The 144,179-nt window shown below is 39.8% G+C and overlaps 7 protein-coding genes across 10 annotated transcripts; 4 read left to right on the top strand and 3 right to left on the bottom strand.

Annotated features, from left to right (window-relative positions):
• Positions 1 to 34,113: 34,113 nt before the first annotated feature.
• On the bottom strand, positions 34,114 to 48,887 carry LOC307164140 (uncharacterized protein; the record flags this gene model as incomplete). The annotated part of the gene is made up of 5 exons (XM_079880593.1): positions 34,114 to 34,548; positions 47,292 to 47,370; positions 47,486 to 47,602; positions 48,301 to 48,406; positions 48,730 to 48,887. The coding sequence occupies 5 exons, from the start codon at positions 48,885 to 48,887 to the stop codon at positions 34,454 to 34,456; spliced, it is 555 nt and encodes a 184-aa protein (XP_079736719.1). The 3' UTR covers positions 34,114 to 34,453.
• Positions 48,731 to 58,180, top strand: steap3 (STEAP family member 3, metalloreductase). 2 transcript variants are annotated; one of them, XM_079880574.1, is made up of 5 exons: positions 48,731 to 49,332; positions 52,351 to 52,843; positions 53,886 to 54,413; positions 55,260 to 55,424; positions 57,366 to 58,180. In XM_079880574.1, the coding sequence occupies exons 2-5, from the start codon at positions 52,358 to 52,360 to the stop codon at positions 57,636 to 57,638; spliced, it is 1,452 nt and encodes a 483-aa protein (XP_079736700.1). In that variant the 5' UTR covers positions 48,731 to 49,332; positions 52,351 to 52,357; the 3' UTR covers positions 57,639 to 58,180. The 2 variants fall into 2 exon arrangements, with proteins under 2 accessions (XP_079736700.1, XP_079736701.1); XM_079880575.1 differs by having other exon boundaries at positions 49,237 to 49,332; positions 57,370 to 57,529.
• Positions 58,181 to 58,307: 127 nt separating this feature from the next.
• On the bottom strand, positions 58,308 to 62,394 carry cUnh2orf76 (chromosome Un C2orf76 homolog). 3 transcript variants are annotated; one of them, XM_079880597.1, is made up of 6 exons: positions 62,271 to 62,368; positions 62,014 to 62,167; positions 61,601 to 61,651; positions 61,478 to 61,515; positions 60,959 to 61,040; positions 58,308 to 58,734 (listed from the first exon to the last, which is right to left on the bottom strand). In XM_079880597.1, the coding sequence occupies exons 2-6, from the start codon at positions 62,144 to 62,146 to the stop codon at positions 58,658 to 58,660; spliced, it is 381 nt and encodes a 126-aa protein (XP_079736723.1). In that variant the 5' UTR covers positions 62,147 to 62,167; positions 62,271 to 62,368; the 3' UTR covers positions 58,308 to 58,657. The 3 variants fall into 3 exon arrangements, with proteins under 3 accessions (XP_079736723.1, XP_079736722.1, XP_079736724.1); XM_079880596.1 differs by having other exon boundaries at positions 62,014 to 62,394; XM_079880598.1 differs by having other exon boundaries at positions 61,601 to 61,648; positions 62,014 to 62,382.
• Positions 62,395 to 65,408: 3,014 nt separating this feature from the next.
• Positions 65,409 to 70,291, top strand: dbi (diazepam binding inhibitor (GABA receptor modulator, acyl-CoA binding protein)). Its single transcript, XM_079881343.1, has 4 exons — positions 65,409 to 65,531; positions 68,317 to 68,434; positions 68,526 to 68,588; positions 69,763 to 70,291. Exons 1-4 carry the CDS (start codon positions 65,523 to 65,525, stop codon positions 69,834 to 69,836), a joined length of 264 nt encoding a protein of 87 aa, XP_079737469.1. The 5' UTR covers positions 65,409 to 65,522; the 3' UTR covers positions 69,837 to 70,291.
• Positions 70,292 to 71,508: 1,217 nt separating this feature from the next.
• tmem37 (transmembrane protein 37) lies at positions 71,509 to 74,953 on the top strand. Its single transcript, XM_079882283.1, has 2 exons — positions 71,509 to 71,672; positions 73,541 to 74,953. Exons 1-2 carry the CDS (start codon positions 71,574 to 71,576, stop codon positions 74,141 to 74,143), a joined length of 702 nt encoding a protein of 233 aa, XP_079738409.1. The 5' UTR covers positions 71,509 to 71,573; the 3' UTR covers positions 74,144 to 74,953.
• Positions 74,954 to 77,556: 2,603 nt separating this feature from the next.
• Positions 77,557 to 103,257, bottom strand: sctr (secretin receptor; the record flags this gene model as incomplete). The annotated part of the gene is made up of 13 exons (XM_079880307.1): positions 77,557 to 77,992; positions 78,193 to 78,234; positions 81,365 to 81,503; positions 81,750 to 81,841; positions 82,504 to 82,579; positions 83,171 to 83,231; positions 90,079 to 90,232; positions 90,351 to 90,483; positions 91,925 to 92,034; positions 92,289 to 92,398; positions 93,713 to 93,808; positions 99,434 to 99,548; positions 103,213 to 103,257. 13 exons carry the CDS (start codon positions 103,255 to 103,257, stop codon positions 77,840 to 77,842), a joined length of 1,326 nt encoding a protein of 441 aa, XP_079736433.1. The 3' UTR covers positions 77,557 to 77,839.
• Positions 103,258 to 130,222: 26,965 nt separating this feature from the next.
• On the top strand, positions 130,223 to 137,923 carry rap2aa (RAP2A, member of RAS oncogene family a). The gene is made up of 2 exons (XM_079881762.1): positions 130,223 to 130,946; positions 136,384 to 137,923. Exons 1-2 carry the CDS (start codon positions 130,633 to 130,635, stop codon positions 136,619 to 136,621), a joined length of 552 nt encoding a protein of 183 aa, XP_079737888.1. The 5' UTR covers positions 130,223 to 130,632; the 3' UTR covers positions 136,622 to 137,923.
• The last annotated feature ends 6,256 nt before the right edge of the window (positions 137,924 to 144,179 follow it).

Raw genomic sequence — 144,179 nt, 5'->3', positions numbered from 1 at the left:
AGCCTATAGTAGTTGATAATAACATAGGCCTATGTTGCCTACGGACGGTAACAGTACAGTAGTAACCTTTTACAGTCTATGAGTAGAACAGCTTTCTCAAGCAGTTTGTGATGCATTTTGGAAACAGGAGATGAGCCCCTGGTCTAATGCGCCACCTGGCTTGAGAAACCCGTTCTCAAAGACTTGCTTTTATAGTCATTATTTGGGTAGCACACATATTCTGAATGCCTTCGGCAGAATTCAAATGAGCCATTTTAATCTAGATTAATCTAGATTAATTTCAAAATTAATCTAGATTAATCTAGATTAAAAAAAATAATCTATGCCCACCTCTAAATTTAGCCAACAGTTTTACAGCCTGTTCACTGACAACACCTGCTCAGAACAAGTAGTCTAGGCCTATCATATTTTCGTTATCACACGATGACTGACATATAGTCACATTATAAACATCTTTCTCTCCAAATAGGCTTAATCGTTTTATTAGCACTAAATAAATCAAAGTGTATTGCATAGTCGATGTTATAGGTCACTTTTAAAATCATGTCTTTTATAATTATATCCTGGCCATGGATGCATTAATCATTGCACTGTCTTTCTCTTTCAAAGATGTCAGGTAAAAAGCAATTAAGCATCCTCTCATTCATTCGCCCTGAGAGGAGAGTCCCCTAAAAAGGCAAGTCACTCTTGTCTGTCTTCAAAATTTGAGAGCCCTGCCTTATATTTATTGCAATGATTTGTGGACTCTCTGAGTAATATTAAAAATAAAATGTCCTCCACAGACGACAAAAATGCATGCTTTTCTTGATCAAAATAGCCTATTTATTCAACGAAATGACATGCTGAGTCATGAAATTGTGATCCAGGGCCAGGCAATCCCTTTCATGAACAATATAAGGGTTGTGCTTTAATTAAAAGCAAAATAAATAGTATTTTATTCAATATAATTCCAACATTACATATTCAGTGAAGTAACACACTTAAAGGGATACAGTAGTTTACTCAAATCAAAATAGTTTTATCATCGTCATGTCAGTACATCTACCAATATACATTTATTGACTATATGGATTCTTCTATTCTGATGGTGATCAGAAAACTGTCTAGGAAATTCATCCAAGTTAACTTAAGTCTCTAAGGTTACTTGCTTCTTAAATACTCGATTCTGATTGGTCAACTGAGGCATTTAGCATCAGATTGTCACATGTACTCTATGTTCTTTTTTTCATTAAGTTTTCATTGTGCTTTGCTTTCAGTTTGTTAATTATTATATAGTCTTCCTCTGTCCCGTCAAGTTAGTTTCTCCCTCATTTTTTTTCCGAGTATTTAAGCCCTGTGTTTAGTCCTGTTCAGTAGTCTGTCGTCGTCGCTATTTACTGGTTGTTCTGTCCTTGCTTTTGTTTTTGTTTTTGATTTTTGATTTCAATAAAGACTGCTGCACTAAGATCCAATATCATCTCTCCTGCAACTAGCCTGTGACAGATATAAGAGACACTGCTTAAAACTGACTCTAGAAATGGCCATTGACTTACATTAGGCTACATTACAACCTGAAATGCATAGTATACAGTGATTAGATATGCCCTAAAAACATTTAAAAGTGAGATTATAATGCATAATTACATATATAAAATTAATAATTATAATAAACTATGTGTTATTATAAATAAGCACTAAGATATATTTCCTTTGTGATTGAATAATTCCTCCTTCAGGAAACTACAGTTTGCTGAATGGAATTTAAATGATCAGTTTAACATTTTCAAATAACTAAAGAAAAAAGTAAAGTAAAATCTGTCACACTGTACAGGTCCTCTAAACACAACTACTACTAATGTTTTATTTATTTTGATATATATTATACAGTAAAGTTATAAAACAAAAGAACATGAACCATTATTGTACTTATAAGATATGCATAAAAGACACCACAAATGAAACAAAAACTAGTACTTTCATCAAAACAATTTTTAGGTTTAGTTTTAGGCTAGGAACTTTATAGTGGCACGCACTGCTTTATGCAGTGAACCCGGAGCGGGTCACTTTCTTCTTTCCAGTAAGTGTGGAGCAGGAAATGTAAAACGGAGTGGAGCTGTCGAATGATTGCTGAATGCTTTGAATGAGGAGAAGAAATTGTTGTTGAACCAATCCCTTCTGCTAGGATCCAGATTGTCATATTAAAAAAAGGGAAAAAAAGATAGTTTACACACAAGATAGTAATAAATAGTTATTAATAGTGTTATTAATAATGAAAATATTCAACAGTTGAGTTAAACAGGTTGCGATAACAACTGTGGGGCTGCTGTACAAAAATGGCCCAAATATCTTAATGGTATCATATTTATTAGTTGTAATCTGTGCTCATAAAAAATAAGTGACGTACCATCTACTGACAAAAGAAGTTGAGCTTCTCCTCACAGTCTCTGTGTGTCCAGACCCTTGTTTGCTTGTCCAGGGCTCCACAACGAAGGTTTCTATCAGGACACTGGGGCGGTCCCATCTGAGACCAGGCTGTAAAGTCAAGATCATCTCCATTGACCCAGAACCACTCTCCTGCTAGAAAGCGCAAACCAGTCCACACATATCCAGTTTCAGCCTGTGGGATTTGTCCTAAAGCAGAATTCATCCTTTTCATTGAGTTCAGACTCGCCAGATCATTATAATGTTTTCTGCAGTGTTCCAGAGCTCCTTCCCAGCTCTCTTCCTGCTGCACCAGAACCAAATCTATGTCCTCACAGAAGAATTTGAGTTTAATATGGCAGTTTTCATCATGCAGCTTCTTAGTACTGTTGTGTAAAAAAGCACAGTTTTCATTATTACCGAGCTGATTCAAACTATCCCAGCTTATTTGTGCTTCATATTCATGTCCAACCCACTTCCAGTATCCAAACAATTTGTGGAGACCAACCCAGGCATCAGAAGTTTGACCAACTGCATCTTCCAAAAATTGCTGCTCCTCGCTCTCATTGGTGAAGGTGGACAGGTCATGAAAGAAAGTTTTGCAGTGCTGTAGCGCAGAATGCCAGTTCTTTTCCTTATTCACGAAGACATGTTGTTTAATGAGCCCGGAGGAGAGTCCGTAGAGCTGCAGGATTAGGAGCACAGTGAGTGTCGTCTTCATCTTCATCCAGTGAAGAGGTTTCGTGATTTATCGATGATCAGTTGAGGTAGAGGACAGAATTGTGCATGATGACACTGACTCTCTTTTACTTAAACTGACATACAGCCAATGACAAAAGAGTGTGAGGGTGTAACCAATCACAGCACACCTTTACAGTCAGAACAAACAAATCAGCTGCATTTAAACAATCAAATAAACCTCATAATATTTCTAAGAAACTGTGGGCAGGTAAAACTGGCATGGAACTTTTTTTCATGTGCTCCGCAGTTACTATTACAATTACTAAATTAATTTGAGTTAATTCTACTACAATCCTTCAAAAATAGCAATTTATTTTCCAGGGAGGGCCGTCCTTAAGATGGTGTGGCCCCGTGCCATAATTAGGAAGACCCTGTTTCAAGGCATTCTGATATACCTTTAAAACCTGTCATAATCTGACTTTCTCTCATGTTCTCTGTTTTTCAGACCCAGAGTATTGTTTTTCCATACAAAAATGCAAATTAAATCCAGTAAAGCAAATCTTGAATGCCATCAAAACAAGCTGTCAAACATTTGCCTTTGTGATCGGTGGTGCAGAGAAAACATTTACTGTTCGTTCTCCAGGGTAAAAGAGATCTGCTGGCACTGACCTTGGGCATCATCAGGCTAATAGCTGATGAACACTAATAACCACCTCCTTTCACAACATATCTACACAGTGAAATTTGTCTCATGTATGGAGTCAACTTGCTTGGTTTGTCTCTGGCTCAGTTATATAAAAACACATAAGTGATGTCCAGAATTCCCTATATTGCAGCTGCTGGTTTTAACAAGATCATGCCAAGTCAAGGTTCTTTAAAGCAATTACTTGTACCAACAGGCAGCTAGGGATGTGAACAAACATTTTTGTTGTTGTTGTTGTTTGTAGATGATAAAACTAATTTAACCCTCCTGTTACCCTCAAATCTACCAATTTTTTTTACCCACTGGGGTCAATTTGACCCCAGCAATTTAAACCCCCAGAATATGATTTTTTCCCCAAAGGTTTAAGTCAGGTACTTTGTTTCTTTGTTGACTACTTAAATAGCCCTTTAAATAAAACACCACCAACACTTTGGCCACAGCTGTACCCTGTCATTAAAGTGGGAAGTGGGATCATAATAACATTCCACTATGACAAAATCTAATTGACAGAAAACCTTCGATCTTCAATCTTCAATCAGCCTGTATTTCGGTCTTTCGATGCAGACCACAACAACTTTGCCAGACTTTTCGGTCCCTGGCCAAGCCCATCCAGTTTCTGCCGATGTCTTGTCTGAGCGAGTCCCACCATCGGGTTGCGGGGCGGCCGTTCAGCCTTTTTATGTCAAGTGGCAGCCATTCGGTTACGGCCCACGTCCATCGCCTGTCCGAACTTTTGGCCACATGCCCGGCCCAGCGCATCTTGGCCTGTTTGACGGCATCCTTGACCTTGCTCGTCTTCCGCAGTAGCTCGTTGCTGATGTGGTCCGTCCTCTTGATGCCGACCATCCGCCGCTCAAGGGCGCGTTCGGTCACTGCCAGTTTCTGCATGTCGGCCGCTGTCAGCGACCAGGTCTCGGCCCCGTAGAGCATGGCCGGAAGGACGGTGCTGTTGAACAAGTGGGCGTGTTAGTGACCACCTCTGCTATGGACGCATAGCTAACCCAAGCGGCCCTCCGTCGGCGTACCAGCTCACGGTTGTTCTTATGCCTAGCAGTCAGCTCCTGGGATCTCCTTCGGGCTGATGTAGATGTTGTTGTTGGCAGCCTGGGGGTTGCGTATACACTTTGTCTTGGCCAGGTTCATCTTCAGGCCGACCGCTGCGCCGGCCTGGTCGAGCTGGTTGAGTCGCAGCTGCACGTCGGCCACTGACTCGCCGATTAGGACGATGTCGTCGGAGAAGCACAGGTGGCTGAGCCACTGGCCGTTAACGCTGATACCCTTGTTGTCCCAGTCGAGCTGTCGAAAGACGTGCTCCAGACACGCCGTGAACAGCTTGGGCGAGATGGGGTTGCCTGCTTGACGCCTCTGGCGTCGGGGATGTACAGCGGCCGGTCGAACAGGGTGATGTTGGTGGCGCATCCGCTGTTCAGCTCCCGCAAAAGGTTAACGTACTCATAGGAGATGCCCTGTTGTTGTAGGGCGAGCAGTACGGCATTGATCTCTACGCTGTCGAAGGCCTTTTTGTAGCCAGCACCAAGGGCATCTTGTACTTCCGGCAGCGTTCGAGCAGTTGGTTCAGCACGTGGATGTGGTCCATTGTGCTGTAGCCAGACTGGAAGCCGGCCTGTTCGGGTGGCTGTTGTTCGTCCAACTGCCTGGCTAGTAGGTTGTACAGCACCTTGGTGAAGACCTTGTACACGGTTGGCAGGAGCCAGATTGGCCGATAATTGCTCAGCTGTTTGCGGTCACCCTTCTTGTACAACAGCACTGTCTTGGCCGTCTTCCATTGATCCGGTGTTCGTCTCTGCGCCATGTAGTGGCTGAAACGGCTGGCCAATGCTGCCCAAAGCATTGGTCCACCCTCTTTGAGCAGCTCGGCCTCGATTCCGTCCAGCCCTGGCGCCCGGTCTTTCTGGATGTTCTGGATTGCGTGCCTGACCTCACTGGTCAACACTGATGGGATGGCTGATATGGCATCGTCCTGCATTTTGGGCGGCGTCTTGCTGGCAAACAGGTCCGTATAGAACCCAAAAAAACCTTTGTTAAGAGGTAATTTTCAATTGAGAAAGAGCATAAAGAGAGAGCTCACAGAGCACAAAGAGAAATGGTTTATAAGGCTTCTGTGGAAGCTTTCATACATTTGCTCCTCCCCTGTATTATGTTTTCCCCTCCCCCACGGCACAAAATATCAAAGTTCTTGCAAGAATTATGTTTTCCCTTCCCTGGAAATATATAATTGGCACTGGAAATATCTAAATTCTTGTGAGAATTATGATTCCCCCCTCCACTATATCGTGTGAACTATCAATGGTCCTCGCAATACTTCAAGTAGGCCTACATGGTAATGTTAGGTTAGGGCCCTAAAGCAGAGGGAAGGTTTTTGAAGATCATAAAATCTCAACTTATAATGACCTCAATATCTTCCAAAACAAATGTGAGATTTGTGCCTAATCACCAATGTGTGAACAACAAAAAATGAGATATTTCTTATGTTTTATACAGCAAAATGAGCCTGGGGTCGACCCCAATTGACCCCAAAGAACACCGATGCTATGAAAATGTGTATAGAACATTGAAAACCTATCATCATGTTAAGTTTATGTTTACCCAGTTGTCCCCATTAAATTAGGAAAAGTCTTTAAATATGAAGCAATTTTTTTTAAAGTATGTATTTAGAGACATTAAAAAACTGAATGGGTTCAAAACCACAAAGGTTTTGAAAAAGAGAAAGAAATCCCACTGGCTTAAAATGAAAGAGGTACCCAAACAAAAATAACAAACATTAGAATACCGAGGCTTACAACACAGACATGGTTTTTTGACATGGGCCAGTAAAAATAATACAAATACTAACAATTTTCCGGAATGGTGGGAGCTAGTGTTCATTTTCTCAGCTATTTTTAAATTTAGCCTTAGTCCTGTGTCAAATGTACATTTTAGTTTTTATCATATTTAGTCAGACTCATCCAGTTTTTGTTTAGTGAAGTTTTAGTTGAATATTGTAAATATTTGGAAATTTTAGTCTAGTTTTAGTCAGTGAAAACAAAGTGACATTTCCATCATGTTGCATAATGGTTAAATTGATAATCAAATTATGTTTACACCAGGGGCCCGTTCTTCGTACGTCGCTAACTCAGTTAGCTGGATTTGATTGTTGGCGATTTGGCATGATCTTGGATTGTTTGGTTCTTTGACGCTCATCCTGGACTTGCTGTCATAGCAACATGTGCGCAAGCTTAAACTTGCTCGGGAGCAGGCTTATTTCATGTTAACAGGATTAGATCCCAGCTTTATAAGCGGAGCTGATACGGGAAGTCCAGCGCAGCGCGATAGTGCACTTTCTGAGATATATATTTTTTCGGGTGACTCAAAGTGCACCAGATTAATGAATTCATCTTTAAAATGTTCAAAATTTTCTAGAGATTTTCTAAAACCCCCTAAGAGGTACCGAGGTCCACCCCAAAAAAATACTGTGGGGAAACACAGTAGGCTATATGATGGTATCTAAAAAATACAAGTTAAATTATTTGACCAGGATTTTACCACCTCCGCCCAGGGCCGGATTAACCATTTCCAGTGCAACAAGACTCAAGGCCCCGTAGTTAGGGGGGTTCGGGGGCATGCTCCCCCGAGAAAATTTGGATTTCTCTGATCTACATATGTGCAATTTAGGACTTTTGAAGGCCAAAAAATTATAAGAAATAGTCTAGCTTTAAAACCTTGTCATTAGATTATTTGTCAATACCTGCTCTCTCCTCATCTTCATATTTCTTTTTCTCTCAGTCTCCTTATCCTGGCCGATTTCTTCCCCTCCTAAAGCTGAACTTAGTCTTTTCATTTTCGTCTGTGTCAGTGACGAAAGTATAGGCTCAACTGATATTTATACGTTTTATGAATAATTTTCTTAGACAAGTTAATTCACTCAAGGCTACCAGGAAAGCTGTAGCCTAAGTCAGTATTGCCATTAGGAACCTTCTGCAAGCTTTGGAATTTGAAAACGTCTGTTTTTAAATGTTAAAAGTAATTTTAAATCATACAAATTATAGTCTACGTTTACCGCAGTTGGTGGAATTGGCAGACGTTCCCTTAAGCATTGTGCGCTGTGGAAACGAGTCAAAGCATTCTCAGGTAAAATTATGCAGCATTAATGCACGAATGATTTTGAATTAATATTTTCATCATGTCGATATACAATGGTCACATAATGTTAAAACTAATCTTGCTATTGATATCTTTGTTAGACTACCGGCCCTATAGAACAAATGTCCGGCTAATATCGAACCTAAAACGAACTTTACCGCGCTCAACCAGCGGGAGTGCATTTCATGAATTAGTAATCGCTGGAGTTCAGCAGGGAGGGAGGAAAGTCTGCATGAACCCGCGTAGATGCACTTTATGCAGTGAAGACTGTAAAGTGTTTGATAACTTTATTAAATTTCTGTGTAGGCTATTTCCTCCTACCTGTCAGGGCCCCTTAGATGTCATGTGCCCCTGGGCAGGTGACCAGTTGCCCTAATGGTTAATCCGGCCCTGGCTCCGCCTAGTTTTGAACCAGGAAAAACCCTGAGTGTGGTGAGTATGTGTGTGCGGTGCGGTAAGTGAGCATATGTGTGTGTTGTACCCAGCGGGATGTCTACTTCATCACAGCAATCAATAATAGAGGGGTCTAAATATTTTTTTTAAATACGTATATCTTCTGTGGAAGTCTCAGGACCCAAAAATGTTCATCCAATCATTGTATTAGGTACTTTATTTGTACAGTGATAAAAGTAACAAAGACATTTCATTTTTGTAAAACCATACATGGATTTCTCGGCGACGTCATCACTGCTTGCGCACGCAACCAGGAGGCAAAAAGACCTGCGGTCTTCGTACTGGAGTAAAGGGTTTAGGCTAGTAGCATAGTGGTGGTGTTGTCGCTAAGTCAAAATACCAAGGAGTTGTTGCGTAATTTATTTACATGCAGGCCTATCTGTTGTGTTTTATCTGCTCATTTAAATTATACATTTTATTATTATACAAATTATATTGCAAGTAATTCCAAATCTAGGCAAATGGAAGAGTGGGACAGAAGGAGGAAGTTGTATGTTATATTCTTTCTATTCATAATTTGACGAGCTGCACATGACCACATAGCATGTAGTTGTATGCATCAAGGGATTTGTACGCACTAATCATTTCTCTTGTATACACACTTGCTTTAATAAGATATGGCTATATATCAGGCAATACAATTGCTGGCCACTTCTTGTCATCCACAATCCAAAGATCGTCATGTATTGCGTAGGGATCCGGCAAGATCTCACCATTGCTGAGAGTAAGTTTTTTAATATAATCGCCACGGTCTGAGGTACTAAGGCTTCCCACATAATCCATCGTCAAATCTTTGATTTACAGTAAAGTAACGTTATATGTGTGCAGTCATGAAATGTTGCAGGTCGTAAACAAGGTTAACTTATATAAAAGCAAATTCGGGCTCTATAGATGCTGCACTGCTAACATTGGCTATTACATTTAGGGTGACCACCCGTCCCGTTTTGGGTTGTACCGCACAGCATTTTCACCCCTTGTCCCGCCCGTCGCATATTGAGAAAATGTCCCGCATTTTCATCAGTCTGTTGGTTTTTAATTATCATGAAAACGTGCATGCGTTCTCTTGCCTTCTTAAGTATTTTATTTATTCTTTTTGCGGCGTAGTTTTTCACCTATATTTGACAGCGCTTCGTCAGAAGTACAAATACAACAGCCGTTTTTTAAATCCTATCCAATGGTTGAAAGGAAAGGAGTCAACACGGTCACTAGTAGGTTGTGACGGCTGTCAATCAAAATGTGGAGCGGTGATTCGTTCCATGTGTTCCCTGTCAGAAAACAAATAGATCATTTGGTAAATTTCAATTTAACAGAATTTATCAACTTGTTGCCCTCTGTGGTTGTTTTAATTCACATCCTTTCTAAAAAAATATGAACGTTTTTGGTTTAATATATTCTTAATATATAAGACTGTCAATGATCTAATTTCATGTTTTATATTGGTAACACTTTACGGTAAGGGTACATGAATTATCATGAATTCATGTATAAATTCATGCATGAAATATGCATTCATTCATGCATTAATATCTCATGAATCATCAGGAACTAACACGAGTTCAACGTTTTTCATTCATGACTTCATGGATGAACAACACCTTAATTAAAACATTAACTAAGATGAGTACATCATCATGAATTATGATTTATTATGCATGATCATGATGTTTTCTTTGTTCACACAAAAAATTGGTCTTTACCACCCATTGTGGATAAAGCTATGGTTATGGTACATGAATCATCATGAATTCATGCATAAAAAAGTATTAATTCATGCATGCATTTTTTTCTGACTACTCTTCGAATTATTAAAGGAATGTACAAAAATCCACATTATCTAATGCATGCATACAGGCTAGAACAGTATATCAATTAATGTGAGAACTTTTTTTCTGAATTATGATCTGAGTTCTCCAGCATGTTCATGTCTTCTTCATAGCCTGCAGGTAAATGGACAGACCCCAAAATTGGCCAATCACAGCACATAACATACGAATTCTGTTGGCGTTCAAATACAGTAGTCATCATTAACTAAGCATTATTTATCAGTGACTTCATCATGTGTGTGGCCCCTCAACTAAAGTGGTGACTTGGTGCTTTGAAACACTGATGAACAATGTGTTTTCATTATGATCTGAGTTATCCAGCATGTTCATGTCTTCTTCATAGCCTGCAGGTAAATGGACAGACCCCAAAATTGGCCAATCACAGCACATAACATACGGATTCTGTTGGCATTCAAATACAGTAGTCATCATTAACTAAGCATTATTTATCAGTGACTTCATCATGTGTGTGGCCCCTCAACTAAAGTGGTGACTTGGTGCTTTGAAACACTGATGAACAATGTGGCATAACTGTGAAATGACATGAATATGAGCATGAAAGTTCAAGCCTTTGCAAACAATGTACTGTGGACACAAATGGACTTTGATCTTAACTTTACTGCTTTATTCTTAAACGGAATAAACCAGTTAAAAACAATAAAGCTGTTTAAAAAAATGTTTCACAAACAGCTTGATCTCTATTTGGGTAAAGAGTCACCTTTTAATGTATAAAGCTACTGATGTGACTCCTCCATATCATGAAATTGTAAAACAGCTTTATGGTTTTGTAAAGTTTTCAGATATACAGGCACTTAAAATAAAGTTCATGGTGTATGTACTGAATTCCTTCTCAGCTCTTTCCAGCTGTTGATTTAACTGGTTTATACCGTTTGGTTTCAGAATAAAGCAGTAAAGTTACATAACATTATTACGATTTTACAGCTAAAAAACGTACGTTAAACTATTTACGAATATTTCATATCATAAAGATATCTGTATAATTTCCCTTTTACCATTTAATAGATTATAAATGTAAGATCCCTTAACCCTAACTCCACACCTAAACATACCCATTTTATAGATAATATTAAAAGGATAAAACATAATGGACAGATTGACAGGCTTCTGGGTGGATGAAGTAGGAGACGAACACGAAGATTATGAATTCCAAGGTTTTAATTCTCAATATTAAACAAATACAAACAAAAGGGAGCGTGTGCTCAGAACAATGAAAACCTAACATTCAACATTGACCAACAAGTGATGAGTGAACAGAAGGAACTTAAATACACAGACAGATGAACACAAGACAGGTGATGCAGATGATGATGATGACGAACAGGCGGGTAATGAAGGGAGTGAGTTCAGGTGTGGAAACAAGGAGGATTCTGGGAACTGTAGTGCAGACAGGACGATGACAGACGGTGAATGTGACATTACTCCCCCCTCCCGGTAGGCGCGTCCTCGCGCCGTAGAAAGACCAAAGGGGTGGGAGGGTGGGCGCCCTGGAGGCTGACGGGGAAGACAAGGCAAGGGAGACAAGGCAGGAAGCCTCCAGGGCGGAGCAGGCTGTGGGCGTGGCCAGGACGGAGACGACCCCTCGGGCGGCCACGGCGGTGAGGACCCTTCGGGTGGCCACGGCGGAGAGGACCCTTCGGGTGGCCAGGGCGGTGATGTCCCCTCAGGCGACCACGGCAGTGAGGACCCTTCGGGTGGCCATGGCGGTCCGGACCCTTCGGGTGGCCAAGGCGGAGAAGACCCTTCGGGTGGCCACGGCGGTGAAGACCCTTCGGGTGGCCATGGCGGAGAAGACCCTTCAGGTGGCCACGGCGGAGAAGACCCTTCAGGTGGCCACGGCGGTGAAGACCCTTCAGGTGGCCACGGCGGAGAAGACCCTTCAGGTGGCCACGGCGGAGAAGACCCTTCAGGTGGCCACGGCGGAGAAGACCCTTCAGGTGGCCACGGCGGTGAAGACCCTTCAGGTGGCCATGGCGGAGAAGACCCTTCAGGTGGCCACGGCGGTGAAGACCCTTCAGGTGGCCATGGTGGTGAGGACCCCTCAGGTGGCCATGGCCCCTCGAGTGGCCAGGACGGAGCCCTATGGCCCCCCCCAAAAAAATACTTGGGAAAAGTCCCGGGTACCAGAGAGGGCTCGGTGCTGGGCAGCGACGAGGGCTCGGTGCTGGGCAGATCCAGCGACGAGGGCTCAGTGCTGGGCGGATCCAGCGACGAGGGCTCTGTGCTGGGCGGAACCAGCGGTGAAGGCTCTGTGCTGGACGGGACCAGCGGTGAAGGCTCTGTGCTGGACGGGACCAGCGGCGAAGAAGGCTCTGGGCTGGGCGGGACCAGCGGCGAAGAGGGCTTTGAGCTGGGCGGGACCAGCGGCGAAGAGGGCTCTGAGCTGTGCGGGACCAGCGGCGAAGAGGGCTCTGAGATGGGCGGGACCAGCGGCGAAGAGGGCTCTGAGATGGGCGGGACCAGCGGCGAAGAGGGCTCTGAGATGGGCGGGACCAGCGGCGAAGAGGGCTCTGAGCTGGGCGGGACCAGCGGCGAAGAGGGCTCTGAGCTGGGCGGGACCAGCGGCGAAGAGGGCTCTGAGCTGGGCGGGACCAGCGGCGAAGAGGGCTCTGAGCTGGGCGGGACCAGCGGCGAAGAGGGCTCTGAGCTGGGCGGGACCAGCGGCGAAGAGGGCTCTGAGCTGGGCGGGACCAGCGGCGAAGAGGGCTCTGAGCTGGGCGGGACCAGCGGCGAAGAAGGCTCTGAGCTGGGCGGGACCAGCGGCGAAGAAGGCTCTGAGCTGGGCAGGACCAGCGGCGAAGAAGGCTCTGAGCTGGGCGGGACCAGCGGCGAAGAGGGCTCTGAGCTGGGCGGAACCAGCGGCGAAGAGGGCTCTGAGCTGGGCGGAACCAGCGGCGAAGAGGGCTCTGAGCTGGGTGGGACCAGCGGCGAAGAGGGCTCTGAGCTGGGCAGGACCAGCGGCGAAGAGGGCTCTGAGCTGGGCAGGACCAGCGGCGAAGAGGGCTCTGAGCTGGACGGAACCAGCGGCGAAGGGAGCTTCAAGCTCGGCGGAATAAAAGAAAACAAAATCTCTGCGGGCATGACGCTGTCAGTCTTTAGCTCGGCGGGCATGATGCTGTCAGTCTTTAGCTCGGCGGGCATGACGCTCACTGTCTCAGGCGCGGCAGGCACGACGCATACTGCCTTGGTCTCGGCAGCTCTGACGTGAAGTGCGGGCTCGGCTGGACTGGCGTGAAGTGCAGGCTCGGCTGGACTGGCGTGAAGTGCAGGCTCGGCTGGACCAGCGTGAAGTGCAGACTCGGCTGGACCGGCATGAAGTGCAGGCTCGACTGGACCGGCGTATTCAATGGCTTTTCTGACTGACATGAAGGCTGGGTCGAACATCTTCAAAGCCAGGTCTGCACTGTTCGACACCAGCTTACGAGCTCTGGGGATGAAGAACCCCGCAATAAATCTCCCCATCTTCTTTCTTCTTTTTTGGTCGGTCAATTTGTCAGGCTTCTGGGTGGATGAAGTAGGAGACGAACACGAAGATTATGAATTCCAAGGTTTTAATTCTCAATATTAAACAAATACAAACAAAAGGGAGCGTGTACTCAGAACAATGAAAACCTAACATTCAACATTGACCGACAAGTGATGAGTGAACAGAAGGAACTTAAATACACAGACAGATGAACACAAGACAGGTGATGCAGATGATGATGATGATGATGACGAACAGGCGGGTAATGAAGGGAGTGAGTTCAGGTGTGGAAACAAGGAGGATTCTGGGAACTGTAGTGCAGACAGGACGATGACAGACGGTGAATGTGACACAGATATGTGTAGGGAAATGGCAGCTTTATAAACAATGTAGCATTAAAAGATAGTTTGAGCCACTAATCCTACCCCTACCCCTAAACCTAACCATTTCTTAAAACTACGTAACTACAATTATAAATTAAAACAACAGACAGACAATCACAATCATTTATTTATTGAGAAAATGTCAAAACCGGTACCAAAAGTCGTTCACATGACGATGTGTCGCAGTCCTCTCTGGCAGTAACGTTATATAATAGTTATGTATGAGGTAACATTACAGAGCAGAATTTAAGTTATTAATCCATGAAAATGTTAATCCGGTTTCGGTTTGCTGTTCGCTCTGTGAAGGCGCGCGCGCTTCTCCATTTCAAATGTAGTACACAACTTAAACACGGCATGTCGCAATCTGTGACGAAGCATGCGAGAGCCAATGAGCGTTTGATATCACTGCCGTAAAACATGTCGTAACGCTTCGGGCGCAATTTTTGAATTTGAATTCACCACGAGCGCGGGATTTGACGTTGATGGTCTCTGCTGAGAAATGGAGATGAAGATCACTGGATAAAGGGCTGCATTTGGATCTGTTTCTTGCAAACAACGTATGGATTCTAAAGATTTGGATCACATTAAGCTAATAAAATTGATTTTTTTTTTTTGTGAATTTATGTTGTGTTTTAGTGTATTATGTGTCAAAACATTAATGCCACGATTTTAATATGCATAAGTTAAATAGGAATACGCCCAAATTTGTACGTCGTTGTTTGTATAAGTTGTTTATAAGTAAATAAATTACGTTTTTGTGCTGTCCACTGTCAGTATTATACGTTTCTGTGTGGATAAAACATAAATAAATGTATGTATGGTAGAACCACACTTTACGTAAAAATACACACGTATTCTCATGAGATCACGTTGCAAGTTAAGATCAAAGTCCATTTGTGTCCACAGTACATTGTTTGCAAAGGCTTGAACTTTCATGCTCATATTCATGTCATTTCACAGTTATGCCACATTGTTCATCAGTGTTTCAAAGCACCAAGTCACCACTTTAGTTGAGGGGCCACACACATGATGAAGTCATAGATAAATAATGCTTAGTTAATGATGACTACTGTATTTGAACGCCAACAGAATTCGTATGTTATGTGCTGTGATTGGCCAATTTTGGGGTCTGTCCATTTACCTGCAGGCTATGAAGAAGACATGAACATGCTGGATAACTCAGATCATAATTCAGAAAAAAAGTTCTCACATTAATTGATATACTGTTCTAGCCTGTATGCATGCATTAGATAATGTGGATTTTTGTACATTCCTTTAATAATTCGAAGAGTAGTCTTGCATGCATGAATTAATACTTTTTTATGCATGAATTCATGATGATTCATGTACCATAACCATAGCTTTATCCACAATGGGTGGTAAAGACCAATTTTTTGTGTGAACAAAGAAAATATCATGATCATGCATAATAAATCATAATTCATGATGATGTACTCATCTTAGTTAATGTTTTAATTAAGGTGTTGTTCATCCATGAAGTCATGAATGAAAAACGTTGAACTCGTGTTAGTTCCTAATGATTCATGAGATATTAATGCATGAATGAATGCATATTTCATGCATGAATTTATACATGAATTCATGATAATTCATGTACCCTTACCGTAAAGTGTTACCTTTATATTTTATTTGTTCAGAGTTTATTTTGTTGAATTTTAGTTGGAGTTGGTCAGAACTGTTTCAAATAATAATAATAATATTAATAATAATAATAATGACATGTAAAATAAAGACATGTTATGTTACATAGTGATGTAATGGTGTTTTCTGGAAGGAAAGGAACTAAAGAACAAAGAATTTTTATCAGCTGAAAGGCAGAATACAAATGTTTTTATTAAATTAGATAAACATTATATAACCGTTTCAGGTTATGTTTTGGTGTTGGTAACATGTCCCACATTGTCCCACACAAACTTATAATCGTCCCACATTTGGTTTGTTTGATGGTGGTCACCCTAATTACATTACTAACTTAGTCTAACATGCACTCTAAAAAATGCTGGGTTGTTTTAACCCAATGTTGGGTCAAATATGGACTAACCCAATGTTGGGTTAATAATGCCATTTAAAAATGGACAAACGCAGCTGTTGGGTTACATTTTTAATGTAACCAATGCAATTTGTCCATTTTTAAATTGCATTTTTAACCCAACGTTGGGTTAGTCCATATTTGACCCAACATTGGGTTAAAACAACACAGCATTTTTTAGAGTGTGATAATTCATGCATCACAGTATGTCCGGATTTTGATTCATAAACAGTTGGACGTTTTATATAATGTTATATTAATTTGAAACACAAACAAACAGATCCAACTCTGAAATTGCAGTTTATTATTGAGTCAACAAGAAATTACAAACAATGCAAAATCTACGTTAATTAGCCTACAATGTTCTTTTACAGAACTCGGCATAACAGCTAGCGGTTTTTTGCCTCCTGGATGTGCATCCAGTATTGTTTGTATACAAGAAACCCGTGTATAGCGATGTCAATTAAAAGCGGTTTTAAGCTAATTCTCCTGAAAAAATAAAGTCAAAATGTGTCATGTTTGAGGGCTTAGTGACTAAGCCTGAGCCTCAAATCATGCTAATTTTAGTCACTGTAGCATTTAAATTTCCATTACATTTCCATTATTTTCCTGTAAAAAAATAAAAATAAATAATCAATCAATGCGTGTCTGTGATAACCAGCAGCAAAAGGGACTTACGGTATTTCATAGAATTAAGTAGGCTGCATTTTACAATAAAGAATTGTATTCAAAATGTTTTTCCATCATGTCCATTTTTCCATCACAATTAGTTTTATGAATTTAATAAAATGAAAAACAAAAATCTACCAAAATTTTGCTTTAATTGAAATTAAAACTTTTTTATTTTATTTTGTATTTGTGTAGTTTTTTTTAAGAGGCTTTGTAGAATTTATCTTTATCCATCCCTTTCTGTTCAACCTTGGTATGCTTTGATTTAAAAGTAGCTTTGACATTACCATCCTTTGGATCTAAGAAGTTAAAGTTCTTGAAAGTTCAGCAAATTGTTACAAGTACATACACCAGGCAAATGCATGTCTACTCATCTGTAACCATTTCCCATGCAAACATATTTATTTATTCCTCACTTTGTTTTAAAGAAAAGGGTCTGGATTTGGTTTTGAAGTGAACTTTGAATGAATGTAAATGTTGTTTTTTTGAGTGGTCATACATACAGTACATCATACCTGACAAAACAAAAGCAATCAAGTTACCAACTCAATTACATATCAAACACAATAAAAAAAACTGTCTTTATTTAAGAAGTACTTAAATAAAGGAGGAGCGATGACAGTGAAGATCGAGATAGGCCAGGCCTGGATTTTATGTTGTGTTTTGTTATATGTGACAGCAGTCGTCAGTGAGGGGCTGTCTTTATTTTCATTTTGTATTTGTTTATTTTATTATTAAAGTCTTAAATGTTCGCCGGTTTCCGCCTCCTTTTTCCCAAAACAACGAACCGTGTTACACTGATTTTATGATTTTATAATTGCACAAAAAAAAAAAAAAAAAACGTAGTTTGGACAAAGTAACACCACTCGTTCACTCTCCCCAGACTACTGATTCAACGCACATGCACCTCCACACCAACCTGCACTATATATACCACACACAACCTACACACCATTGTCTGGTCTCGTCTAACCACATACAGACTCACTGCCCGTCTTCAGATGCCCATCTTCTGTCGTCTGTCGTCTGATCCCGAGCCATTGTGTGTGCTCAGCCTGTACCATCCTTCAACCACCTGCACCTGTGATCCTCATATTCCACCCAGCTAAGTCACAGTGCAACTGCTTGAACTTCACATTCACCCTTCCATCAACCAGTGTTTGTTCCCTGTATCCTATTAATAAACTTTGTTTATACGATCACCTGTCTGTTCTCTTCACTTGTGTGACAAGTGGTGTAAATAATGGATGGATGATTTCCTATGTCTCATATAGAACCTGTTACAATATTACTGTTGTTTGAACTTTGTTTGATTTTGATTAGCAACAATATGTTTAAAAAAAAAAAAATAGGAATGAACTTTAAATACACTACCAGGCAAATGCATGTCTACTCGTGCATGAAGATACTACTTCAACTTTAAACATGAATTATTTTCACAATCCCTATGTACACTCTCAGTGTCCGCTCTGTTAGCTCTTCAGATACAACAGAGTAGACACTAGCAGATGGGAAATTCTGACCTAAAATCAGCCACTGCACCATGTCTGAGCAAAAGGTAACATAGGGAAGGATTATCAAATAAAGAATGGCATGGTTTTTTAAAATTGTCATTTTGAAAATTATTTATTTTTTACTAACTTCTTTCATATTTCCCTCAACAGAGTGGACGTTTTGAGTGCAAGTGCCTACAACGTCATTCGAATATGCGATGAGTGGAAGACCGCCTTCATAACACCTGTGGGCCACTACGAATATCTTGTTCTGCCTTATGGCCTGACCAAATCACCCTCCGTGTTCCAGGCATTCATGAATGAGGTATTCCTCCACCGATTTGTCATTATCTACATCGACGACATCTTTATTTACTCCTGGAACTTGGCCGAACATCGCCATCATGTGATGCAGGTCCTCCAGAATCTCTGTGAACACCATCTGTATCTCAAACTGGAGAAATGTGAGTTCCACCGCGACACCATCCACTTCCTTGGGTACATCATAGTAGATGCTTTTACGTCCGGGGTTGGAGCCATACTATCACAGCGGCAGGGTGATCCACCAATCCTCCATTCATGTGCCTTCCTCTCCAAAAAACTGTCCATGACGGAGCAGAACTACATTGGACATAGGAAACTGTGAGTTGGCAATTAAACTAGCCTTAGAAGAATGGAGGCACCCATCACCGCAATTTTGAACACCTCCATGAAGCCAAGCCGTTAAATCCACGTCAAGCACGCTAGGCACTGATCTTCACAAAATTTAACTTCAATGTCACTTATCGCCCAGGGGACAAGAACCTTGAGGCAGACGCCCTCTCCCGCCTTCAACATCCTGAACCTCTCCTCCCTCCAGCCAGCGTCGTTAGTCTAATCCAGTGGGCATCAAATGAGCAAATTGCTGAAGCCTCACAAGTTGAATCTGCTCCGCCAGGAGGTCCTGAGGGACTGGTCTACGTACCAGCTGCCCTACGCCTGAGTGGCATGGACTCAGTCCATACATCTCCGGGCTTTGGACACCCAGGCAGCCAGCGAACCCTCTCATTCCTCTGTAAAAAGTACTGGTGGCCTAATATGACCCAGGATGTCACCTGATATTTCAAGGCCTGTTCAGTCTGCGCCTCACAAACCCCCCGTCATCTACCTGCAGGCAATTTGGTGCCCTTGGCTGTGGTCCAACATTGGTATTCATTTTGGTACTGACTTACCACCTTCTGAATCCTACACATGAATTCTAGTTGTCGTGGTGCGATTCTCAAAGGCCTGCAAATTAATTCAATTCAGAGGGTTACCCACTGCGCTAGAAACAGCAGAATCATTATTCCATCCATCTTTCATCACTTTGGATTGCCTGAGGATATTGTCTTACATAATGTGCTTCTAATATAACACTGATGCCAGCTATTTGGCACAGATAGCCTTGTGGGCAGTGCACTGTCATAAAATCTCCCACTTCTCTTCCTTTATACATATTGTTCTATCATTGTAAAAGGCAAAAATACCAACACACCAAAAAAAAAAATCTTTAAACTGATGCTGGTTAACCCTCTGGGGTCTGAAGTGTTTTCTGGGTCATGGAGGTGTTCTGGTGTTCTGGCAGTTACTTACTTGTAATGTCCATGGCTAAAGTCTGATTACGCTGTATTCAGCACAAACTCTGCTACAATGATATGTCAACAGCATGTATGTAAAAGTTTGTAGTTTTGAGAAAATTATTTTTCTGCATGGTTTGTGAAAAAAAACATTGTCACTGAAATAAGGTCATGAAACTCATACTGATTATTTCTTCAAAAGACGTTTGAAAACTGTATCGAAAGGGAACTCATGTTACCTAGTTGGCACAGATAGCCTTGAGGGCAGTGAACCAACATATAGTGCTATTGCGCTTCATGCAACCCGAGTTTGAGTCCTGGCATGTGTACTTTTCCTGATCCTGTTCCTGTCACAGTGTCTGGTTTTGTGTATCCCTGGGTAACCACTAGAGGTCCTCTTCCCCCACGGTGTCATTCACTCATGAACTGCATTTCCCATAATCCTTTGTCTGAACTCATCACTGATCATTGCACACAGCTGTTTCCACTCACAATGTTTGTACCTGTCTATTTATACCCTGTCTGTTTCTGTGATTGTTGTGGATTCCTTGTTTAATGTCTATTTTGCACTTCTCTGTTCCACTCCTGGTTGTTTCTTGTTTATCGGACTGTCTTGTATGGATTTTGACCTTTTGCCTGGCTGGATTGTGAGTACGGATTACCCCATTAAACTGCACTTGGACCTTACCTTTTTGTGTGCGCATCCCGTGACAGAAGGAATCCACCATTATGAATGGTTCCAGCAGTACAGGGTTTTGTTTCCTTCCCCTAAACACTGAGAAGGAGAGGAGGGGACGAGTCCGAAATTTAATGGCCCTACGTCAGCAGGGCCAGATGGTGGGTTGCCTGTCTCAGGCATTTTTTACTCTCTCGGCAGGCATGGGTTATAACAATGCTACACTCAAGGATCTTTTTAACGGTTGCCTTGATGACCCATTGCCTGGGTGGGAAATGAAGGGGCTGGAGATCCTGGACTTTTGGGGGTTCACCAGATACCTTCATCATCGGAGCCAGTGGGATACTCCAGTCACGCCTGTGTCTCCTGACAGGATGGCTGAGTCTACGCCTGCGTCTCCTGAGGGGATGGCTCACCCTGCGCCTGTGTCTCGTGACAAGATGACCGCCATGCCCTTGCCGGAGATTGTAGTGCCTCCAGAGGCGGTTCACTTCACGTCTGCCGAGCCAGAGACTGTTCACGTCACGTCTGCCGAGCCAGAGACTGTTCATGTCACGTCTGTCGAGCCAGAGACTGTTCACGTCACGTCTGCCTAGCCAGTGTCTCCGGACAAGATGGCCGCCGCCGAGCCTGTGTCTCCGGACAAGATGGCCGCCGCCAAGCCTGTGTCTCCGGACAAGATGGCCGCCGCCGAGCCAGTGTTTCTGATTCCTGAGCCGGTGTCTGTTCCTGTTCCTGAGCCGGTGTTGGTTCCTGTGTCATGGCCCGAGGGGTCGTCTCCGCCGTGGCCGCCCGATGGACCGCCTGATCCGCCCTGGCCGCCCGATGGACCGTCTGATCCACCCTGGCCGCCCGATGGACCTTCTGATCCACCCTGGCCGCCCGATGGACCTTCTGATCCACCCTGGCCGCCCGATGGACCGTCTGATCCGCCCTAGCCGCCCGATGGACCGTCTGATCCACCCTGGCCGCCCGATGGACCGTCTGATCCACCCTGGCCGCCCGATGGACCTTCTGATCCACCCTGGCCGCCCGATGGACCGTCTGATCCGCCCTAGCCGCCCGATGGACCGTCTGATCCACCATGGCCGCCCGATAGACGACCTGCTCCACCCTGGCTTCCTGCACGACCTGCTCCACCCGGGCCACCTGTTAAGCCATCCATCCCATTTCCTATTCCCCTCCATGGACCTGGCCCGCCATCCCTCCCCCTGACCTTCCACCGTCCACCTCCCTCCTGGACTCTTGTTTTTTTTTTTTTTTTTTTTTTTTTAGGAGCGTCTGGTACCCGCTCCTTAGAGGGGGGGTAATGTCACAGTGTCTGGTTTTGTGTATCCCCGGGTAACCACTAGAGGTCCTCTTCCCCCACGGTGTCATTCACTAATGAACTGCATTTCCCATAATCCTTTGTCTGAACTCATCACTGATCATTGCACACAGCTGTTTCCACTCACATTGTTTGTACCTGTCTATTTATACCCTGTCTGTTTCTGTGATTGTTGTGGATTACTTGTTTAATGTCCATTTTGCACTTCTCTGTTCCACTCCTGGTTGTTTCTTGTTTATCGGACTGTCTTGTATGGATTTTGACCTTTTGCCTGGCTGGATTGTGAGTACAGATTACCCCATTAAACTGCACTTGGACCTTACCTTTTTGTGTGTGCATCCCGTGACAGTTCCCTTTTATCTCTCCCACTTTGCTTCCTGTCTACATAAACTCTAATCTGTATAAAAGGCAAAAACGCCCAAAAACTAAATCTGATCAACTGATGCTTCATTCACACACAGAATAGAATCAGCATATAAGCCACTACATCAAGATCACGCATCCTGGGGGTGGGGGAACGGATTCCGACAGTTGGATTGTTTGCCGTCGGATTCTGTTCCCTTCATGTTTCTTAGACAATGTGCTTCTAATATTTACAAAACCGATGACAGCTATTTGGCACAGATAGCCTCGTGGGCAGTGCACTGTAATAAAGTGCCATTGCACTTCAGAAGACCCAAATTCAAGTCCCAGCTCGCTGCCTTTTCCTGATTCCTTTATATATATTGTCCTATCATTATAATAGGTAAAAACGCCAAAAAATAAGTCTTACATTTTTTTGACATTAGGGACTTTAAGCAACAGCCTCTGGTGGAATGGCAACGGCATTCTGGTATTCTATTGAGCAAGCGTGACTTTAACTGCTACTTCGCGACGTTCTACTGTAACCGTCTACTACGGGAGAACAGCTGATTTGCAGTAGTCGTTTATACGTAACAGATTAAGAAATGTAATGTAATGTTTTATGGTATGTGGCATTATAATTGTTTATGTATATCATTATATGCCCAAAGCAACCCTTCTCTTGCTTTTTAAAAATGAAATGAAATCATCCCCTATGCAGTCCTCTTTACTGTTGCTTAGTTTTTGAGTTCCTTAGCTACTGCAGTTAACCGTTTACTTCTGGCTGCTGTTGCCGTTCCATCAACAATTAACAATAAAAAAATTCAACAATCAACAATTAAAGTCCCTAATGCCCGTTAGTGAAAATATGTGCATCTATGCAATATATATAAATATTTATTACAAACGAGAGCTAAAAACCTGCCGAGATGAGTCAGCCAGAGCCCTAGGACAAGTGACACTCGCCCCGGAAGAGCAGCCCCCCAGTAAGTCTGACCAGGGATGTGAGTCCACGTCATCAGTGGCCGAGGGTATTCTGATGGAAATAGAGACTGAGGACTGGCTGATTGACTTAGCACGGAGGTATCGTCTCCCACCCTATACCACCCTATCCCACCCCTTGTCTCATCTTTCATCCCTGTTTCAAAACAGGACAGAGACCCGCATGGACTATGTCTTACCTTTGACCCTGTCAAGTCTCCATCTGCATCTGTCACCACTGTGCTCAGCCAGTCCTCCAGCCCCACCTCTGCTGGAAGTTTGCAGCCCTTCACCATCAATGCCTTGCTGTGACGTCGAGCCGCAGGTCATCCAACCTCCATCAGCGCCTGAATTAGTGGATCTTGTGGCTCCGCCTCCGGCCTCTGATCACCTTTGTCATGGTTACTGATATGATTAGTCCTCTTAGTTCAGCTGTGTCTCCTTATTAACCCCTTAAACACGAAGTGTAGCACGTACATAGAGCCATGTATACTGATGTATCCATGAAGCATGCATAAATTGTGGAAAATGGCATATCTTTATTTACAGCAGATTGTTACAATTAAAAAGAGATTGTGAACCTGCACAGGCGCACATCCAATGAAGCAAATAGATGGTGCATTGATGTGACGTTTGAGCTCATAACTCCATGAAGCATGCATGAATTGTGGTAATCTCATTAAATCTCACGATTACAAAGAGCCCAGACACAACATAATCCATTGCATTGATCACAAGAGATTTCTCACGAAGTCTCTCATCTTTCCGGTATGCAATGTATTTTCCAATGTTCCCGGAACCGTCCTTGCTTGTTTTCAAACATGGAATAGCACAAAATATGTATCATCTTAAAGCGTAGAATCTCAGCTTTTTAATGCATCTAACCACTTTGATCAACTCTTAACGAGTGCTGAGTAGTCCCTCTAAACCGGAGTGTACCACCCGCTGGCGCCACCTAGCTGTGAGAAATTCAAAATAATTATTTTCAAAACTACTGCCTTGATCAACACAAAATAGGTGTCATTAAAAAGCTTAGAGTCTGAACTTTACAATGAATGTAGCCATATGATTAAATCCTAAGTAGTGCTGAGTTATTTGCTGATAAATAGAATTAATTTTTTTCTGACAGAAAGCGATGCATAAGGATGTAGTGTAACGACGCCCAGTTCCAGGAATGCACTAATATTTTGTTGGTAGTACCAGTTTATAACAATTATTAGTTAACACTAAGTTGTCAACACTTAGTGAAAAAATAATAATTCGTCGTTACACTACATCCTTATGCATCGCTTTCTGTCAGGACTTTTACGTGCTTTTCTCAACTCAGTGAAGTGACCTCGACGTCCGGGTTAGCGGTAGCATGAGCCGTCAGGCAAGTGTTATTTAAATAAACTCCTGATGTACTTACAAACTTTCCAATGCCTCGTTTTATGAGTACAGAACCTATTTGTACTACTGTAGAAGTTTGGTACCATTCTGGGCATTATTAGTGGGGTAATTTACGAGATACAAATTTGGAGCCAATAGCGCCTACACTAAGCCATTCGGCTGATATCTCGAAATAAGCTCTAACTTTAAAAATGTTCAACCAAGGGAAAGGCTTCTGGCGGGGTGTTTGGCTCGATGTCAAGTATGTATGTATGTATGTATGCGTGATCATCAACACATTAATAGCTGAAACTCTTGTTATTTTAAGTTTAAGAATGTAATGTTTTTGATTTTCATTTAAATCATTTCATGAATAGTTTTGGTTTTAAATGTTTTACCATTTCTGACCATTGGGTGGCGGTGTTGCATAATAATTTCGTTGCTTGTATATTGATTTCTTTATTTATTCTAGAATTGAACTTAATGATTCTTTATTTGAGAGATGGGTAGCTTTGGAAATAATGTTTGTGTAATAATACTCAAGACATTTGTTAATATATATCTTTATTCCTTTCCCTTTGTAGACCACACACATCTATAAATACCCTATTAAGCTGTAAAGCCTGTGAAGCCTGTGCTGTGTTGCGTACAGCCAAAGACTGTCAACACTAAACCTCCTTTGCATGGAACTGATCGAATCCAGTGTGTTCTGATCGACACCCCATAGAGGAAAGCTAGAAATTAACCATCACCTATTACAGTCCAACCTTTTTCAGTCCTACTATCAAATAGAATCTGGCATCTGGCACATGTGGACTCAACGCGTACCAGATGTGGGTCGGATCTGGGCTGACACTATGTTGCTGTCTGGGCTGTCACTTCAACTGAAAGATGAAGGCTGTGATATTAATGTTGTCCACAAGAGGAAGCCACAGGATAAAGAATCTTTTAAGCCTTTTAACCTGGAAAGAGACTGTTTTGTTTGTCTTTTTCAAGATATTATATATATTTTGTAGATATTGTATATATATATATATATTGTATATAGAAATTATATAAAGGCACACTTATTGACTGTTGTGGTATGAATAATAAAACAAACGTGTCAAACTGCAAGTATAAGTAGCCTAATTATACAGACAACACATTCTCAGCAGCTCACAAGCACCTGCAGACCAATAATTATTCCATTTATTTACCTTTTACAACATGCAGACTTGAGTAATATGATAGTTTTGTGCTGCAAATGATATCTTCATATTCATTTGAAACTGTCCTGTGACATTCTATGACATGCAATTCATCTACATAAATGTTGAATTTATATGTTGAATATGAGTCCACACATACAACACATACTGTATATTATGATTATGCCTTATGACAGTAAACATTTTTAAAGAGGGGTATTTTTGACTTCTTGTTAAATCTAACAGTAAGAGGGAATGATTTTGCCCTTTTTGACACCGGTGTGTTGCTCAAACCTGTTTCATCTGACCCAAGTTAGAGTCATTAAAGTCCATTTCAAGATGGACTTTGCTGTAAAATCCACATAATAGATACATTTCGATTGGATTGTTAATCATCCACATGGCTTTGACCCTGATGATTGCCACTTGTGGTTATATTTTGTAGCATTTTAACATGTAGAAAAAATTTGTAAAAAAAAAAAATTAGATATGTATATTATTGCAGAAAACACAAAGTGTTGTCTGCTTAGACGCCATGATGAAATTTAAATTTTGACATTTCAAGTTTAACAAATTAAGTACGGAAATATTTAATTATCTTTCTTGTCATAGGTCACAGTTTCTTTACATCACATACTGTCTGTTTTATAGAGCAGTTTGCTATTATGTACTGAATACAAAGAGAGCCTTTAAACACTGTCATATCCTACATGTAATTGTCCACGTCTCTTAGATGATGTAAAATTTCTGGAGCGATTTTTTGTGAGCCCTAATGCAGATCTGGAGGGAGCTGTACTGGACACAGGTCTGGATGCTTGATGCTATTAAACATTTTCATTTGCAAAAAAAAAGAAAAAAGAAAAAAGTAAAGTGAGAGCCATTATACAATTAAAACTTATCTTCAGAAATCTCAACACACAGTTTGCTGCTTGAAGATTTTTCAATATCGATGGAAGATCACAGCATGATCACAGTCCAACCAACAGTAACTTAAAAACAGTTTAAGAAGAAGTCTGGTTCAAGAACTTCTGTTCATTCCTGCACATGAAACACAAGGTACAAAATCAATACGTATATACAAAATCCAATACACCTCATATTGTATTTATATACTGTATTCACTACAACCTTTAGTGGAGCAGAAACTATTCTGCGAATTTGTCTGCTTCTTTATCATTCAACACATCTGTTCTTTCTTGTTTTATTTTAATAATGTGGATAAAATGATATAATGTTAGAAACTTGTAAACTGATAGAAATGTTTGACTGTATAAATCATAACCTTCTTCTGTATGTCTTGAAAACTGATTTGAAATTTGTGAAGAGGCCTCCTGTTTCTATCACTTTTCTGAGTAAATGAACAATTATCCGACCTCAGAATGGTAAATTATGGTGTGCCACAAGGCTAGGTTTTATGCCCTTTGTTGTTTTCTCGACTGAAGACTCATCTGTTTAGCGAGGGATGTACAGTAGTTACTGTAAATTTCCATATTCTGGTCTTTCTGTTCCACTAGCTCTTTAAGGTGGGAATGTTGTTTTTGTTTTTCCATCTTTTCTTTATCTACCCAAACCTTGGGAACACCCATCTAGCTCTGGGCTACCATCAAATCCAAACTTGTGCCACATCTGTCATCATAGAGTTTCATGCGACGAGTGTCTGTCTTATGCTGATTGCATCCCTCCTATTTATTGAAAATCATTGTAACTATTTACTCATTAATAAAGAAATTATTATAAATAAATCTATGTGGTTGGATCACATCTGTCCAAATGAACATATGTGTGCTTTGTCAAGACATCCTCTTATGTTCATAGCACTAGTTTTGTCTATCTTTTCTTTGTCTGCCTGTGATCACTTGGACTGCTGTTATCATTTCATCCAGCCACTATTCGCCATTGTCATCTGTGCTTACCACATTTTGGATCTGCAATATTGTTTTTGAGCTTATCTGTTAATAAAGTCACACTTGAGTTCATCGTCTGTCTTGAGTTTCATGTGTAACATGGCCTTTCCTTGCTGTTTTCTTCTTATCTATTTGAACATTACAATATTCCTTGTAAAACTGTTTTGGAACAATATTGTATTTATGTGATATATTTAGCATAATATTACAATAATTTTATATACAGTGTTATATTGTAGTTGTTAAATGATAACTGAATGATGCTGATAGGTTGGTTCAAATCAGAAGAGTGTAGGCAAGGATCTAATTGCAGCAGTCCTTTATTAAGCAAAACTCAGGAACACCAGAAGACTGGAAAATCAAACCATATAAAACAGATGCGAACAGACAAAGAACTTAAAGGCCCTTTGAAATCGAAATGTACGCTTTTAGTATGAATATGTTAGCCTTAAGATTATGAATAAGCTAGTGTGCTCCAAAACAATGACAAAATTCGCATTTAGGAGATATAAGCACTTACTGTCTCTCACTTCCGCTAAAATGGATCACAGATTTTTATGACATCAACGCGGACTTCAGCTTCTCATCACATCTTCTGTCTAATCAAATGCTCTCTAGAATCTAAAGCGTCCCGCCCCTATGCTATAAACACCACCTGGCCAAAGCGACTGTTGACAGGTCACAGAGCATTATGGGTTGGAGATGTGTATTCAGTTGCTCAAACGCTCGGGTTTTATTCCATTTTCCAACTGTACGTTGGTTAAGAATGAAATGGCTAGAATTTATTCACACGTCTACTGTTGAATCCAACGGATTCGCTTCCATGGTGCTGTCAAGTACGACTTGCAGTCTGTGAGGTAAACTAAATGCTATTGGCTATTTGAAAAGGGGGAGGAGCCATTCAATATGTTCCACATTAGCTTCCTGTTTCACTGGAAATTACATCAACGCATCATACAAAGCTGCGCGTTCCAAGGCACTTCAGTGGGACTTTAACAAAACAGGGGAATAAACATACGCAAGATAATGAGGGGTAAAACAAGGCACATGTAGGACAAATCAATTAACTATTGAGTAACCATGGCAACCTAGGACACAGGAATTGGGGAGGGGGTGTCGGAGGAGTCTGTGGAGAAGGGGATCATGGTGGAACAACTGGAGGAGAAGAGCATGTGGGAGCCGGTGGAGTGGGATGTCCAGATGGAGCCGGAGATATGAAGGCCCACCGAATAGCACTTGGGAGTTGCGGAGCCAGGGGACAGAAGACAGAGGCAGAGTCAAGGAGCCGGGAGACCAAGGCAGAGCCAAAGAGCTGGAGAACCACAGTGACACTGCTGGGCCGCAAGGCCGAGGTGGAGTCAAGGGATCCAAGGACCATGGCGCAGCCAGGGGTTGGGAAGGCCGAGATGGAGCTGGAGAGAGCGAAGATGATGGTAGAGCTGATGGGATGGAGGAGCCCGGTGGAATCCACAAGCCCAAAAGTTTGCAGAGGAGCCAGGGGGGCGATGAACCCAGGCGGAGACGGTAGGATGAGATACCCCAGTGCAGCCGGAGGGATGACAGGCTATGGTAAAGCCGAGAGACCTCGGGAGCCATCCCAAGAGAGGAGTGGGAGCATGTGTGGGAGTCCATTCCGAGGTATGTAAATCAATAATTGCTACCTTCGGGACCACCGGACTGGGGACCACCAACTGGGGAGCTTTGGGACCACCGGACTTGTCGCAGAGTATTAAGAGGATCTTCCTCCTCTGCGCTGGGGTCAACAGGGTGCCAGCTGGAGGATGGAGAGGACTCCGCAGGTTCTGGAAGGGATGCAGTGGAGCCAAGAGACTTCTGATGGATGTAAGTGAACTGTGGAGGCTCTGGGGAAACTGGATTTGGGCCCTCTTCCGCTTCTCCCACAAAAAAGGAGGACCCACTCAACCATAGAGCATAATCCATGTATTTTGCCAGGGTACAGTTGGTTTCTCCCGCTGGTATCAGTTAACAGATGACAATGAGGATAATAAGGGGTAAAACAAGGCACAAGTGGGAAAAATCAATCAACTAATTGTGGCAGCCTAGGAAACAGGGATCAAACACAAGAAAAGAAACCAAATACAGACAAGACGTGACAGATGTCAGTGTTTATACTCTTCCATTAGACTAAGACTAATGCTTATTTGGGATAAAAATACAAACTCTGAACCTTTCAGTTTTTATTGGTGAAAATGCTCAATTATGCTATATTTCATATAATATGATTATATTATAATGTATACAACAATTATATGCTGATTGTACATGTAGATTATTATGTTCTGTTATATATTATATTAATTCCTTCTAATAGTTTTGATCCAGATGAGACGATCCGGGAACACAATCTGTTGCTGGTGGACTCTATAAACAGAAGAGGAGATAGTACATTTAGCATCAAACACCAATTTGCCTAAAAGCAGTAGTGTTTAATGTTTCAAACACCAAGATAAATCTTACAGCAAAAAAGGTTGTCACGTGTTATTTTACATGATCCATTAATTATAATTTCTTAGCCAAAACAACTGTTTGATATATTTTTTGTTATGTTTTCTATTTTTCTTTTTTTTCATGAATTGGTTTGATTTACAAACCACAGTTTTGCAGTTTCCTGAAGAGCCATTAAAAGATCATAATACACACATAAAAATGTTAATGTACATCTCAAAAAGCAGCTATTTTAACAGGGGTGTGTAGACTTTTTATATCCACTGAATGTTGTAGAAGATATCTTTTTAACTTAGTATTTAATATTTAAAAACGTTATTCTTCTTAAATATTTCATTATGGTCACAACTAGAGGTGTAGCAATATATTGTGTCACAATATTTCGCAATACAAAAATGCAACAACATGTATCGTGTATAGTTCACCCAAAAATGAAAATTACTGTGTTTGAAAAAGTGTACAGAGTTTTAGTGTCAGCACTACATTAAACTACATTATTATATATAATGTTCAAAATCATGTATAATAATACAATAAGGGAATGTGTGTGTGTCCTGATAATGCCAAATGTCTTATGTTACCAGTAAAAAGTGGCCTACATATTTTTAAATATATCTAGTCAGTGACAGAGTCAAAGCATATTCATCTACAATAATTCTGTATTTTCATCTTCAGAATCGTTATTCTTATTCTGGTGTCTCTATTGTCCTGTATAGGGTTACCAGCACAAGTCCAAGCCTATTCATTTCTACCCCCATTGTAACACCAAATCATGTTATCATATGTCTTGGAGTATCGCAATAATATTGTATCGTGAGTTTAGTATCGTGATATGTATCGAATCGTGCCATGAGGGTATCGTTACACCCCTAATCACAACATGATGAAATGTCCTTTAACAGTGGAAACATTCAAATACATTTTAAAAGTGTGACAAATAGCTTCAGTCTCCCTTGACTAGTGATGCTGTGTAAGTGACGTACCATCTACTGACAAAAGAAGTTGAGCTTCTCCTCACAGTCTCTGTGTGTCCAGACCCTTGTTTGCTTGTCCAGGGCTCCACAACGAAGGTTTCCGGCAGGACACTGGGGCGGTCCCATTTGAGACCAGGCTGTAAAGTCAAGATCATCTCCATTGACCCAGAACCACTCTCCTGCTAGAAAGCGCAAACCAGTCCACACATATCCAGTTTCAGCCTGTGGGATTTGTCCTAAAGCAGAATTCATCCTTTTCATTGAACTTAGACTCGCCAGATCATTATAATGTTTTCTGCAGTATTCCAGAGCTCCTTCCCAGCTCTCGTTCTGCCGCACCAGATCAAACTCTGATAAGTTCATACAGAAGAAGGCATATTTCTCTGTGCATTCAATGTCATGCAGTTTCTTATGACCATTGTGTAAAAAAGCGCATTCATCATCTTCAGGTTGTTCATTATTAGTATCCCAGCTAATTTGTGTTGCGTTTTCTCCTCCGGTCCACTTCCAGACTCCTGATATTTTGTGGAGACCAACCCAGGCATCAGAAGTTTGACCAACTGCATCTTCCAAAAATTGCTGCTCCTCGCTCTCACTGGTGAAGGTGGACAGGTCATGAAAGAAAGTTTTGCAGTGCTTTAGCGCAGAATCCCATTTCTTCTTCTGATTCACAAAGAAATGTTGTTTAATGAGCCCGGAGGAGAGTCCGTAGAGCTCCAGGATTAGGAGCACAGTGAGTGTCGTCTTCATCTTCATCCAGTGAAGAGGTTTGGTGATTTGTCAATGATCAGTTGAGGTAGAGGACAGAATTGTGCATGATGACACTGACTCTCTTTTACTTAAACTGACATACAGCCAATGACAAAAGAGTGTGAGGGTGTGACCAATCACAGCACACCTTTACAGTCAGAACAAACAACTCAGCTGCATTTAACCAATCAAATAAACCTCATAATATTTCGAAGAAAGAAACTGTGGGCAGGTTAAACTGGCATGGAACAAATACATGTGATTAAATGAAACAAATGAAATTAAATGATTTTTGCTTTAATTTACTTAAAATATGTTAAACAATTATTTAACATAATTTTATTGTGTCTGACCAATTTACTTAATACTGTTGAGTTATATAAGTGATTTTTGTAGTTTTAAAGTAACATTTAATAAAACCATTAGATGTCTAAATGTGAAACATGCTGTAGGCCAATATAGTTTGAAACACAACTACAAACACAAAAAAAATCAGAGAAATATTTATTCATCACTAGATTAGACCAAGTAAACTGCAAACTCAACTGAACTAAAAAAAATGTTTAAAAAAAATCACATATTTTGCAAAGCATCCTGAAATGACTCATGTCATATTCTGTCATGTGACTTCCTCTCAGGTTCTCAGAATTATAGACCTAATGCAAACTAGGAAAACAAATCATGAAAACTATCTAAACAAGCATATAAGCATTTGCCTGTGAAAATAGTTGGAACACAATGCAAACATTTAGTACAAACATTCACTGATAAATTCACTGACGGTGACTTCTCAACCAAGGATAAATTACCAGCCTAATTATTTGACATGCACTTTTACATTTATTCCTTTAGCAAAATATTTAGTCAAAGCAACTTAAAAAATGAGAATAAGCAGAAGAAATTAATCAAAGAGAGACAAGTAGTGCTGAGAGAGAGAGAGAGAGAGAGAGAGAGAGAGAGAGAGAGAGAGAGAGTGTGTGTGTGTGTGTGTGTGTGTGTGGACAATCATTGATTCAAAGTTTAGTTTTGAAGCCAGCTGTGAAGCTGTGTGTAAAAAGGGGTATCAACGTTTGTTCTTATTAAGGAAACGGCAAATTTCAAAATTGACAAAACACCGTTGATTCTGTTTTATCGTGCTTTTATCAAATCAACTTTGTCCTTTTCTTTGGTGTCCTGCAACAGGAATTTCTCTTTAAAGAGCCGCAACTCTATCAACCAGATTGTGAAAAGGTCCAGTAGGTTGATAGGGGAGCCGCCACTTAACCCTGCTTCACTGACTGTACACCAGCACTAGTGTTGTCTATTGTATTGTCTATGATATGTATGAGAAACAGCCTGAACTTGTTCACCGAAACCTAATTTACCTACGGATATAAAATAAAGGAACCTGAACCTGATTAATGACTTGTAGATGTAAATCTCAAATTATACAAATTATACAGGCAAAAGCTGAAATGAAGTAGCATGCATATTTGCAATACATTTCCATTTGGGTTCATTCTCAGAAAATACCATCATGTGTGTCCCAGTGACTAATGATATAATGACAGGAAAATTAACTTGCATTATTTGAATAGTAATAACAACATATAATAATAGTATAAATCAGAAATGTTTCAACTACTCCATAAAAAGCATGAATATTGGTAATCAAGTTGTGTAAGCAAGTGTACCTGAAAGTATTTGTTAGACATTTAAAATGTTTCCAAAAGATTAGCAGTTAAATGTAGTTGATGTAAAAGCTGCCTTAAAACCATATTTCACCGAGGACAGAATTAAGAATGCAAAATTAACTAAAAGGTGTTCTTTGAGACAATATAACTGACCTGTGGATAAATTAATGATGTATCGGTTGAACTCTGTCCATAGACATTTGTGAATTGTAGATTTATTTGATGCAACTACAGATGGTGCTGGTGTAATGGGTCTGTATTTGGATTTTAAAGGGATAGTTCACTTTGATATTAAATTTTGGTATGTTTTAGCTTACCTCAAGGGCATCCAAGATATAGGTGTCTTGTAGGGGAATGTAGGGGAATTGTTTAATTTGGACTTCTCTGTGCATGCTCTTTGAGGTGGTGACCATAGACCTGCATTATATGACTGACAGACAAGAACGGTTTGACCTAAAAATATCAAAATTGAAACTACTGCGGAAACAAAGACACCTACATCTTGGATGCCCTTGAGGTAAGCTAAAACATACCAAAATTTAATTTCAAAGTGAACTATCCCTTTAAGTGGAATTTTCAAATGTAAAGTTTGTTTTTTTTGTTCCTGACATACCTTTTCTTATATACATCTTTATACATAAAATCTGCCAACACACACACACACACATACAATGAATAAGTTACTAATATCTCTGTGACATACAGTTTGACATACAGTGTAGTGGTAAAGTGACCTATACAGTCAAATAAATAATCAGTTTCATATTCTGAACATGGGAAAATCAATAAATGCTGATGTCATTGTCAATTCAGTCTTTGTCATTCATTGGTAAACATGTTCACATTTTACATGTAGTAATTAAAATACATTAGGTGTACTACTACTAGAATCTTTTTTTATGTGGTGATCCAGATGTGTGCAGGGTGTTTATGGGGGAAGATTCTGTCGAGTGGAGCTGAACTGGGTACACAGTCTGTCGCTGGTAGATTCAGTAAAGGTAGGAGAAGAGGAGAGACCACTGCCTGCAACACACACAGAGAGAGAGACAGAGAGAGAGAGAGAGAGAGAGAGAGAGAGAGAGAGAGAGAGAGAGAGAGAGAGAGAGAGACAGAGAGGGAGAGAGAGACCAGTTTAGGGACCAGTACTAAATTGTAAAAATTGGGATAAAACATCAGTAGAAAAATTACAATTGGAAATTGGCAAAAATATTCTCGGGGTTCACAGAAACACGTCCACTGCCGGCTGCAGGGCTGAGCTGGGCCTGTACCCGCTGAACATCGAGATCCAGAAGAGATGTGTTCAGTTCTGGCATCACCTCCATCAGTCTGACCCAGAGTCAGTGCAATATAAAGCCCTCCTCGCCAACGAAACCTCAGCAGAACCTCATCCTCTGAACACACTCGCTCTTCAACTCGTCCATCAGACTATACCCCCATCAACCCCAAACCTATCATTAACCAAATCCACAAACATCTAAAAGTCACTCATGATGAATCACTAAAAGCACATTTTGCCCTCCAGAATAAACTCCAATGTTACTCGACCCTCAATAGAACCACTAAATTGGCCAGTTATCTAGTTATTAAACATTTTAAAGAAAGACAAATCCTCTCCAAATACAGATTAAGTGACCATGATCTAGAGATAGAGAGAGGAAGACGTAGACTAACATGGACAGAGAGAGAGCAGAGGATCTGTAGACACTGTGATCTACAGCACATCGAGGATGAGGAACACTTTCTGCTCTTCTGCTCCAGATACTCCAGTATAAGAGAAACCTTTCTGCCCAGATTTGAAATCTTGATTCCATCGTTCTTTGAACTGAGCGACACTGAGAAAATGTTCTTCTTACTGGGAGAAGATGATAGTACAGCTGCACTAGCGGCTAAATATGTGTTAGCTATTCACAACGCCAGAGTCAGCTAATTCTCTAGAGACCCACTGTATTTATTCATTTATTAGGATAAATTGTATTTATTTATCTATTTATTTATATTTACTATGCTACATATGACATGATCTATACATATATGTTTTGTTTGTTTGTTTTATTATTTATATATAATATGTTGATGCTTTGGCAACATTGTGTTACACAGTCATGCTAATAAAGCTCATTTGAATTGAATTGAATTGAATTGAAATTGAGAGAGAGAGAGAGAGAGAGAGAGAGAGAGAGAGAGAGAGAGGGAGAGAGACAGAGACAGACAGAGAGAGAGAATTTTGAATTTTAAAAAACTGTTTATTACAAAAAGTCAAAAATAAAAAACATTGTGTCATGAGTGTGAACAAAATCACACTAGATTAAAAAACACACTACAAGTGTGAAAAATTAAGTTCATCATTTACAACTGAGCATAATACTCCATTTACACACCAAATACTTTCAAACATTATTACATTTTCAGTTGCTTTGTAAAAGTGAAAATCTATTTGCAGTCTAGATTTAATCAGAGCTGCAAAAACCATTACAACATCTTGGTTTTGCCCATTTTCAACTTTGTTCTTTCTGCTCAAATAAATGGCCATTTTAGCTTGACCTAGAATGAAGTTCAGCAACTGGCAAACAGTTCTGCGTTTTTTGACATAACGAAAGCCAAAAATAAAAATCTTATCTGAAAATGTCTCATTGAAACAAAGAAAAAGTCTCTCCAATGTATTAAACAATTCCACCAATCTTGAATAATACATAAAAGCATGAAACACAGTTTCCCTTTCAAGACAAAATGGACAATTTTGACTCGTCTCTCGATTTAAAACAAAAATAAATGCATTCACAGCTATAATTCCATGTATAATTCGCCATTGCAGGTCCCCAATTCTTTTAGCTAACGGTGGCTTATACAGTGCTCTCCACTCTGGTTTTACCTCATTACCCAAACCAAGTAAGGGTTGGTGATGGCGCAGTGGATAAGACACATGCCTTTGGTGTGAGAGACCCGGGTTCGAATCCACTGTGAGACACCATGTGTCCCTGAGCAAGACACTTAACCCCTAGTTGCTCCAGAGGCGTGCGACCTCTGACATGTATAGCAATTGTAAGTCGCTTTGGAAAAAAGCGTCAGCTAAATGAATAAATGTAAATGTAAATGTAAGTACAGTGCGCCAAGGAGTGTCAACCTTCTGTTTTAAACCTTTCTGATGAAAAATTTTAACACAAACATTGTAAAACACTCTACCACAATTCCCATACAAAGACAGAGGTTCAATGTCATCTAAGAAATGACCATTATTATCACCAAACTCCGGAGTTAACATAAGATTAGGAAAAGGGTCATTTTCATCTGCCCCAATTCTCCTCTCAAAGTAACCCTTTAACAACATCTTCTCCTCTACTGTAAGTGAATAACAACATCTCTGCAACAACTGAGAGACAACACGTTTTGACCTAATATTTAAAACACTTGCTACATTTTCACAGTTTTGAAAATCAACGCCAGCTACATCTAGCAATTGCCCAAAAGTGAACAGGCGTGACTTTAAAAGAACTTCAGACATTGCATTACTGTTACATGTTAGGTCTACCCGTGTCCCATAAACCAGAGGCTCTTTTAAAAGCCAAAACACAGAGGTTGTTCTCACAACTTTCTGCACCTTAAATAAACCCCACACTTTGAACAGATTTTTGTAGAAAATTGGCAGCTGTGAGGTATTCAATCTCTTGGGATCCATGAAAAACAGAGGTTTATCCATATCCTATTCTCCAACAGTTCTTAAAATCGCAATAGCCACAGGTTTCCATCTCAAGTCTTTTTGGTCAGTCAGTAATTTTTGAAGAAATTGCATGCGAAAAGCTGCCGTTCTACTTTGTACATGAACTAGGCCTTGTCCTCCTTCTTCTCTTGGCAGATAAAGAACACCTTGTGGAACCCAATGCATTTTATCCCAGAAAAAATCCAATAACAAAGATTGAACTTTTGCAAGCAAATGTAAAGGAGGGTCAACACATGCCAATCTATGCCATAAAAAAGAGGCCACCAAATTATTGATCACTAGTGTGCGCCCTCTGTATGACATTTGGGGTTTAAGCCACCTCCATTTTTCCAAACGCCCTTTTACTTTGTCAACAATCCCCTCCCAGTTCTTTTGCACATAACAGTCATCTCCAAGAAAAATACCCAGATATTTAAGACCATCTTTTTTCCATGTTAAACCACCTGGCAAAATTGGTAAACCCTCCTCCCATTTTCCAACATGAAAAGCATCACTTTTTGACCAGTTAATTCTGGCTGAAGAGACAATTTCAAAACTCTTAGACACTTCAACCAAAGTATCCACATCACACTGGCCACTAATCATCAATATCACATCGTCAGCATAAGCTGAAAGGCAAAAGGTATCATTACAATTTGGAATGGATATCCCTTTTAAAGTACTCCTAAATTTTTGTAATAAAGGCTCAATCGCAAAACTATAAAGAATACCTGACAAAGAACATCCTTGTCTCACCCCTCTTAGCACCTTAAAGGGAGAGCATAAGCCACCGTTAATTTTGAGCATACTTTCAATGTCCTTATACAGTACTTTTATTTTATCTATAAAATTTGAGCTAAAACCAAATGCATTCAGAGTCTTCCAAAGATAGGAATGCTCCACCCTATCAAAAGCTTTTTCTTGGTCAATAGAGATAAAAGCTGTATTTAGACCAAAGACCTTGGATGCATCTAAAATGTCTCTAATCAACGATATATTATCAAAAATTGACCTGCCAGGAACACAATAGGACTGGTCAGGATGGATAACTTCTTCCATGACCTTACCCAACCGGGTGGCCAGTACTTTAGAGAGCAGCTTGTACTCTGAGGCAAGTAACGACACTGGACGCCATGATCTTATGTCACTTAGATCTCCCTTTTTGGGCAGAAGGGTAAGGACAGCTCTTCGGCAGCTCACTGGCATCAGCCCTCCGGCTAAAGTGTCATTAAGCACCTCATGCAAATCCTCCTTCAAATCAGTCCAAAAAGACTTATAAAAGTCCATTGGGAGTCCGTCCAATCCAGGCGCTTTCCCAGTCTCCATGCTTTGGAGCGCCTTTTGCACTTCTTCCAGGGTTATCACCCCACAGAGCATCTCATTTGAAAGATCTGATACTTGAGGTTTTTGTCTTAGAGGGCGCATCCATCTCATTCACACTTTGGTAACGTGATCGAACCAAAGCCCCTTGTGTTTTTAGCCCTAGCAGGTCAGACAATTTAGTTTTCTGTTTAAAAAGTTTATCCAATAAGTCTTGGTTATTAGAAAACTGTGCCAAATTCTGAAAATGTAAAATGTCATTTTCCAAAATTTTCATATCCTGTACTGTATCTTTAGTGACATTGTAAGTGTATTGCTGACATAGCTGTTTTATCTGTATCTTGCCATACTCCCACCAACTTTGTAATGATTCAAAAGTATTCTTCTCAGCTCTGAAAGAAGCCCAAAAAAAACTGAACACATTTTTAAAATGATTATCACTCAGCAAAGAAGTGTTAAAGTGCCAGTAAGCACTTTTAGACCTAATAGAATTAATAAAGATGGAACATGATACTAAACTATGGTCTGAAAAACTAACTGGAACAATACAACAATTCCTAAAAATGCTTAGGTGGTGTTTAAAAGCATACAGTCGATCCAGCCTCGCAAGAGATACAGAGTTAGCATATATATGAGTCCATGTATACTGTGACACATTTCTATGCAAATTTCTCCACACATCACATAAATCCTGCGCTTCAATAAGTTGTACCAATTTTCTGCGTGAAGGCATGTGAGGTTCAAGATGATTCCTATCTCTGTCTTTCTCTGTACAATTAAAATCACCACCCAAAAACAAATATTCTTCACTGCAGCACTTCTCCAAAGTTGTACCAAGTGCATCCAAAAAACACATTCTATCTAATGTTGATGTTGGAGCATATACACAGATGAAAATAAAAACAGAATTCTCAAAAAGTGCTCTCACTTTTAAAATTCTACCTTTCAAAACCTCTTCCACTGTATAAGAATGTGGGATAAAACTATGAGAGAACAAAATGGCCACACCACCACTAAGGGTGGTATTATGACTTAATATAGCAAGCCCATTCCACTCTTTCTCCCACTCAGTTGCATTAAATGCGTCACTATGTGTTTCTTGTGCAAGCAAGACATCTATCTTTCTCTGTTTTACCAATTCAAAAAGTCCTGCCCTCTTTTGACTCCCCCTTGCTCCATTTAAATTAAGAGTAGCTATATTAAATGTATTCATGAGAAAAGAAAAGAAAAGGCATGTTACAAAAAAAGAAAAGCGCTCAATAAAAAGCATTCGTCTAGGCCATATCATCATTATTCGTCAGTATAGGATTGACCTTTGTCAGGAACTTTTTAAGTCGGTACACTTCTTTTTGAGTAAATTTACGTTCACTCATAAAGCACCTCGTGACTTTAGTAAAATTCTCAATATCAGGAAAATAATCAACAACTTGAACATTCTTCATGTTTTTGGTGATCTTGAGAAATAATTTAATTTCACTCACACCGTAACCTATAGACGACTGAATCGGCACAAAAAGCGGCGCACTTCCTTGTGAGCAAATGGAAGCACCTGAATCTGAGCAGTCACTCTCATATGCAGGCTCATCCATACCAGTCGCTACAGGCTCATTTCCTGATTTTTTTGCAGACTTTACCTCAAGGCTCATTTTTCTTTTAATGGGTTTCTTAAACTCAACAAGGCTCGCGCCATGATCTACTTGCATATTGACCTCCTCACTTTCAAAACAAGTTGTTCTTTTGCTTTCATGGGGTTCTTTGTCAATGTTACCCTGACCTTCTGCCTCATCATGATTTTGCTCTCCTTCCACTGCTGACGGAGCCGGTCCAACCGAACCCGCTCCTACAGCAGTGGAGGCTTGTGCTTCTGTTTTAGAGCCTTCAGTGCGATTTTGAAAAAAAGCTTCGCTGCTTAAATTTTCTAAAGAATCGGTAAAGATATCACTAGAAACAGTTGGCATTTCGCTCTGGGCCTGTGCACCATCATGTTTCGCTCTTACCTCTGCTGACGGAGTCGGTCCAGCCGGACCTTCTCCCGCAGCAGTGGCGGTTTGCACTTCCGCACTAGGCTCATCGGCGCGACTTTCGCGATTTGTAGGCCTACTCTCATTAGGTTTACTTGTTCCCTTTATGGGACAAGTTCGAACAGTGTGTCCCGTTTTTCCACAACCAAAACAACGCATTGAGTCAGTTGACACAAACACGGTATAATCAAAATCATCAACTTTAAACTTTAGCGAAAGATTTAAATCCATATTGTGATTATTTAAGATCACGTAAACATAACGCCTGAAAGACACAACATGTTTTACGAGCTCAGATTTAGTCCCAATCAGCATTTTTTTAATTGGTGATATCAGCTTCCCATAACGACCCAATTCTCTTTTCAACATTTCGTCAGTAATAAAAGGTGGCACATTTGATATTGTCACCTTTCTAGCAGGTGTAGAGAGAGGAAGGACGGGAGTAAACAAACCGTCTACAGCCAAACCCTTCTCTACTACCTCATTTGCCTTAGCAACAGAGCTCAGAAAAACAACAATAGCATTATTCATTCTTGAAGCTGCAACCACATTATCGTGTCCAACAATGTTGCCTATCGCAATACTACACTCGTCTACGCTTAAAGACGATAACACTTTAATTGCGTGATGATGAGTGAGTGTATCAAACATTTTGAAACCTGGAGCCGCCATACCTCCCAGTTCAAAAACTGGTCACTGGCGACCCACAAAAAAACAGAAACACAAGAATAGGAGGCTCTACTCTTACCAACAATTAATTAAAACACAAGAAAGATAGAAATAAAGTGAGAAAATAGAAAACGCACTTTCAAGCCACAGCGGGCACAACTCACGCTCACAAACGCTCCTTCCACTCACTCCCAGCATGCACTCCGACAGAGAGAGAGAGAGAGAGAGAGAGAGAACTTTAATATGGCTGTGAATGAACTGAAAGCAAAAGCAATGAGAGTCTTCTACATGATTTAAAACACTATTCGGCATGAAATTCCAATTCAAACCTGGCTAAAAATCCTAAAAGCAATAATTGAACCCATTGCTCTCTATGGCAGCGAGATATGGGGACCTCTCAAAACCCAAGATTTCTCAAAATGGGAAAAAGAAGAAATCGAAACTCTGCATACCCAAATTTGTAAAAGCATCCTAAAAGTAAACAGAGCGACACCAAACAACTCGTGCAGAGCTGAATTAGGACAATACCCCCTGCTGATCACTATCCAGAAAAGAGCTGTGAAGTTCTACCAGCACCTGAAGAACAGTGACCCAAGCTCATACCAGGCTGAGGCCCTGCGGTGTCAGGAGCAGAACCGGCACCTGAAGCGCAGTGACCCGAGCTCATACCAGCTGAAGCCCTGCGGTGTCAGGTGCCCTGATGCTGAAACTACAGCCAGACCAGCACTGCACTATCTGGCCCAACCAAATTATTAAATTACAAAAACAAAATTACATTACCTATTGGAAAGATGCTACTAAATCACAAAAGAAGATGGAACTCTATTTACTCCTGAAAAGAGACTATACACCAGCAGAATACCTGAGCTGTGTGAAAGAGCATAAAATGAGAAGGACCCTGACCAAGTACAGGCTGAGTGACCACAGTCTGGCTGTAGAGAGAGGCCGGCACAGGCAGAGATGGCAGCCGAGAGAGCAGAGACTGTGTTCACTGTGCTCTCAGGGAGAGGTGGAGACAGAAGAACACTTCCTGATACACTGTGATCACTATTACAGCATTAGATCAGACTATTTCACTAGATTCCAACAACTAGAACCACATTTTATGGCATTACCAAATTCAGAAAAATTAAAGCATATTCTGGGAGAGAACTCCAGCTCAATCACAACAGCAGCAAAATATGTGACAGCCTGCCACAAACTACGAGAGTCAGCCAGTGGACAAAACTAAAGTCAGAATCATTCTCATCTTGTCTGAATGTTGGTACAAATGTACAAAGGGGTTTTTTTTTTTTATATAAATGTATTCATGCATTTGTTTACTGATTGATTTATTTAATTTATTGATTATTTGTGTATGTAATGTCCATTTATGTAATGGCCAATGCTTTGGCAATACTGTACAAGTCATGCCAATAAAGCTCATTTGAATTGAATTGAATTGAGAGAGACAGAGAGAGAGAGAGAGAGAGACAGAGAGAGAGAGAGAGAGAGAGAGAGAGAGAGAGAGAGAGAGAGAAACAGAGAGTGTGTGTGAGAGAGAGAGAGAGAGAGAGAGAGAGACAGAGAGGGAGACAGAGAGAGAGAGAGAGAGAGAGAGAGAGAGAGAGAGAGAGAGAGAGAGACAGAGAGAGAGAAACAGAGAGTGTGTGTGTGAGAGAGAGAGAGAGAGTGTGTGTGTGTGAGAGAGAGAGAGAGAGAGAGAGAGGGGTATATATATATATATATATATATATATATATATATATATATATATATATATATATATACACACTTTATTGCCAAAAGTTTTGGGATGTCTGCCTTTACATGCACATGAACTTTAATGACATCCCATTCTTAATCCGTAGGGTTTAATATGGACTTGGCCCGCCCTCTGCAGCTATAACAGCTTCAACTCTTCTGTGCACTGGTGCGCAGTCATGTTGGAACAGGAACATCCCCAAACTGTTCCCACAAAGTTGGGAGAATGAAATTGTCCAAAATGTCTTGGTATGCTGAAGCATTAAGAATTCCTTTTACTGGAACTAAAGAGCCCAACCGCTGAAAAACAACCCCACACCATAACCCCCCCTCCACCAAACTTTACACTTGGCACAATGCAGTCAAGCAAGTCCCGTTCTCCTGGCAACCGGCAAACCCAGACTCGTCCATCGGATTGACGGACAGAGAAGCATGATTCGTCACTCCAGAGAACACGTCTCCACTAGGGATGTTAACCGATGACCGTTTGACCGATGGTTGACCGTATTAACGTTAACCGATTAAAGTTGTCGGTAGTCGGTTAAAAAAAAAAAAAGTGATCTCTAAATTAGGCTATTATAGACAGTGGACTAAACGCTACTACAGTTAGCCATCTCATTCCAAGATCTTTTTGTGTGAAGTGAACAAATCCCTCACACTCAATTTTTCATAACTCGCCTGTTTTTACTTATAAGGTGATGATGATCATCATCTTTCTTTATTATTGTTAGCACTACCTCAAACTAAAGCGGCGTCTCTTCGGAGCAGTCATTTTCTTAAATGAGCCACGGCAATGTTTCAAATGAGCTTCTAACGCTAGACAAATGCCTTTATTTTCAACGCGATCACCTTGCACCCAAACCATTTCGAAAATAAGGAGCCATTTGTCCTCCGATTACATTCAAGCTCTTCGGCGCCGCGTTTGCGGGACTCATGTTTCACGCTGTAGGGGATTTAAAAAAGTGACGTGAGTGGAAGGGCGGCGCCTGGGCAGTGTGTGTGTGTGTGTGTGTGTGTGTGTGTGTGTGTGTGTGTGTGTGTGTGTGAGCGGGAGGCAGAGTGGCAGAGAGATGCGACAGAGTTTCGAAATTGCAGGCGCGGCTCGAAACTGCTGTTATTTCAAATAGCGTAGCATATTTTAAACTAATTGGTTAACCGGTTTCAACCGGCTAATGAGGCTCGGTGGTCGGTCAAGAAAATTTTTAGTTTTCGCCATCCCTAGTCTCCACTGCTCTAGAGTCCAGTGGCGGCTGCTTTACACCACTGCATCTTTACACCACTGCATCTTTACACCACTGCATCTGACACTTTGCATTGCTCTTGGTGATGTAAGGCTTGGATGCAGCGGCTCGGCCATGGAAACCCATTCCATGAAGCTCTCGTGCTGTTCTTGAGCTAATCCTAAGGCCACAGAAGTTTGGAGGTCTGTAGCTATTGACTCTGCAGAGAGTTGGTGACTTCTGCACACTGTGTTCCTCAGCATGCGCTGACCCACTCTGGGATTTTACGACTACCACTTCGTGGCTAAGTTGCTGTTGTTCCCATTTGCTTCCACTTTGTTATAATTCCACTAACAGTTGACCGTGGAATATTTAGTAGAGAGGAAATTTCACGAATGGACTTATTGCACAGGTGGCACACCTTAAATGTTCCAAATTGGTCCATACGAAGAACAGAATACAATGTATTTAGTGAACAGCTTGACATTGATCTGCCATGGCTCGTTGATGCATTCATGAAGGTTCATGTGAAAGGTAGGGATGTCCAATTCATGAAGGTATGAGTCTGATTATTTCATTTAACCAGAAAACAACATTTGATTCTTGAGTGATCCAGTCACAACAGTAACAGATTATCTATGAATAACGACATAAATAGTGGTTTGTCAAAAACAAAAGAAATATATATTAAATTCTGACATCAGAACACTTATATAGCATATGGCATTTTCTGTGATACTTTTATGGTGTTTTTGCTTGAGATTTCCTGTCCCTGTTAATTGCAGAGTGAGAGTACACTAATCAAAATGTTTTCTTTTTATATTTCACAGGAAAAAGAAAGTCATGGCAGTTTGGAACGACAAGAAATGCTTCACACGCTTTTTCCCAACGTTTTATAAAAACATTTCACGAGACTAGATTTGATAGCCGAGTGCGGGCGGTGAGGTACTCGTGTGTGTGCGGGTTGCGGGAGCATAAAACGATTTATGGGACTTCAGCAAATATCTAAAAAATAAAGCATCTAAAAACAAATAAATTGCTATTCATCTGTTGCACAAAAGCAACAAGAACAACGAAAAAAAATAAAAAGGATTTACAGGCAGAGTTTCTATTTATAACATGTTTTTGCAGCGTTGTGCAATGTAGCCAATCACAGACATGTGTTGATTTCTTGAACGCAATGGCCAATCAGATGCATTTAAGATCCCCTCACTGCTCAAAACTGACTTTTTGTTCAGTGCTGGCAGATGCTCTGATTATAACAAACCAAGTATAGACATTGTGAAAGATTCATTGTGCAGTAAGATTCATTGATAATAAAAGAGCTCGTGATGAACAGCTTTTTAGGAATTATTAAGGGAGCGCACTTCGCGCGCATTCTGTCCTGCCAAACCATGTAAAGTAGCCTGCTTGCTTTAATGTAAAATTAACAGTGTTGATGTTGATTCTTTAATAACAAATAGTTTATTGGGAGCATTTATTTACACGTAGGCTAATTTGAAAGTATTTCATGGACGTACAGAAAACAATCTATTTATACTTTTAAGCTGGCGTGTGCGGGCGGGAGCAGGATAAAACATGAATGTTGTGGGCGGGAGCGGGAGCGGGAGAAGGAGAACATATATTGCAGGACAGAATCCTGCGGGAGGTCTCTACCTCACATCACCAAAAACAATGTCAAGAATCAGATGGAGTTGTGTACGGCACGCTGCCACTGGACTCTGGAGCTGTGGAAACCTGCTCTGTGGAGTGACGAATCACGCTTCTGTGTTTGGCAGTCTGATGGGTGAGTCTGTGTTTGGCAGATGCCAGGAGAACGTTCCCTGCCTGACTAGAAAGTTTGGTGGAAGGGGGATTATGGTATGGGGTTGTTTTTCAGGGGTTGGGCTAGACCCTTACTTCCAGTGAAGGGAAATCTTAATGCTTCAGCGTATCAAGACATTTTGAACAATGCTATGCTTCCAGCTTTGTGGGAACAATTTGGGAGATTCTGGACTATTCCAGCATGACTGTACCCTTGTAATCCAGAGTTCTCGCGAGAGCACAAGTTGAATTTGCTCAGCGAGTTTACTCTGGTGTCGAGTAATGATGGTCATTAAATATGCCCCTCGATCTGAGCTGCACCAATCACATCGGGTTATCTGATATAGGCGGGCCAGAGGCGAGATAACGACAGCGCTGTGATGTCAAAGTCATTAGTAAACATTGTAAGATGGCTATGGAGGAACACCAGTTGTTTGAAACGGCTTTGGCCGCTACAATGAACGAGTTAGACTTGGCTTTTTATCTAAAAGAGGAACAGAAGACGGCGCTCGAATCGTTCCTTTGCAAGAAGGGTGTTTTTGCTGTTTTGCCGACCGGATACAGTAAGAGTCTAATCTTCCAGTTAGCTCCTGGTAGCGTATGGGGTCTATTGTTGTGATTGGTCGTAGTGTTATCCAATTGCGTGCAGTGAGATTTTCAAATGCACGCTTGGTGCCGCCCCTCGAGCTGGATGATTTTCATTAGTCGACGCCAGACCATTAATCTTTTAGATTTAGGTCTGGATTTCCAGGCTAGCATGACTGTGCTCCAGTGCACAAAGCAAGGTCCATAAAGACATGGTTGTGTGAAAGAACCTGACTGGCCCCCGCAGACCCCTGACCTTGACTCCATCCAACACCTTTGGGATGAATGTGAACAGAGATTGAGAGCCAGGCCTTCTCATCCAACATCAGTGCCTGACCTCTCAAACGCTCTACTAGATGAATGGGCAAAAAAATCCCACACAAACATTCCAAAACCTTGTGGAAAGCCAGACGAGTGAAATCTGTTATAGCTGTGAAGGGGGGACCAGCTCCAAATTAATGTCCATGTGTTTATAATGTCATGTCATTACAGTCCCTGCTGGGGTAATGGACAGGTAAACTTCTCAAGATTTATTTGGAAAAGAAAAACAAAAAACAGTGTGTACATTTCAAAGACTTCCTTTAGAAACAAGCAAATGCTTTTCTGATACTATGGTGTACAGCAACTGTAAAGGCTTAATTGGTCAGTAATGGTATTAAGGGTTAACAAAAACAACATTAGCTGTGTTCACCCTCAGTTTCTCTCACTTACCCCTCATGAGGTTGTACATGTTCAGGTAGTTTGTTCCTGAGTCTAAAATGGCATACCAGCTACGAGAGATAGACCGGCCCTGAGGAGAGATTGAAAGTTTCCATTAAGATTGTTATTGTCAGGACATTCCCAAACAACTGTAAACACAGCATGATAATAGAGTGTGTCTGCTTTAGGAAGAAAGATAACGTCACCTGAACATCGCAGGTGTCTGGGTCTGGACTGCTGAGGTTGAAGGTGATGTCATCCACAAACCTCATCACAGGAGTGGTGTGTGTTGCAGTGATGTCCTCTGCATTAACAGACACCAGCTAAAGGTAGGAAACAAAATCACATGTAAGTTGGAAGCAGGGTCTTCATTGAAACTAGTGCGACTGCACCAAAACACACACACAAAAAAAATATGTTGAACTCCAAGTTGAGTTCCTAGGTGAGTAAATATGAATGCAGGGCATTTGGTTTCTGTGCAGAATGTTTATGATGTTTTAAGCATTTCAGAACTCAAATTTTGCGGTCGGTTTAGAATCCGCGGTATTTTCACGTCTGAACGGAAAAGGTCTCTGTACAGATTTTCCTCATGCTCAAGTTTGTTTATGCAAATTTGCGGTGCTGACCAACAGAAAGAGAATTGTGAGCTTTGATTCAAACATATGCAATTGACAGTAGACAATGGACATTTTTTTGCCCATGCAAAATTTTGGTGACATGTAACTAATGTGAGGGCACATTGTTGGGATGTAATATTACCATGGTTTGAAATGGTTTCATGTTAATACTACGGTATTTTTTTAATAACCTTGGAGTACCATGTAAATATCCTAGTGTAGGAATATGGTAAGGGTACCACTATTTAATGTGAGCTGGATTCATATTATTTGATGATACATTAATTCATTTTATACAAAACAATTGCATACAATTTACCCATTACAGCTTCCTGGCCCCCCTTTTCAGTCTTTTCTTTACAGTATATTCATGTGAAGAATATAGAATTATATCATTCACTCACAGAATAAAGGCATCTTTGGCTCTTCCCATGACATGTTTCTGTTGACCACTCTTTAATCTGGTTGACCAAGAGAGAGGAGACATCAAAGCAGGCAATATCAAGTTTCCTAAAATAAATAAATAAATAAATAAATACAGGTTAATAAGAAAAATAATTAAATTAAGTAGATTGAACAAATAATAAATAACAAATAATAAAATATGCAAATAATAGCTTATTTAATAGGCATATGATATACATAGGTAATTTAGAAAAATAAATATTCAATGTAAGAATTTAAATAATATGTTTATAGAAATCACGAGTCAGCAAGACACATGCACAGGGGCGTAGATGTGACATGCAGATATTAATTTTACAAAAATGTGATGATTTTCTGTATCTGTGATTGCCAAGTTGGCCTATTGCATGACTACTGCGGTTCCCTACCACTCAACAGCGCACTGCGCATGGAGCGGCCCGGCCGCCAGCGCGCACAGTATCCCGATCCCGAGAACCAGCGCCGCGAGCACGGACACACACACCACCGTCGTGCGCGTGCGGCTAGAGCTGCACGAGGAGTGAGAAAACGCCTCGCCTGAGCTCATGCTCGCGTTATCGCGGCAGCACAGATGTAGGATCCAGATCAGCTGGAAAAACAATATTAGCTCCACCAAGGACGGCCGAGGTGCCACACTTTACACGAGAGGCCTATCTTATGCATTACAATCCCGTTCAGTAGCTTCCTATCCTAACACAGGAGCTCACAGCAGCAAGACGGAGCGCAACGGAATGGAAGGGGTTTCGAGACGTCATCTCAGATTGATCACTCTCGGACCAATCCGCTGTAAACTCGATTTACAACACAACGCGCCGCGCCGCGCCGCAACGCTCCCCTGTGTTCTGTGCAGATAGCGAGTGAATGATAAGGAATGTCTTTTTCTGCATGGTCTCGTATCTCTATTGCACAGTAAGGGAAGTGCGCACCGGTTATACAGTCCTGGAACAGCACAGCACAGTCCAAGAATCGCCAGAAAAAGTTATTTGACAGTGGTGAGTAATAAATCATATAGGCTAGTATAATGGACTTTCTGAAATTACCGCTAAATAATGATGTAAAGGAATGTAAAAGTTACAGAATGTTATTTGTCCTGAGTAATTGAGTATGTTCGTCTATAGCACCCCTTTTAGCAGAAACGAAACTTACTGACAACTCATTTGAAAGAACAAAAATAGAAACTTCTAACAACAACGACGACTATAATAATAAAAATACTAACAACAATAACATGTCATCCACATATTTATTTAAAATAAACAAAACAACAGTCCACTAATCTTTATGGGCACATCAGTAATGTAAAATGTGGGTAATTATGACATTTTTCATAAACATATTTTGTTATTTCTTAACAATAAACATTAAATAACATTAAATAAAATAAAAAAACAGGGTTGAATGGTTGAGTTTAAAATTGAGAAAATGGACAGAGTACATATATATATATATATATATATATATATATATATATATTATATATATACTCTGTCCATTTTATAGTTTAAAATTGAGAAAATGGACAGAGTGTGTGTGTATATATATATATATATATATATATATATATATATATATATATATATATATATATACTCTGTCCATTACATATATATATATATAAAATCCTGTTTTGCTGTAGAAAGGGAAAACCAAAATTTGTCTTAAAAAACTCTCTCCCAGTCTACGACAGAGTTGATGTCTTAAACTGCTTTAATGAGCATTTTGTATCAGTTGGTTCTCTGTCCGAGTTGACAGGAGTAGTCGCTGTTACTCCATGCACACACTCCCCAGTGTTTTCTGGAGAGCCTTTTAATTTTGTTTCTTTTATTGTGCAGCAGGTGCAAGGAGCTCTTAAAGCGTTAGATCACAGAAAACCTCCTGGACCAGATTTAATAGAGCCTTACTTTTTGAAAAAGGCGGCTGATTTTGTTGCAGAGCTCCTTACAATTCTTTTTAATCTGTCAATTCAAAACAATGAAATACCATCAGTTTGGAAGTCAGTTTTTGTTACTCCCTTGTTTAAAGGAGGTGATCCAGCAGTTTTAACTAACTATCGGCCTATATCTAATTTGTGTGTTTTGTCAAAAATTTTAGAATCCCTTGTTTCAGACCAAATAAAAGAGTTTTTGTACTCAAATGAACTCCTTTCTAAACTGCAATCAGGCTTCAGGAAAAAGCACAGTACCATCACTGCTGTTACAAAAGTAATTAATGACATACTTGTCGCTCTTGATAGAAAGCAATTCTGTGCATCACTTTTTCTTGATCTGTCGAAAGCTTTTGACACAGTGGACCATGCTGTTCTAAAGCATAGGCTTCTTTGTCTGGGATTGTCTGATTGTGTAGTTTCCTGGTTCATGAATTATCTGAGTGACAGGACTCAGTGCATTAAATGTGATGGTCTATGTTCTGCATTAGTGAAGGTCCACAAGGGGGTGCCACAAGGCTCAATATTAGGTCCTCTATTGTTTATTATGTATATAAATGAATTAGGCCACAATGTGTCGGATGCTAATATGCATTTCTATGCTGATGACACGATTATTTATTGTTTTGGATCATCCCCAGCTAAAGCGGTTGAGTCTTTTCAGAAAGCTTTTGATGTGGTTCAACGCACGCTTATGCAGCTTAAACTGGTTCTCAGTGCTGATAAGACCAAACTGATGCTGTTTAGTAACTCTAAGAAGGTTTCTCAAGCTCCTCCTCCTGTGTTCACTCTGACTGGAAGTGTGGTTCATTCTTATAAGCACCTTGGTATCTGGCTTGATGATGCTCTCACTTTTAAGCCTCATATAGACAACCTCGTGAAGAAACTCAAACTTAAACTGTCCTTTTTCTTTCGAAATAAATTTTGTTTTTCTTTTAAAGCAAAAAAGCAGCTAGTCACTGCAACATTTTTATCTGTCTTAGATTATGGAGACCTGGTGTATAGGACCGCTTCAGCACAATGTCTGCATAAGATTGACACTGTTTATCATGCGTCTCTGAGATTTATTACGAATTGTAAAAACTTGACCCATCATTGTGAATTATATTCCAGAGTGGGATGGCCATCGTTGTCCAACAGGAGATCAGGGCACTGGCATATTTTTATCTATAAGGCCATGCTTGGTCTGTTGCCATCCTACATCTGTAGTTTAATTACATGGAGAAGTGTTGGCTCTTATTCATTGCGATCAAATGATCACTTGCTGCTCTTTGTTCCATTTGACCGTACAGAACTGGGAAAAAGGGCTTTTGTTTACTCCGCTCCTTCTGCATGGAACTTTTTGCAAAAAGACTTGAAATTATCTGAACTTATTTCCTTAAATGCTTTTAAGTCCAGATTGAGAGAACCTGAAATGACCTCTTTTAATTGCAAATGTTTTTAATTATTTGTATTGTATAACTTTTATAAATGTAATTGACTGTGTTTTTTGCTGCCTCTTGGACAGGACTCCCTTGAAAAAGAGGTTTTTAACCTCAATGGGACTTTCCTGGTTAAATAAAAAAAAAACATATTGTTAGAGAATGATAATCATTTTGATATGGGGACATGGGCACAAATATTTTGGTTACACTTTATTTTAATGTGTCCCTGTTACAGTGTAAATATACATTTAAGTACTGAGTAATAACTACATGTATTTACTAGGGTTAGGTTTAGGATTAGGGTTTTGGTTTACACTTAATTTTAAGGTGTCATTGTTACAGTGTAATTATATTTAAGTACTGAGTAATATTAAGCAACTACATGTGCTTACTATAGGGTTAGGTTAGGATTAGGGTTATGTTTAGGGTTAATTGCATGTACTTACGCCTAATTTGTAGTTATTACTAGTAAATACATGTAACGTGTAACAAGGACACATTCAAATAAAACGGTTACCAATATTTTTATTGCAATGTAAAACAAGTTAATTACACACAAGTATTAATGAACTTATACTAATATATCTAATATGCTTTAAAGATTAATGGGACAGCAGTTTGAAATGCATAATTATATAATTTCCTCACTCTCTGCATCTCAGGTTGATTATGGCAGAAGATCTGACGACTCCCTTGCTCTCAGACTCTGAAGCTCCCGCTGATGCACCGGCTGTGTGTCTAACCGGCCCGACGGTGGCCATACTCGGCTCTGGAGACTTTTCTCGCTCGCTGGCTGAGCGGCTGCTCGCTTGTGGTGTTCGAGTGGTGGTCGGGAGTCGGTGTGTGAACCGCATCCCATCAGGACTGTTCCCTGATGCAGTGGAGTTGAGGAACCAGGAGGGGGCAGCATCACAAGCAGGGTGTGTGGTGTTTATGGCCTTGTTCCCTGAGCATTACCGCTCCCTGCTGGGACTACAGTCTGCACTTGCAGGGAAGGTGCTTGTGGATGTAAGTAACGCTGCAGAGATGAATATCCATGGGCCTTCCAATGCGGAGCGACTAGCTGAGCTGTTTCCAGACAGTCTGGTGGTCAAAGGATTTAACACGGTTTCAGCCTGGGAGCTGCAGACTGGCGCTCATGATGGAAGCAGACAGGTCAGGGCTGCTGTTGTGCTATCTGTAGATGTATCTGTTGAAAACTAGCGCAGGATTATTTTAACTCTATGAGCTTTTACACTGAAAAAAAAAAAGTGTGTTTGATTTACATGATTTAAAATTGTACATCGGTCCCACATGAACCAATTAAGTTAAACAAACATAATTAGTTTTTTTTTGCCACTTACTATCAAAATTTTTACATTTGGGCATTAGCGTATAGCCAGCGACCTATGTTTCCGAATTTCTTACAGTGGTTTCGTCTCGATCGGACTTACAGTTTCAAAGATATTCGCAAAAGTTTTTTTTAAGATCTAAATCACAACGTTGCACTAACAATAAGGCAAAACCTAGCATGTTTGGTATCGTTGTATTCGGCAAGTATTCAGGAATCTAAGGAGATGACTCCCGTGAAAATAAATCAACCACATTTCAGGGCATCGTGCCGATTACCTATACCAAGTTTTTTAACAATACGTTCATGCGTTCATAAAATACAGCATTTTAGTACAAAATTCAAAATGGCCGTTATGGGAAAATTGGATATCATTCGACTCGGCATGACACCCCAGATCTAACGAGACTACTTTTATGATTTTTGGACAAAGAAGTTATTAGCAAAAATAGTCATTTTTTTATCTCCAGACCAGTAGGTGGCGCTGCGCTGAAATGCAGCATGTCGCCTCAGGTCATGTTTGTGATGACATTAAACCAAGTTTGGTCTGAATACGATAAAGCGTTGCGGAGATACAGCCTTACGTTGTAGGTTTTCGCAAGCGCTACGTAAAATTCGTTCGCACCGTATTAGAGATGGTTTGACCAATCAACTTGAATTCCATAACTTTTTGTCGGCATGGTCTGAAGATGATCTGGCAAAATTTTCTTGAAAATCGCAGCAACCGTCTAGGACGAGATCAAAAAAGTTGGTTTTCGGAAAATTAAAAATGGCGGAAAAATGTTCATGACGGAAAATTATGTAATTTTAATCAATTTGAACAAGCAGCAAAACTTTTTTTTTTCTTTGTACCTTTCACTGCTGTAGGTCCTGATCTGCAGTAACAGTACAGAGGGGAAGAGGAAAGTTGTGGAGTTGGCCCGGAAGATGGGCTTCCACCCGGTGGATATGGGTGGCTTGTCTGCTGCCCGAGAAATTGAGGTAGCATCATTGCGCCTATTCCCATCTTGGAGTGGCTCGATCGTTGTCACCTTCCTCCTTTTTTTCTTCTTCTATGGCTATGGCTTTCTGCGGGGAATTCTGCTGCCGTTTCTTGCACAAGGACACAATGCTTTCTACCGTCTCGCCCTCGGTCTGGTGAACGAGAGCCTGCCAGCAGTGGCCCTGGTGACCCTGGCACTTGTTTACTTCCCAGGCTTGTTTGCTGCCTGGTTGCAGCTCTGGAGGGGCACCAAATACCAGCGTTTCCCATCATGGTTGGACAACTGGTTGCAGCGGAGGAAACAACTGGGCCTGTTGAGCTTTCTGTGTGCAGCGTTGCATGGTGTCTACAGCCTTTGCCAGCCGCTGCGCAGAATTACACTCCACAGGCTCGTCAATACTGCCTACAGACAGGTGCGCAAACAAAAAACAGCCTGAGAGTAAAGATCTTGAGATGTTTAGTGCCTAACAAAAGCAGTAACACTTTAGAATAATGGTCCGTCATTAATAAGTAACTATGCAGGGAGTAATGCAGGACTGATGAGTAGCTCTACATTAACACTTCAGCTACTACTATTAACTTATATAGAAACAAGCTTAACTAATCAGTAAGTAATATAGAATTTAGGACTAAGATAGGTCCTTATTAGGTTACCAATAATTACATAATGAGATTGGCATCATTAAGAACTAATAGGTAATTATGACAAATTGTAAATAATTACTAGACGTTAGCAATTGTCTTATTTTACTTTCAACATGGTCATAAAATGCATCACTAATTACTCAAGTGTACTCAAGGACTACTAGTGATCTGGACCATTATTTTAAAGTGAAAAAGATGTTTTTTACTTTAAAATAATGGTCCAGATCACTAGTAGTTCCTGCATAGTGACTAGGTACTTTAATAATTAGTGATGCATTTTATGACTTTTATCAGATTAAAAATGATGACTGATTACGTCTCAGACACTCAGACGTCTCTTTATAATTTGTAAGTTAGTTAATAGTTATTAATGAGGCTAATCTCATTAAGTAATTATTGATTACCTAATAAGGAACTATCTCCTAAATTTGACATTACTTACTGATTAGTTAACCTGGTTTCTATATAAGATAATAGTAGTAGCTAAAGTGTTAATGTAGAGCTACTCTTCAGTCCTGCATTATTTCCTGCATAGTTACTTATTAATGATGGACCATTATTCTAAAGGGTTACCCAAAAGCATAGTGTATGCTATGTTTTGTCTGACGTATCAGGTTAAAGCAGGTGTAGAGGAGCCCTGGGATGAGCTGGGAGTTTGGCGATCTGAGCTGTACCTCTCTTGTGGAGTGTTGGGTCTGGGCGTCCTCTCTTTACTGGCCATCACTTCCCTTCCCTCAGTGGGAAACACCCTCAACTGGAGAGAGTTTACCTTTGTACAGGTGAGCCCATGCATACCATACAGGTGTTTCCCATCCCTGCTCCTGAGGCACATTAACAGGACACATTTTGGATCAAGGCGGGCATACACAGTGCGATTTCAGCAAGGTTACCAACTCACACTGTACGAGTAGATTGCATGCAATGTACAGCCAAAGTTCACGATTTTATGTGCTCACACTATAGAGGGTATTAAATAGAGGGTATGCGCATGACGTCACCATCAGAAAGGTCTTATATTATTGCATAAAACTTTCATGTTTAATGGGTTATTTAAAAAAAATTCTAGAGATAAAGAATGTTTTTGAGCTGTTTAATTGACAAAATCTAATTAAAATTATCAATGAATTAAAATTGATTAAACTAAATCCATAAAATGATCCCATGATGTAAAAGGTTCTGTATAGAGGATATGCGCGTGGCGTCACCGTCAGCCGGAGTGACTGTGGTTACACTCACTGAGTGGCAAAAAGACTGAGCAGCAGCATTTGTTTTCAGCGTGGAACACATCTAAAACGGTAAAGAGCTTTGAGATTGACTGTACAACTAGTTTTGACAAGAAATCTGAGGTATAGTTTTACAGACTGCCGAAAGATACAGAACAGAGAAGCAAATGAATCGCTGCAATTCACAGAAACAACTGGATCCAGGCAGAGAAAGGTGGATTTGCAGCTATCATTTTGTGTCAATATGCTGAGTTTAGGGGTAAAATCATAATATAAGTAATATTGTATTTTTATATATTGTATTGACGACTAATCAATTAAATATTTACCATCGTATATTCCGCATAATTGGACGTTTTTAAATAAACACTGACAAAAAAACTATACAAGTTTTAAGGCTGGACGATATGATGATTTATATAATATTGATATAATATCTGTTATTCGGGAGTGACGCGCTGCCAAGATGGCAACGGCCGGCTCCGCCCACTTTAGGCTTCAAAAATGCTCTTCAGAAACTTACGGGTGACGTCACAGGACAGGTCAGACCACAGCAATAATCAGTCATCAATGAAAACTAAGAGCAGGTTAATCTGGACATGATGCTATCCAGTATCCACAGGAATCAGCTGCTGGTTTGAGGCTCAAGTTTTCCCTGGTGTCTGCGCACACAATAAATGGGCGGGCAATATGCTAATGTTTCGTCTTGACGTCACAACGAAACGGCTTTTGACTCGTTTTAAACGATTCATTTCATTGACTCAAGAGTCGACTCCTACTTTTGAAAGACAATAACTTTATATACGGTGCACTAAGTGGATGTTTTCATTCACTTAGAGCTGTGTTATACACTACATGAAAGGTCATTTTCAAAAATCCATAATAGGGGCACTTTAAGATTCTTTTAAATCTTACACGTTTACTTCCACAAGCCGTCACATTTCTGAGCTGGCAGCGGGAATCTCTTATGTTAATTGAGAACAAGAGACGTTTAAAACTCAAAGGCTTCCAAACGTTGTCAATCCACATCAACTTTTTGGATTTCTAACGGTACGATTCTCTAAAGTCTGCATCTTTTACATCCTCAATATCAAGAACACATCTAGGTATTTTGAAGCGTCCTCTGTACTTGCGTTTTGGAGTATTTGAATCAGTCTTTCACAGTTGATGATGACGTAGAACGAGAACACAAGGACACAAGATCGCACAAGAATGCATAGTGAGAAATGGACTGGGTCTCATGGGGCAGGGTTGGACAACTCCAAAAATATGGTTGTTACATAGTTGAAACCTGGTACCTTAACTACCAAAGTACATGCTGCACGATCTGTTGCGCTCATCTTTGTGCATTAATTGACTGATAGTTGAATGTAAATGTACATAATTTTAGCATTGTCTTTGATTAGCATGCAAACGAACATTCAACCTACAAGCACAAACACAGCTTTTTAACATTTACTAAACTTGAACTAAGTTTTGTCTCTCTTCTTGCTTCAGTCAGGTTTGGGCTACATTGCTCTGACTCTGTCCCTCATGCACACGCTCTTCTTTGACTGGGATTTTGCCTTTCACATCGAGGCGTATCCGTTCTACATGCCACCCAGCTCCGTGTTGGCTGTGGTTCTGCCCTGCATCGTTCTGGTGTGCCGTGGCTTTCTGCTGCTCCCATGCATCTCCACCAGACTGGCACGAATCCGCCGCGGATGGGAGAGCAAACGCAACTGTCCAGTCTTACAGACTCACCATGTGGCGGATAATGGAATACCATAGGAAGTCTGGAAAGAAGTACTAGGAGGAATATAAGGAGGACTTTTATTATAGGATGAAGGGATAAACGGATATACAGTTGGCAGTACAGTGGCCAACAGTTGAAATATGCAGGTTAAAACATCTAAGGGCTGAATATAAAGTGGAAAATGTTTATTAAGTATTTTAAGACTTGCCAAAAAGACTAGTTTAAGTCAGCCTTACCTGAAAGTGATAGAGGTATTCTGGCCTCAAATAACTCCTGACTCAACTTTTCCAAATCACTGAATGGACTTAATGTGTGCCTTATATCATTACCAAATCCCAATACTTCAGTTGTTCTTCCTCTGGGCCAGTTACTGTGTAAACTCCATCTGTAACAGGGAGGCCTACATTATACTGAGTACTAATAATGACAAAAATCGCATTGCATTTAATGCAAGTAAACTGTTGTAAACAAAGCCTGTGTGAAATTTCAGTTTGTAATTAAATGTAAAGAAAAAATATTTGAATGTCTGTTTATAAACACACAAAAAAAATCCAAAACAAAAAAGGTATGGACTGCATATTTTACTCTGATAAACTTATAAACTTTTTCATTTCACTTCTTTACCTCGGCCTGACTGATTGGCTTTAGTTATTGTGGATATTGTACAGGAAACAAGTTTTGAATTGAACTTTCAATCAATAATGTTTTTAGTGTTGTGAAAGCATGATTCATACCTTCAACTTTATTTAACAAAAACAGCAAATAACTTCCAATGTGTCATTTAAATTAAACAAGATTTCTGGTACGTGATTTGTTTTTACTGAAAAAAAAAACACACATTTTGCTCTGAAAAAAAGAAGAACAATATTCTTACATAAGAATATTCAAAAAAAAAAAAAAAAAATTTGACTTGCATATCTGAAACTGTGCTGACAACATTTGAATTGTAAGACTACAATATAAAATGTAAAGCTATAGATTTAATTAAAATAGATGTTTCAATCCCACGTCACAGCCGAAAAAAAGCGCCTCTGGTGTTGAATCCTGATGGCCATCACCATTCTGTCTGTGGATTGGCCTTGAACTGTTTATAGTCTGCCATTTTGAAGAAGGCAAGTTCTGTCTCATTGGCTGTGAAGAGATGAAAGGTGTTGAAATCAAGATTTCAGCAGGTACAAAAATAGTCAATTACCAGAAGTGGACAGGTTTCGTTTTGCATTTGTTTTATATATATATATATATATATATATATATATTACAAATGCAATCTGCATTAAATCCATAGTCTGCTATAGTAATAAAGTAACATTAATTAAAGCTGCAGTCCGTAACTTTTTTGGGTGAGAAACTCTTGCCGTAGCTCGATTCAAAACAGTAAGCTTGTAATAATGTTTTTAACTCCAGTGGTACTGGTGGATTTCCGCTGGAAATTCGAGCATGTCTTTGCGTCATTACGTCACATCTGTACACATAAAGAAGGAGTCCCGACTAGTAGGCTATATTGGCTAGGCTATATCCAAAACATTGTATTGCAGTCCGTAGTTTTTCCTCTTTGTCGCCATCTCTGTTCGAAATCTGCAATTGCATTTATTCGCGGAATTATCAACTTTATGTGGGTTGTGCCTCGGCACTAGCCTGACGTCGTCATACTCAGATTCTAGTCAGAATGTGAGTCTGATACTGTTCCATTGGCCTGTGATTATGGGGCGTGTTTCAACCGAACCAGGAAGGAAAATGCCTCTGCACTCAACTGGATAGACCTACAGCCAATCAGAGCAACGGAGTAAGTGACGTATGTTTTTCATTCATGTTTCCGATCGACAAATGCCTTGATCGCGGTTCACTGTTCCTCTTTTAAAATGAATGCGCTGTCGATATCTTCTATAACAGACGCGATGGCAGAATCTACACATGATGTTTCATAAACAAAGTTCGGGAGGAGCACGTTCAAATAATCAATCCAATCAACTTGTCCAATCCAATCAACAATTACTATGTCTACCCTAGTATCAGCATGAGAGGAAGCATATATTCACTCGGACAGTAAGCCAAATATGCATTTATTCTATCTGACTTATTTGTAAGTGTGAACTCGTGAAATCTCAATTCTCCAGCGGCAGTCATCTTTGTTGTAAACGAATTCAACACAAGCACTCTTTGGTGACGTGGATGATTACGTTACCGTTGCTCATCTGTCCATCATCTTATAAAGCCCGCCCTGACAATTTGATTGGTCCGAACAGCTTTTGCTCGGGCATAATAGCTCCTCAACTGATCAAGTCCAGACCGAACTTCCTGACCTAAAAATTTTGTGGGCGGGGCTAAGTTCGGCTGGCATCCAGGCTCCCTCGGCTCGGCACGGCACAGCGCGGATGAATCCAATGTTTTGAGGAGAACGTGCGGCTGTCAGTCGCCATGCCGGTGTGGATCCTGGCATTCGCAATCACAGATTCTAGCCTACTTTCTGGAAATATGAACAACATAAGAATTTTTTTTTTTTAACATCCACTTTTGTTCTGAGCAACTAAGGGGAAAAAAGCATTGCAGAAAATCGCACTGATTAAATCTAACGATCACTTATCATATCACGTCAAACCGTGCAAATTATACTTTGTTCTCAAATTGTTAATGTTAACAACACCAGCATTGCAGTGACTACATTTAAAGTGTATTAGGGCTACCTGTAGTTCAGTTTCCATTTCTGTGCAGTCTAATTTCTAATTGTCAGACCAACAAATTAATGTTCCTTAGAACTGGTTCTCTATGAAATACAAACACACATATCTGTAATCAGATGCATATTTATCCTTCGCATGGGCCGGTTGCAGTCTCTTTTTTCTCTGTAGCCACTCTGAAGTCTTTTGCATTTTACAACGGGTGAATCTCCAGTTGTCACTGGTGATTGTCATTTGAACCTTTCTGGATCCGCCATCAAATTGATAAGTTTAATTATATCAAGTGCTGTGAGAAAAGGCTATAAATCTCCACCTCCAACATCCACACACTCATAGCCTACTAGCCGAGACTCTTCTTTATGTGTACAGATGTGACGTAATGACGCAAAGACATTCTCTACTTCCCGCGGAAATCCACCAGTTCCACTGGAGTTAAAAACATTATTACAAGCTTACCGTGTTGAATCGAGCTACGGCAAGCAGAGAGTTTTGAACACTGGCTGGTTATGTACTTGCTCAAACATTTATTTTGGATCATTTTTAACCCCAAAAAAGGTACAGACTGCATCTTTAACATCTATCTTTACGGTATATGGCCTTCATATATTAATGTTCATCGCCAACGCCAATTTAGTTTCTCTCCCATCACCAAAACAAACCCTAATATTGCTTTTACATACCAACACCACACGCTCGTAGGCTGCAGCCATCATGCAGAATCAACTTTTCATCATCCTCCAAACTCATTACAAGCTCATTCGTCTGAAATTTAATCAAAAAATATATTATTAATATTTATCATAATAGGTTATATTTACTCATTTTGTTTATAAGCTATTCATCATCATTCATCACCATTAAATTGTTTCTAATCAATCAGGTAGACATTTCCAATTTTTTGTGATATAAATAGGGAATATACTAGAACATGAAATTAGTAAATTGAACCCAATATATCATATTTTAGAAGAAGAAAAAAAAACACTGTATCATATTTAACCCGGTGTTAAAAAAATCTGTGAATATTTAGGAATGAGATCGTGTTTGAATCGAGATCGCGATCTTTTAATCTTCTCTACTTCAGGACAGAAGAACTTGTTCAAGTGCTTTCCCCAAACTGTAATAATCATGTAAATGATAATCATGTCAATATTTTAATGTATACATGCCACAAGTTGCTAATCATATTTAAAAGTTACCTTTGCTCCGTGTGCTTGGTGTATGATTTTCATCGTATCTGCAACAACACAACAAAAGAATGTTAAAGCAAATAACTGCTACTTTTATTTTTGGGGAAAATGTGCAAGCAAATGTAGACTTACCATAGTCAAACTGCTTAAAGGGTGGAGGCAATCCAGCTCTGGTTGAAACTTCTTCAAAGAGAGAAGTGCTAGTTATTCATTATCTGTTGATGTTTAATATCAAACACATAATCAGAAGATTCAGAATCAGAATCAGAATCAGAAAGAGCTTTATTGCCAAGTGTGCTTGCACCCACAAGGAATTTTTCTTGGTACTGAAGCTTCCAGTGCACATATACAAATACAAATACAACAAGAAACATAGTAATACAATTCTAAGAATAAAATATATTTAAAAGAATAAAAATAAAAATAGTATAAATAGTAAAAAAGTAGGGTCACAGTTGGGTTTAGTTAGCTGATTAAGTTAGCTGATTTACTTTTTACTCATAAACATGAGTCATAGGAATTCTGTCAACCCGTGGGCATCGTACCTTTCTTAACAAATGCAATAAACTCCTCCACCGTCTGGTCTAAATGAACGTCTTTGAAAACCAGCGGTTTAAAGTTGCGATGCTCAAAGGACCGAACCAGACGAAGCGTCAGAACCGCTCGATCACACATCATCTCGGGCAGAATCACTCCAGGCTACACGGAACACACACACACTGAGTCCACAGAGGGTTAGAGCCTGCAGATACACACATGTAAATGACCATAGGAACAAGGAGCACTTCGCTGTTTAGCGTACTTCTATTTTTTACAATAACAATTTCAAAGCGTTTATTTCCAGCATGTTCTGAGAAGTGAAAGTCTAGACCAAACTAGCCGCTGTCTCATGATGCATCGATCGTAGGCAACAGCAGTATCAGACTAGAGCAATAGAACTGCAGCATGTGACTCTCACTGTGGAACTAGTGGTTAAGAAAAAGAGATGTCTCCACAACATAACAATCCGTTGCATTTTTTTTTTTAAATTCTATGGCTTGTTTTATGAGTTATTTTATAAGCACTTATTATATGCTTTTATAATTATATTCATACTTGTCAGAAATGGAATGCAAAAATTATAATTTGAACACTTTCCAAATGGGATAAATAAAAAAAATCTTCTGGAATCAAAATATATATATTTTTAAATTCATGATCTTGGGGAATTTGACAGAATATGACTTAGCTCCATACGTTTTTGCACAAGATTCTGCGTGGTAGCTTATAAATATGACTTTCCCTGGGAGGGATTCATTTGAATTTTGACAGTTCTGATTCTTATCGATTCCTGAAAAAAAAGAAAAAAAAAAAAAGAAAGAAAACTTAGATATCATTCACATTTATTCTAAGTCTTCTTGAAAAACATTTGATTGCAGCTGAATACCATCATCAGGATAAAGAACATTTACACAAGGAACTTTTGCCTATGGTTTAAAAATACCATAGTAAAATTAACTAACCTAACTAAATTAAAATTTCAAGCATAATTAAAGACAAGTGCACACTCAGTAATTAAAAAAGGACAAATAAACAAATTAGCAATCGCACAAATAAATACAACTGAACAAAGATACGATTGAAATAAACAGTGTTTTAAGATTTTCAGGTAGAGAAACAGTATTCAAATGTAAAATAACACTGCACTTTATAAACAAAATATACATTGCAAATATAGTTACAAAAGTTATTCAGTCAAGAACAGTGAGTGAGTTTTCTTTTGTTTGATTAACTTTGTTCTAGAGATGGCAGCAGATACAGTGCTATGCATAAGTTTAGACACCCATGCTAAAGTTGACTAAAAAGAGGAATAAAAAATCATCTTTTGGAAATTGAACTTAATGCCTTAATTAAAAAAAATAGGAAAAATCCAACCTTTAAGGACACCAATTTTCTTTGTGAATGAATAATGTATCGTAAATAAATAAATGTTCTTTATTTAAACACTTCTTTAGCTAAACTAGCCCCACATCATCACATAGCCTTCACCATACCTAGAGATTGGCATGGTTTTATTTCAGTTAGCCTAATAGCTGGTTTGATTTGCATTGAGAGATGATCTTATGGAAAGTACTCCATGCCAATCTCTAGGTATGGTGAAGGCTATGTGATGATGTGGGGCTATTTTAATTCCAAAGGCCAAGGGAACTTTATCAGGATGCATAGTATCCTGGATCCATGAAGTAACTGGCCTTTAAAAATAAAAATCTGCCTGCCTCTATGGGAATTTAACATAGGGGTGTCCAGACTTATGCACCCTGTATTTTAAGGAAGAACATTTATTTATTTACGATACATTATTCATTCACAATGAAAATTGGTTTCCTTAAAGGTTGGATTTTTCCGAATTTTTTTAATTAAGGCATTAAGTTCAGTTTCCAAAAGATGATTTTTTATTCCTCTTTTTAGTCAACTTTAGCATGGGTGTATTCACTTATGCATAGCACTGTATATTAGGCTGCTGTCACTTTAAGAGCTGCACGGATCCAATACACTGTTACACATGCGTTTTCTTTTTTTCAAATGTTTACATTACTAAAGAAATAACCAACTATGTTTGTGAGAATATTTTGACATATTTTTGTGTGTATTTGTCCGTTCAAGTGCAAAAAGACGCGGAAGAGAGCTCAGTTCAGTGTCGCGCACTATTCAGTATGAGAGGCGGCTTTCTGTGCGCATGCTTCGGATGTGTGTGTGCAGAAAACAGTGCGTGAGTCTTCTTTCGCTTGAGTGTTTTAAAGTCATTACCAAATAAATAAAAGAAATCGAAATTTTAATTTTATAACAAGTGTTCGATTCCAGAATTAGAATACAGTTTTTTAATTCCCAACTGACAGAAAGTAGCAAGCAAATTAGACTGGATCTATTCAAACAGCACTTGTCATTTTTGTGTGCAGTGGCCCCTCAGCCCTATCTATAATAGTACTTTCTTATAAATCTGTTTATTTTTCTAGCCAAGTTTTTTGTACATTTTTGTCTGTCAAACCTCTTTTTGTTATTTTTTGCAAAGACCTGAAATGTTATTTGGGTACTATCTCTTCTTCCAACAATGCCAAAGCTTTAAAGTCTGTTACATTGTGCACAAAGTATAATATTTATGCTTTTTTAAAATGAAAACAAAAAGGGACTCAAGGCATTTCTCTCTCTCTTGAATTTATTTTAAATTATATGTTATCCTTGGCTCAATTTATTATTATTTATTTTTTGTCTGTTTATTTTACTTGCTTTCACTGGCTTTTTGTCTACTTTTTATAATTATATTATTGTTGGTTAATTCTGTTTTGAGTTGTAACTATGTATTGACGGTTATATCTGTTCAATAAAAAATGAAAAAAAGCCCTATCTATAATGCTGTTAGTATGTAGTTGAGTCTGTTTGCGACAATGCAAAAGGACATATAACTTCATGTGTAAACATAATTATAAGTCTACATCAAGTGCACTATATGGGCCACGGCCAACATGCACAGGGACATACTGTGTGGAAAGTAATTTGCATATGTTGATCGGTGTGCTGTTAATTAGCTTCATGAGTATTTGCACTCCAAATTTAGTTATTTACAGTATTTTAAACATCAGGTTCCACAAACCTTTTTATAAATTATAGATTTATAAATATAGCCATTACAGATAATGTCTGGATGCAAACAAGGATCAGTCGTTTATCCAAACACCCAAATGCAAAACCACTGATAAACATCAGAAGACACGCCAGTGTAAATAGGAGCCTCTGTTGCAATGTGTAAATGTCGGTTTGAATAAAGGCCATCTCTATATTTGCACAGTACTCTCAATCTGGCATCCCTGGAGTGACCCTGTGGCCCAGTTGAAAGAACCTACAATTTCGTGGATCTGATTGGACAGGTGGCTCGGTACATGCTCCAGCAGCCAATGGCGTGAAGGGGGCGTGGCCACGTGCGTACAGTACGGCAGTCCTCGGAGTGTGTGTTGCTGCCATTCACTCACAGCGGGTTTAAAGCGCATCATTTCTACAACAGCCTGAAGCATCTGCAACCATGTCTGAGGTCAGTATGAACAAACTCGACGCTTTTGTTTGATACGAGGGTGTTTGAGCCTTGCGATGTGATGCATTTATGACTTTTGCTGGTAATGGAAACGACATGGTGCCTTTTGAAAAGGCCCACGTGAATTAATTTGCATTTCATATGTGATATTGGTTTATCTCGATCGAGAGAGGTTTAAAATACCGGTAACACAATACAATACAATACAATATAGTACAATACATGTAGTAAATGAGACTGGAGGGCATATAATACTGCATGTGTGGAGAGAGCGCCATGTCTGTGTGGGTGTGGCGCGTGACCGTACGCTAGAATATAGAGCGAGCGCGCGTCTGTGTTCCGCTGTTTTTAATCGATGTTTTTTACGCGCGCGACGGACGCTTTTTGGACCGCTACATCGCGTTTACTACACCCTATAGAGATGGTTAGCCCCAAAATCCTGTAGTAGCCTATGACTCGAATGACTTTCATAAAGGGAGATGTTAGAGAGATGGTGATAGCCTCAGTCACCATTCATTTTAATTACATGGAACAATTATGCAATAAAAAGTGGAAGGTGACATTATTTATGGAAGCTTGTTTCCACCCCAGAATAAAAAATAAATAAAGTTAATTGCTACTTTTTATCTCACAGCTCTATTTTTTTTCTTGCAATTGCGAGTAAGTTGATAAAGTCGTAAGTCATAAATTGTGAGATAAAAACTAGCTAAATACTCAGAAAAAAATATATTTTTCCCCCTCAAAAAAAAGTTAGAATTGTGAGATATAAATGCGCAATTGCAAGAAAAGAAAAAATCGTAATTGTGAGTTTATTCTGATTCTTACTTTATAACTAGCAATTCTGACTTTTTTTCTCGCAAATGCGACTTTACATCTCACAATTCTGAGTTCTTTTTATCAGAATTGTGAGATATAGGCCTAAACTTGCAATTGTGAGGAAAAAAAGTCCGAATTGTGAGATAAAAAGTCTTATCTTTTCAATTGTTTTATTCCATGGCGGAAACCAGCTTCCCAACATTATACTTACCATCGCATTCTGTTGTTTTCTCTGAAGAACTTCTTACAGGTTTGGAAGGACGTGATCGATGATGGCAGGAAAATTAACCTTTAAAATAATTTGTTCCTTTTCTATTTTGAACCGTGAACCATGTCTCTGCGTGTTAGCGCCCGCTTTCACCACAGTCTCATTCATTGTGCAACAGCCGGACATTTTGGGAAGTTTTTAAATCAACTAAAATGTTCTTTAATTCCATGATCTTTGAGCTTTTTCAAATGGCGACTTGCAGTTCATTGGAAGGAGAGTTATTTTAGTACTGGAGCATGTGGGTTATGTGGTAATGGCCGTTACCCATTAAAAGTACCGCATAGAATACGTTAACGGTTCTTTTCCTAAAAATACTTGCCAGTTAAAGGTGTGAGAAATGGCTTTTAACCAGCTTGTAGTTAGTCCTACTGCACACTGAAATCTAATAACGTGTTATGACTGAGGTTTACTGGTTTGATGTAACAGGAAGATGAACCAACAGAAGTTGGTTGATGATGGTGTGCCTTGGTGTGCATGTCACGTAATCAGGGCAAAGAATCACTGGCATAGTAAAGTGTGTGTAAGAGGAACGGAGTTTGCCCTGATTAGAGATCTGCTGAAAGCCTTCATTATTGTGTGCTTGCTGTTGCTCCGTGGTTATGTAATCACGCCATGTCTCCCACCAGCACTGTGAAGCAAGACTACGAATGTAAAATAGCCATGACCAAAATCTTTTCAGTTCTTTTTTTAAGAAATAAGAATTGAATGCATATGGATGTAGATGGTTTTTCAGAGCAGAGTCCAAAATGGATGGGGCTTAGGGGAAATTTCACTGAAAGTAACTGATATTCTGTCGTGCTTTAGTCTTGCAGTTACATAAATATCACAAACAAATCTACACCGTTGCTGTAGATTCTGTTGCAACACAGCAAAATAAGTCATGTTATACCAGAGTTGTGAAATGTGATGAAAGACTCACCACTTGCTATGGTTCTATCCACTTATTTTTATGTGAACTTTGGAATATCACTGGATGGAAACGCCAAGATGGCCACACAAAACTTATGCACTCAATTAAGGCAGATCATTTTTTCAATCCGATGGATGAGAAGACTTGCATGAACTACGATGGAAACACATATAAATCCCTTGATGTGCAACAAAAAATTCATTTGATTTTCCCTCAGAAGAGGCTGTGATTGGATAACTGGACTAACTAGCAGACCAATGCATCTCAAATGTTGGCTTGGTTGTTATAAAACGCCCGAGTCCATGTCTGTTATCAGACTGATTTGGTTTAATTCCCTCCAAAAGAGTCTCGCACGATTGTGTTCCCAAACACCAGCATCCGAGAACGTGACAGCGTGTATTGCGTTTCGTCTGACGTTCTGAGACGCAACTCGAGCCTGATTTCAGCAACTTGCAGTTTTATTACAGATATTTTGCACCAATTTCCCATGAAGTGATGAACACATGGGATTGAAACTGTTTTATTCGCAAATGTTTTAGGCCTATGCATTGCAATTTTCCAATTTTGCACACAAGTTACATTTGCAACTTTGCGTGGAAACAGCTAGTAGGCCAGTCCTTAGAAAGTTATGATAACTTTCTAAGGACTGGCCTACTAGCTGTTTCCACGCAAAGTTGCAAATGTAACTTGTGTGCAAAATCTCAAAAGTCTTAAAGAAAACTTAAATCAGTGTTGCTGACTGATTGTCCACATGAAGTGTTCTGTCTGGTCATGCTGTTGGTGTTTCACAGGCTGAGTTTCAGAAAGCGGCAGAGGAGGTCAAACAGCTGAAAGCGAAACCAGCGGATGCTGAGATGCTGGAAATCTACAGTCTGTACAAACAGGCCACCGTAGGAGATGTCAACACAGGTCAGCTTTTCCTCTAACCCATACACGTGGCTTAAGTCTAAAACTAGATTGCAGCTCTTTAAAAGGTGTGTGTGTGTGTGTTTCTTTCCAGCTCGACCAGGCATGTTAGACTTCACTGGCAAGGCCAAATGGGACGCCTGGGAGGCAAAGAAAGGTCAGTTTCTCCTCCCTGCCACCAGAGGGCAGCGAGATATCATTAGGAGTCGTTAGAAAAAGGGATCGAGCAGATCAAACCGTAAGTCGTAGAGACTTGAAACTTTGAGGGATGGTAGTACTCACACCCTCTACAATGTCACCAAAGCTCACTCCGATCGGCCTGATGGTGGCGCTACAGTGGTCAAAATTACAAAATGGCTCATAACTCCTAAACCTAGGCTCAAGTGTCTTATATCGTGGGAATCCTTGGCTCAATATGAACAAAATGCATGTCTCTGATTTGATCGTCACACTGGTGAAATGTTTGGGTACTTTGCATTTTTCGAAAACCCTACTTTTGCGAACTATTCCTAGGTTTTTCGCCCAATCGGAACCAAACCAGCGCAGAAAGATTCTCTGGACTCTGATTGTCAATAATTATCAAAACGTCGAAAACGGTTAATGCGGGCGTGGACACTTCTACAAAAACGGCTATCCCTAACCGAATGAGATAATTTCACCAAACGTGGTACACCTATCTATGTATGGGCTTGTTATGTGGTCACGTGAAAAAGGACGTGGTGACTGGCCACTTGGTGGCGCTATACCATGAAAAAAACACGAAAACGGCTATAGCTATGCAACAGTCAGTCCGATTGACTTGAAAACTGGGATGCGGTGTCTTTGTCCAAAGTGCCGCAATTGTTTACGAGGACATTCGAGTATCTCAAAAAACACGGCCGCCATTGGCCAGTGGAGTTCGAGCTGGTTTCAGACAAGGTTAACAGAGGCCAATCAGAATGAAATTCACTAGGAATTCAAAAGAAATCGACAACCGGCAACTTTGTCAATCAAAACGTTCGTAAATATTGGAGATTAATTCGAAAACCTACTTTCGCGAACTAGTCCTAGGTTTTTGGCTCTACCTCGATAACTTAAAAAGCTTTAAAACATATATTTCCTGTATTGGCTGTAAATGGTCTTTTCCATCTATGATCTATTTGGTTACATGCTTGCTAAATAAAACTTAATATCTTTTTACGCATATTCATTGCTGCTTGCAGCTATATTTTATTAGTTTGTGTTTTCTCAGTCTTAATATATAGAATAAATAATCTTCAAAAGCAGCTCACTCTGTGTGTGTGTGTGTGTGTCTCCCTTTACATCTGTTTTTCTTCTCTTGCATGTTTCAGGAATGAGTAAGGATGATGCTGTGAAAGCCTACATCGCTAAGGTAGAGGAGCTGAAAGGGAAATACGGGATCTAACAGCCGGACCCCATCACAGCCAGCCTGCCTTTACCTGTACTGTTCTCCTCATATAAAGCGCCTTAAGGCCTCCAGTGTGTCCCTCATGAGGGTGTTACGGTTGCGCTGTAGCACGCAGACTCTGTTCTGTGTGAGAGAATAGGCACATTCCCCGCAGGCCAAGAGAAATCTACCACCAGCAACCATGTAGTGAAAAGCAACAAATCGACCACCAGCAACAATGTAGTGAAAAGCAACAAATCGACCATGTAGTGAAAAGCCCTAATGAATGCAATGCCATAAAATCACTTTTTCAAAACCCCCGTGTTCAATTTGTATTTTCTTACAAACACTGATGAAGATAAACATGTTGGATTTCCCTTAAAAACTATCATGTGATTGATTTCTTTTTTAAAAGTGAGACCCCTGTGGAAGATTTTGTGATTAAAAAATGACCTGATCAAATATTCAAATGCTTACTGTGTGACTGTGCGTTTACTTGTTTCAAGATGTAAAAAAAAAAAGTTACATTTTATTGACTACACTTGAGTTGTTTTCCTGAGACAGACTTGATCTTGATAATGTGCCTGACTGCAACTATTGTGAATATCTGTACTTGATATTATCAGTCTTGAGGGCTTATCAGCTAGTCAAGGGTCACATGACCAGACATTCACTAACACATGAAATATTTATTTCTATGCACTGGGATTATGTTTTGGATGATGTTACTAAACTGAGTGATGTGTCCCTTTCAGCATTTCTTCACCTCAGTCTGGTAAGGGATCAAAGTCTTTTTGCTAGAGAGTGTAAATTGCATTTATGTTTTGGGTCACCATCACCACAAAAAGGACTTTGGTCAGTCAATAATGATAATCAGCAGTTTAATCTGTGAAGAGAAACATTGTTAGCAATATAAGTTTAACACCTAATGCAGGCTTGGTATAAACAACAAAAAATATTTTCTAATTACTACATATAGGCCTAGTATTATAGTGACTATTATGTTTTATTAGTAGCCTAACAATTAGCCATTTTACTATAGTGTCTAGAGAAAAAAAGATATTAATGATTAGTTATTTGTTAAAACAGCTCTAGCAATCTAATACTGGGGGGAAATTTATAATCTGAACAGAACTAAAAATGCGAGAATGGGAAAGTACTAGCCTACTGTCTGTCACTATTAAATATATAACTGCTAGTTACGATATATCGTGAATAAATGTTGAAACATTTTACCATATGTGCTTGTTCCTTCAACTGTGGACCAATGAAAATAATTCTTAAAAGACATTTTCCACACACTAAAATTTGAGTAAAACACACACACACACACACACACACACACACACACAAACATATAGGAATTGTTGATGTCTATTTTACTCATTAATTAGATTATAGTTTTGTAATTAATAATAGGCTTACTTTTAGGCTTTTAAATCTAGGGGGAAATATGAATGCGTAACGTTTCCAAGATAGTTTTGTTGCCTTAATATAGCTAAAATAAAGAAAACATAAAGAAAACACTATTAGTTTTCTATAAAAAAAAAAAAAAATCCTGTAGGATTCAAATGTGCGAAGTTGGAGAAACTTCCTCATGCATATGCTGCCTCTCGCATAATAATATTAGATTTAGTTAGCGAACACCTCCTCCGTGACCGGAAAACCAACGCGCGCGCCCGTGATCTGCGTGTCAAGGCGAGACGGGCGGGTTTAAACACTCAACTAGCCTACTTCAGTTAATCTTACACTGAAATGATACTGTACTTTCGACTGGAGTTGACTTGGCTTCTTCGTCTCGCTTCTCCTGGTCTGTTGGCTGTTGAAATCAATATGACGGCAATAAAAATCAGGGTAATGCCTTTTAAATGTATTTTAAGTGTTTATTTTACGTTTGGGATGAAATTTTACATTTTCTTTGGATTTAAGGGCAATAATATGCTTCCTAATATTTAGCGCAATCAACTTTTACAAGAAGGAATAACAAAATGAAGTGTTATGAGCGGGGAAAACATTATTATTATATGCACAAAAAATTGGCCCACTATTTTTTTTTTAAATACTAAACTACATATTTAGGAGGTAAACAGATTAAAACAGAACCGCAGTCTGGCAGCTTTCAGTCAGAAACTCTCTCAGACAAAAACAGTACTAAAGCTGTCACTGCAGTATAGCCTTGTACCATATTTACCCATAAAGGGGTGGACAGTAACAAAGTACATTTACATGAGTACTGTACTTAAGTATACTTTTTGAGTAGATCTGTACTTTACTTGAGCATTATTTTTTCTGGAAACTTTTTACTCTAACTTCACTACATTTGAAAGACAAATATTGTACTTTTTACTCCACTACATGTCTGTCAAGGAAAGTAGTAATTCAGAAAGGGGATGATTTTGGTTGCAGGAGTTGCATTTTGTTTGGAAATGAAAATCAGGTTGACGTCAGAACCCGACGTCGGATTTTGGTTTGAAATTAAAGTCGGGTTGACGTCAGAACTCGACTGATGTTGGTTTCTGACCTCAACACGATTTTCATTTTCAACCACAATACAACGTCTGTCCAACGTTGGAGATTAACGTCAATCTGATGTTGGATTCTGACATCAATCTGATTTTCATTTTCAACGTTGGGTTTGGTCTTCTAATTGCGAATTTTGTCTGGAAATTTTGTTGTGGAGCGCACTACTTGAGTGCACTTATTAATTAAATGTTAATTGACATTTATATCAGAAAATGAGCGATGGTTTGGCTAGATAAGACTCTTATTCCTTAGCTGGGATCGTGTAGAGCTGCACTGAAACTGCAATTTTGAATCGTTGGACCCCATTGAAGTCCACTATGGAGAAAAATCCTGGAATGTTTTCCTCAAAAAACTTTATTTGGTTTTCTATTGCCTAAGTTAGGCTGGCTGTATTGAGAGTTCAAACAGTGCCGAAGTTTAGGGCAAACCCCACCATACCTCGCTGTCACCAATGAGGGCAGGTCCTGGAGATGTGGTGGCTGTGACGTGGGATGTTGGAAAGTAGGAGGACAGAACTATTAAAGTGGTAAAAATCCAACTTTTAATGTTGTTTATGTGTCTATGTGGTGTGTTTAATATGCATTAAGACAAACCATGTGTAAATTCATAAGTCGACTCCATTGCTGAGTGTTTTCTCCTTAAAACTGCAGTGAACCAAAGACAGTCTCAAAAACACGCTTTGAAATCGTTGGTGTTTCTGACGTCACAAACTACCTTGTGACCAATCAGATCAACGTGTGATCGTCAACCAGTGGATCTCTGAGCTGAGTGTGTGAGTGAGTGGAGGCGGGGCTCATTTGCATATTCATAGAACCGCTTATACTAAACGAGGCAAGGGTGTCGAGTTACATTCAAGCTATTTTAAGGCATGAAGATTTTTTTTTTTTCAAGGAAAAAACATTTAAATATGTAATTTTGGTGATCAGAGATGAGTTTTAAGGGATTCAATTATTGACTACAGGGGAACTGTAAGATAAGTTGTCACTTAATTGAGAATTGATGCCAAGGACCAAATTTAAAGAAACAAACAAACAAACAACAAATTGTTGCAAAAAGTGCTCTTATCTACTCAGAGGCCAAAGGTCAGGTGCAGGTCTATCTGTGCACGTGTTTTCTTTTCTGAGAGTGAAGTGCGAAACATAAGAGCAGGATCTCATGTTGACACAGATGTGGGTCACATTTCTTCTGTTTCTCTCTAGGTTGCGGCTTTTCCACATGGGAAACCCGTTCCTCTTTTTCTAGACGTATTGTGCCGCAGTCTTATCATCCTGTGCACGTCTCTGTCCGTCGTCCTCTCGTCTGTCGCGGTGTGTGACGGTCACTGGCTGCTGGCCGGCGGACACATGTTCGGTCTGTGGTATTTCTGCTCGGTGGATCAGCAGAGCCTTAAAGCGTCCCAGAACTGCACCACACATCTGGAGGAGTCGGGGGTGGAGGGTCTCGGCGTGGGCTTGCCGGCCTGTCGCTCGGTCATCACGCTGGCTGTGCTCAGTGCTGTATTCGGACTGGAGCTGCTCGTGATGTCGCAGGCGAGCGAAGGGAGGGACTCGAGTCGGCGCTGGACTCTCGGGACACGGCTGGTGCTGCTGGCGGGGATCATGGCCGCCGGAGGGGTCGCGGTGTTTGTGCTCCTGTTAGGGACATTTGCAACACTCCTAGGGTTCACGCTCACCTTCTGGTGCCAGTTCACCGCCACTGTCCTGTTCTGCCTCAACGGACTGGCAGCGCGGCACATCCAGCAAATCCAACCTCTGCTGCCCTTTAGTGGACATCCTGACAAACTGCAGAAATCAGACGTCTGACAGGAGATCTGCTCTGAGTCTGCAGTCTGAGGGATCGTGATGGTTTGTTAATAATCAGGTACACACACTCTTTAAAATAGGGCCCAGTGTTCCATATTTCACACACTCTTAAAAATAAAGGTTCCAAAAGGGGGTTCCAAAAGTGATGTCATAGAAGATCCATTTTTGGTTCCTCAAAGAAACATTCAGTGAAACGTTCTTGAAAGAACCATGTTTTTTCTTGTTGTGAGGAACATTTTAATAATCTAAAGAACCGTTTTCGAGTTCTTTTGTGGAATGAAAAGGTTCCATGGATGTTAATGCCAATTATGAACCTTGATTTTTAAAAGTGCAGGTGTTGTCCATGTATTTTTAATGACACATTGCATTGTGTTGTGTTATGGTTGAAGGGAAATTTAAAGGAAAAAGTCCTGGAAGAAAGATTTTCCATTTTTCTCCGAATTTGTATTTTTTATTTTTATTTTTTACAGTGTAGATAATTTACATTTACATTTATTAATTTAGCAGACGCTTTTATCCAAAGCGACTTACAAATGAGACTTACTTTAGTCTCATTTGAAAGAAAATGAAAGATAATAACTTTAATTTTCCACAAACCTGAACGTTTTTACTAGTCTCTGTTTGCTTGTTTTATTTATTTTAATCATAAATATTTCTTTCACAGCAGATCATTTCAGTCTATCATTTATATATATATTTTTTTTGTCATTCATTCTCATTTCCATTTAATTTCAATAATGATATAATTAATGATGATCAGCACTTGATAGCTGACAGTTTTCATCTGTGAATAAATCACTCTTTACAGTTAGTCTTTGTAGTATATTTAATGAAATGTTCTCTCTTTTACATCAGATCCTTTTATACAGTATTTTTAATTGTTTCTTATCTATACATCTCATTTTATGAGATCTCTATACAGTTCATTTAATAAAAATAATGTTTTTGTCTTTACATTTTTGTGTATTTCACAACTCACACTGTTTCACAGGACAACACATGGATATTAGGTGTTCAAGGCATCATTATTATCTCAATATTTACACAGCCAAACAGTGGGATGAAGAAAAAAAAAAACATTAAAGGGGTAAATATATGCCTTTTTAATAGTTTAATGTTTCTTGAGGTTCACTTTTATTTGCAGTTATTTTATTTACAGTTTTATTTGCACACAAAATAGTCATATATTTGCGAAACATTATTTTCCAAGGCGGCCTCATTTCAGAAACACTTAGTTGTGGTGCACTGTCTCCTTTAAGACTTCAGTAAACGGTCACTGATTGGCTAACATCGTCGCATGTTCCCTGGGTGCTTCTCATTTCTTAAACTGTGAGGAAATGAGGAAACACAAACTAGGAAATGAGAAATGAGTCGAAAAGTTAAATGGATGTTGATGTGTTGTTGTGCAGCCAGTCAGAGTAAAGTGACATCATGATGTGGAAAGAGTCACTCTTTTGTATTAAGGATGAATATTTACAGTCATGAAAGCTCTTATATGTCAAAAGTTCAATGAAAATTTGATTCCTCATGTCATAACTTTTAAATAATATCTCTTATTGTGCTGTCTTTACCTATTATTGACATTGTATATATATATTTGTATCTGTTTCCTAATAACTACAACACCACAATGAACAAGCATATACAATACAAATACAATAATTTCCCTAAACTGTCAGACAGTTTGTTATGGCCATGAAGCTTTTCTCTCAGTGAGTGTCAGTCAACGGAAAGCTTTTGATTCAGGTTTAAATGGACTGTGCATTTCTGACTGGTTCACCTGTTGCCACTCTCAGAAGAAGAGGTTCTGTATGGAACTTAAAGGTTCCGTCAGGCGCTTCATATATAGACCCTTTTATGGGTTCCCATCATGGATGTAGTTTTAATTCACTCATTTAATTTAAATTCATATTTAATTTTAACCCTTGTGTGTGAGTTTCAAAAAAGTTACAAAGAGGTCCTAGAGAACATGTTTGTGTCCAAAACAAATCATACAAATATAATACATTAATATTTTGCTCTGCTTTCACTGACTTTTTTGGATATGATTGGTTAATGATTAGCAACAACATTAATATTTATGCATTATTATTTTTGTGCATTGTCAGAATTTTTTTTTTTTTTTTAAGACCAAACACACACACGCGCACACACTGTGTTTTAATGTTATATGGGAGCGTTCCATAGACATAATGATTTTTATACTGTATAAACTGTATCTTCTATCTCCTAACCCTACCCATCACAGAAAACTTTCTGCATTTTTACATTTTCAAAAAAAGGTAATTCTGTATGAATTATTGTTTTACTCATGTGGTCCTAAAAATGTCTAGCCTAGAAATGTAGACGCACCCTAGCGGCAGCAAATGTAATTTGCAGCCAGTGTCGTTTAGCAACTCTCCGTTTGCTTGCGAGCTGGAAAAACCAAGCTCTAGTCAGGCCAATCACATCGTGTATAGAGTCGGTGGGCGGGCTTAACATGATGACGGCAGAGTTGTGACGTGAATTCCCTGCTACTTGATATCAGAGAAGAGCTGCTGCCGAACAGCGGTCTCTCGAATCGGCTTTGGCCGCGACTCTGGAGGACTTGGAGTTAAGCTTTACTTTGAGAGAAGAACAAAGAACGGCACTGAAGTCATTCTTAAAAAAGGAAAAAAGGAGTTTTGCCGACCAGATACGTCAAAAGTTAATCTATCCACTAGCTCCGCTGGTGGGAAAGCGCTCTGGTTGGTTGTAGTGCTATCCTATAGTGCAGAGGGAATTTGAAAGACTACCGTATATGCCGCCCCTCGGATCGAGCCCTGCCAATGGTGTGGGTCTGACTTGTCAGGCTAAAAAATGTCCCCACAAATTCAAAAATTACAAGTATTACTATCATTGTGGGGACATTTGGTCCTCATAACTTAGGGTTTACCAGGACCACACACACACACACACATTCAACTGGCTCTATAATACAGCAGTATTTGCTCCATAGGCCAAACCTGAGACATGGCACATCATGTGGAAAATAGTAAAAAAAATAATAATAAAAAATTTTATTTTGAATAACAGCCTAAAGACTGCATGATTTTATTCTTAAATGGCGCTGGGAATATTTTTTGGCATTTTAATGGATTTAAACAGGGATATTTCTGTCCTTTAAGGTCCTCGGTTTAACCATTTTGTGTAAAATAGATTTATGAAAGGAAATGAGGGTAAAAAATATTAAAATTAGAATAAAAATACACACCTTCAGCTAAATTTTACACTGTTTGCATTAGCATAGCCAAATTCATATATATATTAAACTCTCTAAGGCCCCATAAGTGTTAATTAAATTGCTTAAAATGAATCAAGTAGCTTGTAAACGTAATTTATCTCTAGAAAAATAAAGCCTTCTTAAAAATTGAGTCAAGAACCCTAGAGTTTTATATAGAACCACACTGAACCTTTTCTCTGAGAGTGGGGCTGCAGTACCAGTGTTGTGCTGGAGCTGTAGGTCAGCGTCAGATGGTTGTGGTCAGGTGGTCAGGTGATCAGATGATTGTGGTCAGGTGGACAGATGGTTGTGGTCAGGTGGTCAGGTGATCAGATGGTTGTGGTCAGGTGGTCAGGTGATCAGATGGTTGTGGTCAGGTGATCAGATGGTTGTGATCAGGTGGTCAGGTGATCAGATGGTTGTGGTCAGGTGGTCAGGTGATCAGATGGTTGTGGTCAGGTGGTCAGTGTGCTGGGGCGTGTCAGCAGCGAGATCTGTGTCAGAGGCAGGCCACTGTTACTCAGGGATCCGTGATGCACCCTGGGATCACCGTGGAAACGCTGCTTCAGGCGCCACCGTCTCCACCGCCTGTGGACTTCATATTGTACCTGCCAAAAGTTAAAGGTCGATAGTTGTTAAGGCTTACCAGTGAAACATAAAACAGAACCGTCTTGCTTCCCATGCCTAGAGCAGGATCTGATAATGACTAATGTGTCTAAAATGTGTGATGAATTAAACTCAGTCCATCCCTGGAAAGCATAATCTCAGATAATTTGATTCAAATTTCAATCTTTTTTAATTCACTCACCTCTCCATTTAAAAAGCAGTACAGCAGTGCCACAATAAAGCCCTGTAATAGCAAACACAACATGAAGCAGAACCAAAAGACAACGGTGGATAATTTCATAAAGCCAGAGAGAGTGAAGATAAATGACAAAAACCGCCAAAAAATGGGATTCATTACTTTTCCTGTTCCTGAAGCATATTAAAAGTTGTATATGTAGTAGGCTATAACCTACTTTACCTGTGTACAAAAAGTCGGCTATACTCATGTAAAGAATATATACTACACAGAAAAAATCTCGGCTGCGTGATTATTTTAGATTGTCACAAAAATGTAAAAGGTTTTATCTCACAGCTTTATATGTAAAGTTATAAAACGATATATATATATATATATATACACACTCACCTAAAGGATTATTAGGAACACCATACTAATACTGTGTTTGACCCCCTTTCGCCTTCAGAACTGCCTTAATTCTACGTGGCATTGATTCAACAAGGTGCTGAAAGCATTCTTTAGAAATGTTGGCCCATATTGATAGGATAGCATCTTGCAGTTGATGGAGATTTGTGGGATGCACATCCAGGGCACGAAGCTCCCGTTCCACCACATCCCAAAGATGCTCTATTGGGTTGAGATCTGGTGACTGTGGGGGCCATTTTAGTACAGTGAACTCATTGTCATGTTCAAGAAACCAATTTGAAATGATTCGAGCTTTGTGACATGGTGCATTATCCTGCTGGAAGTAGCCATCAGAGGATGGGTACATGGTGGTCATAAAGGGATGGACATGGTCAGAAACAATGCTCAGGTAGGCTGTGGCATTTAAACGATGCCCAATTGGCACTAAGGGGCCTAAAGTGTGCCAAGAAAACATCCCCCACACCATTACACCACCACCACCAGCCTGCACAGTGGTAACAAGGCATGATGGATCCATGTTCTCATTCTGTTTACGCCAAATTCTGACTCTACCATCTGAATGTCTCAACAGAAATCGAGACTCATCAGACCAGGCAACATTTTTCCAGTCTTCAACTGTCCAATGTTGGTGAGCTTGTGCAAATTGTAGCCTCTTTTTCCTATTTGTAGTGGAGATGAGTGGTACCCGGTGGGGTCTTCTCCTGTTGTAGCCCATCCGCCTCAAGGTTGTGCGTGTTGTGGCTTCACAAATGCTTTGCTGCATACCTCGGTTGTAACGAGTGGTTATTTCAGTCAAAGTTGCTCTTCTATCAGCTTGAATCAGTCGGCCCATTCTCCTCTGACCTCTAGCCAGGGAACTACACTGCGACCAAAATGGTCGCATATGCGACCTTTTGAAATGCCATTGCGACCAAAATTTTTAATGGGTCGCAAATGTATCACTGATTATTTTTGTACCTATGTTTTAGGCAATGTGCTATGATTTACTTTGAGCATTTATTAAAACAGAAATGTGTATTTTAAGAATACGTTTTATAACGTGCTCTGAGCATTCAACACATCAAGTTGGCTTCAGCCCCGCGACCGTTACTTGGATTAAAACGTAGCCTACCATTGTATCTGCGCGACTCGCGAGCTCTCTCTCTCTCACGGACGCGCGCGCACACACAGAGAGAAGATAATTGTAAAATGAAAATTGACGGGCTATAGTTTAAATTTTGTTCTTGCTTGTTTTTTTTTTTTCTGTCAAAATGTCGGAAAGCATATTGTATTATCCATCCGTGTTTTTAAAATTCGTTAAATGACGGACGTTTTACAACACAGCCCTCGTTATATGTCGGATTCGTCAAACTTAGCCTACTTGATATTATTTTTAGAATAAGTGATTTGTTATGCTATTATTGGACTCCTGTCTATTCATTGTCAACTGTTTTCTATAAATATGTTTGTATTGGCTACATTTATTCAGCTAATGCCTGTCCTGTTTAAAATGTGCAATGTTCAAATGCAAAGACAGCACGTCACAAATAGAAGCTCTTTTCCCTGTGCTATTTAGTTTCATATTTGGTTATTGGAAAAATAAATTAAGTAGCCTATCTTTATTGTACACCTGTTTTTTTTGTTTTGTTTTTTTTCCTTCGTTTTTTTACTGTTTTCTAGGGGTTTCTTAATTTTAAACCAGCACACATTATATGCAATGCAATGCAATATAATGCATGTGTGTCCTATGTGTGACATATTTTGCACACAGGTAAAGGTGCCCAACATAAGTCATTTCTAAAGTAAAAAAAAAGAAAAAAAAAGAAGTGTTTTGGAAAATTTCTCTTTATTTGATTATCAGTAAATTTGTTTTTTATACAGAGATATCGATATCGGCCATAACAGCAATATTAATATCGGTTATTATCGGTATCGGCCACAATTTTCACATCGGTGCATCACTACTTAAGAGTTCAGGAGTCTGCCCATCTGTGCCAACCATAGCATGTTGAAATCCATTTTGCACTTTATTGTGTACTGTATTTTCTATTGCAGTAAATCTATCCCAATCAATGTTAAAGAAAACAAAAACAAGAAGGCATGTGGTTTAAAAGATGGCAAGTAAAATAAAAAGCACATCTGTATGCAATACAGTTTCATTATTGTTCATTATTATCCAGAGCGGCTTACTATAAACAATTTGTGCGACCAAATCATGTTTTGCGCCAGTAACTGAAAAAGTTAGTAGCGCAAGTGCCACCAGTGGAAAAGGTTAGTGTAGTTCCCTGCCTCTAGCATCAACAAGGCATTTTCGCCCACAGGACTGCCGCATACTGGATGTTCAGTTATATTCAGTTTGGAGTTCAGGAGATTGTCTCGAGCAGGACCACACCCCTAAATGCATTGAAGCAACTGCCATGTGATAGATAATTGCATTAATGAGAAATTGAACAGGTGTTCCTAATAATCCTTTAGGTGAGTGTATATATATATATATATATATATATACATACAGTATATACTGTATATATATATATATATATATATATATATATATATATACACTATAGGCTAAAGCAAATCTCAACTGCTCGATTGCATGTATCGTAGCAAAATTTAAACTATATTATCGCCCAACTCTATATGCGAATTTAAGGCATGAAGATATTTCAGAACAGATTTTCTGCTTTGAAACTGTGTGTTTTATGAAAAGCGTAATATAAATACATATGACTTGACTTTTCCTGTGTGTATGAGAAAAAAAGAGAGAGGTTGAACTGTATATCATCACCTGTGTGGATGCTAATGCTAGCTCAATGAAAGTCCTGATTTTGAAGGTTAGCACGCTCACTCGATCCGGGAAAAAGGCAAAGAGCATATACTGCAGCCCAAACAGGGACACTAGGAGAAATGTCGATTTCGCCAGTTTCCTACACCATAAAAAAAAAGATAATGATGATGATTAAAAGTTCTTCTTGTTCATGCACTCATTTATATTTCAATCATATAAAGCTGTTTTTAAAACTGGAGTGTGTAATTTCTGTGACCCTAGCTGTACCAAATAAAAATGTGCATATTACTTGCCTGTCACAGTAATCACAGTCATTATTATTGCCGTTCTGTTTGGTGCCACTAGTGACGCACAGTTTAATGCTGAACGTGCTTTTTTCTCTCACCTGTGATGATTAATTTCATTTCCATGCATGTCAGGAGCTTTCAGTTTTGCCACTAACGTCCGGATAATTCTCAGAAAAAACAGCATGTTTACCTGAAAAACAATTTCCCTTGAGATAATTACAATGACTATTCATTGTTGCATAAAGTATTGGATATTATATTTAAAAAATATTAAAAACATGGCAGGACAGTATTATGACTAATTCTTAAAAAAATTATGCAGAGGTGTGACCCTGGATCACAAAACCAGTCACATGTTGCACGGGTATATTTGTGGCAATAGCCAACAATACATTGTATCGGTCAAAATTATCGATTTTTCTTTTATGCCAAAAATCATTAGGATATTAAGTAAAGATCATGTTCCATGAAGATATTTGGTAAATTGTCTACCGTAAATATATAAAACATTTATTTTTGTGTGTGAATGCAGCACAATCGCCAACATAAATGGACAAATTTAAAGGAGATTTTCTCAATATTTCGATTTTTTTGCACCCTCAGATTCTAGATTTTCTAATAGTTGTATCTCGGCCAAATATTGTCCTTTCCAAACAAACCATACATCAATGGAAAGATTATTTATTCAGCTTTTTTGTGATGTATAAGTCTCAATTTAAAAAAAAAAAAATTACCCATGTGACTGGTTTTGTGGTCCAGGGTCACATATTGTAAACAGAGATATTTGAATGTTAAAACACTGTTTAAATCTGAGAGAATAGGCCAGAAACTTTAACTGGAATGTTTGCTTACTGTGATGAAAATAATGACTGGTACTCGCAATATCCACCATATCCAGCCATGATCTTGATCTCTCGTCTCCCAGCATCTGACAACACACACACACACAAACACAAACACACACACACACACACACACACACACACACACACACACACACACACACACACGTTGTGTTTTCATGTTTTATGGGGACTTTCCATTGACATAATGATTTTTATACTGTACAAACTGTATATTTCTCTCCCCTTACACTAACCCGACCCCTAAACCTACCCATCACACACAACTTTATGCTTTTTTTTTTTCATATTCAAAAAACATCACTTTGTATGAAATATATATATGCTGTTTTCCTAATGGGGACCAAAACAAGTCCCCACAAGGACAAGGATTTTGCATATTGCCATGTTTGTAGGTGCAATTTGTCCCCATAACTTGGGGTTTACCAGGCACACACACACACACACTGTGTGTTCTCATGCACAACCATGCTGGTTTAAAATAACCACTCTTATATAATACAAATATACGGTAATAAATTACATTTTGTCGTTGTCCAGAGGAGGTTGGTATAAATAAAGAAAGTCCCTTGAGAGATCAGACTGAGTTTAAAAGGGTATAATTCTGAAATGAAAATAAATCTGAAAATTTCTGAACTTGTGTAAAGTGAACGTACCCTTCATCCTGGTGCAGGTATTTGGCCAAACTCCAGCTGATAATAATGAGCATTGGTATCCCTGTGGGAACAAAATTTAATTGTACATCTAATATTGCCAGGATGAGACCTAAAACACGGCAATCGTACTAGACATTGCATTCCATTGACTTCCATTCATGCATATGCAAATACAGAAGACACATGTGCCGATCATTCACTACATTCATCTTTTGCAGTTCAAGTTTGCAAGAGATTGCATGACCTGTGAAATTGTATATTGACAACTCAGCTGAAAATCAAACAGCAGAAATTGTGGTAGTTGACAAGAAGTTTGAAAGGATATGCCATTTTTGTATAGATTATTATGTATTGTTTATAATTTATTTATTTTTATTGATTAAAAACAGATGTCCTGGTCTATGAAATCATATCCTGTTGCTCACATTCATGCCTTGAATTAAATAAATATGCCTGCTTAAAGGGATAGTTCACCCAAAAATAAAAATCCTGTCATCATTGTCAGGGTTATGTCTGTTTAGTTTCATTGTGTTCTGGTAAAGTTCTGATCTGTTCCTGTTTGCCTGTTTTTTCTTTGCTTGTTTGTTTCCATTGATTCTGATTAGTTATGCACCTGTTTCTGTTCCAGTTAATTAGCTTTACTCTGTGTATTTAAGCCCTTAGTTCCCTAGGTTATTTGTCCAGTCACGCTTATGTGGGACGTGGTTGTGTTTTGTTTCTCTTACGTGTTAGATTTGTGATTAAAGACTGTGTGATTGTATTGCCCATCGTAATGTGCTTCTTTGCAACCACACAAACTGTTACAGAAGACCAAACCACAAAAAGATTTAAATTATGGACTTGCCAGCAGTCCGAATGCTCTGCGTAGAGAAGGAAGAACAAACACTTGAGGACACTCAACTAAATATTTAGAACATGGATTTTGCCGTGTTTGTGGAGTGGGTTCACTCCGGAACCAAAGCCCAGCCAGCCGCCTCCCACACCCTTCACGAACGAAACACCAGGATCCACCGCAAACATGGAGCCCAAACCTGCTGTGATGCCAGTACCAGAGAGAATACCTGAGCCAATCACTCATTGGGTATGCTCGTGGAGTACGAGCACACACTCCCGCTACTGAGGGTGAGCTTCAAATGACCTCGGGAAACATTATGAGGAAGTGGGACAGGATATTCCCCTTAGTCTCCTGCATCTCTGCTGGTCCCACCCAGCTCTAAGACTCCTGCGTCTCTGCTGGTCCTGTCCAGCTCTAAGTCTCCTGCATCTCTGCTGGTCCTGTCCAGCTCTAAGTCTCCTGCATCTCTGCTGGTCCTGCCCAGCTCCAAGTCTCCTGGGTCTCTGCTGGTCCTGTCCAGCTTCAAGTCTCCTGTGTCTCTGCTGGTCCCGCCCAGCTCTAAGACTCCTGCATCTCTGCTGGTCCCAACCAGCTCTAAGTCTCCTGCGTCTCTGCTGGTCCTGCCCAGCTCCAAGTCTCCTGCATCTCTGCTGGTCCTGCCCAGCTCCAAGTCTCCTGCATCTCTGCTGGTCCTGCCCAGCTCCAAGTCTCCTGCATCTCTGCTGGTCCTGTCCAGCTTCAAGTCTCCTGTGTCTCTGCTGGTCCCGCCCAGCTCTAAGACTCCTGCATCTCTGCTGGTCCCAACCAGCTCTAAGTCTCCTGCGTCTCTGCTGGTCCCGCCCAGCTCTCAGTCTCCTGCGTCTCTGTTGGTCCCGCCCAGCTCTCAGTCTCCTGCGTCTCTGCTGGTCCTGTCCAGCTCTAAGACTCCTGCGTCTCTGTTGGTCCCGCCCAGCTCTAAGTCTCCTGGGTCTCTGCTGGTCCTGTCCAGCTCCAAGTCTCCTGGGTCTCTGCTGGTCCTGTCCAGCTCCAAGTCTCCTGCATCTCTGCTGGTCCCGCCCAGCTCTAAGTCTCCTGGGTCTCTGCTGGTCCCGCCCAGCTCTAAGTCTCCTGCGTCTCTGCTGGTCCCAACCAGCTCTCAGTCTCCTGCGTCTCTGCTGGTCCCGTCCAGCTCTAAGTCTCCTGGGTCTCTGCTGGTCCTGTCCAGCTCTAAGTCTCCTGGGTCTCTGCTGGTCCTGTCCAGCTCCAAGTCTCCTGCATCTCTGCTGGTCCCGCCCAGCTCTAAGTATCCTGGGTCTCTGCTGGTCCCGCCCAGCTCTAAGTCTCCTGGGTCTCTGCTGGTCCTGTCCAGCTCCAAGTCTCCTGCATCTCTGCTGGTCCTGTCCAGCTCCAATTCTCCTGCATCTCTGCTGGTCCCGCCCAGCTCTAAGTCTCCTGCATCTCTGCTGGTCATGTCCAGCTCTAAGTCTCCTGCATCTCTGCTGGTCCCGCCCAGCTCCAAGTCTCCTGCATCTCTGCTGGTCCCGCCCAGCTCTAAGTCTCCTGGGTCTCTGCTGGTCCCGCCAAGTCTTCCCCTTGCCCCTCGATACCGAGTGAAGGGGGGTAGGGGGAAGAACGTTCCTCTAAGAAATGAGACACCACTCGATTACCGTTTGCGTCATCTTCCCTTTCCGCTAGCTGGCTGCTACTTCAACAGAGGCGATAAGCGTTGACATAAACAAACGAAGATGCCGTGGTCTCAGGTTGTGATATCGATTGCCTGGTCTCTCTTTATCTTTGCACGCTTGTGTGCCATCAGTCAAAGACATTGTAGAAGAAGAAGATTGTTTCTCAGACGCATACGACTGCTTACGGATCAAGTCATGGTAACGTTACGTATGTTTCATTGTATTTAACAGCAGTGCCGGCTACACCATAGCTAAGCAAAACATGAGCAACCGATAAATAGCGCATAGCTGCTAGCTAGCGGTTAACTAGCGATTCAAAACAAAAACATTACAATTAAAACTGCTTGAACATTTTATTAAAAGTATCATAAAACACGAATGTCATTAAACTGCTGAAAATACTTACATTTGTGTGACTCCTTGACAGTTCGACGTTCAGCCATAAAAAAGCTTGATGCCGGCACTTCTGAGAAATTCCTATCCCTCTCTTTCAAGTGTGGTCCTCCGCAAACTTCGTTTCAAGGGCTATGTAGCCGTACGCCTTGGCCCTAGCCCTTAATCAAGATGAGAACTGGGACACCACTTCCCCTCACACGAACGCACAAAACCGAGGGGAAGGGGTAAGAGTAAGGGGTAAGACAGAGAAATGAGACGCAGCCTAAGTCTCCTGTGTCTCTGCTAGTACTGCCCAGCTCTTAGTCTCCTGTGTCTCTGTTGAATCCACCCAGCTCCAAGTCTCCTGCATCTCTGCTGGTCCTGCCCAGCTCCAAGTCTCCTGTGTCTCTGCTGAACCCGACCAGCTCCAAGTGAGTCTCCTGCGTCTCTGCTGGTCCCACCCAGTCCCCCTCTCCCATCTCATCTGTCATAGACAGCCAGTCAGTCCTTCTGCCCCACCTCCATTTGCTCCCCTCAGTCCCTTGGCTCCCCCTCTGTTGACTTCACTCTGCTGCGTGGATCTTCCTCTAATCTTCTGGTCTCCAGCTCCGCCTTGGCAAGGGAAAACCCTGGCTCCATCTCCAGCTGCCGAGCACGTCATTCCACTTCGGCTCGTCGTTCAGTCGACTCCACCTTGGCTCCTCCCTCCCTCAGATCTATCTAGAGCCGTCATCCTTGCAGCTCTACCAGGCATACCTGTCAAGTATCCCGTTTTGGCCGGGAAAGTCCCGTATTTTACCCTTCTTTCCCGCCGTCCTCCCGTATTAGTATTTTCCCGTAAATCTCCCGGTTTTTAACCTGCGTTATTAAAAAATAATAATAGGCTACCCCGGGCCCGGGCGGAGTAAAAAAAAAACAAAAAAAACATTCCTAATCTGAGTCTGTTAGTAGCCTCGCGATAACTGCCACCTGCAGTAGCCTACTACAGGTACTGAAGGTGGCAGTTGTCGCGAGGTTAGTGTGTGAGGTCAGATGATGAGTGACAACCCTTACAGTCTATGGTGACAACGCGGGAAAAAACAGAAAAAAAAACAGAGACGTATGATGGACGTTACTACAGAGACGGAAGGCACGCACAGTATTTGTAGTGTTCTCTGTACCTATTGTCCTGTGCATTGTTCATAATAAAGTTCGTAAAAAAAAAAAAAAAAAGACGGAATTGGGCACTCCTGCCAAAAAACAAAACCCTCATGTAAATACCGCGAATGCAAAGTCTGCAACAAATTTGTACAATAACTCACTAAAAGAGTAAAGAAAAGTTATGTGAAATGAAAAGAAAAACTGTAAAAGAAAAGCAATATGAAATGAAAAAAACGTGTGGAATGAAAATAAAATGTAAATGTAAAGACAAGCAATGATAAATGAACAGAAAATATGCAAATAAGCCTTTAAATAAAGGGGGGGGGGGGGGTCTGTTCGCGGTGGGCGCCGGAAAATTTCCCTTATTTTCAAATCCAAAACTTGACAGGTATGCTACCAGGCTCCCTCATCCCTCCGGCTCCACCTTGGTCAGTCGTCGCATTGCCTGTGCCACAGACTTCTGGGCCTTCAGCTGCACTTCATGCTTCCACCTCTTCAGCTTTGTCGGGCTCCGCTTCCCTCCGGCTCCGCCTTGGTCCTCAGTCCCACTGGCTCTTTCTCAGTGCTCTGCCACTCTGGCTCCGCCTCAGCCTCCAGATCCATTGGCCTCCTCCATCTCTTCCTGTTTGCCTGATTTCCCTTTGCTTGTTTGTTTCCATGGATTCTGATTAGCTATGCACCTGTTTCTGTTCCAGTTAATTAGCGTCACTATGTGCATTTAAGCCCTTAGTTCCCTTGGCTCTTTGTTCAGCCTCACTTATGTGGAATGTGGCTGTGTTTTCTTTCTTGTGTTTCTCCTACGTTTTATATTTGTAATTAATTATAGGACTGTGTGTTTGTATTATCCATCGTTATGCACTTCATTGCAACCACACAAACTGTTACATCCATTTATTCACCCAAGTGACATTCCAAACCTTACGACTTTTATTTTTCTCTGGAGCACAAAAGAAGATATTTTGATCCATATAATCGATGTCAATGGGAACCAAAATTGTTTGGTTAATAACATTTCTCAGAATATCTTATTTTGTGTTCTGGAGAAAAATGAAAGTCATAAGGTTTGGAATGTCATGTGGGGAAGTAAATGTTTTGAAGACCTCCCCTAAGCACAAGAACATTCAACCAAAGACCCTCTTCATTCATAATTTTGGAAGCTCATTCTATAGCAAACCAACATATACCAACTTATAGTCATCCCAGAAAGTCACTGAATTACGTTACAAAATATCAGGGCAAGGGTGCACAAATGTTACAAGTGCTTTTTTCAGAACTCAGTGAGTTTTAATCTGCTGGTGTTTTAGTGATTTTCTGTGTCTGTATGAAGTCAGTTCTCCTCAAGTTCACAGAGGAATCCTAGCATAATAACCACAGGTGCAGAGCATCACATTTACTAGCAACAAGATCCACTGCCAGATAAAGCCTGGTTCACACGGGACGATTTTAAAATTGTCGGCCGATTTTCCAAACCTGAGAGACCCCACACACGGCGATAAAAAAATCACGGGTCAAACAGTTTTGATCGTACAGTGTGTGGTGCGCAGCCACACGGCAAAATCAACACATCACACACGAACCGATTTGACTCCCGAGCATTCCCAGGTCAGACTAGCCTGGTTAAAACCAGACCATTCTCAGTAGTAACTGAGTTATGGTCTGGCAAAGCTTCTTTAATAACTCATTTCCAAAGGGACGTCACCAACGGACGTCGCTCAAATGCCTCTGGGCGCAATTGGATAGACCTAAAACTCCTAAAATCAATCAGAGCGATCGGCATCGTGTAAAGCCATATGCTGCGTCCCAATTCGCCTAAGTTACACTACGCCATAAAAGTATGTACTCTTTTTGTGAAGAAAATGTATTTACTTTTGAATGTGTAGCAAAAAAGTAGGCTAGCTTTGGGACACACTACTTCGTCATCTTTATCGGACGGATCTGTCGCGTGCATCCTGTCACGTAAACTGCCCTGTCAATCATCTTGTCACAGTTAAAATCCTCTATTAAATCTAATTTAATTTCCTACCGTTTCGGAGAGAAATGTAGTAGCACGTTCATCTGCCAGTGGGTCTTTCATGGAGACTGTTCTCATGTGTTTTCAATTTGAATATAATAATGCATTTAAAAGTTGGTGCTTCACCAACGGAGTGGACGTCGCTCAAATGCCTCTGGGCGCAATTGGATAGGCTAGACCTAAAACCAATCAGAGCGATCGTCATCGTGTAAAGCCCACCTCAACGTTTCTGATTGGTGCCGCGATTTCGACAGCATGGAAATGGGCTTGAATGAGGTCTTTGCCAGACTACTTGCAGAGCAAATCTAAATTTGCCGGAAGTTGTCTGGGTTTTCCCAGGCTAAGGTCAGACGGGAAATCTTGCAAAATCCCTCGAGATCAAACGTGACTTCAGAGTAAACAATCATGGCGGAGAAGAGGATGCAGTGGCGATAGTTTGCAGTTTGTTTTTAACCGAAAAAAAACGTTATCAAAAGAAAAGGCGATGGTCAAAGAAGTGGAGACAACGCGAGCATGGACTATACTTGCTACATCATGATATGACCTCTCACCTCACTTTCTGATTGGCTACACGCCACGGTCCCAATGGCTGCGTGCTCGTTTGTCCCCGGGGGACACCACACACGAGGAGAAATCGGGCCAAAAACATCCAACATGTTGGATATCCGCGATTTGAGATCGGAGCGGTCCCGACGTCCTTCCGAGCAGACGAGAGCAGTTTTAACACACCACACACGGCAGGAATATCTGATCAGATTATTTTACGATAATCGGAGCATCCTTAAGATTGTCGGAAGGGATGAATCGGGGCTAAAATCGGCCTAATTATCCTGCCGTGTGAACCAGGCTTGAGTGTCAATTGTTACTGGAGAAAGGAACCTACCCCAGCCGAGCAGGATGTACCAGTGTAGGCGTTTCTTCTGTGAACGCAGTGAGAGGTTAATGAGGCTGTGGAGATAATGACCTTCCACCAGCAGCCAGCTGTAATTTGCCAGGATGCAGTAATTAGACAGGAACAGTGCCACTTTACAGCCAGGCTGAGGGAAACCCCGGAAACATATCATCTTAGAGAGCTTATCTGTGCATTTATTTACCATGTATTTGTACAGTCTAATGCATTTATGTACATGTTTTTGTTGATGTGTGTGTGTGTACCGGATGAGAGTTGCAGTGGTAGTACTCCTGTGAGTAATGCAGCGCAGCATCTCTGATGAAGATGAAGATGGCTCTCAGGATGAAGGACAAAAAAAGCTGCATGTGGATAAAGTTACGATTGCAGTGCAGCTTCCTGGAGGGGGGTTGGGATGGAGAGAGATTTAAAGAGAAGATGAGGTCTATAAAACCAATAAAACATGTAACGCATCATGTAAATAAAAATGTGTTTAATTTCATCTGGCATGTGGAATATTTCAAAACTAGACGTTTTTCTAAACTTACCCAAATATAAACGTCAAAATGTTAAACATCTTTATCATCACAACGCCAGCCTGTACAAAATAACTGCAGTATGAAACTTGGAACACCAATGTCAGAATTCTTTGGCTCACAGAGTTTAGCAGAGCGACGGTTTAGGCTCAGGCGAAATTCGCTACAGTGTCGGGATACTTTGCACCTTCTCGCTCGGAATGACATCTATTTTAATTTTAACTTTTTTTCAATGATTTACGACTGTTACCACTAACAGAACATGCACTGGATGAGAGTTTCTCTGCACTTGAGGAGCTGCACTCTAAATCTGAGAGTAGATTGTGTGTTGCTTTTAAAAATGAATAGAAAGGTTTGTGTGTGTTTAACATGAACTGTAACTTTCTATGTTTTGTTGGTATGAACATTGTGTAAATAAAAGTTTGTGTAAGTGTAATAATGGCCACACAAAAATCAGCAGCTTCACCAAATTGCATATTTTTGCTCAGTTTGGTCTGAATAAAATTGGTGTGTTTTTTCCTCTTCGTGTCTTTATTAGTGGTGTTTAAGGCAAGTATACTTATTAGTGCATACATAGAGGTACTCCACTATCCCTTCAGTGGACATGTATGATACCTTAAATCATGCAGCTTGTTATGTTTATAAGAGATTGTACTTATTGTACTTAGTATGGTATGTTGAAGACTAAGCACTGTTCGTTCGTTACAGCTTAGCCAGGTTTAACTTACGCACTACTAAATATTTTTGCATTGCACCATTAAATTGAAAAATAAAACAAAAAAACATCCGAGCAGGAGTAACAGTTGAAATAAAATAGCAAATTTAGCTTGAGTTTTACCTGACGGACTTCAGTCCATTAGACGTATATGATAATGTTGACATTTACACTCACTTACATTTTAAGAGAGAGAGCATTATGTGAATTTAATACTTTTTTAGCAGCTCTTCAACACAAACCCGTCCTGAACTGCACGTGCATCAGTCCGTGTTGTGCATGCCAAATAAAATCAGCCATAATAAATAAATGTCATATCTTATTTTATTGTCCCTTGTTCATTTAAAAAACTGTTTCTGAATGTTATTTACATATGATAATACCTATTGTTATTCATGATAAGGTAGTATCGTATTATAATGGAATCGTTTGGAACAATGCTTTTGGGAAACACACCCCTGAATACATTAGCAACTGCATAGCAAGTCTTGTTGCTCAGTACTATTAGTACACTTTACATTCTCATAAAACACATGTGAACACACACACACACACACACACACAAAGACACAAACACACAGTCTGTTACCTGAACACACACAACACTGTGAGAGCAATGCTGAGTGAGACAAGAGAGATGGCGTATCCCACAGAATACATGATCTTCACATAAAAGAAATACTCGTGTGAGACCAGCCCCTACGAGAAGAGATAGTCACATTATGTAACATCAACATTGTCATATATCTATTGTGTTTCAGTGAATGTTCTTCTGTCGTACTGGTTCATTGAAATTATAATGTGATGTTAATGTTATACTGTTTTACAAGCATTTACTGTCTTTCTTTCTTTCATTTTTAATCTGTCCTAAAGGGAAATGTCATGTTTTTTAGTTTTTTTTTTACTTTTATGAAAGAACATGAGCACAGAAATAAAAAGATTTTTGATATTACCGAGTCGGTGGGGATAGGAAAGCTGTCATTAAGCCCATGGCCACAGGCGAGCTCGTACGGCGGGAACATTTCAGACCAGCCATTCTCCGTGCAGTTTTTCATCACAGCTCCTGCGGACAGAGACAAGGAACAAACAACAAGCAACACAATTACCACCCTGTACAACAGCTCGTCCCTGAGGGCCAACCCAGATCACTCTTGATTTTTGTCAAGAATTTATAAGTCCATAATCACATACGTCTCCCATAATCAGTCATTGTGTTGTTTTATAAAGCCTACGGTATCATTTTTGACAGAAGAATTTCTAACATGATGAAAAACTTAATACTTAAAAAGTAACACAATCTACTACAGGCCTTCTGTCGTCTGATTTACTTTTTTAGCAAGTAAAAGTCTTTTAGTATAATTGTACAAACGTCCTCCTTCAGCTGCGTGTCTTTCTGCTGTCAGATCTGCACTGATTTTAATTAAGTGAACATAAGAATAACTTTTATATGTGACCCTGGATCACAAAACCAGACACAAGTCGCACGGGTATATTTGTGGCAATAGCCAACAATACATTGTATGGGTCAAAATAATCGATTTTTCTTTTATGCCAAAAAACATTAGGATATTAAGTAAAGATCATGTTCCATGAAGATATTTTGTAAAATTCCTACTGTAAATATATAAAACATTTATTTTTGTGAGTGAATGCAGCAAAATCGCGAACATAAATGGACAATGATTTTCTCAGTTTTGATTTTTTTACACCCTCAGATTCCAGATTTTCAAATAGTTGTATCTCGACCAAATATTGCCCTATCCTAACAAACCACACATCATTGGAAAGCTTATTTAATCAGCTTTCAGGTGATGTATAAATCTCAATTTCAAAAAATGTACCCATGTGACTGGTTTTGTCGTCCAAGGTCACATTTTTTTTATATTCTTTCAAGATGAACACTAATGGACTGAATCAACTTAGGTTTCCTTGCATGATATTTTCCATACATCATATTTTAGAACAATCATGTTCAAATGTACGTCTCAGATATGATCATCAGGCTTTTGAGGAAGTTATTTGAAGTTATTTGTTCATCTCTGAATCATCATTGTATTGCATTGCATTATATGTTTTAAAACTACAGAGTTCAATCATAAAACAAAACATTTAAATATCATATTACTAAGACATATTGGCAGATATAGATGACTGATATTTTTATATGCATTTTATGTAAGTAGTCACTATATACTGTTATAAAAATCTCACTGATGTACATTACAAGCATCAGAATTTTATTTTACTTTTTGGCCATATACATATCAGCATTTGTCCAAAATATTTTTGCTCAGCTTGGGCCTCTGAATCAGGCTTTACAAGGTTAAAGATATAAAATTCAGGAAGGCTTGTCTGTGAAAACCAAGAAGCACCTGACCTTTGACACGAAGAAAATTGTGGCACGGCCGAGACACAGTCTCTCCCACCTCAGCCTGAGGCCAACAGTACAGATGATCCCATAAAGCACTGCAACCTGTTCAGAGGGGATGGAGGTGGAGTAAAACAGAATTAGGAGCGAATCTGAACAGTGTGATAACAATCCACGTCTCTAATTATTGCTCTACTAATATTCTAAAATGTAAAAATCCCCAAATTTTTGGTTACATGATTGCGGCTTGACTTTTGTCTCATTTCTCAGCATTGCATCGCCACCAGGTACAGTCCAAATATACAGTCCGAATTTCAACCAAATAGACCGTTCCTAACCACGAAAATCCATGCAAATTCATTGGTTAATAATAAAGACTTGGAGCTCTAAAGAGCATTCAGCACTTAAAACTTTTTGTAAATTTTATGTACAGAAAACTAGGAAGTTTCCATGTATTAAAATAGTAAGTTGTCGTCATTACATCAGATGTGCCAGAGGAAACTATATATAAACTATATTAGCCTACATGGGGGAAGGGGGGGCATTGAATATTGTTGTGGACAGTGGACATTTTGCCAAAAAAGTGGAAGCTGTTGGGGTGACCATACGTTTAGCCATATGGTGTACTTGCATTTCAGCAGATTCATTAGGACTGTTAGATTACATCACCAACTTAATTTTCATAAACTAGACCCTTTGTTTATGTAGTAGCCTTTCAGATTGTTCATTCACTCCCAAGCCTTACTAATCAGATAAGAAAGTGTATGAGGATTACTCTTTATTGTTTGCAGTCAAATGCAATCTATTTGCGTTCCTGCTCTCTCTCTCTCTCTCTCTCTCTCTCTCTCTCTGAATGGCACAGTATCTGATTTATCCCCTTTTGCAGTCTCTCCCTCTCCGTCTGATGAATGGCAGGAAAAGTTGTAAACGTTTCTCTTGGTACTTTCTCCAATGAAATACAGATAGGAGACTTTGTGAGGACCAAGAGATCTGTACAGCGTTTTACTGTTATTGTGATGTCTGTGTTGACAGGCCTGTATTGACTGCATCCTGTGTATGTAAAGGACGGTCAATATTTTGAGAAAGACCTTCTGCTTGTAGAGTGAGAAAACTTAAGCCCTGTTCACACTGACAGTTTTATTGCTGGAGGTCTGAGAGTGGTCGAGTGCAGGTCATTCCTACTGATGGACGAGTATTCCAGAAAGCATGTTATGCTACATACCTGGGTTAGTTCACAGATAAGTAGTTTAGCAGTAGTATAAGCAGTAGAATAAGTAATATAGAACACTCAAAGTTTTTAGGTAACAGTCTACTTGATTTGTTTAGTGAAATGTAGGCCTACTTCAAGATGGCTGAATTAATTTCATCTTGTCAAATTGAAATTAGCCAATACTCACATTTTCTCGTTGCCTAAACAAACACAAAGTTGTATTAAGCTTTAAAACTCAAAAATGACAAAGGGTGTACTCACACTAGGCACAGTTGTCTTGTACCGTGTCCTGGCGCGATTGTCCCACATCCCCAATCCCCCGCTGGCCTGGACTCACATTGCATTTAATGTTCTGGGCCGGAGCACGCTTTCGCTAATAGACTGCCTAATAGATTTATTATTTATGCCATGCAGTGATTTACACACGATTGTGCTGCACGTATCAGAAGATTATTACGGAGGCTGCTGACGTTGATGGAGGAATTTTACAGATTTACTCGCAATTCATTCCTGTTAAGGTGAGAACCAGACCTGTTATAAACCTAAATATTAACCAAAAAGTGTAGTATCCAAGTAGTAATAAAAGATGTTTTCCATCGTAATGATGACAGTAGCGCAGCTGTTCTGTGCTCCTGCGTGGTTAGCGACCACACTACATGCGTACCGCGCCCAAGCCCAACTGAACTAAGTGAATTGCGCCAAGGCACGGTACGGGGCAATCACATTAGTCAAACGAACCAGACTTTGGGGGTCAAACGTGCTCGGGCACGGTTCAGATCGCCTAGTGTGAGTACACACTGAGAAATTATTCTTGAAATAAGTCTTGTCTGGCCAGCTGAAGAGCATGAGTGTCATAGAAAAAGCTAATTAAATGAACAATTTGCCGAAATCTGCATCGTCCTTGATGGCTCTGACACTCCCCACCAAACCCTGCAGGGAAAATTTGGGTTGGTGGCCAAAGTGTATGTCGCTGCAGATCAGGCTGGTGCATGTCTGCACACCATGGCGTTGTTACAGGAATACCAGGCTGACCTGCTAAAATACCTGAATGAAGGCAAGGGAATTGGGCCGGAGGTGGTGAAAGAACTCCAATGGGCCACAGATCTGGATCTCCACATCACCAAGCAAATGGACTGCTCCATCGGCCGTTCAATGGCTTCCATGTTTGTCGTGGAGAGACATTTGTGGCTTTACCTATCAGGCATTAAACAGAGGAATAAAGCTCTTCTAACAGACGACCAGTTTGCTCCATCAGGCCTCTTTGGCGACACTGTCAATAAGGCTTCAGGAAGCTAAAAAGCAGTCTGTGGCGTTTTCTCAATATATCCCTTCGCACTTCCAGGCACCCAGGTCTGTTTCCAACCTCAGCCCAGGCCAAGCGGTAGATGTTGCCCTTGGGAAATCGGTCTGCTTACCCCGCAACCTACGTTGATTCAAGGCACAGTGGTTTCCAGCAGGTCAGTTACCCAGTATCTGCCCAAAAACAGGGAGGAACTAGGATGTCTGGATCCTCAGAGGAGGATATTGGAGAAGTATATTCAACCATTCCCTGCTGGTGAGCCGCTTCAGGGCATCAAATGTATTATTCCTCTTGCCCCAGAGGTCGGTCTCGAGAGGTTGATACCCTTTCAGACCATATGGTTGCGTGGCAATTTCTGCCTAATGTGTCTCCTTGGGTTCTGCAAACTGTGGAACAGGGTTACAGGATCCAGTTTCAATCTGGTCCCCCTCGTTTAAAAAAGGCCATAAAACCACTCCTTTCCTCGAAAGGGAATCAGGCTATTACAGCCGGTACTTTTTAGTTCCTAAGACGGATGGGGGGTTGAGGCCAATTTTGTATTTATGTCATCTGAACCATACTCAGGACATACAGGTTCAAGATGTTAACACTAAAGGCCACTGAGTCCTAAATCAGGTCCGAGGACTGGTTTGTCACAACGGATTTAAAAGACGTATACTTCCATATATATCCATCCTTCCCCAGCACAGGAAGCTCCTCAAGTGCTTTCTTTCAAACTTATCAGCATGCACCTTCATTAAGTGCATGGATGCAGCTCTGGCTCCTTTACGATACCAGGATATTCGTGTACTCAATTACATCGATGACTGGTTAATTCTAGCCGGAGTACAATTTGATGGCAGTTCGACATTGAGATGTTGTTTCTGCCCACATAAGGTGCCTGGGTTTGAGACTGAACTCCAAGAAATGTGTACTTTCTCCAGTTCACCCTCTAAAACAGATGCCAATGTACCTAGTGAATTGGTAGAAACCTTGGTTCTTAGCCCAAGGACTCATGTTGGGAGCATCATGTCATCGCAAAACATTAAAGACAGATACTTCTCTTATGGGTTGGGGACTATCTTAGATGGCCATTCAGCTCAAGGTCGGTGGAGAGGTCACCATCTTTCATGGCACATAAATTGCCTTCAGATGAGGGCTGTATTTCTGGCACTGAAATACTTACTCCCAGATCTCACGGGTTACCATATTCTTGTCCAGTCAGAAAATACATCTATAGTCTTACATCGGTCTGCATTTGAGCCCTTTTTCCAGATTGGCAAGCCAGATTTTGTCCTAGGCTCAGGCCAAGCTGTTATCAGTAAGAGCAGTCGACATCCCTGGGCACCTGAATCAGGGGGCAGAATCCTGTCGAGGCAGGGGCTGAGGCCCAGGGAATGGAGACTTCACCCAATTGGTGTGAACTTGATATGGAAAAAAATTATGTGAAAAGTGGACCTTTTCGCATCAGAGACTCTGACATGCTGTCCGCTCTGGTTCTGCCTCACACCTCCAGTACCTCTGCCTGCACTCGACCACCGTTCGGACTGGATGCCATTGTGCAGAAATGGCAGAGGCTGTGCCTGCTTTCCCCCGAACACTCTGTTCCCAGGAGTCCTAGCCGAGCTTATTACTTATAGCCCTGTTTTGGCCGGCCCAAGTTTGGCTTTCAGACCTAATATCTCTCCGGGATATCAGTCCGGAGGGATCTTGTGTCTTAGGCAGGGGGCACAATTTATCACACCCGACCCAATATATGGAGACATTGGATATGGCTCCTGAGGGGGACCAATTGATGGTACATACCTGGGAGGCAACCTTTTGGTATCTCGTTTCCTGAAGGGAGCAAGATGTCTTAGGCCTTTTTGCCGGTCTAGAGTTCCGTCTTGGGACCTTGATATTGTACTGGAAGGTCTGGCAAGGGCTCCTTTTGACCCTATTGAGTCAGCCTCTGAGAAACTACTGACTCTTAAGGTGGCTATTCTCCAGCAATTGCTTTGCTAAAGAGTGTAGGGGGGTTGCAGGCCCTGTAGTTGCAGTTGCCTCCTCCTGCTTAGAGTTTGCTCCGAGTGGAGTCAAAGCTATTCCACATCCTAGGCTGGATTAAGTTACAAAGGTGGTCAGAACAACTGTTCATCTGTTTTGGAGAACACAGCAGGGGTTCTGCAGGGTTCTAAGCAGTCATATGTATATCACATTTCATGTCATATGACTATCGGTAGCCAAAATAATTAGCGTAATTTAAAATATGCTTTAGACCGGTCATGCGAAAGCGTTCCCAAAGCATCAACATTCAAATGTAGCAACTCGTTCCCTACTCAAGAAACCAGAGTTGAAGTCGCAACCCAAGACGCTTTCTGATCTTTCAAATGATGAATGATGAATTGGTACGGTAAAACCGACGCCATTGTTACTGTTCGTATCGCTGTGTATCAAGTGCTGAGGAAGATCCGGAGCTTAAATTCTGATATGCTAATGGCTGTTCGGTTTCCAAAACACGCTGTAAGCAGTCGGCCAATCACAACAGAGTAGGCCATCTAACCAATCAGAGGAGAGTAGGCTCTCGGAAAGGCTGTGTTTAGAGAGACTGAATCATTTATCAAACCATTTCAACTGTTACAATTAATGAGTAATAATAATAATAATAATACTATTTATATGAATGTTTATAAATTTAAATGATTGTAAATGCATTAATGAAAATTCATATAAGCAATGTTTAATTCGCTGGAAGTTGGGAAGTCTGTTGCCATTAGTCGTTCTAACTATATACAACTATATCAGGCATTCCGAATGCTTTGTCACTCTCACTTTGTCCAAATCACTGTACGTGTAAACGGATTATTGAGTATTAGACTTTATGATACTGTCACACACCCTCTCTCAACTGAAAACGTATCCCGAGTAGGCAATAGTTGTGCCAGCGTTAGACCAGCAATTGTGCGTGTACACTGGCATTATATATCTATAATCTGATAAGGGTGTGATTTATGGAGTATGGATTATGGAGGCCATTCTCTAAACTTCCCCCCAGATATCACATTACAACTCTTAGGAACACACATAAACACTCATCATTTTGTTTGTCCACATAAACAACAAGTATAAAGGCATTAGGTGTATTGATGTGTATGGAGCAGGAAAACACTCTGGGCATATCGAAAATAGCTGCCCTCTATATGAACTCAATCTTCTCATTAAGTGTTTGTGTATGAGAGACATAGTGAATGTAATGGCTCGCCTGTGTGTGTGGACCCGGTCTCTGTCAGGTTCTCTTGATAGATGATTTTGAAGCAGTCTTCCTCCTCTCTGAGTAGCGCAAACTCTAAATCACATTCTGGCGGAATGGCACACACCTTCACACACACACACACACACACACACACACACACACACACACACACACACACACACACACACACACATATTTGTATCAAACACAAACCAAACATTACTTAACTACATTGGTTAACATGAACTAACAAAGAAAAATATGTGTACAGCATTTATCAATTTTAGTTAATGTTAATCTCAACATTTATACATAAGTGTCTGTTGATATTCATGCACTATGAACTAATAATTAACATGAACATTTTAACTAACATCAAAAAGGTTAATAAAATACCTTTTTTGTATATATAGGTTTTTAAAATACCTTAATAAAATGCAGTAAAAATATATTGATCATAGTTAGTTCATGTAAGTTAATGCCTTAGCTGTTTACAAATGAGAAATGTAGCCTATCAACCAAACCACCCAGAAAGCAAGGCTTCAAATAAAGAAATTAAATATAAAATATAATGCAATATGCAAAAAAAAAAAAAAAAAAAAAAAATATATATATATATATATATATATATATATATATATATATATATATATATATACATAAATACATACAAGGGATACATTTTGGGATTACATTATATACATTTTGTAAATTCTGGTCAAGTTGTCACACGTTTTGTATGCTGTAATTTAATACTATTTATTGATCAAATATCTATTGGTGAGAACAATAGTTTGATATTTATATAAGTAATGTTTGATGTTTCATGAAATGTTTTGCGTTTATAGTTTTGAATCAACAAATAAGCTACAATTACCCCATAACGTGATAACGCGCCCCTCTTTCTCTATAAAAGAATATTAAATAAACTTTAAATCATATAAAACAGTTTCTGCAGTGCGTCACCTGTATATCATGTTCATCATAGGCTACTGCTCTGAACTCACGTGAGAATAGACGTGAAGTAAAGTCGCGAAAGCAACCAAGTGTAAAACGGCAGAAATCTTCATTTACAAATCTCCTGACGGCAGAACTCGATAGCAACCCAATAATTCCCGTCTCCTGATGGAAAAATCTCCAGGCGCTCGGTCCCTCTGAAGGAAAGTTTAATCTCCTCGCGCATTCCTTGACGCTCGAGCGCAGTGAACAGACATGAATGTGCGCGCGATGCGTCCGGTCAAACTCGGCACGTGAACGACTGATGATGATCCAGACACTTCATCTCACATCTCCTCCAGACATCTATCTGACTATTAACTGCGCTCAGATGTGCTCTCAGCACAACCTAGCCATCATCTGCTGCACTCAGAGAAAATTATCAATCAGAAATGTGCTGTGAAACGTCTTGTAGGCTAAATGCACTTTAACAAAGCAAGAAATATTTACATTTCCATAGGTATTTGCATAATTAAAATTAATGACTAGATTTTGACATTTTCTGAAGACAATGTGAAATATATAACATTTTGTTGTGAGTTTTAACCCTCCTGGATGCTATGCAATTGCTAAGATGCTCTGAGTGAATTTTCATATTTGGTTGCTAGGATCTCTCCATAAATGGAATTCTATGGGATATATTCTGTTTTCCAGAATAACATTTGTAACCCACTGACTTTCTTTGCATAGACAAAAAAAAGTGACATTTTTCTTGTGTTCCATTAAATAAATGCAAACATGTCTGGAATGGAATTTTTTTTTTTTTTTTTTTTTACATTTTACAAATAATTGTAGTTTTGCATGTTGATTAGTGTTCCTCAGGTGTGTATTGTTAATAGGTTAAGCTTGTTTGCCCCTGTGTATTTAAACCCCTGTGTTTCCTGTGTTCTTAGTCAGGTCTTGTCCTAGATTGATGTGCGTTTGGTGTGTCTCATTCTGTTCTCGGTTCCCTGGTTCCTCTTATGGTTTTGTTTATGTTTATTTTCTGATTAAACTACTTTGCATTTGGATCCAGCTGTCCCTTTGTTTCTTGAGTTCACCCTGCGTTACACATAGTTCAATGTTTACGAAACACACTTAAACTTTATTTGCCACAACCAAGACTTATAAAGCATAAATATGCATAAATGTTTCACATTGTTGGCAAATGTTTCAACTATGCAAGAGATATTTTCAACATTAGTCTTAAAAAAATTCCACACATGCAATGGCGGGGTCGTTAAAACTGATTTTAATATGCAAAACTGTTACCCAGTTATAGCAGTGGGTGTTTACTTCCAAGTCTTATATGCAGCACCGCCCATCAAAACAGAGTGTTCGAAAGAGAAGGTCAAAAACAGGATAGAAAAGAGCTTCTTGTGTTTCTTATGAAAACATTAGAGGACCTTAGAGAACATTATCTATAAGTTTTAAAGTCCCCCTGTAATTGCATACCTTAAAACTCATCTTTGATCATCAAAATGACATATTTAAACGTTTTTTCCTTAAAAAAAATTTATTTGTGCCTTAAAATATCTTGAATGTAACTCGATACCCTTGCCTCATTTAGTATACGCAGTTCTATGAATATGCAAATGAGCCCCGCCTCCACTCACTCACTCAGCTCAGAGATCCACTGGTTGACGATCACACGTTGATCTGATTGGTTACAAGGTAGTTTGTGACGTCAGAAACACCAGCGATTTCAAAGCGTGTTTTTGAGACTGTCTTTACACATGGTTTGTCTTAAAGCATATTAAAAACACCACATAGATATAAATTATGTTTTATTAACAAAGTTCAGGAGGAGCACGTTCAGATAATTAACAGTAACACGAGTGGAGAGCATGCAGTCAATCAACAATAAGAGGTATATATATACAGCAGTCTTACCTCTTTTTCGTTGACGGTGTGTCAGTATCCCTCCACCACACTAACCACTCCTATACACAGGGGGAGTACTCTGGGTTCGGGCCAATACCCCCCCAGGACAGTACGCCAAATACCCATTAAGCTTTACTCCCTCTAATTATAAGTGTGAATTCGTGAAACAACATTAAAAGCTGGATTTTCTCCACATGGGGACTAAAAAAAATGCACTAAAAGTGCAGTTCATGACCCCTTTAAGGATGAGCAATAATTGTGATAGAAAGAACCACTAAACATCTCAAACAATCTCAGACCGACTCTGTACTTTAGTGCTAGGAATGTTTCAGTGAGGTAAGGTTACATTAATATGCCAACAAGTGACTGTCTTTATGAGTGAATCATTGAATCATTTACTCAACCATTTAATTTCAAATCTGATTCATTGAAGAACAAACCTCTAACACTGTGCTGAATGATTGATTCTCCTTCGAGCCTTTGCAAAAACAGGCAACGTGGCAATATTTTCAATAAAGAGGTAAGTTACTCAATATTGACTTCTTTTTTAATCAGGCTGTTACATAAAAGTAATATCACATAATCATGATTTTGATCTGAATATCAGTATAACAACATGGAGTTACGTTCCCGTTCTTTGGTTTTAAATCACGTCAGCATTTTATTTCCTGTGCTACATGAAGTGCTGAGTTTCATTGAAAGCACTTAGTGTCAATAACTGCATGCAATAATTTATATGGTGAGAGCTTAAACAACCATTTAATTAATGATTAAACAATCTCCCCTTCTCTCTCTCTTGTGTCCAAGAAGCAATGAGTTACTTATATCTCCCATTTAAGCAGATTTAGATGAACCCTTATTGCTCTTTACAGCCTTTAATAAAAAGCCATGCTTTCTAATATTCAGAAACAGCGAGCGGAGCATCACACTGACAGCTGTGTGCTGTATTGCTGAGTTGATCTTCCACTCGCCATATTTGGAAATACAGAAACATTTGGAGCATATTATGATAGAAAGATGTTTATGTAAGCTCTCAATAAGTACCGCTTTGACTCTAAATGTAGGACAACAGGATGTTCTCGAATAGGTTTTGGTGAACAGAAATGTACCTGATGTCAAACCTTTTGTCAGTCTCATATACGCTTCCCAGGTCCCACACGCACACACACACACACACACACACACACAGGCCTGCAGTATGCGGAAGTCTGTAGATTAATGTCTGCTGGTGCTTCTGCAAACTGACATGTGCTGTCTATCTTTGATTTATGAGGTGCTTTTTATTGACTTGATAAGATTATTCTCACCAGACAAAAGTGTGTCTGTGTGAACATGTTTTCACAAAAACAAAAGAGATCAGGTCCTGTACTGCTTCTTTTGATAAGTGTGCCATCTGTGCACACCTGTGGTACAAGTGCAATCAAACAGCATTGGTGAAGCCATGTGGGTTCATTGCCTCCTTTTCCTTGTGAATTCTTCAAAACACTTGTACACCCCAAAATGTTTTCAGACATTTAAATGGTTAAAGGCCCACTGAAGTGCCTTGAAACGTGCAGCATTTGTCAATGTGTTGACTTAATTTCCACTGAAACAGGAAGACAGGGCGGGACATATCGAGCAGCTCCTCCCCTTTTTTAAAAATAGCCAATTGCGTTTCATTCATGTCACAGCTCGACCAGAGCTGTTGAACTCGATAAAGCTGCATTTGACAGTTTATGACAGCCACAGTCTAATAGATTCCCCTTTTAGATTTAATATGAAATTGTTATTAAAGCAAAACAGTGATGATCATGCTGAGGATGTGTAGTTTGTGTAGTGTAGTCGAAGTGTTGTTTTGAAATGTATGTTGGTGCATGGCACCGACGTTATCTCTTCCACTCATCAGTGCTGTTTCTAAAGCAGAGTCTGTTTAACCGTTTCTTCTCCTTATCGCTTTAACATATAGCATTCTGTGCAGGGGCGTGTCTAGAGGGGGGGGCACGGGGTGGCACCGCCCCCCCCTGGAATATGATTGCCCCCCCCTGGTGCCCCCCAAACATCATTGGGCTAGATTTACTGTCAACATGACAATGCCCAACGCCATTGGATCAGAGCGCTGTCAATCACTGCTTGATTGCGATTCGCAAAGCAGAATCCCTGGTCCGCGTTTTTCAAACAGGAGTCAGGAGAGAGACACCTCGACATGTCACTGTTTATGGTATACACACTCAATTACAGTATATTATATTGTTAATTTCGTTGACGAAAAATGTTTATTTTATGCCATTATTTTCGTCAACGACATTTTTTCACAGACGAACACTAGACGATAACTATATCAAAAACAATGACGACAACTATGACGAAAATGTATTGACATTTTCGTCAACGAATAAAAAATAGACGAAAATGTTACGGAGGGACGATTGGGGAAGAGATCCAGTCAGAACTGATTTGCGTTTGTGGTAGATGCGCACATTTGAATTGTAACGTGCTGATCTACCCAGCGGCACACGAGTTGGAATGCGCTTGATGCTGCATGTCTCACAAATCGTTCAAAAATGTAAACGTCTGGGAGAAAGAGAAGGGCAGACATATGGACAGATCTGAATAAGAGTGACGACGCGAAAGAGCGCTTTATTCGGTATGTTTTTCTGTGCGAACACACACACACACGCGACCCGAAGAGTGCAGCCCTGCACATAGACAGCTAAGCGCGCGTCTGAATGGACAAATACACACAACACAACCGTTTTTGAGAGTATTCACGTAAACACAGTCGGTTGTGTCTTTACAGAACGTACAGTTGTGAGAATATCGGATGTGCATTAGCAGTGCAATTGGATCTGCACACTCGGTCTTAAAGTGACAGTGCGTAATAAACCTAATGCCTTCTGTACACTTAATATTGTTCAAACAACAAAATAAAAAGAGAAAAGCATTCACTGCTCTTTAATAATAGCTTTAATAAAGATTAATTATATTTAATTCATACAAATAAATATATCTGCTTGAAAGAATAAACAATGATGTATGTAAGTAAAGACTGCATAATCATTAATTGAAAAAAAAAAAAAAGACTGTTCTACTTTAGGAGAAGTTTTTCCAGTTGAATTTGTTGAATTCCCTTTGTTAGGAATAATGAACAGATTATTCCTAACAAAGTGCACTTCTTTAGATAGTTTACCTAAATATGAAAATACAATCAACATTTACTCACCGTCATGTTGTTCCAAACTTTCTTTCTTCTGTGGAGGACAAAAGCAGATCTTTTGAAAATGTATCTTTCTTTTTTTTGTCCATAAAGTGGAGTCAAAGTGTTGCTTTTAATACCACCGACTTTCATTTATGGACAAAACAATTGCACCATTCTTCCAAATTTCTTATTTTATGCTCTGAAGGAGAAAGACAGACATACAGGTTTGGAATGACAGGATTTGAGAAAGGTAAATTCATTTTCATTTTAGGGTCCCTGTAAAGCTGCTGTGTGCGCACTTGAAGAGAACTGACTTTATACATCCACTAAAAGTCACCAAAACACCTTTTGATTAAAATTTGGCTAAACACATAAGATAATTAACCTTTGAGCACAGATTCCACTGGCTTTGATGTTTTCTAATACAATGACCTTCAGAACGTCCAAATACTTTTTTATTCGCACGAAGATGATAAACCCAAAAAGCATTATGTTGTCACACCTGAGAGTTCATTTTATGGTGCGGTAATTTCCACAGACAAGATGAGCTCTCACTGTAAACATTGTTGATGCCATAGTTGTAACTGTCATACCTTCATCATAACTAACAAAGTATCTATATATAGCCAAGCAGACTTCAAAAGCAGAATAGAAATGTTGCTATAGTGAACACTCTGCATTATTCACCAGCAAACCAAAGAAAATTACAACCAGTGTCCACAGGGGAGAAACATTCTGTCAATACAGCACACACACACACACACACACACACACACACACACACACACACACACACACCTCTGCAGTGATTCACAGCACGGTTGAAAGCTTTGTGTGGTTTATTTGGGTCTGCAACAACTCAACTTTGCGTGCAACAACTGTTAACTGAAAAACTCAGCATGTCTCATACACACTTACATTTAATCAGTTACACCACAATTACACAATTCTGACCACATTAAGAGGTTAAAATGCTTATTCGGGACCCTATGGGAACTGCTCCGTATATTATTCACTTTGTAATTTTAAATATTTTAAGTTTATGGTACCACTGCTATTTTATTAGAATAGAATAGAATAGAATAGAATGAGGCATTTATATAGCGCTTTCATATGTACTACTGTACACCCAAAGCGCTTTACAATCATATCAGGGGTCTCTCCTCACCCACCACCAGTTTACTTATTAACTAATTAATTTGTGTACTACTTCTGGTTTTAACACCTACATTTGTTAATTCACACTCATTTAAAAGAATATTCCGGGTTGGATACAAGTTTAGCTCAATCGGCAGCATTTGTGGCATAAATGACTACAAAAATGTATTTGACTCAACCATAATTTTCTTTAAAAAGGCAATAACTGTGAGGCACTTACAATAGAACTCATTTGGGCCAATTTTTTATTTAAAAATCAGAAATGTGAAGTTTTATTTATTTTATAAGACCATTTATATTTTTTATTTAACTTTGTCAATTATTTGAGCTGTAAAGCTGTTTAAATAATCATTTTTACAGCTTTTTTCATAGGATTTAGTGTTCATGGCGTTATGTTTTCATGGCAATGTAGCACGTCTGTTTAACTAAGTAACAAGATGGACAAAATTGTGCTTTTGTCAGTAATGGAGTCACTCTTATTTATTACAATAATTAAAACTGTCTGTTTTCTCCTAACATGTGACTCAACAATGAATAAACATGTTGCACACAACTCTTGTAGTAGTCCTTTCTTTAAATATTCTTAAAGTATTTTAATTGGATAAATTGCCATACCACAGGATAAATCCTGTAAGCTGACTCCTCAATGCATTATAGTCTCTTTCTTTTATAAGAAAACTTTCTTGTAAACACTTATAAACAGTCTCATAACTTAATATTTAAGCTAGCCATCTGAAACTAAATATGAACACTTGAATTCAGTTAGCCTGGATGCCAGCCGAACTTAGCCCCGCCCACAACATTTTTAGGTCGGGAAGTGCGGTCTGGACTTGATCCATTGTGGAGCAATTATGCTCGAACCAAAGCTGTTCGGACCAATCAAATTGTCAGGGCGGGCTTTAGGCTATACGATGATGGACAGATGATCAACTGTAACATAATCATCCACGTCAGCAAAGAGTGCTTCGTTTACAACAAAGATGACTGCCGCTGGAGAATTGTGATTTCACAAGTTCACAATTACAAATAAGTCAGATAGAATAAATGCATGTTTGGCGTGCTGTCCGAGGAGAGGCTCCGGGCTCGGTATTCGGCCCGAACCCAAAGTAGCCTACTCAATTACTGAATTCTAGCCTGACGTCGTCATACTCAGATTCTAGTCAGAATGTGAGTCTGATACTGCTCCATTGGGCTGTGATTATGGGGCGTGTTTCAACCGAACCAGGAAAGAAAATGCCTCTGCACTCAATTGGATAGACCTACAGCCAATGAGAGCAATGGAGTAAGTGACGTATGTTCATTCATCTTTCCGATCAACAAATGCCTTGATCATAGCCTGGCAAGCCAGACCTACATCAAGATGTTGGGTCTGGCAACTCACCATAGACACGGCTCAATCCGAGGGGCGGGATAAACGGTGGTCTTTCAAATTCCCTCTGCACGCAATAGGACAGCACTACAACCAACCAGAGCGTTTTCCCAACAGCGGAGCTAACGTTAGATGATAGATTCAACTTTTGAATCTGGCCGGCAAAACTACGAACACATCTTCCTTTTTTTAAGAATGACTTAAGTGCTGTTCTTTGCTCTTTTCTCAAAGAAAATCTTAACTCCAAGTCCTCCAGAGTCGCGGCCAAAGCCGATTCGAAAGACTGTTCTCCAGCAGCAGCCGTCACTCTTTGTTTTCAAGTAACGTTAGCAGCAGGGACCGTCGCAACTCTGTCGTCATTATGTTAAGCCCGCCCCGCCCCGCCTACTCTATACACGATGTGATTGGTCTGACCCAATTTAAGTTTTTGCAGCTCGAAGGTCAATGGAGAGTTGCTAGACTGCCCTGGCTGCAAAATACATTTTTGCTGCTGCTAGGGTGCGTCTAGATTTCTAGGCTACCTTGATTGCAGTTCTCTAGAGAACTTTGAATTAATGATCGACAGCGCATTCATTTTAAAAGAGGAACCGGTTCCTCTTTTAAAATGAATGCGCTGTCGATATCTTCTATAACAGACGCGATGACGGAATCTACACATGATGTTTCATAAACAAAGTTCGGGAGGAACACGTTCAAATAACATGACAGCATCACACAGCTGCAGATTTGTCTGCTGCACATCCGTGATGCGAATCTCCCGATCTCAAAGCTGCTCTATTAGATTGAGATCTGGAGATGGGCAGACGATGGTCCACTGTGGTCATAAAGGGATGGACATGGTCATCAGAATTATTCGAGTCGATTATGGCGTTTAATTAATGCTTGGTAAAGAGGCCCGAAAGTGTGCCATGAAAATATCCTCCACACCAGCCTGAACCGCTGATAACAGGCAGGACGAATCCATGCTTTCTTCTTGTTTACGCCAAATTTTGACCTTATCATCTGAATGTCGCAGCATAAATCGAGACCTATCTGAACAGGTAACTGTTTTTCTATCTTCTATTGTCCAGTTTTGGTGAATTTGTGTGAATTGTTTCCTCATTTTGCTGTTCTCATCTGACAGGAGTGTCACCGGTGTGTCTTCTGCTGCTGGAGCTCTTCTGCTTCAAGGTTTGGGGTGTTGTGTGTTCAGAGATGCTCTTCTGCTTCAAGGTTTGGGGTGTTGTGTGTTCAGAGATGCTCTTGTGCTTCAAGGTTTGGTCAGGGCCGTTTGAAGGAATTTGGGGGCCCCAAGCAAAATGGACATGGAGGCCCCCCCAATAAAAAACATATTATAATATGTAACCATATTCCATCCGTTCGAAAAAAAAGTTGCACTAACTGTTTGTTACAAGCAGCATTTGCCGTCAGGCAGGTAGCTAACATAAACATATTTTTTCTAGCCTACCTGCTGCAAAATTACACTATTTGTACAAGACAAGTGGAGCTATTTTATCCAGTGTAATTTATCACTTACCACTAGGGGTGTAACAAAATTCATGGTTCGGTTAAATACGATACACTTGTGTTACGGTTTGGTACGTTTTCGATACAGCAAAAAGAAAGAAATGCCAGAGAAATTTCCTTGATTTATTTATTTTTCTTCTTTTTTTTTTAATTAAAACTAACATCATAAAATATGATTTTTTTTTACTTTGAGCAATTCTGGAGCTATAATTGACTCTTCTTAGGAGCATATAAAACAAAAAAGCTCCTTGGAAAAAGTGAAATGTAATATTGTAGTAGTTATAAACAAATGTTTATTTTAGTTCAGATTAACATTTGAGGGCATTGTATTCATAATGTCAAAATAAAACCGACGTAATGTTACTTGAAGGCATTATAGCCTACTATTCCTGACAAACTATGTGAATGTTTCTCACTAGATCTTGCAGTGATGTTATTACTTCTGTGGCGAATTCAAATGCTTTCTTTACTGGATCTCTTATTAGCGCTGTGTAGTAACAGTGTCGCTTGATCAAGATCGGCTCGCGCTGCACTGGTCCAAACTGATAAACAATGGTCCGTCAACCACACAATAACGAGCAGTTTCGTTTCGCTTGCATTACGTTTGCCATTTGATGTTGGGCAATGTTGTGGTCGCGCCGGCGTCTCTACATTATGAGCGAGCTTGCCACGCGCAACGCGCCTACATTTGAAATAACGAAACTTTGGTCGGCAGGAAAAATGGTCCAACGAACCGTTCGGTTTGAAAATGCGTACCAAAAACCGAACCGAAAGCCTCGTACCGAACGGTTCAATACGAATACGTGTATCGTTACACCCCTACTTACCACTATATTGTTTTTTCTTTCCTCCTCTTCCTTTCTCTTCATTCTTTTCTGGCTTCCTGAAGCATAATTCCACTTCATGATGACTGCCGAGGAGTTTTTGTATTTTGCCGGCAGCAGAGATCACGTGATTGGCTGGCTGCTGTCAGCGACTACTGAGAGGGGCCCCCTTGAGGGGGATCCCGATAACAGCGTCATTGCACTTTACTGCATTGACTATCAAAGGGACGCTCACACAGTTTGTCGTTGCATTTTATTCTTAACCAGTCGTTGTCTTGGGGCCCCAGGCCAGCTCGGGGCCCCAAGCAATTGCTTGGTTTGCTTGCCTTGTCGCGACGGGCCTGGGTTTGGTGTGTTGTGTGTTCAGAGATGCTCTTCTGCTTCAAGGTTTGGTGTGTTGTGTGTTCAGAGATGCTCTTCTCCTTCAAGGTTTAATGTGTTGATCGTTCAGAGATGCTCTTGTGCTTCAAGGTTTGGTGTGTTGTGTGTTCAGAGATGCTCTTCTCCTTCAAGGTTTAATGTGTTGTGTGTTCAGAGATGCTCTTCTGCTTCAAGGTTTGATGCATTGTGTGTTCAGAGATGCTCTTCTGCTTCAAGTTTTGGTGTGTTGTGTGTTCAGAGATGCTCTTCTCCTTCAAGGTTTGGTGTGTTGTGTGTTCAGATATGCTCTTCTGCTTCAAGGTTTGGTGTGTTGTGTGTTCAGAGATGCTCTTCTGCTTCAAGGTTTGATGTGTTGTGTGTTCAGAGATGCTCTTCTCCTTCAAGGTTTGGTGTGTTGTGTGTTCAGAGATGCTCTTCTCCTTCAAGGTTTGATGTGTTGTGTGTTCAGAGATGCTCTTCTCCTTCAAGGTTTGATGTGTTGTGCGTTCAGAGCTGATCTTCTGCTTCAAGGTTTGATGTGTTGTGTGTTCAGAGATGCTCTTCTGCTTAAGGTTTGGTGTGTTGTGTGTTCAGAGATGCTCTTCTGCTTCAAGGTTTGGTGTGTTGTGTGTTCAGAGATGCTCTTCTGCTTCAAGTTTTGGTGTGTTGTGTGTTCAGAGATGCTCTTCTCCTTCAAGGTTTGGTGTGTTGTGTGTTCAGATATGCTCTTCTGCTTCAAGGTTTGGTGTGTTGTGTGTTCAGAGATGCTCTTCTCCTTCAAGGTTTGGTGTGTTGTGTGTTCAGAGATGCTCTTCTGCTTCAAGGTTTGATGTGTTGTGTGTTCAGAGATGCTCTTCTGCTTCAAGGTTTGATGTGTTGTGTGTTCAGAGATGCTCTTCTGCTTAAGGTTTGGTGTGTTGTGTGTTCAGAGATGCTCTTCTCCTTCAAGGTTTGATGTGTTGTGTGTTCAGAGATGCTCTTCTCCTTCAAGGTTTGATGTGTTGTGCGTTCAGAGATGATCTTCTGCTTCAAGGTTTGATGTGTTGTGTGTTCAGAGATGCTCTTCTGCTTAAGGTTTGGTGTGTTGTGTGTTCAGAGATGCTCTTCTGCTTCAAGGTTTGGTGTGTTGTGTGTTCAGATATGCTCTTCTGCTTCAAGGTTTGGTGTGTTGTGTGTTCAGAGATGCTCTTCTCCTTCAAGGTTTGGTGTGTTGTGTGTTCAGAGATGCTCTTCTCCTTCAAGGTTTGGTGTGTTGTGTGTTCAGAGATGCTCTTGTGCTTCAAGGTTTGGTGTGTTGTGTGTTCAGAGATGCTCTTCTGCTTCAAGGTTTGGTGTGTTGTGTGTTCAGAGATGCTCTTCTGCTTCAAGGTTTGATGTGTTGTGTGTTCAGAGATGCTCTTCTCCTTCAAGGTTTGGTGTGTTGTGTGTTCAGAGATGCTCTTCTCCTTCAAGGTTTGATGTGTTGTGTGTTCAGAGATGCTCTTCTCCTTCAAGGTTTGATGTGTTGTGCGTTCAGAGCTGATCTTCTGCTTCAAGGTTTGATGTGTTGTGTGTTCAGAGATGCTCTTCTGCTTAAGGTTTGGTGTGTTGTGTGTTCAGAGATGCTCTTCTGCTTCAAGGTTTGGTGTGTTGTGTGTTCAGATATGCTCTTCTGCTTCAAGGTTTGGTGTGTTGTGTGTTCAGAGATGCTCTTCTGCTTCAAGGTTTGGTGTGTTGTGTGTTCAGAGATGCTCTTCTGCTTCAAGGTTTGGTGTGTTGTGTGTTCAGAGATGCTTTTCTGCTTCAAGGTTTGGTGTGTTGTGTGTTCAGAGATGCTCTTCTCCTTCAAGGTTTGATGTGTTGTGTGTTCAGAGATGCTCTTCTGCTTCAAGGTTTGGTGTGTTGTGTGTTCAGAGATGCTCTTCTCCTTCAAGGTTTAATGCGTTGTGTGTTCAGAGATGCTCTTCTGCTTCAAGGTTTGATGCATTGTGTGTTCAGAGATGCTCTTCTGCTTCAAGTTTTGGTGTGTTGTGTGTTCAGAGATGCTCTTCTCCTTCAAGGTTTGGTGTGTTGTGTGTTCAGATATGCTCTTCTGCTTCAAGGTTTGGTGTGTTGTGTGTTCAGAGATGCTCTTCTCCTTCAAGGTTTGGTGTGTTGTGTGTTCAGAGATGCTCTTCTGCTTCAAGGTTTGATGTGTTGTGTGCTCAGAGATGCTCTTCTGCTTAAGGTTTGGTGTGTTGTGTGTTCAGAGATGCTCTTCTCCTTCAAGGTTTGATGTGTTGTGTGTTCAGAGATGCTCTTCTCCTTCAAGGTTTGATGTGTTGTGCGTTCAGAGATGATCTTCTGCTTCAAGGTTTGATGTGTTGTGTGTTCAGAGATGCTCTTCTGCTTAAGGTTTGGTGTGTTGTGTGTTCAGAGATGCTCTTCTGCTTCAAGGTTTGGTGTGTTGTGTGTTCAGATATGCTCTTCTGCTTCAAGGTTTGGTGTGTTGTGTGTTCAGAGATGCTCTTCTCCTTCAAGGTTTGGTGTGTTGTGTGTTCAGAGATGCTCTTCTCCTTCAAGGTTTGGTGTGTTGTGTGTTCAGAGATGCTCTTCTCCTTCAAGGTTTGGTGTGTTGTGTGTTCAGAGATGCTCTTCTGCTTCAAGGTTTGGTGTGTTGTGTGTTCAGAGATGCTCTTCTCCTTCAAGGTTTGATGTGTTGTGCATTCAGAGATGATCTTCTGCTTCAAGGTTTGATGTGTTGTGTGTTCAGAGATGCTCTTCTGCTTAAGGTTTGGTGTGTTGTGTGTTCAGAGATGCTCTTCTGCTTCAAGGTTTGGTGTGTTGTGTGTTCAGAGATGCTCTTCTGCTTCAAGGTTTGGTGTGTTGTGTGTTCAGAGATGCTCTTCTGCTTCAAGGTTTGGTGTGTTGTGTGTTCAGAGATGCTCTTCTCCTTCCAGGTTGAATGTGTTGTGTGTTCAGAGATGCTCTTCTGCTTCAAGGTTTGGTGTGTTGTGTGTTCAGAGATGCTCTTCTCCTTCCAGGTTTAATGTGTTGTGTGTTCAGAGATGCTCTTGTGCTTCAAGGTTTGGTGTGTTGTGTGTTCAGAGATGCTCTTCTCCTTCAAGGTTTGGTGTGTTGTGTGTTCAGATATGCTCTTCTGCTTCAAGGTTTGGTGTGTTGTGTGTTCAGAGATGCTCTTCTGCTTCAATGTTTGATGTGTTGTGCGTTCAGAGATGCTCTTCTCCTTCAAGGTTTGATGTGTTGTGTGTTCAGATATGCTCTTCTGCTTCAAGGTTTGGTGTGTTGTGTGTTCAGAAATGCTCTTCTCCTTCAAGGTTTGATGTGTTGTGCGTTCAGAGATGATCTTCTGCTTCAAGGTTTGATGTGTTGTGTGTTCAGAGATGCTCTTCTGCTTAAGGTTTGGTGTGTTGTGCGTTCAGAGATGCTCTTCTGCTTCAAGGTTTGGTGTGTTGTGTGTTCAGAGATGCTCTTCTGCTTCAAGGTTTGATGTGTTGTGTGTTCATAGATGCTCTTCTGCTTCAAGGTTTGGTGTGTTGTGTGTTCAGAGATGCTCTTCTGCTTCAAGGTTTGGTGTGTTGTGTGTTCAGAGATGATCTTCTGCTTCAAGGTTTGATGTGTTGTGTGTTCAGAGATGCTCTTCTGCTTCAAGGTTTGGTGTGTTGTGTGCTCAGAGATGCTCTTCTGCTTCAAGGTTTGGTGTGTTGTGTGTTCAGAGATGCTCTTCTGCTTCAAGGTTTGGTGTGTTGTGTGTTCAGAGATGCTCTTGTGCTTCAAGGTTTGGTGTGTTGTGTGTTCAGAGATGCTCTTCTGCTTCAAGGTTTGGTGTGTTGTGTGTTCAGAGATGCTCTTCTGCTTCAAGGTTTGGTGTGTTGTGTGTTCAGAGATGATCTTCTGCTTCAAGGTTTGATGTGTTGTGTGTTCAGAGATGCTCTTCTGCTTCAAGGTTTGATGTGTTGTGTGCTCAGAGATGCTCATCTGCTTCAAGGTTTGGTGTGTTGTGTGTTCAGAGATGCTCTTCTGCTTCAAGGTTTGGTGTGTTGTGTGTTCAGAGATGCTCTTGTGCTTCAAGGTTTGGTGTATTGTGTGTTCAGAGATGCTCTTCTGCTTCAAGGTTTGGTGTGTTGTGTGTTCAGAGATGCTCTTCTGCTTCAAGGTTTGATGTGTTGTGTGTTCAGAGATGCTCTTCTTCAAGGTTTGGTGTGTTGTGTGTTCAGAGATGCTCTTCTCCTTCAAGGTTTGGTGTGTTGATCGTTCAGAGATGCTCTTCTGCTTCAAGGTTTGGTGTGTTGTGTGTTCAGAGATGATCTTCTGCTTCAAGGTTTGGTGTGTTGTGTGTTCAGAGATGCTCTTCTGCTTCAAGGTTTGATGTGTTGTGTGTTCAGAGATGCTCTTCTCCTTCAAGGTTTGGTGTGTTGATCGTTCAGAGATGCTCTTCTGCTTCAAGGTTTGGTGTGTTGTGTGTTCAGAGATGATTTTCTGCTTCAAGGTTTGGTGTGTTGTGTGTTCAGAGATGCTCTTCTGCTTCAAGGTTTGGTGTGTTGAGTGTTCAGAGATGCTCTTCTGCTTCAAGGTTTGGTGTGTTGTGTGTTCAGAGATGCTCTTCTGCTTCAATGTTTGGTGTGTTGTGTGTTCAGAGATGCTCTTCTGCTTCAAGGTTTGGTGTGTTAATCGTTCAGGGATGCTCTTCTGCTTCAAGGTTTTGTGTGTTGTGTGTTCAGAGATGCTCTTCTGCTTCAAGGTTTTGTGTGTTCAGAGATGCTCTTCTGCTTCAAGGTTTGGTGTGTTGTGTGTTCAGAGATGCTCTTCTGCTTCAAGGTTTGGTGTGTTGAGTGTTCAGAGATGCTCTTCTGCTTCAATGTTTTGTGTGTTGTGTGTTCAGAGATGCTCTTCTGCTTCAAGATTTTGTGTGTTCAGAGATGCTCTTCTGCTTCAATGTTTTGTGTGTTGTGTGTTCAGAGATGCTCTTCTGCTTCAAGGTTTGGTGTGTTGAGTGTTCAGAGATGCTCTTCTGCTTCAATGTTTTGTGTGTTGTGTGTTCAGAGATGCTCTTCTGCTTCAAGGTTTGATGCGTTGTGTGTTCAGAGATGCTCTTCTGCTTCAAGGTTTGGTGTGTTGTGTGTTCAGAGATGCTCTTCTGCTTCAATGTTTGGTGTGTTGTGTGTTCAGAGATGCTCTTCTGCTTCAAGGTTTGGTGTGTTGATCGTTCAGAGATGCTCTTCTGCTTCAAGGTTTGGTGTGTTGAGTGTTCAGAGATGCTCTTCTGCTTCAAGGTTTAATGTGTTGTGTGTTCAGAGATGCTCTTCTGCTTCAAGGTTTGGTGTGTTGAGCGTTCAGAGATGATCTTCTGCTTCAAGGTTTGGTGTGTTGTGTGTTCAAAGAAGTTTATTTCTTGTAACAAGGTATGAGTAGAAGCCTAGGGTCAGATGTAAAAGAGGTGCCCGGAAACAGTCTCTCTTGGTAGCGCAGGGACGCAAATGGGCAACCCAATCCTCCGTGGAAGCAGGAAGAGCGATCACGATAATCCAATCCAAATCCAGACACGAAACTCAGGAAACACAAAAACAGCCAGTAAACAAGACATGAACACCGGGAACTTCCAAAATGATCTGACAAACACAAGAGAAATGACAATGACTATAAATAGACAAGACTGATCAGTTGCAGCTGGCGCTGATGATCAGATCAGTGGTAATCAGCGGCCACACCCACACGCGCACACACACACACGGAGAGAGAAAGAGTCAGTGAGTTCATGAGTTGTGTGTTCAGAGATGCTCTTCTGCTTCAAGGTTTGACGTGTTGTGTGTTCAGAGATGCTCTTCTGCTTCAAGGTTTGGTGAGTTGTGTGTTCAGAGATGCTCTTCTGCTTCAAGGTTTGGTGAGTTGTGTGTTCAGAGAAGCTCTTCTGCTTCAAGGTTTGGTGTGTTGTGTGTTCAGAGATGCTCTTTTGCTTCAAGGTTTGAGGTGTTGAGTGTTCAGAGATGATCTTCTGCTTCAAGGTTTGATGTGTTGTGTGTTCAGAGATGCTCTTCTGCTTCAATGTTTGGTGTGTTGTGTGTTCAGAGATGCTCTTCTGCTTCAAGGTTTGGTGTGTTGTGTGTTCAGAGATGCTCTTCTGCTTCAAGGTTTGGTGTGTTGTGTGTTCAGAGATGCTCTTCTGCTTCAAGGTTTGACGTGTTGTGTGTTCAGAGATGCTCTTCTGCAGACCTCAGTAGTATCGAGTGTTTATTTGAGTTCCTGTTGCCTTTCTATCAGCTGAACGAGTCTGGTCATTCTCCTCTGATCTCTATAAGTCATTTTCACACACAGAACTGACAGTCACTGAATTTTATATCTTTTTCAGATCATTCTCTGTAAACCCTGCATGAAAATCCCAGTAGACCAGCAGTTTTTGAAACACTCAGACCAGCCTCTCTGGCACCAACAACCATGCCACGTTAAATCAGTTCTTCCCCATTCTGATGCTCAGTTTGAACTTCAGCAGATTATCTTGACCATGTCTACATGCCTCAAGTTGCTGCTATGTGATTGACTGATTAGATATTTAGGTTAACAAGCAGTTGAACAGGTGTACCTAATAAAGCGGCTGATGAGTATACTAATATATATATATATAAGGCACACGAAGAAAACGAGAACATTATCCAAGGCACACGAGGAAAACGAGAACATTATCCAAGGCACACGAGGAAAACGAGAACATTATCCAAGGCACACAAGGAAAGCAAGAACATCCAAACACATCCGGCAAGACCAGAAAACCTTAAAGCATACACTCACAACAATTAACCAAGCATAACTGAAGATCAAGGGCTTAAATACTCAGAGCAATGAGTAGATCATTAACAACTGCTGGAACTAATGATGGTGACTATGGTAACTAATATAACAACACAGAGATATGGAAACCAAACACGGGGAGTGAGCATGAAAACAATGGTAACTGAAAACATATTAACAAAAGTCCTAACAAAACACAACACACAAAACCAGGATCACACTTTAATATTAACATATAAACAGCAACCACACAATACATCGCTCTTTATGTCATAAACTCACACTTTTAAAGCTTAAACCCAATAAACATATATTTGTGATTTTTATCTTTTAAGAGCAACAGTCCAGTGACATGAAGTGAACAGCTGTCTCTCTCTAGTGGCTGTAAGAGGTATTACTGCACAATGTTTATGAACTTATTAGTTATTATTCTGTTAATTCTGAACTCTACTAGTTATTATTCTGTTAATGTCTCAGTAATTCCTTAGTGTCTTGACATAGTATAAACGTAAATAATTATTGTTTAATTAGTGTCACTTATGTTTGTCCTGGATAATATAATATAATATAATATTCTGATAAACACTAGACTTTCATGTGCTGATTGAAAGTAAATAAAAGGCAATTGTTTTTTATTCCTCAGCCAACTGGCAGTGCGAATTCATGACTGTGATAATGCATGAACCATACAATCCATATAATATACACAACACAATACAGCAATACAAAGGATAAGCTGACAGGATAAAACTGTAGATAGATAGATAGATAGATAGATAGATAGATAGATAGATAGATAGATAGATAGATAGATAGATAGATAGATAGATAGATAGATACTTTATTAATCCTTCTCAGGAAATTAGATTTGTTACAATAGCAGCAACCACTTTCAATCCTTTCACACAGACGTTAATCTACATTCATAAAACAAAAACTTTCTTAATGCATTCTATACCCTGTAATATATTAACTAAAAAAATGCTATATATAATATAGCTAATACTAAAAACAAATACACAAACAAAATTAACTAAAGCACACAATCCCTATTTTAATATTAGTAGGCGCAATGGTTTCTGATTACACTAGAATGACTCTTCATGCTGCGACATCGAGGCTGGTTTTCAATTCGTTTACTTGTAATTCAATATTACAGTACTGCTAATATTGTTGTCTGCTGTATGATAAATTGCTTTTGCTTCTCTTCATTTGTAAGTCACTTTGCATCAAAGTCTCTATGAAGTAAATATTTAATTGTTTCTGGTTGGTATAAACAGGATCCAAACAGGAAATGGCCGTCAGTCAACAGCAAGCTCATATTTTGTGAGCGATAAGCTGATTAGATATGTCTTCTGTGTTTCCCCCTACATTTTCTCTTTGAATAATTGTTCTAAAGCTCAGAAGCTCCTCTGTTTCCAATTCATATGCGTATGTCCTCATTCCTTCAACACACACACACACATCTTTCCTCCACACTTCTGTCCCTGCAGCTGCAGCATCAGCACTGTTGAGTATGTCGGGTTGACAGTATCATCTGTTATTCTGCTGCTTGATTGACATCTTCTCAACAGTCACCATCAGCGACTAAACACCGTGAATGTTCAGTTAAAAGCATTCCAAACACTTTCATAGCAATTCCTTCCTTCCTATCGTCCGCCATGTATATTCTGAAGTCTCGAGAGATTTCCCGTGTTCACAGTCAGGATTCTGGTTGAACATCTGTTTGTGTGTGGTGTGTTGTCTTCTTCACATCGCAGCAAACCAAACACTAAAAGAGCAAAACTATTAAATCTAGGATTTTTTGTCCACATGTTTGTGGTATCTCACATTTTGAAAATCTTATACGATTTTAAATATCTTTTGGTGTGGCCCATCATAAGGAGAGCTCAGGGCATATATACAAACTGGGAAATCAAAGTAGAAACCGAACAGGTGTGGGGAACAAATTAACCACCTAGGAGACTAACTAGTGTACTAACATACAGAGAACATAGGTGTGGCGAGCAGGACTCGTGGGTACCCCCCCCCCCCCCGGCGGTATGTGGCTAGTAGGATGTCGGCGTGATTGATAATGAGCGACACCTGCGCGACGCACCGGTCTCGTATCTCTCACGGAGGAGCGGCGACGGTGCAGGACGAGAGAGGCCAGGCCTGGAGTTTATTTGATGATTTGTTTCTATGTGGCAGCAGTCGTCTGTGAGGGTCTGCTGCCTTTACTTTTGTTTTGTATTTGTTTATTTTAAGTTTATTAAAGTCTTTGAATGTTCGCCGGTTCCCGCCTCCTTCTAACCTTGCTACAATAGGCAAACAGAATCAGAAACTGAGCGGAAACAGAACATACACATTTCAAGGACGAGTCGCTGAACTGTTAGAAAAATAATGCACAACTTGTGGTAGGCTAATGCGGCCACAACATTATTTTCTGATAAATTAATGGCATTTAATTGCAATTAATGGTCTATTATTCTGCTTTTACTAGTTAAAAGATCAGATATTTCAAGACTTTTTGTCCTTGAAACACTCTTGTGTGTAGCATAAAATTTCATTCGCCTAATAAAATTTAATTGTCTTTTTTGTTTGTATATTTATTAACTTGGTCGATGTCTTTGTGGGTTTTGGTTCTTTAAACACAATCTCATGGCAATTTATATTGTACGTTTTGGGGAATTAAGCCCTAGGAATACTTTATTTACTGTTGAACGCGTAGCCTTTCAAAATATACTTGTCACAAACACAGGAGGAGACAGACAGGCTTAGGTGTTTATTAAAAGCAGAGTGGTGGAGGAACAACGGGAACCAGATGATGCTGAGAGGATGGGGACGGACAGGAGACTGGATCAGGACGAGACGATCTCAGGTGAGTAGATTGGTAAGGAGCCTGACATAAAGCAGTGTATGCTGCAACAAGACCAGACAAGGAGTGAAAGGTGAACGGAGCATATAAAGGGTGTGTTGATGAGGGAGTGCAGGTGCAGCGAGTCAGTTCTGCACGGGCCCTGGTGATTCAGTGAGGATTGGGGCTGTGACTGGGCTGGTCCTTATTTTTAAAGTCTCCAATTGTCATACTCTTAACCCTTCAAATTGTCTTATAAGAAGACAAATTATATAAGAAAATACAGCATGCCAATTTTTATGGCAGTAACATAATAATTACTGCTAGCTCAATAGCTTTAAACTTTCTGAGATTTTGATGATTTTCATAAAAACAGATAATTTGATTTGGTATTGTACCTGGCTAGTAAAATTCCAAAAAAATCTCCATAAAAGCATGTAATGCACCATATATTATTAGATACATATCTCAGTTTACTTATTGTAGAAACTAAATCCAAATTAATCCATCCATGACCCGGTTTAGCAGATTTACCTTTCCTGGTGGAATCAATATATATTTCTATTGATGACCACCTTGGTTATTGTTTGGGTTTAGAGCACATTTTTGGGTTTAAAAAATTACATTACGTTCCTTGAAATTGACCCGGAACTTTGGCCGAATCAAGCAGATTATCAGGAGGCACAGGCAACCATGCAATGAAAGTAGTCAATGATCACGCCGAGAGAGGAGTGGCTCTGATTCAAGAATACAGTGGCTATCTCACACACTCTGAAGAACAACTGCAGTTTCTCCTTCATGTGGTGGAAGATCACCGACGGATCTATCCAGACTGCAGAAAGTCAACACTGGCTGCTGAGCATCAGAATTGAGGGATTGTTGAAAACTTTGTGCTTTTTTGAGATTGTTGTCATTGTTGTCATGTCAGTGTTGCTCTGATTTCAATAAAATGTAGTTCATTTGCAGCAACTTTTAATATGACTTGCATATCACAAAAACGCTGCACAGCTTAACATAGGCAATCTTCCACATGATTGAGCTATCTCTAAATATCATTTTTTGTCAACATTTTTGCATATTTCTAATTTTGAAGTTAAAAGGAACAGTTTAAGAGGTTAAGACACTAACATTTTGCAAAAAAAATGGACTTGATAAGGACCACCCTAATGGCTACTGTTGGAGAATTTTCCTTGATTCATGTCTAAGTATGATGTAATGAAAATGACAAGCATGAAAAAATAGGTCTGAAAAAGATGAGAAAATGGAAAAATACCCAGACATGCAAAGTGTCAAAATACAGTATGAAACAGCATATTCACCAATATTCACCAATATACACCAATTGAGAAGACATGTTTAACTGTGCCAAGGTCACCAGGCGTGACAGAGGGGAAGAGATAGATATATGAGGGTGCCCATTGGGCATCTAGCGATAAGAAAAAGTATAAGACATGAACACTGGCCACTGTAACCTCAGATGTCCGGATGGCCAGCTGGCTTCTCACTTTGTTGCTTGTCAATAAAGTTAATTCTTCTGACCTGGAACCTCGACTCTGAGAAACTTCTTTGAGACCTGAACCAAAAAGAACTTTGAATTTGCCACAACACTACCTACCAAAGAAATCAATAATTTGACACAAAATAATGATTTAAAAAGGAGTTTATTGATTTAAAAACGATTGTATTGCTTCCGCTAAAGAAAATAGTCCGTTCCGTCTCTACGGTTAGAATCCTGCGTCCATAGCAACGCTCTGCTTTTCATGGCAACGGTGTGTTACACTTCGCAGCGTTATCTGATATCAAGAAATAACAAACCGCATTCTACATTAGCATTCAACCAAGCCATGTAATAAATGATTATAATTACATGATAATATGTTGTTTCTTATTACACTTTTATTGGATGTAGAAGCTCAGTTAAATATTTTGCACCATTTTGCTAGTTCTCTGCTCAAATTATTTTCTTTTTGCTTCTTTTGTTGCTTGTTCCTTTACAGGATGCCCCTGCTTGCTGTATGATAAGCTCTTGGCCTGCTGCTATCATGTTGAGACTACATGCTGTTTGCACAGTCAATCCAGAGCCATACTGAAGCCACACTGGAGACATCCGTCGACACGGTACTTCACCATCCACCCTTCACTAGTCTCGGGCTTTAATTGCTGCAGTCCATCAGAGGCGGATTCACTTAACAGTTGTACCACTTTAGCGTGAAGCATTTCAGGTCAAAACCCTTCGCCCTGTTCACAAACTACAGTCCTCCCAGGTTGAAAATGTTACCACTCGCTGTCAGCCATTGTCTGGACACATTTCCATTTATACATTTGCCTCAAGACTAATGGCCCATGCAAAACACAGTAGGCACTAATTATGTGGGCATGTAAACACCAATGACATAAGCAAATGAGCAGCGCTTCCAAAGGTAATTTATCATATAAAAAACAAATGCCTCTTAAGCTTTCTTTGCTCCCAGACATTTTAACACTCTCTTGTGAAAAATACGTGTGCTTTATTGAATTGCATGTGTACTTTTACTGTGCTTTAAATCTTAAACGTTTTTTTAAAAAAACTGTACCTACAGAAAATAAAATATTAATTAAATAAAAGGCCATTTAAGTGCACTTAAAGAGAAACACAGAGAAGCAAAGAGAATCTTTTAACTTGAGCGTCTTAAAAACGTGGCGCTCGTGTGCGAGACGCTGAAAAAAGATGCAAGACCCGAGCGTAACAGTCAAACACGTCCATGTGTTTCTTAACACACTTATGTGCACTTTTAAAGCCTTGTTCCAGGCCTTCTTTGATATATTAATCAATGGCCTTTCTCTTGGAGTATCGACCTTTGGTGAGCCCAACAGGGATCTTTGAGTTAATTCACTCTAAAAAAAATGCTGGTTTGTTTCAACCCATGTTTGGGTCAAATATGGACAAACCTAGCCATTGTTTAAAAAAATGTAATTAACATTTTTAACCTATCGGTTGGGTTTGTCCATATTTGACCTAAACATGAGTTGAAACAAACCAGCATTTTGTGTGTGTGTGTGTTGCTTTAAATAATCAGGATGCCAGGTTTCAAAATTGTGTGGGGAGTTTGATCGTTTTTATGTTTTTATTTGTTTCTGTCCTGTATAGTGTTTTTCCCCATTCATTTAAAGGTATAGCGGAGGATTTTCCCGAATTTTAGAAAAGAACCGCCCTCTCCACTTTTTTAAAAAATGCACATGCGCAACACTCTACCTGCTCCCGAGAGGGAACGCCTATTAAACGTGTGCACGAGCTAATCATAGCTTACATTAACTTTTACTAGCAGTGATTTTAAATGGATTTCTCCAAATAGCATGCCAAACTTTACCTGTCGAGTAGAAACTTCGCGACTGAGGCATCAGTGTGAAGCCCAACCTGTGTTTGAGCGCACGCCATAGTGTGAATTGTGTGCACGAGCACGTACGACGGCCTTACGTAAACATATCACCAGAATGATTGACACTTAGGGACCGTTCGGTATTTATGGAAGGGGCCACCGGAGGAAAATAGGGGAGGGTCATGTCTTTTTATTCTTTGTTGAGGGGAGGGTCATCCAACTTTTTTTAGTCTAGGGGGAGGGTCACCCAACTTTTATATTCATGAAAACAGCAACATTTCAAAGTGGCTTGTTTGGTGCTATTTTTTTCCATTTAGCTCCATGTTGATCTCGCGTTATCAGCCCCCCTTCGATATCAGATGGGTCTGACCCAACAAAAATCCAGTTTGGCGCTGTTTGACAGTGCGCGCGCATTCAGTTCGCGCTTAGAAAAAGTGCATCATGTCAGAACAGAACGCCAAAGAAATGTTTACCCGGCAAAGCTTTAAAGCACGAGCAAATAATGAAGTGTTGTTAAGTGCACAGTGTCCTGTGAGTGTAACTCTACCGCTGCATTAACATGTGATGTGAACGTACGTCGAGTTTAACAGTATTGGGACTGAGGCGCCAGAACTGCTGATAGAATGTGCGCTGTAGGGCGATACTGCATATTTTAGTTTCCATTCTTATTTTGTTTCCACGACGTGTAAAATGTAGGGCTACCACCAGCCGCGGCGCTACCATTGGGCATTTAGGTCCGGGCCCACCCATTTTCTACTATGGTTTTGTACGTTTCTTCATTCGGATCTATTTGCGATGATCGATCCAAATTCTAAACAAACAGTTTACATGCTTCGTCCTTGTTACATTATTCATTAAGATAATAATTAATAAATGCACGCATAATTATCAGTGAACTTGATAAATGTTGCAGATATGTTTTACATGCATGCACAAACAAATGCCTTTCAACTTGTGTGTGCAAAATTCAGAATAAAATGAATGTGCAGCAATTTGTACAAATACAGAGTCTGTAGGTCTACTGTGTTGTTACCATTAAATAAGCTCATTTAGTTTCATTTTTGTTAAAATATAATGTTATTTTTTCATCTATGTTGATTATGAAAAGTGAACCGCACACACGAGTATACGCAATATCGAGAGACATGGAGCGGGTCAGACATGATTTTGACCACTTAATTAAGTTTTGTTTTGCAGAAAACGTTTTTTTTTAAGTGAATTTCGTTTTGTATAAATTGTATCTTAATTTTAATTTTTTTTTTTTTTTATCAACCAATTGCCAAATACCAAATATAGCAGACAACACAATCATAGAGGCGCCCGCGTGGTCACTTGCACTGCTCGTAAACAGGAGCGCATCTCATCCTAACTTAACGAAACCCCCGCATATGCCTCACATACATGAAATATATCTTAAGAAAGCTTGAAATGTATTTTTAACAATTTAAAACGAAAAGAAATAGGCTACTCTCTGGTTATGTAATGATGTGCATTTCTCTCTATAGGCGTGTTCACTACTACGGAGATGGCGATCGTCAACTTCATCTTTACAGCTGTTGTTGCTGTTAATAAACTAAAAATAATAGGCTTATAATTTTATTAAACAATAAATTAAATGACATTTTTATTGTATTAAAAAGCAACGAAAAAAATCCTGTTTATCAGTAGTGTGTGTGTGTGTGTGTGTGTGTGTGTGTCGAAATAATTTGTCCGCAGCTGCTCAAAAAAAAAAAAAAAAAAACAGTCAAAAACCCCACTGTCAGTGTTTTGTAAGGAACATGCAAATATGTTCAATATAGCAGGAGACATTTTAATTGTTTACTAATAAAACAGTTATTTTTTATGTCAGTGTCGGCTAGACAGATGAAGTTGACGACTCGCGATCTTCGCAGCGGTAGCCTACCACATCTTTAAATCACTATTAGTAGGCTATTATTTAAGTTAACATAAAATACATAGACCTACACCACAAAAACTAGTTGAGGATAAATTCGTTAAAATTGGGCGATTCCAGTGAATGGAAGTGACATTTGCAGTCAAAACTTAAAATAAAAATTCTCAGAAAATGCATTTATTTGAAACGTCTGAAAGGAGTCAAGACATTAGAAAAATATCGGTCTACACATGCGTTTTATATTTAATATGAGGGAAATACACATGTGACGTGACACAAAAAAATCTTTAACTTTTAGGTGGCAAAATATTTTTTTAGTAATTCTATAAATTACACTGTGCAAACCAAAATATATATACCCACCGGATGAATAAAGATCGGCCTCCACAGAAAATTAAATTTTATATTATTTTTATTTTATTTTTCGTGTTTGCATTTATGTGAAAAAAAAAAAATGTTACGGGCGTGACAGTTCTCCATTACTCACGGACATGACTGCTCTGAAGCGACTTTAAAAATTGCACAGAGACCTCAAACAGAAAGCACAAAGCCTTTCTTTAAAGTGAATTTCGTTTTTTTTATTAATTATATCTTAATTTTAGTCAATGTTTCATCTGGATTTAATAAATAAGAAGTAGTCTAAATATAGTAGAAAATAGATAATCATGACACGGAGGCGCGGGCGAGTGAACTGGACTCTCGTCTCATAAATGAACCGAAACTCAGCGTAAGGTAGGCTATGCTACTTGCCTCACAGACCTGAGAAATATATAGAAAGCTTGAAATGTCTACTTTTAAACATGCAGAACAATTCAAAACGAAGGAAAACAGACTGCTTTCTCCTTATGAAATGTGCATTTCTCTCTGGCGCGTTCTGAGAAGATCGCGACGCATCGTCAACTTCATCTTTGCAGTCGACACAGAAAACACTTGTTTATTAAAAACAATTAAAATGTCTAGCTATATATGACATTAATAATCATTACTTTTGCCGGTTCTTTGTGACAGCTTTTAGATGCTTTATTGGCAGCGCCACCCACATGTTGAACGAGTCACACCGCATCAGCACCGAAAACATGATATATTTTTTTTAAATCTAAAATAAAAAATCGTGATACGAACCGAATCGTAGGTTTGGTCTATCGTTACAGCCAGATGAGAAAGCAAGAGTTTATGGTTTAAAAAACAAACAAACAATGGTTACCTGAACATCTTTGCCAAGCGCAAACCAGTACAGAATTAGGCTAATCAATAAATTATCGGGGAGGGTCATGCCTTTTTTCACAATCATTTTGGAGGGTCATAGAAAAAATTATTGCTGGCGAAGGGAGGGTCATGTCTTTTTTGACAACAGATCTCAAAACTCCTCCGGTGGCCCCTTAAATAAATAACGAACAGTCCCTTAGGAGGACCAATAGTCTTGATGATCCACCCGGAAAAATAATATCCTCCGCTATACCTTTGTTCTTACTTTTTAAAAAGTCTAAATGTAGAACAATCAAATTATTTTACAACCATCAGCAAATTACTTGCTTTGCTGATTATCTAGAAACCTGTTTCACATAAACTCAACAAAAAAAAAATTTAAAATACAGTTGAGTGGAAAGTGAACAATGGAAAGAAGTGTATGTTTCATGCTACACAAAGCCTTAATAATTAACTTTCACAGTGATTAACTCTGTGATTTGATTTGTGGTTTTGCACTGGGATTTTACTCTTGCTGTTGATGAAACTGAATTATCTGCGTCTCATTTCGCTATAGATGATGAACAATATATTAGCTCAATCTGAATTGTATCTTTTTACAAAGCCATTTATTATGGCTTTGAAAAATTATGACAGCAAATTCATAAAGAAATGTTGAATCTAAAGAACTGTTATACAATAATTATCGCTTATTTAAGCTTGAGTGTTGCTGCTCAGAGAACGACAGGACAGAGAGAGATCTGTTTGGGTTCATCCTAAGCGTTTCCATCGCCCCCAGGTGGCTGGTCTCAGTATAGGTCATAAACCCCGCCCTCTCCATGTAATCTAATGGGACGTAAGAGAAACTAAACAATCAAATTACACTTTATAAGGTTTGTCGATAAGGGAAGGAGGAGGCGGGAACCTGCAAATTTTTCACATATTTTAATTAATTCTAAAATAAACAAACAACATAGGAGGTGATTAGAGCTTCAACTTTAATTTCTACATTTCCATAACTGTTTATTTCACACCGACATAATGAGTTCTGCTGTAATAACTGATTCTGCTGGAGTGAGGGCGGAGCCTTGATACCACGGTTCAACTTCATGATCACTACAGCACAGACTCGGACCCGAGTTCATTACAGCACAGACTCGGACCCGAGTTCATTACTGCACAGACTCGGACCCGAGTTCATTACTGCACAGACTCGGACTCCAACATGTCAGCCATATTTGGACATTGGCGGCTTTAGTTCTCTTCAATGGAAGAGGGTGAATGTGCTTAGTCAATATTTTTTTTATCCCATCCTCTGACACCATCAAATAAAACAGTTGCCATGCCAACTTGCTACTGTAAACAAAAGCTAGCAACGCTTGCCCCGCCTCCGGGGTCTTCTGATTGGTCCACTGTTTTGGAACTGACATTGATGAGCGAGTAAAGATCTAAAATCTTTTAACTTGACACAGCGTCTTAAAAACGTGGCGCTCGTGTGCGAGACGCTGAAAAAAGACGCAAGACGCGAGCGTAACAGTCAAACACGTCCGTTTAGCACGGGTTTACAATGGAAAAGTAGCGCACTGGAACGGAAAAACATGTTCTTAACCGAGTCACTATATCAGCTGTGCTGCTTCAAAATTGTAATCGTTACTGATTACAAATTACATGATCAAATTTTTAGTAACGTAATCTATTCAATTACACATTTTAAGTAATATATTCTGACTACTTTTATAGATTACTAACTCATTTATCACATAGACTTGAATAGGATTATTTTGTACCATAATGATTAAAAAATACAAGGAGAAATAAAACACTTAATCAAACACAATCATTTATTTGGGTTTGTGTTTATTTCTCATTTGATCACAATATCACAAGCACATCCGTGTACATTTTTATATGCAGAGTACACAAACAACTTACAGGAAAATTAAAACATAAACAAAAAAAAACAAAAAAAAAAAGATAATAAATAAAAGATCATTTTAAAATGTAATATAGGCCTAATCTCACTGTAAAAAAAAAGTTGCTGCCTTAAATGTTTAAGGACAATCAACTTGGATCTTTAAATCATTTCAACCTATAAAACTTGTATCTTGTATAACTACAATTTTTTACAAGTCGCCTACTTAACTATTGGAATATGATTACCTATTACAGATAACATATAATCATTAGCCTACTAACACTGAATGTCAGTGAAACCTGTATTAACCACTGATCTATATAATGTCATTCTATATAGAGCAGTGGTATTAACGAGTGTATCCACCTACGTGTTCATTGTATACTGCGAGTTTCCATAGCAACAACATCCACGCATTCTCGCCCAGCTTGACAGAGTGCGCGCGCAGCCTCCACTATTGGGGCTCTTCGCCCAGTATTTCCTTACGTCAGCGACAACCGGCTAGTTTTGACTCAAGCGGAAACTCAGCTTTGGTCTGTGCGGTGTTGTGGGCGCGGTTTCAGGAATCCGTGCGGCTATTGGACACCTCACGGGTCCGTTAACCGACGAGAGCCGTCTGTCTTCGCCGTATGTACGGAAGCCGAGCTGGAAGAGGCGTAAAGATGTCTGGTTCACGAGCGAATCGTCCCATAGAGTCGGATCCTCTAAATGAATCATTTAAAACAGTTCACAACCGGTCTGACGATCCCTTTAAAAATTGGACTGAATCAATCCTAGCAATGAACTTTTCAGCCAAGAGATGTAGTGAAGCGAACGTGTGTGTGTGTGTTATTCTAATTTATGAGTTTAGGTGATTTACAGTATGGAAAATTTCAGCAAGAAAAACATGACATCTAGTCAGTATTAATTGTGAATAAAAATGGCAATGTAAAAAAAGAGAAATTTGCAATAAGTTTAACAGTATTACTGTCAGAAAGATAAATAGCTTTTTTTTTTTTTCAGCGAAAACTTTACATTTTAGGAAAGGAGATTGAAAAGCACAAATTCTCCCAAAAATTAATGAATATGATTGCATTGATACTTTTGCACTGAGCAAAAGTATCAATTTGGGAGCTTGTTGAATGCAGTATCTTAATATGTATTTCTCTTGTTTTATTTTAGAAATGCAGTGTTTCAGGGCGAAACCATGGCCTTTCCCGTGTATATGTTCAAAAATACAGAAATAATATATACAAATATTACAATTAGGAGATATGTAAACTATATTACGCAGTGGCTACCCCTATTTTAATATTATTATTTACTGTATTATTATTATGGTTATTTATTACAAAGAAAAGAAAAGTACAAAGAGATTAAAAAAAGAAACTCTCAATCTGTAAGAACGTTAAATGTGCGTTATTATTTAGAGATTTTACAGTGTGGGACATCAAGACATCAAATCTATGCAGAAATTTGCTCTTGTGAATAAAAATCGCAAAACAAGGCTACCCCTAAAATTCAAGGAGCAGGAGATGACCTAATTACGTCATAGTGTAAAAGAATCGGTGAGTCGTCCTTGAACTGGTTCGTCGCTCGAAAGAACCGATTCGCCTCCACGAGTCGGACCTCGCAGTCACAAGAGCAGTTGGAGGCTCGGGATCCCCACCCGTGAGCATGGCGCTGTGTTAGAGTATTAATGAAGACCGGAGAGAGCAGACACAGACGGGAACAACGAATATGCGCCCCAAATGAGCGGATTCTAACGGGCTGTGTTTCAATCCGCCGATCCCGGAGGCAGTCAGCTGAGCTTCTCCACGCAGTCTTCGTGTACTTCTCTAGGATGGTGAGCTGAGCAGATGAAAAGCACAAGTTATTGCTGATAGCCCGTATTCAAGCGTCCCCCGTTGTGAATGATGCCCGTGATCATGAAGCGCTGCTGCGGGAAGCTCAAGGCTCGTTTAAACGCCCTGAACATGAACATCAGTGCCGTCGTGTGAGTGTATTTGGGTTGTTCAATCTGTTCAGAGATGCGCGAGTATAAAGTGGTGGTCCTCGGGAGCGGCGGGGTCGGTAAATCCGCCCTCACCGTGCAGTTCGTCACCGGGACGTTTATTGAGAAGTACGACCCGACCATCGAGGATTTCTACCGTAAGGAGATCGAGGTGGACTCGTCTCCGTCGGTGCTGGAGATCCTGGACACGGCAGGCACGGAGCAGTTCGCGTCCATGCGGGACCTGTACATCAAAAACGGACAGGGCTTCATTCTGGTCTACAGTCTGGTGAACCAGCAGAGCTTTCAGGACATCAAACCCATGAGAGACCAGATCATCCGAGTCAAGAGGTCAGATATGAGGCCTGTGCTATTGATGACATGTCATTTCCAGTGCATATTATATTAAAGTGCATGTTATATGAAAATATCTTCTAAGTTGCATGCATGTGTAATGGTATTGATCTCTTCTGGAGTGTTGTTGGGCCTTTACAGGCCTGTTGCTCGAGCCTTGATGTGTTTGATCCAAGTGCTGTGTGCATGAAAGATTCATATTTAAGTGATGGCATACACTTCACAAAGGAACAAATCATTTTAGCATTTTAATGATTTAGTGATGAATGTTTGTGATGTTGTTGAAAGTGTTTGGAATGAAAATAGCCTCGCAGTGTTATCAGTAGCTTTTAGTCCATGTACATGTGCTTTGAGGAATTTAGAAGAGTTGATAATATTAGCTTTTAGCAGATACATGCTTTTCACTTCTGGCAAAACAGGCTGAAATACTGATGATTCATCTTGCACTCAAGGGTGTAATCTTTATTTGTCCAATCAGATGCCTTCTAGAGTCAGAAAATCCCTCCCCTAATAATACATAAATGGAGAAGAACTGTAAGTCAGAAGAGCATCTGAGAAACACCCTGAAAATGCTATTTTTGTTTTTTTATTTTATATTTTTCCGAAAATAGGAAATTCACTTTAGTGTTTCTGTGGGTGTAAAAAAATTTTTTTTTTATTTCTGCAATGCTATCTAATAACTTTATTGTGCTTTTACAAATGCATTTTGCAAATATAAAATGTGTTTTCTCTATCTTGCTTCTAGGGCTGTCACTAACGATTATATTTATTCATATTCTTTTTTTTTTTAATTTAATATGATAATTCTCTAAGGATCAATTAAGATCCCATTGAAACAATAGGAATTTTCCTATTACATCCTCAGTAGATTCTTTCTGGATGCCATTAGTATTCCTTAGGGTTGGTTCCCAATTGAAAAAAATCAGAAGCAATCCATGAACAATAACATTACTTATCGGGGACAGTCAGTGAAGAAAAGACATTAATAATTATAGCTGCAAGCTGAAATTAAGGGGCCAAGCAGAAAGAACATAAGTCATGACTGCATAGCTGAGAGTTTCAGACCAACTGCAACAGTGACCAAAATAAATATTAAGATTATCTCAGGCAAAATTGCTGAAAAATCACAAATACACTGACTTGTAATATGATTCAATAGTTTATTACTTTTGACCAATAGGTGGCACTGTGACCAAATTTATGTGGTGTGGTCAGAGTGACAATGACAAATGCAAAGTTTGGTGTCAAAATGCCAAAGCATTGCAGAATTTCAGACATTTTGGCATAATGCCATCAACTTAGTTGATGCGGTATATGAAAACGGTTTTGTCTATCAACACAAAATCCACAACTTGTTATCAGAATTGACTAAATATGATACAATTTGATTATGGTAAAAATCTGACCAATGGTCTTGGCGAAGTTTAAAAAAGTAGGTTTTTAAAGAAAATCTAAATGACGGACCGGAAGTTTGGCCGACTATGGCAAAATTGGTATCTATGTTCTCGGCATGACCCAACAAAAATATATTAAGACCAGTTCAATTAGAATAGGTTAATTTTAATAAAAAGCTTGTAGCATTTTTGGAAATTTCATTATAACTTTTGACCACAAGGTGGCGCTGTCTCAAATTTTTGAGTACCTTCAGAGCATGGTGCCGAAGACACATTATGAGTTTCATAACGTTACCAGAGCCCGTCTACGGAGAGCCTTGGCACTTCCTATTAGCCCCATTGTATCGATCTTGGTTGCAGTTCCATTAGAATTCCACTGGAGGTGATCGCGGGCGAGTGCAGACTGAATGGGAGTCAATGGGGCTAGACGGCTAAATGTGTCTCTTTCACCCGATTGCCGTTGAGAAATCTCAGATTTTATTGTAGGTTTTGCAAGTTCAACATGGGTTATAGGTCGAAAGTTGAATGAACGAGTGCTTATTTCTTTTCGATTTCTTACAGGTTGAGTTGTTGTTGCCCATAACACGCTAGCATTCTGCTAATGACGTCAGCATTCTGACATCATTGACATTTTAAAAGACTTTTTAAACCAAATAAGTGACTCTAAAAAATCTAACACCCAGCAATGTGTAATTTCTTTGCATCTCCTTTCGAATACAACATTCAAATTACTAGACAAAAAATTATATCCTGAGAAAAGTGGATTTTGAGGGTTTTTCGCCATAGACCTCCATTCATTCTGCACTCGTCTGCGAGCGCCCCCGCATGGACAGAGACGTGTTACTGCAGCCAGTCCAGAAACCGGAAGTAAGCAGAGAGTGCCAATTCTCTTCCTATTAGACATTCTCTGACGTTACTCCAATTCATTCTTAAAATATATTATTTTTTTTAAATTCAAAATGGCTGATGCCCAAAATGATCGATATGGGAAAAGTGGGTATTGTTTGATTCGGCATGGTGTACTGAATCTAGAGACCAGTTTTGTGATTTTGGGCCAAACTATTCAGATTTTCCATTTTTCATATCTCCTGACCACTAGGTGGCACTGTGCCGAAACTGTGCAGGTCGCCTCGGGTCATGGTTGTCATAACACACACCAAGTTTGGTCTGAATCCGCTAAAGCGTTTGGGAGATATTGCTTCACGTCCATTATGGCGTGCTCTTCGCTGAATTTGTTTGCGCATTATTCGAGAACGGTTTGACTAATCAACTTGAATTCCATAACCTTTTGTCAGCATGATCTGAAGATGTTCTGGTTCAATTTTCATGAAAATCAGAGGAACAGCCTAGGTGTAGTTTAAAAAAAATATGAACATTTTGTTTCTAGCCCTAGGCTATATGGTTCAAAAGTTATTAGCATAAATGTGAGTGCAACTTTGGACAGTTTGCGCTAAAGGGATTGAGTTAGAGACTCCAAATTGGATATGATGGCAGATCAGACTGTCCTCTATCTGTGTGCCAAATTTCATAACTTTCCCTCAAGCGGTTTTATGGGCTGCCATATATGTCCAGGAGTGGAAGAAGCGGAAGAAGAAGAATATAGGATAGGCAATGGATACAGTAAGTGCCTACGCACCTTCGGTTCTTGGCCCCTAATAAAAGAATTGGCTGGAAATGCTCATGTAACTCACACTCCCACAGTCTCACAGTCAACCTGAACCAGAAATATATTTATTCAGACCTGCAAACAACATCATCTCTAGCACACATTCCCACGCAAATAATATAGATCTGTACTCTCACGCAGATGCCTCAGAAAATATTAAATAATTGAATGGCATAAATGTTTAACACAGCAGAAGCGATGCATAATGAGGTAGAGATAGCGGGAATAAGAGATGTCTGTCACAGCGCTGTTTGTTCTTGAAGGACGAGAGAGAGAACCGAAAAGAGGGTTTAGTGCCATTTAAATATGTAACAGAAATGAAAGACTAAAACAAATGATTCTAAAAAGCAAGTTTAAATGTTATTATTGCTCATACCAGGTGAACTTGGCATGTAACCCATCCCGCACAAATTACAAACTTCAGTGATACTTCAGATAATGCAGCTTGTTGATGACAAGTGTTCTTGAATTTGCTTGCTGGATGATAAAACCAGCATGATATTTACAGACCAGAATATTGTGGAGTTTTGGAGGCTGGGTTTTTTTTTTCGTTTTTTTTTTTACTTGTGCCAATGTATATAACGCTCTGGATACCACCTACAACACCCAAGATTTGCAGTGGCCAGCAACATTTTAAAAATGGTTATGTTTAGCCCGTCTGGACAGACATCATGTGACCCCTGTTTTTTGGTCATGCCATCCACAAATGGTGAGAATCAAGGGCCATCTAGGCTGTCATTCTGGAAGTACTTTTAAACTGTGATGCCATTAGTGGTTTGCTAATAACAGGGAGTGTGTGTAAGGGGTGTGGCTTCAGTAACCCCACCCTCCTCAAGCCATGGGCCGCTGCATGGTTCGTGGTTATGGGTAAAGAAGACATTCTTTTGCCTTGAGTGGAAAGCTGAACAATGCAGTTCCTGGAGTTATTTTAAAATGTCTGCCCTGAAGAGACTAATCATATGATAGATTCTGATACAGTTGAGATAATTGAGCAAAAGTACTGTATAGTGATATAATAATATACAGTCTGGCCTTTCACATCTCATTGCATTTATTAAACATGGGAACAATATTAGACACAAATTTTCATTAAAACAGTATTTCATGAAGTAAATTCATTGTGTCATTAGCAGCGTTTACATGGATCCGTCACACTAATAATCTGTTTGTAATCAGATAAGTGGCACAGTTGGAATAAAAAAGTCACATGTACCCACGCCAGTCGGAAGGAATTTGCCAAATCCGATCGGAATTTCATTCGGAGGTTTAAACCTTGTATTATCCGTTGGATAGGACACAATTGATCGGATTGAAAACCAAAGTACTGTGCATGTGCAAAGACGTTAAATGGCGCGATGATGCTCAAAACGAGCTGTTGTTGTTGAGTAAAGTGTCATTAATGACTGTCGTGTCAGTCTAAAGTTCTCCTTCCACTCATCGCCTGTAAAGTGGAGCGGGACAACGTCAGTCTTGGCTTCAGACTTTTATGCACAGACACATATTTTGGGGCGGGACATTTTATGACTTGATAAATATAAGCAGAACGGCACAAAGCTTCATGTGCTCGTCGTCTTCTAATCAGGACCCAAAATAGATTAATTAAAAAGATTAAATTATTAATTCTACTTTTTAAAACAAAGAACAGAAGTGATGGCAGGATGATGGTTAGTGTGCGCCAACAGCAGGAAACAGAGGATGTTGAAAAATCAATTCTGACTTGAAGCTTGTGACATATGAACGCACGTAACTTTAAATCGTTCATGTAAACACTACGTTCAGATTCATCGTGATTTCATTCCGATTGAATCAAAACGTGTCTGTGTAAAACGTAAATATTGTCCTGCTAGAGCGGCGGCTCTCAATCAGGGGTCTGGGACCCACTAAAGGAAGAGTCGGATATTCAACCTGTAATAGTTATTTGAAAAGTAAAAATATTATTAGAATTTTGCTTGCCATAAATACAGTGAATCCATGATAAATCCTGAGCATGCAAACTACAACTCCGTTATAACTAAATGCATTGGGTGGAGCATGGAAACATGTTGATTGTATTTGATCAACTGAATTATTAAAAAAGAATGTCTTTCTCATTAAACTTCATTTAGAAATATTAGACAATATTTATGAAAAATTATTCGAAGCTATACAAAAAGTGGTTTAAAAGAAGCTAACACAGCTAAAAGTCGAGATGTAAGCTGAAATCATATTTAATTTGTTCCCTTAACTGTCAAATTCTGTGTAAGAAGAAGTCTTGAGCGACCTGGATATACGGCATGAGGGAATTTCAAATGTGGGATTTCATAGGCCTGGAAAATAGGTCTGGCATTAATGCTGTTTGAGTCTGACGGAGACTGTGTGTGTGTGTGTTTTGCAGGTATGAGAAGGTCCCGGTGATCCTGGTGGGGAATAAGGTGGATCTGGAGAGCGAGCGGGAGGTGTCTGTGATGGAGGGCCAGGCGCTGGCGGAGGAGTGGGGATGTCCCTTCATCGAGACCTCCGCCAAGAGCAAGACCATGGTGGACGAACTCTTTGCCGAGATCGTTCGGCAGATGGACTACGCGGCACAGCCGGATAAAGACGACCCGTGCTGCTCCTCCTGCAATATACAATAACCCACCAACTCACACACACACATACACACAACTCACATTACAGTAGCTTTGATAGACCTTCTAGCGTCGACGGTTTTCCATCATTCTCTATCTACAGACTCTGAGGATTTTTTGTCACTTTAAATTCTGACTGACTCAACCACAGGAAGAGCACTTGCCTTAGGTTTCACGTCTCCTGTCTGAGCAGGATCCTTCAGTGGAGATGAGTTGGACTTTTATGTTATTGGTCTTATGGTATTGATGATTTTATTTGAATTTGTCACCAGGTCAGAGAGCGAGAGAGAGAGAACAAGAGGGTTCTTAGCCCTATATGCTTCATATAGCCATATAATAATTTAATGATGACTTTCTTATTGTACATTGATTAAGGAAATCTTCAGTTTCTTTTCTGTTTCAGTCAGGTGACTTCAGCTTTGTTCCAAAACCTGGTTAGATGCCTAATTAAAGCCAAAGTGTTCATCACAGTTTACGTGAAGTAGATTTCATTATCAGCATTGTACATTCGTACTTTTTCTGATTTTTCTAACCGTGTTACTCTGGCGCTCACTTCACACTTGCTCCTTAAATTTCTTTGCACTAATTCTGTTTTCCACAAGATGGCGACACTGACCTGTCCCACTGTTTCACAGTCGAAAAGAAAGGGATAAATGAAAACAAACTTCTGGAGATGACAACAACAACAGACTGAGTACAAGGACATTTTTACTTGTCAAAACGTCTGGAGAGAAATAGTGAACTTTTTAGTGCGCGTATATCGAGCACATGTGCTCACGTACGCTATCGAATTGCGTATAGCTTCAATGGCTGTGCGTTCAGCCGTACGCAAATGTAAAACTGAAGTATACTTTGTGCTTAATGGTGTGTCCTCCTGTGAAGTCATGTTTCTGACATCAGGAGGTTCAAGTCACTTTTGTCAGAGAAAGATGGCCTTCTCTTTAGTAACTCCACAAGGTTTTTAAACTTGTAAAAACGAAGCGTTTCGAAGCGAAACGAGAAAAAGAACAAAGAATACACTTATGTGCGTTCCGCTCATAAATACGATCTTTCCGTCATTAAAATCACAAAACTGGTCTCTTTAGATTCGGTGCAGCATGTCGAGTCGAGCAATACCCAATTTTCCCATATCGGCCATTTTGGGTGTCGGCCATTTTGAATTTTGTTGTAAAATGCTATATTTTATGAACGCATTGGTGTATCGTTATGAAACTTGGTGTGTGTCTTCGGCACCATGCTCTGAAGGTACTCAAAAGTATTTGGGCAGCGCCACCTTGTGAACAAAAGTTATTATGAAATTTCCAAAAATGCTAATAACTTTTGATTAAATTAAACTATTGTAAAGAACTAAATAAATAAATCGTAAAAGATTTTTTTGGGTCATGCCGAGAACATAAATACCAATTTTGCCGTAGTCCGCCGAACTTCCTGTCCTCCATTTTAATTTTCTTTAAAACCCTACTTTTTGGAACTCTTTCTACATTGTTTGTACAATTTTCACCAAAATTATTAACGTATTAACTTCAGACCATGCTGGCAAAAGTTGTGGATTTCGTGTTGATAGACTAAACCGTTTTCATATACCGCATCAACAAATTTGATGGCGTGATGCCAGAACGACTCTGAGGCTGTCTCTCTGCAATGCTTTGGCATATTGAGAATGTACTCGTGTGTTCAACTCGTAAATATGATCTTTCCGTCATAGCGCACCATAAGGCAACATAAAAGCACATTTCCACTGATGTAGAGTCCCTAACCCAGGTTGTGAACCCAAACTTGACACAAACTGTAAACCTATCCCTCAAATCTGATTGGTTGATTGGAATGTTGTACTTGATGGAATCACATTCATCTAATGCTTACTTGGAGTTCCAAATGATAACAGTTTGAGTTCCCCGCTGAGGCTGTTTCAGTCAGGATGCTGTCCGAGTAGGTGAACTTTAAGGCAGCTCAGGAGATTTTGGAACAGAGCTGTTGTCTTTATGCTGCTTCCATTCAAAGTCAGATGTTCAGAAGATGACACAAGGAAACAAAATGACAACTCTACTGTCAGCTTTGCAGTGCAACAATTGTGAACAAAGAACTTTATTTAGCAACCAAACTGGGGAGAATACACCATGCTTTACAGTTTGACAGAGAGAGTCATTCATCTTGTTTTATATATTAGCTAAACATGTTTTATCATGCAGTGTTGGACTTTTTGTCTCCTTGATGCATTTTATTTGCTTAAATGTTGAATGTTTATCTTTGTAAATCCTGCTGACTGCATCGTGCACTCCTTAAGCGTGAGTTTCCAAGCTAGAAATCCAACTTCAAGAGACTTTCTTTTGCACTTTTCCAAGTAGGAATGTAAACTCTCAGAGTTGAATGGAATGCAGCATAAGTCCCGGTCACCGACTGGACGGGTCAGACGGGGTGGGGGACATCTGGACACTCTCAACTTTTCCTAATTTAGTGAAACTCTGTTTTCACTCCAAGAATCACATAAGGCACTGTAGGACACAACTCTTTTTCTGTCTCTTTCTATTTTACCAGCCCTTTCTCACACGTCTCTTCAGCATCTAATTCTCTTTCTGCACTCATTCTCCTTATTCCTCTGTGGTTGAATGGCTCATTGATGATGATGGTTATTGGTTGACTGTGTATACATTTGTACAGAGGTTGCCAGTTTTTCTTGGCTCCCTCCTGGCTGGGCTTGAGCTTCGACCTCGAGGCTGAACATATAGAGATTACGGAGATGGATGGATGTTGTGTGTGTGTCTGAGTGTATGTGTTTGAATAGAGAGCTCTGAGTCAGTATTGATTTTATATTTTTTTAATGTGGACATGTGCTCAACTCTTCTGAATGACTGATTGGTGACACTCTTTTTTTGTTTGTTTGTTTGGCACCTAAATAAAGTGCGTCCTACACTCACACACATTGCAGTGGAGTTTCTGTGTGTTTTCCGTGTTTTAATACCTACACATGCGCAGTCCAAACCAAACATACTGTATGCCCACTTTATAAATACAGAACATTTGACAAGAACATGCTACGGTTCTTGTCAAAGGACAAAAGCGGGTCCTGCGCTGTGTGTGATGAAGTGCTGTTTGAATATCTGCACACACATGACAGGTTCTGCTTTCCATCAGGCAGGTTGTGTTTATTTGATGGCTGTTTAATTGTTTGGTTGTGATAGATACAAGTTAGTTATGTAACATTTAGCAGATGCTTTGCATCTAAACTGACTTTAAGGGTTTACACAAAGACATGAATAGTACTTTTGAAAAATCTGTTTAAAGTGATGTGTGATGTTGAGAGGAAGACTCCAGTCATATCAGTAGCTTAATAAAAGCTATTTTATTTTATTTTTGATTTTTCTTATTTTATTTGATTATTTGATATGAATAATACATTTTATTTTACATGGAGCAGGTCAACATGGGGGAAATTAGGCGTGAATTAAATTACTTAACTGTCGGCAAACAGTACATTTCTACAATAGGATCTGTTATTTTAACATTATTACTATATAGTCGCACAGCCCTGCGTCTGCTGGCTTGCAAAAAAGGCCTAATGTTACCTAAGATGATGATGCTCAAGTTCAAAAAGCTTTTTCACAAATAAGAATGTTTATTTTATTTTGTTTTATTTTTATGCACTTATCAAAATAAGTCAAATGTTTTTGCTTGAATGACAAAAAAAAAGTAAAAAAAAAAAAAAGAATACTCGACTTACAATCTCCAAAGGAGTGGAATATATATATATATATATATATATATTTTTTTTTTTCCCATAAATACAAGTTATGAAGTTTTTTCCCCCACAAAATCTGTAATTTTCAGCTGCTGTTTGGATGTCGTAAAACACCCACAGATGTAGCAGAAAACATCTGGCTCATGTTTGCATTTTCTTCTGTCACTGGCCATAATTCTAACCTTCAGGATGAGGCTTGAAATCTTGGCTCAGAGGAAGTTGGGAATCATTAAGTCAGGTCAAGACACCTTTATTACTCATTCAGGGCTGCGTTGTGGTCGTCCAGGTGCAGGTCCTCCATCTGATCTGGATCCGGCTGACTACAGTAACCTCGGGATAAACAGAAAGACTAATATTATGCCATTCTTCTTTTGATGTAACGAGTACATCAGGATGTGGAAAGTGTTCCCGGTTCCGGTTGACCTACTTTATGCAGCCTAACAATTCTTTAAAAATATGAATTTTAGAAATGTGATAGTGTGTATGATATGTTAATTAAGGCCAGATTTACTAACCTCTTGCGACAGCGCAAACCCTCTTTTGGCGTTAAAAAACTACTGTCAGGATTTACTAAAGACACGCCTGCAGTTGATTTTTTGACATTCTACATTTTAACAACTGGGCAAATATAATATGTAACTATAATGTGCTAGGGGCTCGCTCGAGTACTGAGAAGATGAACCATTTAGTGCTTTGTAAAATAAATGTATACAATGTTTAATAGGGAGCCAATGCAGTGTTGACAGAACCGGGGCTAATATGGTCATACTTCCTGGTTCTGGGAAGAACTCGAGCTGCTGTAGTTTGTTAATTATGCGTGCAGGGCAACCACCCATAATAGCATTACAATAATCATGAACTACTGTAGAGCATATGTCGTATTAGATATATTTTTAAGATGGAAGAATGCGGTTTTACGGATGCTAGAAACACACCGATTGAAAGATTGGTATCAAAGAGCACACCCAGGTTCCTAACCGACGACGAAGACTTGACAGAGCAGCCATCGAGTGTTAGACAGTATTCTAGGTAATTACTTGCAGAGTTTTAATTAAAACCTCTGTTTGTTTTGTTTTTGTTTTGTTTTTTGTTGTTTTTTAAAGAATTTAGTAATAGGAAATTACTAGTCATCCATTTTCTTATATATATATATCAGATATGCATTGTTAGTTTTGTGAATTGGTAAATATAGAGCTGAGTATCATCGGCATAACAGTGAAAACTAATTCCATGTTTCCTAATGATATCTCCTAATGGTAGCATGTACAGAGTGAACAGCAGCGGTCCTAGTACTGAGCCTTGTGGTACGCCATACTGAACTTGAGATCGATGAGACATCTCTTCATTTACTGCTACAAACTGATAACGGTCAGATAAGTATGATTTAAACCATGCTAATGCAATTCCACTAATGCCAACATAGTTTTCGAGTCTATTTAAAAGAATGTTGTGGTCGATAGTGTCAAATGCAGCACTAAGATCGAGTAACACTAATAGAGAGACACAACCACGATCGGATGATAAGAGCAAATCATTTGTGACTCTAACGAGAGCAGTCTCGGTACTATGGTACGGTCTAAATCCTGACTGGAAATCCTCACAGATATCATTTCTTTCTAAAAAAGGAACATAGTTGTGAGGATACCGCCTTTTCTAGTATCTTTGACAGAAAAGGTAGAGTTGAGATCGGCCTGTAATTGACTAATTCTCTAAGAACAAGTTGCATTTTTTTTAATGAGAGGCTTAACAACCAGCTTAAAAGTTTTCGGTACGTATCCTAATGACAAAGATGAATTAATGATATTAAGAAGAGGATCTATGACCTCTGGATGGAAGCATCTCTTCAGTAGCTTAGTCGGTATAGGGTCTAACATACATGTTGATTTTGATGAATTAACGAGTTTAGACAATTCTTCCTCTCCTATAGCAACGAATGAATGGAATTGTTCATTGGGGGTCAATAGAACGATGTCTGCGATACTGTAGTAGATGTTTGCATGGTTATCATTTTCTCTCTGATATTATCAATCTTGCAAGTAAAAAATTCAAGTCATTACTGCAGTGCTGTTTGGAAACCTCTGAAGTTGAAGCTTTATTTCTTATTAATTTAGCCACTGTTTGAAATAAATACCTAAGGTTGTATTTGTTCTCTTCTAAGAGAAATGAAAAGTAAGCAGATCTAGCTGTTTTTTTGTTGTTGTTTTTTAAGATAAAAGATAATACAAAAAAGCGCAAATAAATGGCAGGAAATACATTGAAATGTGACGCTTTTAATTAGAAAGACAGAAATAGTATTTCTTTGTAAAAACATACTACAGTACTCTTATATATATATATATATATATATATATATATATATATATATATATATATATATATATATATATATATAAAACAAAAACATCAGGAACCGTTTTTCTGACAAATTCTTGCTCTTCTACTCTGCGTGCAATAACATAGATAATATAGATTTTGACTATTTATGTCCTAATCTATTACTAATTATTGCACTGTTTTTATTCTTGCATCGTCTATTTTAGTTTTTCATTGCTATTGTGCTATTTATTGACGAAGCTGCTTAGACAAACCCTCTAGTTTCTAATGTTTTATTGGTTAATGTTTTTATCTTGTGTTTTGACCGGGACCTCACTGTAAAAAGTGAACAGTTGGATCAACTTAAAAAAATTACTTCAATTGGTAACACCTAAAGAATTTAAGTTGAGAAAACTTAAATTCTTTAGGTGTTACCAATTGAAGTAATTTTTTTAAGTTGATCCAACTGTTCACTTTTTACTTATAAATTCGTTCCTTCATGTAAAAATGTCTATGGAATGACAATAAAAGACCCTTGAAAAAATACTTTTATAGTGTACTGAGGTTATGCGACAAAAGTTAAGAGATTTATCATTGCATACTGCATACTTTTTAGAGTAGATGCACAGTCAGTGCGTAACTGTAATGAGTGGAGGTGTCAGCGGAGGGACGTCTGTGTGAACAATGAGCTGCTGTTTTCTTGAGTATATATGTTCCCTCTCTGCCCACTCATTGAACACAGGAACGCCAATTTCACACTCTAATTTGCAGTGATTTGATTGGCCAAAAATAGTTTGTGGGGGAAGACACAGAAACACATCTACCAAGACGCTCACACACTCCACACACATCCTTAGCTGCTTGTCATACACCAGATAGGACTGTATACTGAAGGCAATCTACAGCACGCTTGTTGCAGGAACTCTCGATCAACCTGATTTATAAATGCCACGAAGACTCTTGACAGAACACAGGTTTCTGGCATCTCTCATGTCATTGTGTGAATGTGTATATCTGGTCGATCCTGGCATGTGTGCATCACCCTGAAGGGTTTGTTTGATTTCATTTATTCATTTATTTAATGTGGAAATTTCCTGCTGATTACATGTTCATTATCCGACTCATAACCAAACAAATGGGTGGATGGATATAAAATACATTATCGTTCATACATGAGGTCAGTATAAAATAAATTATTTTATTCAGCAAAGCTGATTCAGATCATCATATTAGAGTGATTTCTGAAGGATCATGTGACACTGAAGACTGCAGTAATGATGCTGAAAATTCAGCTTTGATCACAGGAATAAATTACACTTTACTATATATTCACACAGAAAACAGCTGATTTACATCGTAATAATATTTCACTTTACTAATTTTACTGTATTTTTTATCAAATAAATCCTGAACAGAAGAGACCTGCTTCAAAAACATTAAATATCGACCCCAAACTTTTGAACGGTAGTGTATTGAGATAAGTTATGAAATTATGTGATAATAGAGTGTAATTTA

The sequence above is a fragment of the Squalius cephalus genome (genome assembly GCF_949319135.1).
Source record: "Squalius cephalus genome assembly, chromosome: 9".
In the NCBI taxonomy this organism is placed as follows: Eukaryota; Metazoa; Chordata; class Actinopteri; order Cypriniformes; family Leuciscidae; genus Squalius; species Squalius cephalus.
The sequence above is the reverse complement of the archived record's forward strand: the minus strand, read 5'-3'. Positions and strand labels throughout refer to the sequence as shown.

What these genes read in the sequence shown, in the direction of transcription:
- rap2aa (XM_079881762.1), top strand. Translation starts at nt 130,633, where the DNA reads ATGCGCGAGTATAAAGTGGTGGTCCTCGGGAGCGGCGGGGTCGGTAAA. An exon ending in CAGATCATCCGAGTCAAGAG is followed by an intron (nt 130,947 to 136,383) that starts GTCAGATATGAG and finishes TGTGTTTTGCAG; the next exon opens with GTATGAGAAGGTCCCGGTGA.
- cUnh2orf76 (XM_079880596.1), bottom strand. Translation starts at nt 62,146, where the DNA reads ATGATGTGTGATCGAGCGGTTCTGACGCTTCGTCTGGTTCGGTCCTTT. An exon ending in TATTGCATTTGTTAAGAAAG is followed by an intron (nt 61,652 to 62,013) that starts GTACGATGCCCA and finishes CTCTCTTTGAAG; the next exon opens with AAGTTTCAACCAGAGCTGGA. An exon ending in ACCAAGCACACGGAGCAAAG is followed by an intron (nt 61,041 to 61,477) that starts GTAACTTTTAAA and finishes ATTAAATTTCAG; the next exon opens with ACGAATGAGCTTGTAATGAG.
- tmem37 (XM_079882283.1), top strand. Translation starts at nt 71,574, where the DNA reads ATGATACTGTACTTTCGACTGGAGTTGACTTGGCTTCTTCGTCTCGCT. An exon ending in TGACGGCAATAAAAATCAGG is followed by an intron (nt 71,673 to 73,540) that starts GTAATGCCTTTT and finishes GTTTCTCTCTAG; the next exon opens with GTTGCGGCTTTTCCACATGG.
- steap3 (XM_079880574.1), top strand. Translation starts at nt 52,358, where the DNA reads ATGGCAGAAGATCTGACGACTCCCTTGCTCTCAGACTCTGAAGCTCCC. An exon ending in CTCATGATGGAAGCAGACAG is followed by an intron (nt 52,844 to 53,885) that starts GTCAGGGCTGCT and finishes TCACTGCTGTAG; the next exon opens with GTCCTGATCTGCAGTAACAG. An exon ending in GAGAGTTTACCTTTGTACAG is followed by an intron (nt 55,425 to 57,365) that starts GTGAGCCCATGC and finishes TTCTTGCTTCAG; the next exon opens with TCAGGTTTGGGCTACATTGC.
- dbi (XM_079881343.1), top strand. An exon ending in CGTAGGAGATGTCAACACAG is followed by an intron (nt 68,435 to 68,525) that starts GTCAGCTTTTCC and finishes GTTTCTTTCCAG; the next exon opens with CTCGACCAGGCATGTTAGAC. An exon ending in CGCCTGGGAGGCAAAGAAAG is followed by an intron (nt 68,589 to 69,762) that starts GTCAGTTTCTCC and finishes TGCATGTTTCAG; the next exon opens with GAATGAGTAAGGATGATGCT.